The sequence below is a fragment of the Triturus cristatus genome, chromosome 2_2 (genome assembly GCF_964204655.1).
Source record: "Triturus cristatus chromosome 2_2, aTriCri1.1, whole genome shotgun sequence".
NCBI classification, from domain to species: domain Eukaryota; kingdom Metazoa; phylum Chordata; class Amphibia; order Caudata; family Salamandridae; genus Triturus; species Triturus cristatus.
The window spans coordinates 201,757,944-201,902,122 of record NC_140582.1 but is presented as its reverse complement, the minus strand read 5'-3'; the positions used below and the strand labels follow the sequence as shown (position 1 = coordinate 201,902,122).

The window sequence follows — 144,179 nt, the reverse complement described above, 5'->3', positions numbered from 1 at the left end:
TTAATTATAGCAGAAGAAAAATAAACCTACGTGCAATTTGCATCAGGGCATTGGGGAATTATGATAGTTTTTTCTTAACTCGCTAACGCTGATGCCCTTCACTTCTGGTCTGGAAGCCTAGAGTGGATATACGGAAAATGTGTTAATAACATAAAAGCTTGGGAAGAGGAGGTCGTGGGGAGATGAGAGACCCTCCCTCCCATTTTTAAATCAGGCGTAAGTCAAGCCTTTTTCATTTTACTAAACTGCTATCTACCTATAGGGGCTTTTAGCTAGCTCACTTGGTCTGTTGTTGTGTCATTTGCATTTTATTTACACCCATGAGAGTATACTGCTATTAGGTATGCGGACTTCGGTTCGGGTTCTTTCTGCGCGTGGACATTTCGACGCCTGCCCTGCAGCGCCAATGGCGTAACGAAACTTGAAGCCCCGCCCCCTACAAAGTACCAAGAGGGGCCCCCTCCCTGGCTCACCCCCTAACACTTTGATGAGAGGGCCCCCTAGAGCTCGGCCCTCCCACACTGTGGGGGCAGCGAGGGGGTTATGTTACACCACTGTCAGAGCATAAATAAATAGTGCTGCAGTAGTAGGTGGCATAATGCCTGCCAGCAGGTTGGGAAGAGGTAGCAGGGCAGTGCTTAATTCGTAAAATGTCCAGAAGGCCACTGCAGCTTGCACCATCAATTGTCCCGACATCGTTGCCAATGACGGTACCAAAACAACTACTAACCATCTCCGTCATATGAAAGTGCAACAGTTCAGATTAGTCCAGGTCCCCAAAGCCAAAGGCATGGCTGGGGAGGCAGTTATTAGTATTTTTTCATGTATATTGTACTCATAAACAGCTGCTGGTCTGCTCATCTCTAAATTAGATGAGCAGTGACACCATGTGGCAGAGTGTCATAAGTGTGGCGATGACAATTAAGTGCCGGTGCACTGGAAACCAATTAAGTGCAGGTGCCGAGCACCGGAAACCACTGGCTCTAATTAAGCACTGAAGCAGGGGCACGGGGAGGGCACCCCTGTTAAAAAATAAAATAAATCTGTAATTACCTTGGGGCAAATGCCGGTGTCAAGAGAGAGGCGACGTTTGGGAATTGTTCAGCCCACTTCTGCCATTAACTAAGGTTGCTGAGAGTAAGCACAGAGCACACCCACAAATAGTAGCTCCCTTCATTGCAGGTACTACCAGGTGTGCCACGTCCATTGGGCTGAGAGAGCTTGCAAAGTTATTTTTAATTGAAAATGAAGTATAGAAATGCTGTAATGTGACAACTGTTTAAATAAATATGTGTCATTTTTTTTAACGCTTCATACCACGTTTCTTGCTTTTCTAAGTGCTAGAAATAGCAGGTGCTACTGATATTCAATTTAGTGGCCCTCAATTTACCTGTCTCAGAAGGATTAAAGGCTGCGCTTGCCTTGCGGAAATCAAACTTGTGACCTGACAATGACGTTATATTTGATCAGAAAGCCCTCAACTGCATGTGGTTTCAATCATTCTACTTAGTACATGATAAGCATGTGTATATGTGTGTGCATAAGTGTTTATTTCTGGGTAAGTATATGTGCCATTAATTCTTGTAGCTATTTTCATAGCAAGTCGTTTAGGTTGCATAGTATCTTCTGTGAGACATCATTTCAGACATATCAGAAACCAAGTTGCAATCAGCCTCATCAATCCCATTGTCATGTGCAGAGGGTGCCCCCCCCCCCATCTACTTGCATTTTGTAATTCCTCCTTCAGCTCACACAATTTCTAGTGCACATATTATTAGAGTGATGCAAAAACGTTACTATTCCTTCCTCCACTGGCTCTGGCTTTCTTCCCCTCATTCCCAAATCTTTGTGAATTTCCTTATGCATTTCTGTTTTCTGAAACAACCTTTTCGTCCCTCATTGACCAGTCCATGTTTTCACAACAGGAATCAAATTCTGGCGCTATTTATGTGTACCATAGCCTCACAATGTTGCTTCTCAGTACTTCCAGCCCAGTTTCATAAATGTATTCCCTTTATTTTGGTGGGATATGATAACACCAGATTCCAGCAATACCAGTTGTGCCATCAGATCCACTAAATTCTCAGTTACCTTGGATAGGTATTCCCCAACTCTATTCCAAATGGCTTAACCTAAGGTCATTACTATATTGAATGTAGAAAGGCTCTTTCACACCTGTTTCTCCATAGCCACTCACCCAATTTGATCTTAGCAAAATGCACAAGTTGTGAGCAGTGGAGAAAGGGGATGGGCCTCCCTCGAGTTGGCCCTTTTTTAAAAATAATTTTTTAGGAAGGGGGTGCACGTGGCCCCCCTTCCCTGGATCATTTTGGGCCCTGGGTACCCCATCCTTCGGGGCCTGATCCTTTTTAAAAAAAAAGTTAAATGTGAGGAGGGCCACATACCCCCCGACCACAGCCGATTTCGGCCCTTGCCACTAAATCTCCCAAAGCCGGGCCTTTAATTCTTTTTTAAAGGGAGGTGGGCCGTGTGGCCCCCCTCCAAGGCCTGTTTTGGCCCTGGGGACCCCGGCCAGGCCATCATTTTGTTTTGTAATGGGGGGCAGCGCAGCCCTCATCCCCCAGGGAATGGCCAGGTCGTTGGGGACCACGGGGGAGCCTCAATGCGCCCGCGGTCCCTGACGGCAACCCACCTACTGCTGGAGTTGACACTGCTTTTGGACAGAGGAAACTCTGACATGCAGCTTCCTCTCTCCAAAAGCAATTCTGCTCCACTTCATGGACGCAAGAGCATTTTCAATGCTCTTGCTTCCATGAAGCGAACCAGAATTTGCTATGCCATAGCAAACTGCAATGTTCCTGGGGGTGGGCACCCCGGGACATTGCTGAAGCTGTCCCTGGGAGTTGGTGGTCCCCAGGGACATGCAAGGCTCGTAGAGGGGGGCCCCCTCCCATCTTGTAGATAGCCCAGGGGAGGTGGTGGTTCCCAGGGCTGCATGGAGGCCACAGGGCCTTCTCTACATTTGGAAAAAAAATACAGTGTGCCCCGAGCAGGCTCCCGCAATTTCATTGTTACAGCCCCGGGGAGGTGGTGGTCCCTGGGTGTTCTGATCAGCCCAAGAAGGGGGCACATGAGCCCCCTTCCTTCATGCCCCCGGGATTTGGCCAACCCAGAGGCTATAATAAAAGATGAGCGGGAGAGCGCACGTCTTTTTTTTAAGCTTTTGCAGTGGATTCACAGATCCACCTAGACTCCGAGGTTAAAATAAAAATGCTTTTAAAACGTGGCGAAGTCCCTGTGGGACCACCTCACCATATCTAGGGGGTCAGGGCATCCCTACACTGCCCCATTTTCTTTATTTTTTACTTGTGTTCTGAGACTCAGTTCAAGCCGAGTTCCAAGATGGCTGCCACCTCTTCCTGGTTGAAGTGTTGACAGCCAATCAGAGAAGTGCATATCCCTCCACAGGCTCGTCTTTGTTCGCAAAGGTTTTGCGGCCAGAGATATTACGATAACACTATAATTTTCAGCTTAAATTACTCAAAATCTACTGAACGGATTTACACCAAATAAGCAAAAGGCACTTCCTTGAACCGACATCTACGTCCCTGCCAAATTTGGTGTAAGTCTTTTCAGCGATTCGGGCTGTAGGTGTGGCTAAAAGTTCCTATGGGAATTAACATTGCAAGCACAATCTTATTTCACGCCCCACATTCTCGGCCCCCTCTATACGGATCACCTCCAAACTGTCCCAAGCAATATCTCAGTAGGGGCTTCGCTGTAATTATCCCTTCTGAAGCAGTACATTTCAGTGCCCTCCTCTGAACCCACAGAACCTTTACTGTAGATATTGGGTGGCCTCCAACTGTACTCATTAACCTCCACCACATGTCTAGTAAAACATAGATATCTGTTGCTATGGAGAGAATGCCCTCTTCGCTGCCACCAATTGTGATGGCCAGTAACAGTTTCTCAAATTCTAAAATGCAGTTTCCTCATTGTGTGGCTCCTATATAGTGTGGTAAATTCTGGTTTAGCCAGTCCTCTATTACAAAGCAATACAGTGCTATGTCCACCCACTTGAAGAACTCCCCCTCTTTAAATAAAGGGGTATATTGTACAATTTTAAAAGATTTAGATAAGGAAATCTTTTAATACAAAGCAGACTGGCCTAATAAGGGGGAACATTAATCTTCTCTAGTTAGGCACTTTCATAGGAATTCCCCTCAGTACAAACTCCAGTTTATTTTCAGCACATGTAGCGATGTCATCATCAGTAATATAGATCCCCAACTATATAAAATCATTCCTGGTTACCTGGATCGTGTATCTCGGATAAGGGGGAGGGTCCCATGTCATCAACAGATTTCTTTAAACTCTGAGTATCTACCAAACACTGCATATCTAACAACCTCCGAATCCATGAATTTGGTTCCACAACATATGGTTATATATCATCCACATACTGGCAGATCCTCTTATCCCATTGCCAATCCTGCCTAAATCCACCAACTAGCACAACTGTGCTCACCCAGCACACCAGTGGTTCAAGCACCAGGCAAACAGCACTTGGGACAAGTGGCAGCATTGTCCTATCTCCCCAGCTTAAAGGGGGGAGGTGACAGCATAATGTTAACCTTCACTCTTGCTTTTGAGGTTGTATACAGGAGTCTCACCCATGATTGGAACTTTGAGCCTAATCCCATATACCGGATCAAAAGCCTTTTTGACATCAAGTGATAACAGAGCTGTCTGTTCCCAGACTCGTTTAGAATGCTCCAGACAGCACTGCACGCTACACATGCAGAATCTTGTTAACCTATTCAGCATAAATTCAGACTGCTGGGGATGTATGAGTCCACTTTACCATGCCATTTAATTGGTTTGCTGGTGGTCCCTTTGCCAAAATGTTAACCTCAATATTTAGTGAGGATGCGGCCAAACAAGGTGCATTCCTCAGGAGCTTTCCCTCTTTTCACGGATTAGTGTTATTGTGGCCATACATGGCCAACAATAGGTTTGGCGGCACACACCCCATCAGTGTAGCCTCCTCAAGCATACACAGGATATGTGCTGCCATTTTACTAAAACCGCCTACACATTTCAGCAGGGAGCGCTTTCAGTCTATGAGCCTTTCTTCCCTTAAATTGACTTATTGTCAGTTCGATTTCCTCACCGTCACATGCACTTACAGCATTTTCCTGTCTTCTGCGCTCATGTCCAGAACTGGCTAGATCTGCAAAAACTGATCTTGGAACTGTCAAATACTTGGTCAGTGCTCACTTACAAATAGGTGCAAACATTATGTCTCTTTATATTGAGAATAATTAACTGGTTACTGCGTATTATGGCCTTTTTAGGTGAAGCCTAGGCAGCGCTTGCGCTGTCTGCGAGAAATGTTTTATTTAGTCTATGGACTGTAAGCATGCGCATGTATTGCCATTGCTTCTTTCTTGTGCCATTTCCGAAATGCTGACTTTCTATTGGTCCATGGTTTTCTATTGTCCCTCCTTTGAGTGCTTGTTTCAGCCAAGGCTATTTCACTAAGTGATTGTTTTTGTTGCCCATCACATTGTTCCTCCTCGCAGACCGCGCGATGGCCACTCCTCCCGTCTGGGCATTGCAGCCTGTAACAGCCTGAAACTGCCTGTGTGGATCTGAGCCTAGTCATGGAATTTTAGTTGGAACAGGGATCGTTTTGGCTGGCCATGGTAATGCACCCATTTGAGGCTCGTTCAGTCGCTAGACGGCACGCAACTTTTGAAATTTTTTGGTACGTCCTCTGTTTTAATACAATAATCAAAAAATACGTTTTAAATAGTATTCTACTGAGCCCCCGGCTGCAAACACAGTACGGTGCGTTCCTCCATTAACAGTCCTATATCCTCAAGTGACACTCAACAAAAAGAGCCAGAAAGTGAAAGCGGCGACTGCCCACTGAGAGTAATGCGTTCAGATCGGCACTCCTCTCCCAGCAGTAGTGAAACCCGGACCCGCCTGCCCATGCGCCCCCCCCCCCTCGTTCTCCGTTCTCCTTCCTTTTGCCTGTCCTCTCCTCTGCCTGCCAGGCACTTTCCCTCTTTATGTAATCATAAACAATGTGCTTTATTCGCAGCTTCCGGCCTGGGCAGCTGCTAATTAATGGAAGTGTGCCTTGTAGTTTACACAGTAATAAACTGTAAATGTAAACATTATGGCACTTTAAGTTAATAATACATTTTCCGCTGTAACAAATGATCCATTTTTCATCTGTCCCCTCGGCCCCACCTCCTTCCTGTGTTTGTGTGGATCCAGTGCATGGATCGGAGCGAAACATCTTTATTTTCCCTTTCGGATATTCTGTGCTCGGCTCAGAAATGATTTTCCACGGCATATGCGGCTGCCCGAGGCCACCACAGGGGGCCACTCAGGAGGGCGGCCCTGTAGTGGCATCAGGCGTCCACCCCCCCTCCTCGTCTGTCCTCCCCCCCCTTTCCCTTGGGGGGGAGCTTGGCCTAGGGAGGAGTCCCACCTTGGTCGCGGGTGTCCTGCGTCACGTCCGGTGCGTGAGGCGGGGTGAGGGGTACATAGGTATCCCCCACCCCCTCCTCTGCCTCTTTCCCACACCGGATGCGCCGTGGACACCTCGCCTCCAACACGCTCAGGAGCTGACTCGTAGGCGGTGAGTTCGGCCCTTGCCCCCCCTACCCACGCCCAAAGCCGTATCTCCCCACTGCGGGTGATTTTGGGCGGGCGTCCAGCCTATGCTGGAGGCTGCCGGGGATGGGGTCGGGTTGGAGCAGGGTAGCTCCGGGGTTGGGTCGGGGTCCGCGGGCTCGCAGCCGGCCTCGCCCGGGCCCACCTGTGATGGGGATGCGGCCCCCCACGTCTCGCCCCGTCCTAGTGCATTTATTTATTTATTTGCACATTTATAGAGCGCTCTAATACCCGGAGGTGTCCTGGCGCTAGAAAGATAGACTGGTGTGTTGAAGCGTGCTTACTGAGTGAAGAGCCATGTTTTTAGACCTCTTCTAAAGGCCATCAGATTCTGGATTTGTCTGAGCGCAGGTGGAAGTTTATTCCAGGCCTCTGCGGCCCCAAGAGAAAAACTCCTGCCTCCCCAGCGAGCTCTTTTAATTCTGTGGACCGTGACCAGAGCCAGTTGTCCTGACCTCAGAGTTCTTGCTGGTTTATGCCAGCAGAAAAGAGATTTCAAGTGCCTAGGTCCCGAATCGTGGAGGGCCTTAAAGACCATGCAGACTGCCTTGAAAATGATTCTTTTACGGACCGGCAGCCAATGAAGCTTGACCAGCTCCTGAGATATCGAGGCAAATTTGGGTGTGTCAGTGATTAGGCGAGCGGCTGCATTTTGCAGAAGTTGGAGTTTTCTTAATACGCTCTGCTGGGCGTTTAGCATCAGGCTGTTGCAGTAGTCTAGGCGTGAGAGCACTAGACCCGTAACTATTGTTTTCCTGTGTTTCTTCTCAAGATAAGGTAATATTTTCCTGATGGTTTTGAGTATGAAGTGGAGGGAGGAGGAAAGAGCACTCACCTGGGATTTAAATGTCAGGGAGGTATCCACCAGAATACCGAGATTTTTCACTTTGTCCACCGGATCTGGGAGAGGTCCCATTTCGTCTGGCCACCATCTCGGGGACCAAAAGTTGTCTCTGTCACCAAAGAGCAGAACCTCGGTTTTTGAGGAGTTCATCTTAAGGCAGCTTTGTGCCATCCAGCGGCCAACTTCAAGCATGCAGTTTCTGAATCTATCGGCAGTGTTTTCTGTGTTGCCGGGAAGGAGGGACACCACAATCTGTGTGTCGTCGGCGTAGGCCGTGAGTTGAAAGCCGAACGATCGGATCACCGGGGCAAGGGTGGACACATATACATTAAAAAGGTTGGGCTTAGCGAAGACCCCTGGGGGACTCCGCAAGGAAGCACAAAGGAGTGAGATTCGTGGCTGCCCAGCGCCACTGTCTGGGATCTGTCAGACAGGAAGGCTTGTAAGATTTTTAAGGCCTTTCCCTGAATTCCACAGGCCCTCAACCGGTTCACCAGTAGCTTATGGTGGACCGTATCGAAGGCCGCAGAGAGATCCAATAGGATCAGAGCTGCTCTACCCCCTGTATCCATCACCTGCCTGATATCTTCCATAGATTTAATCAGGGCGGATTCCGTGCTGTGCCCCTCTCGAAAGCCGTGTTGGGAGGAATCCAGTACATCCGCAGATTTTAGGAAGGCGCTAAGTTGTGCGTTCAGGTAACCTTCTATTATTTTGGCCGGGAGGGGGAGTCTGGCAATCGGGCGATAATTGTTCATCTCCGTGATGTCAAGATTGGGTTTTTTGAGCAGGGGTAAGATGGAGGCTTGCTTCCAGCTAGAGGGATATTCCCCTTTCTCCAACATCTGATTGAAGAGGGGAGTGAGACCCCTGGCAATTGCGTCTGGTGCAAGTTTAGTTATTGTTGTGGAGCAGGGGTCATGAGGGGAGCCTGATTTAATTTTTAGTAGGCGACTTCTCACTTCTTTTTCCGTGATGGGCGGGAAATATTGAAGCGTGGGTTCAGGTCTGGTGGGATCGGGGGCCCCCATCGGTGAAGAAGTCATCACTATCCTATCTAAGGGGAGAAAGATGTTTTCCACCTTTTCACGAAAGAAGGTTGCCAAACTTTCGCAGAGTGAGAGGCTTGCTGGAATTTCAATGGGTTTGGGGTTTGCTAGGGAAGCGACCGTGAGGAAGAGTTCTTTAGGGGTATTGGTAGCATCTTCTATCTGTCTCGTGAGAAAGGCTTTTTTCGCTTGAAAGATGGATTCTTTGTAGCGCCTTTGTTCCGAATTAAGCGTTTTTTTGTCTGCTTCTCTATAGTGCGTGCGCCAGATTTTTTCAAGTTTTTTGCACCTTATTTTGTGTTCCCTTATTTGATCTGTGAACCATGGGGCGGCAGGCTTGGCCCGAGTGGAGTGGATGGTTTTAGGGGGGGCTAAGAGTAAACAAGCCCGGTCCAACCAGGTAGTATAGGTCTTAGCTGCTTCCTCCACATTGTTCGGAAGGGGGGGTAATGTAGTGTTTAATGTGTTATCTAGCGAGTCCCCAGTGATGTTTTTCCATTGTTAGAAAGGGTAGACGGACCGGGAGGGTCGGCCGGGGTCAGGAGGAGAGGTCTCCGGGGAGAGCCGTCTCCAGCGATCGTACAGACAAGTAACTTCCCCCCCCCCACAGACAGATACCACACACGGATAAGGTTCAGTGTTCTTTATAAGCACTTCTTAAGGTACGGTTGAACGGTACAAGGAGGTCTGGACTCAGGGGTCCCCTCGATTCAAGTCTCTCAAAGCAGGGTAAGGGGTAGCGGGACAGTCTGTTTACCAGTCAGGTAGTTCGGATGAGATGATGACTAGCTCACAATCCTCGAGCTTGGTGGTTTAGTTGGTACGGGCCGCGGCAGCGCCAGCAGGTCCCGGTCGAGATGGTCGGTACACGGTCCGCGGCAGCGCCAGCAGGTCCCGGAAAGATGGTCGATGTACGGTCCGCGGCAGCGCCAGCAGGTCCCGGTGAGGATGGTCGTTACAACGGGCCGCGGCAGCGCCAGCAGGTCCCGACGAGGATGGATGTTGCAGAAGGCCGCGGCAGCGCCAGCAGGCAGGACGATGGTTCACAAGAGCGGGCTACGGCAGCGCCAGTAGTCCGTCAAGGCTGAGTTCTCTCGGTGTCTCTCGACTCCAGGATACAACTGCCTTCCTGCTCCGGAGTTGCCCCAGTTATAGGGCAGGCGCCCTTTGATGTCCGGACCCTCGCACTTGGAGGTCGGAGGGCCCGGGATGAAGGTGTCCAGACACCCAGCAGGGGGTGGAGCCAGCGCCTGGGGGAGCTGGAGGCGATCGGCACCTGGCGGGGGAAGAGCTCTTGACACTTCGTTCTCCCATTGACCTGCCAAGTGGTCCGCTCACCTCCTGGGTGGATGGTGGTGCCGGGATGTCGGGGCCGGCCAGGCCCGGGGTTAGGGTCGGGGCGAGGCCACGCGGCCTCGTGGTGCAGGGCCCAAGATGGCGGCTTGAACCGGCCGGGGGAGCCGGTGGGGCTGGGCCCCGTGATGAGTAGAGGTTCGAGGGCAGAAGATCCGTCGGGAGACGGGGTACAGGTGCTTTTCGTGGGTTATGCCTGGTGGGCCGGAGCTCGGGCCCTGTCGTGCGGGGAGGGAGCAAGCCCTTCGTGTGGCCTGTCCAACATGCGTCCCCCCCAGCTGAAGGCGGGGAGAGTCACCCATCTCCTTGGGGACTCTCTTCGTCGAGGCGGAAAAAGCGGGACAGGCCATCCGCGTTGGCGTGGTCTTGGCCTGGTCGGTGCTCCACAGTGAAGTCCATTCCCTGCAGGGAAATGGACCAGCGCAAGAGTTTTGGGTTCTCCCCCCCGCATCTGCATCAGCCACTGCAGGGGTCGATGGTCGGTTTGTACCCGGAAGTGGGTACCGAAGAGATAGGGCCGGAGCTTTTTGAGGGCCCACACCACTGCGAAGGCCTCCCTCTCGATGGTGCTCCAGTGCTGTTCTCGGGCCAGGAGACGTCGACTGATGAAGGCCACCGGCTGGTCATGACCTTCGGGGTTTAACTGAGAAAGGACGGCTCCGATGCCGTGGTCGGAGGCGTCGGTCTGTACCACGAATTCCCGACTGTAATCGGGGGCCTGGAGCACAGGGGCGGTGCACAGGGCGGCCTTCAGCTTCTCGAAGGCCGCTTGACAATCGGGGGTCCAGTTAATCCGCTTCGGTTGGTTCTTGGACGTGAGACCCGTGAGGGGCCCCACGATGCTGCCGTAGTCCTTCACGAACCGCCGGTAGTAGCCGGTGAGCCCCAAGAAGGCTCGGACCTCGGTCTGGGTGACGGGGGGCTGCCAGGACTGGATGGCAGCAATCTTAAGTTGTAGCGGGGCCACCAGCCCGCTTCCCACTTGGTGCCCAAGGTAGGTCACAGACCCTTGGCCAATTTGGCACTTGCCGGCTTTAATTGTGAGGCCGGCCCGCTGGAGGGCCTGTAGGACCTCTTGGAGGTGACGGAGGTGGTCGGGCCAGTGGCGGCTGTATACAGCGATATCGTCCAGGTAGGCAGCGCTGAACTCTTCGAGCCCCGCCAAGACCTGGTTCACGAGGCGTTGAAACGTGGCGGGGGCATTCTTCATGCCGAAGGGCATGACCTTGAATTGGTAGTGGCCATCGGGGGTAGAGAAGGCTGACCGTTCCTGAGCCCTGGGTGTGAGGCCGATCTGCCAGTAGCCCGCTGTTAGGTCGAAGATACTAAGGTAGCGGGCGGCCCCCAGCCGGTCGATCAGCTCGTCTGCTCGGGGGATCGGATGAGCGTCGGTCCGGGTGACAGCGTTCAAGCCCCGGTAGTCGACGCAGAATCTCAGTTCAGGTGCGGTGCCGGGGGCAGCGGCTTTGGGAACCAATACAACCGGACTGGCCCAGGGACTGTCCGAGGGCTCGATGACCCCGATTGTGAGCATCTTGGCCACTTCCTCCTGTATGCAGGCCCGTACCCGATCTGGTACGCGGTAGGCCCGGTGTCGGACAGGGGGACTGTCCCCGGTGTCCACGTCGTGCAAACACCAAGGGGTGACCCCGGGGGTGAGGGAGAACAGGGTAGCGAACTGCAGCAGGAGGTTCCGGCAGCCCTGGCGTTGCTCCGAAGTGAGGGCGTCAGAGAGCCGGACCCCGTCCACGGAGCCGTCATTCTCCTGAGTCTTCAGAAGATCCGGGAGGGGTTCGGAGTCTTCCTCTGCCCCACTGTCCGTAGCCATCAGGAGGCTGAGTTCTGAGCGCACAAAGTGTGGTTTGAGTCGGTTGGTGTGGAGGACCCGAAGGGGGTTCCGGGAGGTCCCCAGGTCGATGAGGTAAGTGACGGGGCTTTTGCGCTCGACCACTTTGAAGGGCCCCGTCCACTTATCTTGCAAGGCACATGGTTCGGTGGAGGACATCACCCATACTTGTTGTCCAGGCTCGAACTCAACGGAGGAGGCATTGTGATCATACCACCTCTTCATGTCCTCCTGGCTGGCCTCGAGGTTCGCCTTGGCCATCTCTCTGAAGCGCCGGGTCTGATTGCGTAGGGCCAGGATGTATTTGAAGACGTCTGGAGGGGTCTTTAGGGGGGCCATCTCCCAACCTTCTTTTACTAGGCTGAGGGGCCCTCGCACAGGGTGCCCGTACAGGAGTTCGAAAGGGCTAAAACCGAGGGACTTCTGGGGAACTTCTCGGTAGGCGAAGAGGAGGCACGGGAGTAGTACATCCCACTGGCGACGGAGGGGCTCTTCCAATCCCCCAATCATCCCCTTGAGAGTGCGGTTAAAACGCTCCACTAGTCCGTTCCCTTGGGGGTGATAGGGGGTCGTGAATCTGTAGGTGACCCCGCATTGTTGCCAGAGGGACTTCATGTATTTGGATATAAAGTTCGTGCCTCGGTCGCTGACGACTTCTCGGGGGAAGCCTACCCGGGAGAAGATCCCCATTAGGGCCCGGCCAACCACCGGAGCTGTCACGGTCCGTAGGGGCACCGCCTCGGGGTAGCGGGTGGCATGGTCCACCAGTACTAAGATGAACCTGTGTCCTTGTGCCGTGCGGGGGTCCAGAGGCCCCACAATGTCTATCCCCACCCTCTCGAACGGGGTGGTGACCACAGGGAAGGGTTGCAGAGGGGCTTTCAGCTTCCGACCACTCTTCCCGCTGGCTTGGCATGTGGGGCAAGATCGGCAGTGGTTCAGGACGTCGTTCCTCATTTTCGGCCAGAAAAAGTGGGTCACTATACGGCTGTACGTTTTGTCCTGGCCCAGGTGTCCAGCCAGGGGGACATCGTGGGCCAGGTTGAGCAGAAAGTCTCTGAAGCGGAGAGGTACCACCAGTACTCGACCGGCCCCCAGCTCGGCGATTCTTTGCTCGCTGTATAGCAGGTCGTTATCCCAGTAGACCCAGTGAGTTCCGGTGGAGTCCCCTGCGTTCTGGGCGCTGGCTTGTTGGCGGAGTCCCTCGAGGGAGGGACAGGTCTTTTGTTCCTGGCGGAACTGTTCTTGGGTGGGCCCCCCTTCTTGACGCCACTGAGCCAGGTCAGGAAGGTCCTGGGGTTGCGCGTCCCCTTCGGTCGTCGGGTCTGGGAGGCTGGCCTCGTCGTTGTCTTCTACTGGGGCGACCGGGGGCGGAGGTGCTGGCCATTCCGGTTCTTCTGATCAGGGGACGGCACGGGCGGCCATGGACCGGGTGGTTATGCAGGCCCAGTCCGGGAGGCCCAGCATCCCCAGGTGCTCTCTTCTCTCAACGGTGGCCCACGGGGAACTCTCGAGGTCATTCCCCAGGAGGCAGTCCACGGGGGCATCGTCCCGGACCGTCACCTTCAACAGGCCGGAGACCCCTCCCCATTCGAATGGGACGCAGGCCATTTGACACATACTCTCAGAGTTGTCTGCCGAGCGGACGGGGCAGAGAATGTTCGGCAGGATCTGCTCGGGCTTCACCAGGTGACAGCGGACGGCCGTCACACTGGCGCCTGTGTCACGCAAGGCCTCGGCTCGCTGTCCATTAATGGTCACCCACTGACCGTATTTCCTGGTGTTAGCGGGTAGGGGAGCCCGCGGGACCATGTCTCTTCCCCCTAAGCACGCCAGGACCATGGCGGCCGGTTCCCACTCTTGCTGGGCCGGCTCATACTCTTCTGGTTCCTCCGATAATCGCTCTTCCCCCAGGGCGGCGGCAGCTACCTGGCGGGGCTTGGGTGTTTGGTTCTGCGGGCAGCTCGGGTCATTGGCGTAGTGGCCGACTCGCTGGCATCGGTGGCACGTGACGTTGGCTCGGAACCCAGGACGCCACGGGGGGTTGCCCCGGCCGGCCGGAGGCGGGGTGCTGGCCACGGGTGTTGCTGGCAAGGCGTCTCTCCCTCGCCCCTGGCCCCCTCCTCCTCCCCGAGGACGGTGCTGGCCTTGGTTGCTTCTGTTCTGTTCGTGTGGCCCCCTCCGGCCCACTCGGGTGCTTTCCCATCGGTCAGGTTCGGCGGCGAGCTGCCGGGGGTCAGTCAGCTTACTGTCGAGGAGGTGCTGCCTGAGCTCGACGAAACAGTTGTTCGACAGGTGCTCCCATACCATAAGGTTAAAGAGTTGTTCGTAGGTGGTGACATGGCTCCCCTTGATCCAACCCTCGAAGGCACGGCTGAAATAGTTCACGTATTCTACCCAAGTTGTACCTGGGATCCGGGTGCAATCTCTGAACCTCTGGCGGTACATCTCGGGTGTGAGGCCGTAGCGGGTGAGGAGGGCAGCCTTCATGTGGTCGTAGGACGACATTTGGTGATCTGGGAGCTGCAGTAGGGCATCGCGACCCTCGTTGATAAACCTCCCCCAAAGTCCGGCTCCCCAATCACTCCGGTCGATCCGGTGGGAGGTCATGGCGATCTCGTAGGCTTTAAACCACTGTTGTATGTCGTCTTCTCGGACATACTCGCGGACAACATCCTTGGGGATGTGGACTTTTTTCTCGATTGGCCCCGGGGTGTGTGGTCGCTCAGGCACCCCCAGTTCTTTATTCTGTTTCCGAAGTTCTATTTCCGCTAGTTGGCGCTCGTGCGTTATTTTTTTCTCCTCCAGCTCTCTCTGTCTCTGCTTCTCTTCTCGTTCTTCTCGGAGCCGCATATGCTCGAGGTTGAGTTTCTGTTCCGCTAACTTGAGTTCCCCATCCATCTTGAGTCGTGCCATTTCCAACTCGTGCAATCTGGTTCTTTCTCTTTCTCGGATCTCCTCCTGCGAGAGGCCCGTTCCCCGCTCTTCGGGAGCCGTGGCGTTCCCCTCTGGTGTGATGCTGCTTTGGTCGGAGGGTCCGGCGACCCCAGTTTCTGTCCACGACTCTAGGGCGTGCTTTAGATCATCCTTGGTACTCAGGCCGGTGGTAGCAATGCCAAGTTCTATGCAGAATTGTCTCAGTTCGCGGTGGTTGTATTCTTCTAACTTATCCATTTGGAATTTCTCGGTGGAGCTGCTATCTTTGGCTGACATCGTGTTTTTGTCGTGGGGTGAGCTACTCTCTGTACGATTACGCGTTGATTCGGATCGCGCCGCTGGCCACCAATGTTAGAAAGGGTAGACGGACCGGGAGGGTCGGCCGGGGTCAGGAGGAGAGGTCTCAGGGGAGAGCCGTCTCCAGCGATCGTACAGACAAGTAACTTCCCCCCCCCCACAGACAGATACCACACACGGATAAGGTTCAGTGTTCTTTATAAGCACTTCTTAAGGTACGGTTGAACGGTACAAGGAGGTCTGGACTCAGGGGTCCCCTCGATTCAAGTCTCTCAAAGCAGGGTAAGGGGTAGCGGGACAGTCTGTTTACCAGTCAGGTAGTTCGGATGAGATGATGACTAGCTCACAATCCTCGAGGTTGGTGGTTTAGTTGGTACGGGCCGCGGCAGCGCCAGCAGGTCCCGGTCGAGATGGTCGGTACACGGTCCGCGGCAGCGCCAGCAGGTCCCGGAAAGATGGTCGATGTACGGTCCGCGGCAGCGCCAGCAGGTCCCGGTGAGGATGGTCGTTACAACGGGCCGCGGCAGCGCCAGCAGGTCCCGACGAGGATGGATGTTGCAGAAGGCCGCGGCAGCGCCAGCAGGCAGGACGATGGTTCACAAGAGCGGGCTACGGCAGCGCCAGTAGTCCGTCAAGGCTGAGTTCTCTCGGTGTCTCTCGACTCCAGGATACAACTGCCTTCCTGCTCCGGAGTTGCCCCAGTTATAGGGCAGGCGCCCTTTGATGTCCGGACCCTCGCACTTGGAGGTCGGAGGGCCCGGGATGAAGGTGTCCAGACACCCAGCAGGGGGTGGAGCCAGCGCCTGGGGGAGCTGGAGGCGATCGGCACCTGGCGGGGGAAGAGCTCTTGACACTTCGTTCTCCCATTGACCTGCCAAGTGGTCCGCTCACCTCCTGGGTGGATGGTGGTGCCGGGATGTCGGGGCCGGCCAGGCCCGGGGTTAGGGTCGGGGCGAGGCCACGCGGCCTCGTGGTGCAGGGCCCAAGATGGCGGCTTGAACCGGCCGGGGGAGCCGGTGGGGCTGGGCCCCGTGATGAGTAGAGGTCCGAGGGCAGAAGATCCGTCGGGAGACGGGGTACAGGTGCTTTTCGTGGGTTATGCCTGGTGGGCCGGAGCTCGGGCCCTGTCGTGCGGGGAGGGAGCAAGCCCTTCGTGTGGCCTGTCCAACATCCATTTTCTCACTTGTTTCGGGGTGTTTCTCTTGTTAACTGGTTTTTCATAAGTGGTGAGAGGAATAGAGAAGTGGATTGCTGAATGGTCAGACCAGAAGACTGGTAGGACCGAGGAGACTTTCAAATTGAGCTGATTAGAGAAAATCCCGTCTAGGGTGTGTCCTGCTCTGTGAGTAGGATCCATTACTAGCTGTCGCATGTCGATCCCAGCCAGTAGGTCGATAAGTTCCTGGGTGTCGGGAGATGTTTTGCATTCCAGATGGAAATTAAAATCACCCAGAAGAGTGAATCTTTGGGAGCAGGCTGCTGCTTCTAGTAATTTACTCAGGGCTGCTAGAAATCTAGTTTTCTCGCCCGGGGGCCTATAAACAAGGCCTCCTGTAAAGGACTGGTGATTAGAGAGGGTAAAATTGAACAGCAGAGATTCACCTAGGTCAGAGGGACCGGATTGAAAGGAGCCTCTGGTGTCTTTGTGATATATAATGGCTAGGCCGCCCCCTCTCCTTTTGTCCCTATTTTGGGTGTAGCAGATAAAGTCCTGTGGGGTGGCTTTAACTATATCTGGACCTGATGCTGCGTCGGTCCAGGCTTCCGTGATGAAAGCAATTTTTATGCCTGCATCCTGAATGTACTCGGCAACTTCTGAGCTATGCTTAACTAGAGACCTCGTATTGAGGAGGAGGCATTTAGCCAGGGGGTAGTTGGTTGTTGGGCAGGTGGGCTGATCTCTTAGTTGCGCAATTGGTGACCAGAGAGGTTTAAGCAAAAGTGACGAGCACTTGGGGCAGTGGGAAAGTGTAGGAGGGAGATTGGTCCCGGGTTCCCAGATGTTGCAGTCCTTACCAGGAGGTACGATGTTTAGTGCTAGAAGCGTGTCTCTATCGTAGACAAGCCTGGGTAAAAGGTAAGGCGCGGGAGCGACAGGGGGGCTGGCCCTGGGCGCGGGTCCGGCGCAGACGGGCGCAGACGGGCTCGCCTTTGGCGAGCCTTCGGAGCGCCGTCGGCGCGCCCGCTGCGCTCGTCCGCTGCGCTTCCTCGTGAGGGGGGCCATATAAAGGAGGAAGGGCGGGAGGGGCGGAGCACTGCACTGCTCTGCCAGCTCCCAACCCAAAATGGCGGTACCCTCCGGAGCGGATCGCCTCCAGACAGGGGTTCGAGTGCCCAGAACACAAAGTACACAGTTTAAAAAGGCACACGCAAACACCAGTGTGCTTTACTAAATAGCGTGTGAAATTAAAAACAATTTCTACGAGAAAGCATAGATCGCATTGATTATCAGTTCTAAATGTCCCGGCTTCCGCCTCAGGACGCTTACTTCCCGCACCGAGACTATCAAGTCAGTCTCAGGCAAGAAGCGCCTAGCTTTTAAAGGAGGAAGGGCGGGAGGGGCGGAGCACTGCACTGCTCTGCCGGCTCCCAACCCAAAATGGCGGTACCCTCCGGAGCGGATCGCCTCCAGACAGGGGTTCGAGTGCCCAGAACACAAAGTACACAGTTTAAAAAGGCACACGCAAACACCAGTGTGCTTTACTAAATAGCGTGTGAAATTAAAAACAATTTCTACGAGAAAGCATAGATCGCATTGATTATCAGTTCTAAATGTCTCGGCTTCCGCCTCAGGACGCTTACTTCCCGCACCGAGACTATCAAGTCAGTCTCAGGCAAGAAGCGCCTAGCTTTTAAAGGAGGAAGGGCGGGAGGGGTGGAGCACTGCACTGCTCTGCCGGCTCCCAACCCAAAATGGCGGTACCCTCCGGAGCGGATCGCCTCCAGACAGGGGTTCGAGTGCCCAGAACACAAAGTACACAGTTTAAAAAGGCACACGCAAACACCAGTGTGCTTTACTAAATAGCGTGTGAAATTAAAAACAATTTCTACGAGAAAGCATAGATCGCATTGATTATCAGTTCTAAATGTCCCGGCTTCCGCCTCAGGACGCTTACTTCCCGCACCGAGACTATCAAGTCAGTCTCAGGCAAGAAGCGCCTAGCTTTTAAAGGAGGAAGGGCGGGAGGGGCGGAGCAATGCACTGCTCTGCCGGCTCCCAACCCAAAATGGCGGTACCCTCCGGAGCGGATCGCCTCCAGACAGGGGTTCGAGTGCCCAGAACACAAAGTACACAGTTTAAAAAGGCACACGCAAACACCAGTGTGCTTTACTAAATAGCGTGTGAAATTAAAAACAATTTCTACGAGAAAGCATAGATCGCATTGATTATCAGTTCTAAATGTCCCGGCTTCCGCCTCAGGACGCTTACTTCCCGCACCGAGACTATCAAGTCAGTCTCAGGCAAGAAGCGCCTAGCTTTTAAAGGAGGAAGGGCGGGAGGGGCGGAGCACTGCACTGCTCTGCCGGCTCCCAACCCAAAATGGCGGTACCCTCCGGAGCGGATCGCCTCCAGACAGGGGTTCGAGTGCCCAGAACACAAAGTACACAGTTTAAAAAGGCACACGCAAACACCAGTGTGCTTTACTAAATAGCGTGTGAAATTAAAAACAATTTCTACGAGAAAGCATAGATCGCATTGATTATCAGTTCTAAATGTCCCGGCTTCCGCCTCAGGACGCTTACTTCCCGCACCGAGACTATCAAGTCAGTCTCAGGCAAGAAGCGCCTAGCTTTTAAAGGAGGAAGGGCGGGAGGGGCGGAGCACTGCACTGCTCTGCCGGCTCCCAACCCAAAATGGCGGTACCCTCCGGAGCGGATCGCCTCCAGACAGGGGTTCGAGTGCCCAGAACACAAAGTACACAGTTTAAAAAGGCACACGCAAACACCAGTGTGCTTTACTAAATAGCGTGTGAAATTAAAAACAATTTCTACGAGAAAGCATAGATCGCATTGATTATCAGTTCTAAATGTCCCGGCTTCCGCCTCAGGACGCTTACTTCCCGCACCGAGACTATCAAGTCCATGGGGCCCCTCGTCCTTGTGCGGCGCCCCCGTACCCCCTGCCTTGCTTGTGGATCGTGGGGTCCATGGGTGGGGGCATGCACGCGGCCCGTGTTTTATCCCCCGCCCCCCCGTGCATACAAGGCCGCACTGCTACTGTTTTCTGGTGCAGCTGCGGGTAGGTAGGCCGACCTCGGCAGGGAGGCGGGTTCGGGTCTCGCAGGAGACCACAGGCCGCCTCAGGGGCAGTGTACAGGGTGGCTCCCATGAGTCGACCCACCCTGGCTACACGCGCTTCACGCGGAAGCCATGCACCCGGTTGCGCTGGTGTGGAAAGTTGAGTAGTGCCCGGGGTCAGGGGTCCTAACCCTGGTCGGGCTGACTGCGACTCGCAGGCTCCTGAGGTCGATCAGAGTAGACCCTAATCACAGAGCAATGGCAATTTTAACCGCAAGATTGGGAACGTTTGCACCCCCCTTCCCATGCAGCGCGGAGACTCACCAGCGTGGGCCTTCCGGTTCAGAGGGGGTCTCTGGGGTGCGGGGGGCCCTTCCAGCGAGCCGCGGCTCGGCCCTGGCGTCCCCGGTCTACTCGCGGGTGGCTCCCGGCGTGGCGGCCGCCCACGGGGCTGGTGCTCCGGCCGCATGCCCCGAGGCTTCCGGCCGCTACGGGGGTGGAGCCTTCAAGGTATGGGCGTTGTTGGGGGTGGGCCCTGCGCGGGGTGCCCCATGACGCGCACCCTACCCCTCACCCCCGGCGCAACGGCCATGAAGGCTTTTAGCTCAAGCCCCCCCTAGGAGTCCTGTGGCCTCGGGCGCGGTCGGCGCAGGAGGCGTCGACCTGTGCCCGCTGGGGCAGGTCACGTCTGGCTTGGAGTGCGGCCGAGAGGCCGGCCTCGCTCGCGCTCGCTGGCCGGCACTGGGGGCCTTGGGCTGTTTCACGCGTTGTGGGCCCGACACTCCCGGTTTATTCGTGGGCTCACGGCGATACTGATGTGTAGGGTAAACCCCCTTCACAAAGTGGGACATGGTCACACGGTTTATACATGATCAACACAACACCTTTACAATGCGTGATCTAAGCTCGGGCACCGATCACAGCCACGCCTTGGGTGGAGTCCTCCCGGCCTAATGTTCTTGGCCTTCACCCTCGCTGTCGCGGCAACTTGGGGGGTCCTACCCTGGTCTGTCCATGGCACTGCCCGGCGCCTAATGCACAGCCACCGTGGGTCCTTGAGTATAGGGGCAGTTTATTTATTTGTTATTTTATTTAATGCGTTTTGATATATAGCGCGGACTTTACCCGAAGGTGTCAGAGCGCTGCACAATAGGAACAGTAATGATACATAAGGAGAAAAATTACAAGTGAGCATGTTACAAAAGCAAACGTTACGTTACATAAGGCAATAGTGACAATTGTGCAAGTTTCAAGAGCAAACAAAATACAAGAGGTAGCAAACGATACGTTACAAAAGGAAGAAGTGCCGTGTGCAGGTTACAAGAGCATACAAAGTACACGTAGAGGTAAAAAATGTGGCAGACTTCAATAGGGCCTTCCCCTGGGAGTGCACATCTAGCGAACTCCCCGTGCGGTTGTGGGTTGTCCCCCAGAGGGGGTGCTACCTCATCATGCAGACTCCGTGCCGGGTCCTGTGGGGAGGGAGAGAGAGAGAAAATAAAATAAAAAATAATAGTAGGTAAACATTCATTAATGCCTGGCACGAGCATAGGAATTCTAGGGTTGTGCACTTGCCCAGGTGCCCCACTCTGGGGTTCCGTCCTGGTACCCCGCTGGCCCCGCGACTCCCGCACGCTTGGGCGGGGGAGTGGGTCAGGCCGGCCGTGCACAGTGCGCCAGCGGATGTGTATCCTTTCTGCCTATTTGAAACTGCCTCAACCTGTGCGAATGTACTCATTTGATCTGTTTTCTCCATTCAGGTAGGGACTGATGCAAGGCCTCCCCCCTCTATCCCCTCCACTCCCAAGGATTCGCTAGGACCTCACAGGAAAAGGGTAAGAGCTGCCCTAGGCAGGGAACACGAAGGGGCAGACAGCAGCAGTCCGCGGCGGGGGTGTCTCCATTTGGCCAGGGGCTGCGTGCCACGTGGCCATGTTGACCTGGGTCAACCACCCCACCTCCGCCCCTCCCCCCCTAATGGCCATGGCAGGCGGTGACAGCCACTTCACCCCCCTCACGCCCTTTCTTTGTTTTTCAGCCTCACCCCACACTTCGCAGACGTCTCGCATAGGATCAGAGAAAGCACCAGTCACCGGCGGAGGTGCTCTCGAGGTAACGCAGGGCGGAGCTTGCCACCAGGTGGCACGTGGGGGGGCTCCCAGGGGACGGGGATCACAGCACCATCACCTGGATGGTGAGTGTCCGGACGGGCAAGCAGGGACGGCGCCATGCCAGCGGCCGTTAGTCCCCTTGGGCCTTTATCTAACAATTCTACCATCCTCACCTCACAGGGTTCAGCAAGTCCCATCCTAGACCTCGCGACGGCACGAGCATCGGCAGGACGAGAGTAGCGACTACATGAAGTAAGTACCGAGAAAGGGTTGGGGACCGAGCGGCGAAGTGTTAAACTAGGAGGCGGAGCAGTCAGCAGCAGTCAGGCCTTGGCTCACAGCTCATTTTCTCTTCCAGGCCGGCAGTCGCAGACCCTCCCGATGAATAGCCAGGGTTCCCCCCGCTTTTCTCGATGATGTCTCAGGTGGATGATTCCAAGCCTGGAACCTCCCAAGATGCGCAAATGTCGTCTGTCATGGAGATGGTCAGGGCCAAGAGCGTGGCTTGGGCCACGGAGCTGCTGATGGCTCACAGCCCAGACGATTCGGGCATTGCCATGCCTGCCCCAGGCACTGGTTAGGAAGTCGCCGAGGAGAACAGTCCTACCAGATCCAAGAGAGCACGCAGGCCTACAGTCAAGGACTTCCCCGCCGATCCGCTGGTAGCCAGGAGCCGCACCATGAGCACAGTGCGAACTGTGGCCGTGTCAATGGCTGACACCCCCCTGCCCCCGCAGCCGGACCAACTGGCCCCTTGGCCAACGCAGCGCCACCCACGAACTTTGCCACCCGCGACGTCCTGGGTAAGCTCACGGAAACGCTAACAAACTTCATGTCAGAGGTCAGAGCTGGGCTCCAGGCGTTCAACAACAGCAATACAGCGACCGGTGGAGCCGGGGTAGCTAGCCCAGCGCCCCGGGGCATACACCAGGTGCCCCTCCAGTCACGAATGTGTGGGGGGGCAGCCGTTGGCCAGTGCTGTTACAGGGCAGCAGGCAGTAAGGAGTCCCAGGGCCCGGCCGTGACCCTGGGGCCATCAAGCACCCTCCTCGTCCCTCTTGGGGGGACCTCCTGCGAGTTAGGCGGCGATATACGAGCTGAGCCAGCCATCCCGCCTGCAGCACCTTGCGCCCCCCCCGCGATCCCTGCTTCCACTGCCACCCCTCCGCCTGCGTCCCCGGCGCCATGCACCACCCTCCTCCCCGCGGGTCCACCTCCTGCACTCTTTGCCCCCGCGCCGCTAGTCACGGTGGCCCCCCTGATGTCCGGTCGATGCTCTCTAACGTGGGAGGTGCCCCTGGCGGCCAAAGAGGGGATCTGGAGGAGGGAGTTCATTGACATCTTCACACTACTGATGCACGGGCGGAAGGGGTTGATACAAGGAAGATGAGCGGTAAAGAGGAGGACAAGAAGGTTCGCTTTCAAGCATGGCCAGAGAAAAATATCAAAAGGTGGGGACAGGCCTTCGCCATCCTGGCTGCTGTTGTCTACCCAGACCAGGGACCGGGTCTGTTCCAATACGCCGGCATCATCACCAATGAGGCTGAGACGAACGGGGGGATGGGCTGGTACAGGTGTGATTGTGAGTTTAGGAAGAAGATGGCCATCTGTCCCGAACTAGGGTGGGACCAGCTGGAGGTGCGGCTCTGGGTCCAGCACATGGGCAAGGGCAAGGTTGAGGCTGAGGAGAAGCTGAGTTCCACCATGAGGAAGGGTGAGTCAAGCAAGGGACAGGAAGGGGCAGTTCAGGCAGCCCTCTCGAGGAGGCCAGGGTGGTGGACAGAAGCAGGGACCCAGGAGAGCCTTCCATGGCAACGTGTAGGCTTTTCAACGCTGGCTCTTACTCCTGGGGCAAGGCCTGCCGATTCTCTCACATCTGCAGCAAGTGCGGTTCCCCCCACTCTGCCACCTCCTGCGACAAGCGCGAACACGCCTCCATGCCCGCCAGACAAGACAAGTAAGCCCGGGATCCGGGGTCTACCTGCCAGGCCCCCTCGCCTCCTCCCCCCTCAGATCAGGCCCCCCTGCACCTCCCCCTCCCTCCTCGGGTGTGCCCCTGGCCAAGGGTCCGTCCCCCGTGGTCACCGCAAACCTGCTACCACTACTTAGGAAATACCCCAATGCGAAGGACAGACCGGCCCTGGTCCAGGGGTTCGTGGAGGGGTTCAGTATCCCCTACAAGGGCCCTCTAGTCAACAGAGATGCAGAGAACCTCAGGTCAGCCAGGGTCCACCCCGATGTAGTAGGGGCTAAGATCAGGAAGGAAGCGGCTCTGGGGAGGGTGGCGGGGCCTTTCTGGCAGCCCCCCTTCCGAACTTTGTTGTCTCTCCCTTGGGTGTGGTCCCGAAGAAGGAGCTTGGGGCCTTCAGGCTGATCCAGCACCTGTCCTACCCGTATGGGGATTCAGTGAACCACTGGCTGGAGGAGGGTTTGTGCTCGGTCTCCTACTGTTCGCTTGACATGGCAGTAGACATGGTCAGGAATGCGGGCAGGGGAGCGTGGCTAGCAAAGGCCGATATTGAGTCCGCTTTCCGCCTCCTACCGGTCCACCCTGACAGCCAGCACCTCCTTGGGTTTAAGTGGCAAGGTGAATTTGTGTGCCTACTTTGAAGCCTTTAGCTCATTCCTGCAGTGGGCCCTATCGGCTAGGTATAGCGTTGAAGGGGTGACCCACTATCTGAACGACTTTCTGTTCCTTGGGGGTGCGGGTACACAGGAGTGTAGCAGGGGACTTCTATGTTTCCAGGACCTGGACAGACACCTAGGGGTGCCGCTAGCACCTGGTAAAACGGAGGGTCCTGCGCAGGTCCTCACCTTTTTGGGCATCGAGCTTGACACTGTAACAGGCGTGGCTAGGCTCCCTGCGGGGAAGGTACAGGCTTTGCGGCAGGACATCCGGTCACTGCTGGGGAAAGACAAGGCGCCCCTGGGTGTCATTCAAAGTATCTTAGGCAAGTTAAACTTTGCAGCGAGAGTCATCCCAGTGGGGCGGGTGTTCGCCAGGAGATTAGCCAGGGCCACAGGTAACGTGTCTAAGAAACACCAATGGGTCAGGTTGAGTACAGGCCTGAAGAAGGACATGGCCATGTGGGGAGATTTCCTGCTGCACTTCAATGGGACGGTCATCTGGAGGGCCCCGTGGGTTGACAGTCCCGAGCTCAGCCTGTTCACGGACACCTCTGGAAGGGAGGGCTTTGGGGCAATCCTGGGCGAGGAATGGTGTGGACAGGAATGGCCCGACGCTTTGCGCAAGCACAGCATTACTTCCAAAATCACAGTTCTAGAGCTATTCCCTATCATCATATCCCTCCACCTGTGGCCGGCCATCTTGTCCAACAGGAAGGTCCTTTTCTGGTCGGACAATATGGCGGTTGTGCAGGCAATCAAAGGGCAGACCGCCAAGTGCCCACTGGTGCTCTGCCTGCTCAGGGAGCTCGCCAGAGGGTGCCTGCGCGGCAATTTGGAGTGTAGGGCTAGACACATCGAGGGGGTTAAGAATGTTGCGGCTGACGCTCTCTCTCGTTTTCAGTGGCTCCGATTTCGAGAGGCATGGCCACAGGCGAGAGAGGAGATGACCCCCTTCCCCGCAACCCTCTGGAGGATCTTGGAGTTGAAAAACAGCTAAGGACTATGGGGCAACGGGCCCTGGCCCCCGGCACCAGGAAGCGGTACCTGGCGAGCCTTACCTGCTTCAACAACGTGGCTGCTGTCTTGGGCCTGGCCGGGGTACCCGTTGAGGGCAAGGTTCAGGCCTTCGTGGTGTGGGCCAAGAGACAGGGAAAGAGTCACTCTTGGGTCTGTGGTCACCTAGCGGCGGTCAGCCACGACGCTAAGCTTAGAGGAGGAGAGGACCCACCAAGTCCTTTGCCATCAGGGCGGCACTAAAGGGGTGAGCTAGGGAAGAGCCCCGGGTACCAGACAACAGGCCCCCCATCACCTTTACCATCCTGCAGGCTATGCTAGATGTCCTGGGAGGGGTCACCCACTCTCCTTATGAGGCGTCCCTCTTTGCTGCCTCCTTTTGCTTAGCATTCTTTGGGGCTTTCAGGATCAGCGAGTTAGTGGCCCGGTCCAAATCTGACAGGTCAGGGGACGCCCTGGGCATAGCGGACATACAGTTGATGGACGAGCTCTCGATCCACCTCAGAAGGTCTAAGACAGATCAGAACGGAAAGGGGATAGGGGTGGTGCTACTGCCGCTGGGAGAACCCAAATACTGCCCGGTCGCCAGGGTCCGGGAGTTCGTCTCTCTCCGCCCGGATGCACCGGGCTACCTATTGATTCATGCCAACCTCGTCCCCCTAACCATCTTCCAGGTAGACAGGGTAATGGGTGCTTGCCTGTCTAAGGCCGGCCTTCTCCGGGATGATAAAAAGTATTCTAGCCACTCCTTCCGGATTGGGGCAGCCACCACTGCAACCGCAGCAGGCATGGAACCGGCACAGGTCATGAAAGTTGGGCACTGGAAGTCCACGTGTTATAAGCGATATATCCGCCCTTGAGGGGTCAGCGTTGTGTTTAGACTGTATCTTGTAGTGTTGTGTGCCACTTGTTATGGTTTGGTGGTTGTAGTGCTATCTTTACTGTTTTGTAATAAACTTTTGAGTTGAGTCGTGTCCTTTGTTTCTTCAGGGTCACGTGTGTGGGTCATTGGGCACTCTGCCATCTCCCGATTGGCCCGTTGGGTATCGATCCGGAACTGGATGCGGCGCTTCTCTCAGACTGAGATTGAATGGTTGGGTTTCCCAGGGATGAGATGGTGCAGCCTCATGAACAGACTGGAGCATTCGTTAGCCACGATGGATGCCCCGCCCAATTTTTGGGTGATTCACTTGGGGGGTAATGACTTGACTGCTTTGGGAAGGACCCTGCTCCTACAGTCCATGAAGACTGACCTGGGGGAACTGAGCAAACGCCTGGGGCAGTGCGAGCTCTGGTGGTCAGAGATCCTGCTGCGGAGGGCGTGGCAGGGTGCTAAGTCCAGTGAGGCGGTGGAGCGGTCCAGGAAACGGGTGAACAGCTACATGCGCAAGTTCACTCAGCAGAGGGGTCTAGGATTTATCAGACACGAAATGATTCAGGAAAGGGTCAAAGGTTACTTTGAGGCGGACGGGGTACACCTTACTCCGGTAGGAATGGACCTGTTCCTGCTAGACTTGGAGGAAGCTCTAGCTCACAAGGGTTGCAGGGGATAGACTAGAGCAGTTGGGGGGGGCCCAGAGGCAATGGTTGGCCGCCTCCGGGGCTGTGGCGGAGTTACAGGGCGATCTGGATGCATAAAGGTACAGAACAGTACTGCTGCACGGCACACGGTGGTGCCAGAGCTGAACCCCAGAAGCCTCATGGGAGGTTCACGGATTCTATGTCGGTGCCCCGTAGTCCTTCGGGTGGTTGTGGGCCTGAGCAACCGGGGGCTTGTCTAGCTACGCTACGCCCAGTAGGGCGTGAGTATAATGGACCTAGTGTGGTCAGGTGATCCGGGAAGGAGATCGCCAATAGGGCAGTACTAAGTGGTTCGCCACGGTGCTGCTAGGCTCATCAGGCGGGCAGGTGGCGAGAAGGCTGCCTGTCCTTGGATCGCCTGTAAGCTAAGCCACCAGATTACATAACGTTGTATGTAATAAACCTGCAGCAGTTTTTTCCCAATATATCTTGTGTGGTGTGTTTCTTTGCGGGCATTCTGATTGTGGGGGGGGTCTGTTGCCATGATGGTACTATGCGGCTGCCCGAGGTCACCACAGGGGGCCCTGTAGTGGCATCTGTCCTCCCCCCCCCTTTCCCTTGGGGGAAGAGCTTGGCCTAGGGAGGAGTCCCACCTTGGTCGCGGGTGTCCCGCGTCACGTCCGGTGCGCGAGGCAGGGTGAGGGGTACATAGGTATCCCCCACCCCCTCCTCTGCCTCTTTCCCACACCGGACGTGCCGTGGACACCTCGCCTCCAACACGCTCACCCTCCCTGCCGCTTGCCCGGCGTGTTGGCGGGGGGAGCACATTTGAACTTTGTAATGTTGTACTTTTTCGTTGCAGGCGGAGTTACAGGGCGATCTGGATGCATAAGGGTACAGAACAGTACCGCTGCACGGCACACGGTGGTGCCAGAGCCGAACCCCAGGAGCCTCACGGGAGGTTCACAGATTCTATGTCGGCGCCCCATAGTCCTTCGGGTGGTTGTGGGCCTGAGCAACCGGGGGCTTGTCTAGCTACGCTACGCCCAGTAGGGCGTGAGTATAATGGACCTAGTGTGGTCAGGTGATCCGGGAAGGAGATCGCCAATAGGGCAGTACTAAGTGGTTCGCCACGGTGCTGCTAGGCTCATCAGGCGGGCAGGTGGCGAGAAGGCTGCCTGTCCTTGGATCGCCTGTAAGCTAAGCCACCAGATTACATAACGTTGTATGTAATAAACCTGCAGCAGTTTTTTCCCAATATATCTTGTGTGGTGTGTTTCTTTGCGGGCATTCTGATTGGGGGGGGGGTCTGTTGCCATGATGGTGCTATGCGGCTGCCCGAGGTCACCACAGGGGGCCCTGTAGTGGCATCTGTCCTCCCCCCCCCTTTCCCTTGGGGGAAGAGCTTGGCCTAGGGAGGAGTCCCACCTTGGTCGCGGGTGTCCCGCGTCACGTCCGGTGCGCGAGGCAGGGTGAGGGGTACATAGGTATCCCCCACCCCCTCCTCTGCCTCTTTCCCACACCGGACGTGCCGTGGACACCTCGCCTCCAACACGCTCACCCTCCCTGCCGCTTGCCCGGCGTGTTGGCGGGGGGAGCACATTTGAACTTTGTAATGTTGTACTTTTTCGTTGCAGGCGGAGTTACAGGGCGATCTGGATGCATAAGGGTACAGAACAGTACCGCTGCACGGCACACGGTGGTGCCAGAGCCGAACCCCAGGAGCCTCACGGGAGGTTCACGGATTCTATGTCGGCGCCCCATAGTCCTTCGGGCGGTTGTGGGCCTGAGCAACCGGGGGCTTGCCTAGCTACGCTCCGCCCAGTAGGGCATGAGTATAATGGACCTAGGGTGGTCAGGTGATCCGGGAAGGGGCTCGCCAATAGGACAGTACTAAGTGGTTCGCCACGGTGCTGCTAGGCTCATCAGGCGGGCGGGTGGCGAGAAGGCTGCCTGTCCTTGGATCGCCCGTAAGCTAACCCACCAGATTACATAACGTTGTATGTAATAAACCTGCAGCAGTTTTTCCCCAATATATCTTGTGTGGTGTGTGCCTTTGCGGACATTCTGATTGGGGGAGGGGGGGGGTCTGTTGCCATGATGGTGCTAATTGTTTTGCAGTCACTTGGCCCCTGCGTGCCTGCTCCGCCGCTCCTACTGTTTTATTTCTCTCTCCTGCAGCTCATGTATAGCCTTACCCAGGACTGACATCCTCTTCCTTTTAGCTCTTCATTTTCAGTCCTCTTTTTGCACGTTTTCTCTCTCTCTCTCTCTCTCTCTCTGGCCTTCTTTTAAAGTCTTTTGTTGTTATTTTTTTGTTGTCTTGCTGGCTATGTGTTTAAATATAAGGAGCTGCAGAGCCTTTGTTTTCGGTAACTAAACAGCTTTCCATGTTCTCTGTTATGCAAGCAGCGTGTGTCCTGCCTTACTACCAAGCAATGATGGGAGTTGTAGTCCGTTCACATAATTCCCTTCACAGGACCTTCCAGGCTTAATCCTGGCAACACTCAAATCCTTTCTTTCTTCTGTAGTTGTTGACCTGTCTGTGTTCACTGTACCCTTTCCGGGGACCACAATTGGACATTTTGTTGACAAGGTGATTCTGTGCAAAATGCTAGTGCTTTTTATGAATGGCTCTGAATTGCCATAGGTGGCTGCTCATTGTCAGAGGCAATTAGAGTACTCTGCTGAGATTTTGGCCTGTTTTTATGTTAGGTAGGTGGAGGCTTGCCTTAAATAATTGTTTAATTTGGGGACTCATTCTCTCTGATGATGTAGTGGTTATGGGTCATTTCTAAGGGGGAAAAAGGTTGTTGAGGTATTTTTCTTATAAATGAGAAATAATGATCTTCGGGATTATGCCATGTGTTTTTTAACCTGCACTTCCTTCCCCACAGGTTTGGCCCTGTTGCACTGGGGAAGATCTCCAAAATATAGTAGATAAAAGGAGAATGCCATTGTTCCAAAAAAATAGTTCTATATAATAATGCCAGGTTGTTAGCTTGGTACAAAATTGAAATTGTTCCTTTTCATTTCTTTATGTTATACTGTGTGAAAGGCAGTTTCTTCTGGTGGTTATTGGATTGTGACATTTTTCTTAGAGGGTATGTACCATGTGATTATGGGGTTTTAATTCGAAGTATGGTATAAGGTGGTAATTCCTCATTCTAAGTCCTTGAGGTAGTGCCGCTATCTGCTACTCTGGTCCAGTCTGTAATTCCTTATTCTAAGTCCTCTAGGCAGTGCTGCAGCTGCTTCTCTGGTCTTATCTGTAATTCCTCTTTCTAAGTCCTCTAGACAGTCAGTGCTGCAGCTGCTTTTCTGGACCCAGTGGTAATTCTGCATTCTAAGTCCTCTAGGCAGTGCTGCAGCTGTGTCTCCATTCATACATCCCCTACACTCAAAACCAAAACATATAGATACAAGACATTGTCATTTACAGTGCCAATAGCTCTACCTCTAAAACATGTGAGACCTATTGCATTGCAAATGCTTGTTTATTTATGTATTCCTATAGTGCTATTATATCTTATGAGGTGTAAAGGGCATTTTGAGAAGAGAGAGAGAATATAAGGATGAGGATATAATAACAAGCAAGTTAACAAGAGAGGTGGGAGAGTAACCAGGATGATTTGCAAAAACAGTCATTAAGGTAGAGCCAGAACAGGTAGGTGTTTAGTATCTTCCTGATGGTAAGCAGATTGGATTTGGGTTCGGGTTCATAGAGACAGTGGAAGGGAGTTCCAGAAGCTAGACACGACGCAACTGAAAGACTTTTAGTGCCATATAAGTCTTCACCCCCAATTCCAACTTTTCCAATTTTGAATCTCAATGTCTCACTTGTTTTACCACCCTCCTTCACTGCCCATCTGCATGTCATCCATCACCCACACAAGCATACGTCAAAGGTGATTGATGAGATCAGATAGCGTCAGTCCTGCATCCTTATGATGTAACAGTAGCACTTTCACGGGTGATCTCAACGCTGAATGGGGCATACCTAAATGCACATCATTACCCTCCCTAGAGAGCATTGTACACATCCACAGTCTTGCACAGCAGTGATACCAGCTGAGGAAGGATTCTGGACCCTATTATTGCAGACCGGGGAATGGTAGAATTCTTGATCCTGTCAATATCAAACTGTCAGATGGTTTAACTTGAAGGAATGCTGGTCCTTCTCGATATAAACCGGTCAAACCATTTTCATTCTTTGATCTTCACGAAATTATCTTAAATTGAACCCTAATGGAAAAAAAAATGATTGTGCTCTATGAAAAAAATTAAGCACTTCAGGCTCCCAAAGATCTTCTGCATTAAATCAGTTACATAAACCTATCCACGCAGCCAAACCATCGCACTAAGAACCTTGAATCAAAGAAGCCATATAAAAGATAAAAGCAGAAATCACTGCACTGCCATGTCAAATAAAGTCACCCGACAGCCAACATGTTACATCGCATCTCCAATGACTAAACAGGATCAACAAACCATACATGAAGAAGGTAAACATACCAGTATTCCAACCATAGCGCCATGACCACATGCCCTACTAAGAAAATTTATAGAAACCTTATGGATTTTTTTCAAATAAGTGCACCATCACACCAGGAACGTCTCATTGAGAATAGTGTGGCACAGGGCAGCAGACACTGAAAAAAATCATTAATTTCTACTATGTTTTGTTGCCTACTTCTATGCATAGGCCATCATGGGGCAGATAATGGAGAGAGATAGGAACCCATAGAGACATACTAATACCAAGGAAAAGAGTGACAGAGATGCATAGAAAACCAGTACAGTAAGTGTAAACATGTTTTCCTAAGATTTTTGTTGCCTATTTGAATAGCTATTTCTGAAGCCACCCCAAGGCCATATGAAAGCACAGGAGGTGGGGGGAGGGGGCCACGAGAGATGGAGCAGAGTACCAGGAGAAAGGAAGCAAAGAGACTAAATAAAAAGAGCGAGGAAGGAGCCATGTTTATTGGAGCGATCTCTACAAAGAAAACGAAAACTCACTGCACAGTGTAACCGAGCTTTAAGGAGAGCTGGCCCTAAGCATCTGACCAACAGGCGAGAAGGAAAGGGATTCATGAAAAATGGGAAGTGCTCAATGGTAAGAATGACTGGGATTTAGAAATAAGGTTCTACATGTATTCGGACTGGCCAGCAAGGGCACCTGAGATGCGACAGGCTGCCGTCTTTCTTCAATTTATGGTGTCTACAGTCAGACCTTGTATGAGCGCCATGCTAATATTTAGATGTAGCTGTATGCCCATGCATGTCAACGGAGAGGGGTGGAGGGATCTCTGGGAAGACAGCAACAATCAGGTTTGGGGATATCAGGACTCTAACCAAGACATAAGCGGGTGGAAAGAACAGATTTCATTCAGTGGGAAGGACCGTTCATGAATTGGAAAATATCTGGGGCAGCCTTTTTGCTTTCTTGAAGTACCTATTCCCATTCAGAAGATCAAATACTCTGCATTCACAAATCAAATGTGTTTGGGCTTAGGAGTGCCATTGTGCCTACCTAATGCCCGCTACAAAACAGTAGATGAAAGAATATTTGGAAATAACTTTAGTTCCCATGAAAATTACTCCTGATTGGCCAAAGTCTTTTTTTAAATTTTATGTCTTTTTAGCTCCACCACTCCTGCTAGTTGACCGATTTCATGCTCTTACAATTTTTTCTCCAAAAACTTTGTTTTGCCTTTGCCTCACAAAAATTCCATAGAAATGTCAAAGGAATTTCATAGTTTTGTATTTAGTTCTTTAAGCATGATTTCCAGATATTTTCATAAATTATATCACTATTGAATAGTCTGCTGCTACCAGTGTTCATGGCTACACTTCAGGTTTGAGTATCAAGACTCCGTGTCTGTGCTCCATGTGTGTTTTTACAGCAATATTTTAGTTTATGGTAGTGCCCAAGTACCCAACTGTCAAAAACATTGATGGGAGTTAAAAAATATAGTTATTACGAAGAACCATGTAGTAGTGTGTGTTATAGAGCCTGAACATGAGGAATCCACCCACACAACACTCCAAGGGCCTTATTTATGAAGGTTTGTGTCACATTTACGCCGCCGTTGTGTCACTTTTTGTGACGCTGCGGCAGCGAAAATCATGCGCCCTGATGCGCCATATTTACGAAGTGACGCATCTAGGCAGATGCGTCACTTCATAAACCCTTTCACTACATTATACCTGCGTCAGGCTGCGTCAGGTATAATGTATGCAGGGTGGGCGTTCCCTCGCAAGAAAGGGTCGTAGGAGTGGCACAGTGATATCTATAAGATTTCACTGCGCCACATCTAGGACGCCAATGCTTCAAAACCTTACGTCTGCCTCATGGCAGGCGTAAAGGTGATGCAGGGCCTTTCACATGAGGCTTGCCCTATGTGAAAGGACACATTGCTGGAGTTGCCTCTGTTTTCAGACATACCCCAGCTATGCGCCACTTTTGCGCAGACAGATACGTCAGTACTACTGACGGATTTGTTATTCCTTGCGACATGATGCGTCATACAGTAAATATGAAGCATCCATCATGTCGCAAGGAGGGCACACTGAGAAGTGTCTCATCGCTGCTTTCACGCAGCAATGCGACACTTCTCATAAATGAGGCCCCAAGAGAGCTGTCGCCTGTACTAACATTCTGTCTTAATATGCAGTAATGGTAGTGTATACTGGTAAACGTAGCATGAACAAAACCTATAAGGAAATGTGCTCAGCTAGCACCAATTGCCACCACTTTTCTAAAACTTGATTTGGGCCCAGGGTACACAAACATCTCCTAAAAGTTACTTTTATTAAACCCTTTTAGGGTGAGATCTATGCAATAGTTCCAGTGTGGCTTACAATGCAAAAGATTGCCTGAGGAACTAAGACTCGTAATTCTAAATCATACTAGATCTGCGGGTCCACAATATCTTAGATTGCAATATTTGGAATGCCTTCTGCTAATAATTTCTTGAGCAAGAACCCTGGGTCCAAGGGAAAACATGTTCTCGTTATGCTGTGGTATTAGTCCGCTGTCCTTTAAAATTAAATAAACTCCACATATTGCCAAGAAAAATTACACACTGTGTTAAGCATTATACAAGAACAGTGAAGGAAGCCCCCACACATAATTTTCACTTGAGCTATGAACATGGCTTGGCCCTCACTGTTCACTGTGTTAAACGACCCCTCTCCCTACAACACCGTTTGGGTCTAGTTAACGCCTGTGGGAACTACTATGGCAAAGTATGCTTTTTTAAACCAAAAATATTTTAGCTTTTAACCATTATATTGGTGAGGACTCAACATCTCCCACCAACAAGAAAGCAGTAGAAAAACCTTGACTAAACAAGCATTGACAAAGCCAAAATACTGGCAGTCAGCACTATGCTTATTGATTTTGTCAATACTTGTTTCCTATGGGACTTGCTGTCTAGTTTCGAACATTAATTTCTAAAAATATTGGCTACAATGAGTGATTTAAATGGACAGGTAATGAGTGCATGCACTTCTTTAGGTTTAAGTTGTTTTTATTGGAGTTATTAGAACGGACAACGCCGTAGATACTGTAGCAGATATGACAATAAGACAATGCACTGCTTTAAAAAAATCTACAAAAGAAAATGTACATTAAGGGTCCCAACTCCCACCCTTCCTCCTGACAAGCGAACTAAAAACTCAAAGGAAAAAGGTCTCCTGGGTCCTAATCTATTACATGGCCCACTCCCTCTGTTCCATTCTCAGACATTGGCCTCCCTGTCTTAGAGGCTTAGCTGGTAGTTAGTGGCACCTTCTTCTCTGAGTCCAGGGCAGTGGATGGGATAGGGTCTTGTGTGAGGTCCACTAGCCGCAACAGTCACAAATATTTGGGGCAGGTTAGTTCCCTCATGTCTGTACTAAGTATGAATAAGAATGGGCGCCAGTAGTCTGCAAACGGGGCCCCCTGCCCTTGTAGCGTGAGTGTAATGCACTCCATGCCCAGCACAGTCCATAACCTACCCAGCCAGCCCTGATGTGTTGGAATCCTATCAGGGCCCCAGAGGGTTAGTATGTTCTGGAGTGCTGCTCCCAGAACCAACCCCATCTAACTGTCTCTGCGAGATTTAAGAGGGAAGGTAATCTTGTTAGGTGAGCCTAAAACGATATATGCCGGGAAGCTTGGAATTTGTGCGTGAAAAGTAGTATCAATGTGCACACTCCCACAGTAAATGAGTTAGAGTACCCTCCTTGCAACAATGTCTCCAGCAATATGAGGGGCAGCTGGGATTGTATCTGTGTAATCTGGGTGGAGTAAGGTACCAATAGGTGGCTATTTTGGTTGTGGTCTCAATGCTAGAGACGTTCCGTGCTGTGTAGCGTGCTCGGTGATAGATATATCCCCATTCTTCCTGCGATAGTGTTCGGACCAGTTCGGCCGCCAATTGTTATTGCCCTGGTGTGGAGGCCGCCTGTTCTGGTGGCCCCAGCATGTGATAGAGTTCAGTATTAAGGTGCGTGTTAGTTGTCTTTGTGTGAAGCCACTTCTCATAGGATGTTAACTTCCTCTGGGCCCCAGAGCGTACTGGAGGGTGCATCACCCAGTGCCTCACTTGGTGGGAGCGATAGCGCTCAGACTCTGGCAGGGCAAAAGCAGATCTTCAAACATTAGGGGGCACTCTACATCGAACATATGCCCAATGGATCGACATCCCAGGTCCTCCCAATGACAGAACACCTTCCAATCTAGTCTGGGGGAGAATTCTTCATTCCCAATTATGGGAGTAAGGGGTGACGGAAATGAGGTTAGATCGCACTTAACTGCCGTAGAATCCCACGCTCTCAAAGTCGTGCTAATGATTGGCGCATTATATATACCTTCTGAGCACTGTGACTTTCGTAGAAAGGGGACCCCCCCACATAGCCCGACCCACGAGCGCTCGTTCCATAAAGAGCCAGTGTTTCTCTGACTCGCTGCATGACCATTCCAAAAGAACACGCAACTGGGTGGCCTGGAAGTAGCGGGTCAGATTAGGGATCCCCAGACCCCCCTCTATAGGTGGTCTATAGCTCTGCTCTTTACTCATTCAGGTCTTCTTATTAGCCCAGACGAACAAGCTGATCTCCTTCTGTAGTTGTTTAAGAATTCCAGAGGGAGGTGCCACTGGAAGGGTTTGAAAAATGTATAAGATTTTGGGTAAAATGTTCATTTTGATCGCTGCCACCCTTCCCGGCCAAGAGAAGTTGAAGGGTCCGCATCTGCCCAACTGCCCTCGCACCTGGGACAGGAGTCGCTTATAGATCAATGCTGCTGTGTTGTGGGTGGATTTGGTAAACTAAATCCCTGGATATGGGATTGGTCCCTCGTCCCACTGGAGCAGGATTGAGCGTGCTAAAGATCCTTGGTGGATGGATGGAGAGAGAACCCCATAACCTGAGATTTTGCCACATTGATTTTGAAGCCAGAGGCTGCTGTGAATCTCTCCAGCTCAGCAAAAAAGGCAGGGATAGAGGTCTGAGGCTTTTCCAATGTGGCGACTATGTCATTGGCGTATAGGCGAATGGCATTAGAGTCTCCCTCGAAACGCACCCCAAAGATCTGTGGGCTCTCCCGCACTCTCTAGGCCATCGGCTCCATGTAGAGGGCAAAAAGCAACAGTGAGAGCGTGCACCCCTGTGTGGTGCCCCGTGAGATTCTGAGGGGTTCAGAGGATCACCCATTAACTCGCACCGTAGCCGTTGGCTAGCTGTACCCGCCAAGAACTCATTTAGGAAGGGGCCCCCACCCCAAATCGCGCCAGGACGATCTTCAAGTACCCCCAGTCCACCCAGTCAAAAGCCTTTTTGGCGTCAATCAATACCATAACCCGTTCCGTGTCTTGGTGCTCTGCTTTATCTAGAAGGTGAAGTACGCTTCTCGTGTTGTCACTTCACTGCCTGGTGGCTATAAAACCAGACTGATCAGGATCTATCAACCCTGGCATCATCGGGCCAAGGCATGCTGCCAATATGCATGTGAGGAGCTTCAAATCAGCATTTAGAAGTGAAATTGTTCTGTAGGAGGCACAAAACGTAACATCCTTTCCTTGTTTTGGAATCACTACAATTGAGGCTCCAAGCATTGTAGGGGGGATAACCCCCGTGTCCCCTATGGCATTAAATAATCTAGTGAGAATAGGGTCAAATGATGCGCAAAAGGTCTTGTAAAAGATATTGGAAAAGCCATCGGGCCTGGAGATTTGAGCAGTTTGAGGCAAGATATGGCCGAGATCTACTCCTCGACTCGTAAAGGGTCGTTCAAGCTAGTCGCCTGTTCTGGGATAAGTCTTGGAAGGTTAGCTCCTTGTAGGTAAGAGAGTGAGTCCTGCTCTGTCAAGTGTTGAGCGGTGTACAGTTTGGCATACAAATCCCTAAATTCGCGGATTATAGCACTATCTTCCAAGTGTTCATTACCAGCCTCATCACACACTGCGTGAACTGCAGCCGTCTGGCGTTGTGCTCGGAGTTTGTTGGCCAGAAGGCACCCGCATCGATTAACCCCCATGTAGAAAGAGTGATGTAGATGGAGTGCAGCATATTCTGCTCTGTCTAGGTCAATGCCCGCGAGCTGTTGGAGGGCCGACTCAAGCTGTCGCCAGACTTTTGGGGCTCCCATCCGGTTGTGAATGCGTTCTAATTCTTGTACCTGAGCAGTAAGATCCCTCCATCTCTCTTTCCTGATTTTATTACCAGTTGCTGAGGCAGCTCTAAGTTCCCTCCTAGCGCATACCTTCATTGTTTCCCACAGTGTGATAATTGCAGTGTCTGGGGTATCATTCAATATGAGAAATTCCTTAATAGCATTGTCCTAGCGTTTCATCACTTCCTGGCAATGTAGCAGTCACCAGGAGAACGATAATAGTTCAGGGAGTTGCAATTTGAGAGTGAGGGTGAGCGCTGCATGATCTCAATGTGATCGCGGCTCAATTTCGGAAGTTTGTGTGTGGGCCAGCAGGGAACGCGAACCAATAAAATAATCAATCCTAGAATACGTTTTGTGCGCATGCGAGTAAAAGGTGTAGTCTTGATCATTAGGGTGCATGGAGCGCCATATATCTACTAAACCTAAATCCTGCAACCACTCCGCCGCTCTTGTGTAAGGGCCCCAGTGGCCCCGTGACGATGTGCAGAGCTATCTAACTGATTATCGAACACTAGATTAATATTACCGCCCAATAGAAGCAATTTATCCGGAGAGGTGGCGAGATCCTTCACCGCCAGTCTTAAGAATGCCTCCTGACCCTCATTAGGCACATAAATGGAGCCAAGTGTGTAGTCACGATTATTAATAGTGATCGTGAGAGCTAGGAGCGTACCCTTTATCTCTGCCCCCTTTGCCCCTGAAAGAGTGCGAGAAAAGAATTGCCAAGCTTGCCGTTTTGGTAGTGTACGAGGAAAAATACTGTTGAGGGAATGCCCGCAATCTGAGTCAGTGGGTGTCTCTAGTCAGCAGGTGCGTTTCTTGTAATAAGAAAATTTGTGCTGCCGATTGTTCTAAATAGGACAAGACTGCCCTCCTTTAAATCAGGTCATTTAGACCCTTCACATTCGGGGTAAGGATTTTAAACTCATCTAATGCGCCTGTCAAATCCCAAAAGGTCTTGTGAAGTGAGCTGGCGGTCCCTCGAGTGTTCCCAGCTGTTGCCCCCTGGGGTGGACGGCGCACTCCGTTCCCGGGTGGTCACTGCGACGAGAAGGACAACAGAGGTACATGACCCAGGAGACAAAACAAAAGTAAAAAAAGAAAGAACAGACAACTCCAACAAGAAAGCTCCTGCAAGAAAGTCTCAAGGAACTGAAGTTCAACATTGTGGAGAGTATGTGGTCTGAGGACTAAGCCCTGGTTCCTAATAGGGAAAAGGTAAGTAAGTAGGGTGCCTGTGGTCAGTGTCACCCCGCTCCCCCAGACAAACCAGGCATCAGGAAACGATGCTAGCAGAGGGGAGTTCGCAGAGGTGAGTGAAGTCAGGCACAGGCAATCTTCCGTTGTATTTTCCTCCATCCGCCAGTCTTTCTTGCAATTCCCCTTTTCTTACTATTTCTTTCTCCGTTTATGTTTTTAATATCCGATTTCTTTCCCTTTTGGTGTGCCTCCTTATTTCTCTAATGCTGTACTGCATTCTTTCTTCCCTGTTCTATTTATCTTGTCCCTTCTTATTCCTCAACTATTTAACAATAGTTCACTTTCCTCTTCCTCATTATCTCGCCCCCGGCTGCCCTCTTCTCTGTGTGCGACAACTAAACTAGCATGTTCTCCTTTTCTCTAGTCTTTACTTCCACTTTGCCCTCCCTCTCACCATCTGCATTTTTAACTTGATTTGCACTAGTTTAACTTGCGCTATTTTGCACAAACAAGTAGATTGCTCATCTCTCCCGAGGTCCGCAGTGGCAGCGCGGGACCGCCCTTTTGGGAGAAGTCAGGTCAGCGGACTAGTCTTCTTGCCCCTGACTACATTTAAACAGACACTGGCACGAGCGCACAGCGGACGCGCCGCCGTCAAGCCAAAGGCAAGCCCATCTGCGCCTGTCATCACACGGTCAGCGCACAGCGCCATCCCCCCTGCCAAATTTAAATCAGGTAAACCTATTTCTTTACAGTACTCTAGTAACACTCTGCACAGTGTAAATACCACCAACTTAGACTATGATTGCCTATGTATTCGACCCGGTAGCTGGCCTCCACAGGTCCAAACGACCTGCCCTGGTTGCAATTTGTTCTGTGCAGGATCTATCTTTGCAGAAGCCGGCTTGCTTGTCTCACAACTGAATTCAACGTGTTCCTTCACTCTGTTCAAGATGGCTCTGTTTAACACTTTGAATAGGTTGACAGAAGAGTTATCTTTGTAGTTTGCGCAGTTACTCAGGTCACCTTTCTTGAAGATCTTGATGAGATATCCCTTCTTTCAGTCTGATTGCACATTTTCCTCTTCCCAGATCCTTCCAAACATAGGGTAGAGCATGTTTAATGATGTTTCAATGTCTGCCTTCAGTGCCTTTGCAGGAATGTTGTCAGCTCCTGCTGCCTTCTCATTCCTCAGATGTTTGATGGCTTGCCTGATTTCTTCCTTGGTTGGTCTGTTGCAGTTGATTAGCGAGTCCTTGTCAGCTGGCTGTTTGTCTGGTTCAGCAGTTCCAGAGTGATCCACCTGTTTTTGTTGTTGCCCTTCATTATCCATAATTCTCTTTCCAGCTTTAGCTTTAACAGGTCTTACTGGCTTCCTCTATCTGCAGAATAGTTTCCTTGTTATGTCGTAGTAGAGTTATTTCACGTTTCAATGGCTTGCTGCTTCTGTGGCAAGACCATTGATGAATCTACCCTTGTCTGCTCTTAAGCTTCTCTTTGCTTCCTTGTTGGTTTTGGTATAGTTCATAAACATTAGCCCGAAGGGTACTTGTATGTTTTGTTTTAAAATTCTCGGTACTTCATAGAATATGTTCCACAAGCTGTTTAAAAAGTGTGAGATGCAGACGCCAAAAAATAAAGATTGAGCAATACCTGCTTTGAAGTAATCCTTGGCTTATAAAGCAGAGGAAACAGTCTGTTTCACAGTTTCCTTCAATACACAGCCGCAGTCCCTCCCAACCACAGAAACAGTCTTGGAATCTGTCAGTCCACAGCGTGCATGGGGGTTGGTGCAAGCAACGACATGGGCGAAGGGGCTCTGGTTGCAAGTAACGACACGGAAGAAATGAGAGGGAGGAGGGGAGACCGTTAAACTTATACCCTTATGGAGTGCACAAACTTAAAAATATATGTATATTATTGTTAAGTACCTCAAGAAGCCTGCAGGCAGTGAATGGACACTGGCCACCAACAAGAAACTGCACTAGGTTCTAGCTAAACAGCCAAACGTCAGGAAGAGTAAGTGAAACCTGATGAAATGACCCTGATGCTGCTGACCAGTGAGAAGCAATAAAATGAATGAATGCAACGCCATTGAATGGTAAGAAATGGGCGAGCTGTAAGCCCCTTTTATGATTTTTTTTTAATTACAAGAGATTTCGCAAGTGCTATGCAGACAAAACCAAAAGCGACCTAACTGTTGCTTGGCTATGTTTCCAGATAATATGTGAAAGCCTCTCTAAGCCTGCGCATGACAGGTACATATAAACTAATTGTTGCAACCTTTCTTATCTGAGGATCATCCGCCTCAAATTAATAAGTGGAATTCAAAGCAAGAAGGGGACTGTATATGGAGGGGTGAAAACAGCCAAAGGTGTTGTATGTACCAGTAACATTAATAATAAAAAGAAAACCTTTAGATTTTCACATTAGAAATTTGGGAGCTCATCGGCTGCAGTCTACCTTTTGTGATCAGAAACAAATGAACTAAGGGATTTTGAAGCACTATACCATATAAGACTACTCCTACAGAAATCTTTGCATAAAGTAATGAATGCTAATAAATAATGTGCCGCAAACAAGAGTTCCCAGCAAAACTTCACAACGCAAAAACCGGATACAGGAACTGCAGCATGGAGTGGACTGTGAGAAGTTGGCCTGGTATATGCTTTCCACTAATTAAAGTAAAAGACACACAATTGATGGACGGAATGCAGAACAAATCAAAACATTCACCCCCAGTCAAGAGATTTGGGTTAAATCCATCATTCTTTTGCTCACCATGCCACCCCAGTTTAGACCTGGCCATATGCAAATCAGTCTTGACCCTGTGCCTCATGGGAAAAATCCAACCCGAACTGCCAAGCCAGGTCCTCCCTGGACCGGAAACAAGCATCCTAGGACCGGTTTCGGGGTTTCACCCCTCTTCAGCCAGGATAGCTTGATTCCAGTGGCACAGTGAGCCCAGGACCCACGTCTGGGCATACCTGGCGCACTTAGGGCGAGAAAGCAAAAGACACACAATTGATGGACGGAATGCAGAACAAATCAAAACATTCACCCCCAGCCATTCCTGGCTGAAGAGGGGTGAAACCCCGAAACCGGTCCTGGGATGCTGGTTTCCGGTCGAGGGAGGACCTGGCTTGGCAGTTCGGGCTGGACTGTTCCCATGAGGCACAGGGTAAAGACTGATTTGCATATGGCAAAGTCTAAACTGGGGTGGCATGGTGAGCAAAAGAATGACGGATTTAACCCAGATCTCTTGACTGGGGGGTGAATGTTTTGATTTGTTCTGCATTCTGTCCATCAATTGTGTGTCTTTCACTAATTAAAGTAAGCACCTTGTACCAGTCCAAACAACCCTTATTGATGATTAGGTTAAAGATAACTTTTATTGAAAGCTATCCTAATGGTAGCTATGGAGAGCAGCCTTCAGGCTGAGTCGTGAAGGAATGTAAAGCAGCTTGTTTTACCAGATCAGAACCTCCTGAATGACCAAATGAAAGGAGAACCACACACGAGATGTATAAAATATATGCATTTATTACTAAACACCCTCTACTAACCTCTTTATGAGATTAGAGCACAAAGCACACAATATTAAATCTTTAGAACAGTAAAAAGCACAACACACAGCGGGCTCCAGGGGGAGACCGAACCATATACTAAGAAAGTGGCATAACAACCACAACTTAACTAGACACAGTGTCTAGAGCACTTAGAATCGCTGGGACCCCAAGGAATCACCCAAAGTAGTAACACAAGGGACCCACGGAGGACGGGTTCAGTGTGTGAACAAAGGCGCGAGCTCCGTACAATCCAATGGGAAAGTCGCAGTTGGAATTTTAAAGATTAATGACACTTTGGAGAGGACTTTAAGCAAACCCCTTGGATCATAGAAGGTTCTAAGGCCAGCACCCTTGAGAGTACAGAGAAACCCGTGTTACCTATCCCAGAGGAGCCGGGTGCATAGGGGTCAAGTGGTGTCAGAAACCTTAGTCGTTTTCAATGGGTGATGCGAAAAAGTGCTGCTGCTGGGAAGATGAAGTGTCTGGTGGGATTCAAGGTGAGAAGAACCTGAAAGCAGAGGGGACAGAGTCTGTGTCACTTCAGGGTGACCAGGGGCACGATAGACGAATGCCCACAGATTTCGGGTGCTTCAGGTGAGATGATGTGATGCTGGACTATGCAGCCACGGGGACCAGGAGACGTCGACGACAACCAAAGCCCAGAGGTGAGCTGTCCCATGAAGGATGTACAGTGCTGGGAGGTTCAGTGTCCGGATTGAAAACCAACAAGCCTTGGTAACTGCAACCCACGCAGGCAGAGGAAATAAGCTTCGATGAGGACCCGCAAGGTCCTGGGGACTCTCCAACCAATGGAGAGCCAGGGCACGTCTGGAGCAACCAGTAAAGCCCACTGAAAGTCAAAGTTACCTTCACAGGGACCCACAGGCCAACAGACCAGGGATCGCGAAGGGACCTTGAGCTGAATCACAAAATACCAGATCACGGAACACTTGTGGAGCGTAGGCCGGAAATCTTCGGAGGAAATACTACTCAAGGTCAGGACTACAAGTAGCCCAAAGCACAGCCTCAGGAATCGCTGAAAAGCATATTCTGATGCAAAAGTACACGGTGCACAGGGGTTCAGGTTGCACGGTTCCCACGAAGAATACGGGTCTCAGGATTGCTAAGAGAACTGATCAACCTCAGGGACGCTTGGGAACCCACCTCCAGTGTTGCAGAAATCTTCGGAGTCCTCAGGAGCTCGGGAGATGCAAACCAGTCAGATGCGTTAAAGGTGCCTGCCTTGCAGGGGAGTAACTCCTTTACTCCAAGGGAGATTCTTCAGTCATCCAGCATAGTGTAGATTGTCAAAGTACTTGGTTTCTGTAGCAGAGTTTAGTCCAGGTAATATCTAAAGTCCTGTAGTCAGGGGTTCCTTCTTTATACCCAAGGAAGGGGTGGGACAGACTCTGGGGACCCACCTATGGGAGGGTCAGGACAGAGGGGTGGCTTCACTCATGTCCTTTGTCCAGTTTCGTGCCAAAGCAGGAGCAAATGGCTCCTGCAACCGATTTGAACTGGACTATGCACAGGGACACCAAATGTGCCCCCAGTGCAGACTTCCAACACTCAGAGTGCACCCACCCAGCCCCAATACACTAAATCCTGTCTGGAAGGTGGTCACACACCCCTGTGACAGGAATCCTATTGTCAGGCCTTCCCCTGCTTGAGCTTGGCTCAGCAGAAGGACATTCTCGTGTCTGTGGCTGGCGGCATCCATTTTGTTATGCCCAGGTCGAGAAAGCTGGTACCGGGTAGCCTGGTGTGTCACAAGTCCCTCTAGAAGGGTGGAATCATACCTCCCACACCAGTTACTGGTGTGGCAGGTATGATTCCGAGGTGTTTGACAGCAAACACATGTTTCTAAGCAGCAGTTTTAAAGTTAGCATTTACCGCAAGGTTATAATGCACTTAAATATATATGGTTGGCTGCATCACAAACAACCCTGGAAAATAGGTTCCGAAGGCTGCAGAGGGGCTCTGCTCATGCAGGTGCATCTAACATGAAATCCAGCACCCTGCCTTGAGGATCGATGAGGCCTGCCATAGGGGTGACTGATAGGTTTATATGTGCAGTGATTTAGAATAGATATAGTGAACCTATATCTAAGGAAAGGGTGCATGCACCACCTTACACAGGCTGCCGTAGCAGACCTGTGGTGTCAGTTTGAATGGTCTCTCAGGGGTGGCACAATACATGCTGCAGTCCCCGAGAGGCCTCTGGGGTACCTATGCCCTGGGTAAATAGTATACCATATACTAGGGACTTATATGGGTACCCCAGAATCCAATCTAGAGTGTACCTAAAGTACATGCAATCAATGTAGAGGGGAAAGCAGCTAGACTGGGGTCCTGGATAGCAGGATCCCAGTCAGACCAAGTCAAAAACAGTGATACATCAGCAAAAAGTGGGGATAACCATAAGAAGCAAATCCTACTCTCCTACAGGGAGGTCTCATGTCTCTGTACCTTTACCTGCACCACCATTCATCTACACACCAAAGTCCCCTTTACCTTCATTTTCCTAGTTCAGATCAGCAATATGATGCTGGTTTAGTAGCAGAAAAGTAGAGATTCCATCTTAGGGATAAAGCTCAGAACAAATTCTTACTATACTGGTCCATCATTGATGGACCCTAGATAGCAATTGCCAGTCACAGGCCAGAGTCAGAACCTTTAAATCTTGTTAACCAAATCTATTTCAGAAATGTGCAAAAGGATTGTTCAGCAAAGCCACAGGCCACCCTCTTTTAGAACTGGGTTTATTCAAGATTGCAACATCCAGAGATCCATTGAAGTGAGCTCTATTTACCAGGGTCCAGGATATTCTTAAGGAAGCAATAGTTGTCTTTGTCATTAGGGAGGGTGTCATGCATTCTGTACCATCCAGACTTCAGTGGAATTTGGTCTCGCCTGTACCTCAAGTGAATGAGCCATCACGAACTGTCAATTGCATTTAAGATCTTCTAGAAAAGCCCCCTCGGATAATGCCAGAGGAGTTCATTGGCAAGACCTGGGGATTGGTTACTGCAACATATCTATGCATCTTACAAAGTGCTACTTTCGTTCGAAATAAAAGGACAGCATTACCTTACGTTCATTGTAATGAATGCCAATATATTTATTTGAAGGTTCTGGCTACTTTAGTGGAGTTCATACATTTCGTAGGAATCTACCTTCCAACACACATACAAACATGTTGTTATAGCCATCTTGGCAATTCCTATATGTTCAATCAGGCTCAATTGATCAAACATAAGGCCTGAAAGGTCTTGAAGGAGCACTGAAGGGAGGTTATCGTTTTCTTATAGAAAACGAAAGATTTAACCATGCCAACAGTTGGAGTTTGTCAAACCGAACCCGGACCTGAGAGTGGTGAAACTCAACCCAAGCTTGTCCGCATCAGTCGTACCACAGACAGCTCAGCAATGGCTTAAACAACAAGTGTACGTGGCCTCCAGTATTTTATTAGTCATGTGGCCATTAATCAGGTATGTCTGACATACTAATCCCCAAGAGTTTATTTGACCTCACTCACCTTCTCTATCCCCAGGGAACATCCGTGGTGGCTCAACAACACAGAGCTTTGCCTGAGGTGACTCTCTACCTCGGTGATCCTAACTACAAATAATGGAGTCAGGACTACGAGGTGCTAATTAAGTCAGCGCCTCAAGTCTTTGTCCAAAGGCGTGGTTCTGCAACTAGTAGGAATGTGTGCCACATATAATGGTTTCCTGTTTTTTGCTCCATCTCTTCGAACACATTTAGTGGTGGTGAGGACAATCAAGCGGCCAGGTCCTACTTCACTCAATAGGGGAGCTCTTGCTCTCCGACATTAAAAGCAGAGGTTCAATAAAAAGGTATTTGCGGAGAGACCAATCACTCCCCAGAGGCAGTTTACATTCCAGCAGTGAGACTATCAGGCAGAACAGTCAAGTCTGGAGTTTGTCTACTTGCTGGAGTTTACTCACGCAGGATTGCTTTTTAAATATTGGTCACTGCTTCGGGCTATTCAGATTAGATCTCTTAGCAAACTGAACTAACAATATCTTGCACGGTTCTTGCTTTTAAACCATGAAAAATAAATTATTGGTTTGTGATTAGCAGGACATATGCATTTAAAATCTCTTGAAACAAGCACTAACAAATCCAATAGGTCTCACCTTTTGGCTGCCAGTGCAGACGTACTACCTTTGCATGAGCAAACACCATTTGTTGATGCTGAAGAGCATCAGCCAAATGTATTGGCAGCGTCATGAGGCGTACACATACATGCATGCATCACCACACATGCATTGACACAGCATGACATAGGTGGGGGATTGGAGTTGTAGAGGAGATGGCATTGGGAGACGAGGGGGGAGAAGCTGCGAGAAGTGGTGTGGGAGCTTGGGGGAGGGGGAAAGAGGGGGCAAGAAAACAGTCTCCAGTGGAGTGCTTAAAGATCAATTAAAAAATAGTTCCCTAAATGTGAGAGGTGGAAGAATACAAGTCATCCAATCAAAAGAATGGTACACAAACCATGCTGCGGAAGGAAAGCCATCACATTGGAAGCAAACAAATAAGATTGACAAAAATGTCAACCAATTATAAGTAGGCTTTCCTGTTTTCAGTTTCTATTTTTGGTAAATTCTGGTGGGTTTTTTCCAGTATTTTCAAGTGATTTCAATACCGTAAAAAAAACAGGGGTTATCAGTGGTTACACATTTTCACACCACTAGAAAGAACAGAAACAGTGTTTTTCCGGTGTTTATGGAAAATGTTGCTTGCTTTCTGCACTGATTGTTCATGGTATATAGACAGTGTAAGTACAGTGTATATAAGGTCCAAATAAATTTTTGCAAATCAAACTTTTTGCAGTACACCATACAATACTTCTTCAGTGAGTCTTTGGTCATGTGCGCTCGCTCTTTCCTTCCTGAAATGGCCCTCTCATCATTGGCATTTTAGACGGGCAACGCCAATACAGCCTGTACACAATTTGCTATCTCTGGTCACTTACATAGCTTTCCATGCCAATACTTGTGCACTTTAAGAATGCGATTCTCTGGGCAGGTTCTGCAACATTTGCGTTGAACTGGGTGCTTATGCCCTCAGAGTTACTGAAGCGGTCAAAAATGAAGCAACACTTTTGAAACTACGGAGAAAATTCCCCTTTATGAAAGGGATCTAGATCTTGTAAGAGTACCACAGTGAGGTTTAATTGACTTCAAATGTCATGGTTGGTGAAGGGACATTTCTATGCATCACTGCAAGCCATTTCTCATGCATTGTAAAATAAAAGTTCCCGAATTGCTCTTCAACATTGCTTTGCTTACCAAGTGGCAAGCACTCAACATGGAACATGTTGCAGTTCCTAAGTCACTAAGCTTGTTGCCTAGCCTACTCTCAAGGAGATGTTTCACATCTAAACCAACACTTGGCAGACAAGGGTGTTTTCAGACTATTATATTTTATTATGAACACTACCGCAGTTATGTTTTCCTGTAAAAATCTAAGAATGCAGTACAGTGCACTTTTTTCACAACACTATCAATATGAGGCCAAAGATCCTCACATTTCTTGCCTTTGGCATCATCACTCAGCAAAAGTTCTGTAAAAGGTTGCCACATGGATAATATAGCATTCACAGCCCCTTGGACTGAGAACCATCAGCTAAGTGACACAGTTGGGATGACTCTTTCGTTGATGCCACATAAAGAACAAAATGAGAAATATTTGCTCTTTAGTTCCCTCGCATAACAAAACAATGCACCAGAATGGACGAAAAAGTTAATAGAATTCTTCATTAACTCTGAAGATAGTAAAGATGCTTACAGCATACCATCTAACAAGTGGCAAGGATCTCTTGCAGGGAAGCACTTCAGCTCAGGTATAGATTTTGTCAGGTCATCACACAGCTTTTTCATATATGTAGCTGAATCACTGCAAATACAAACAATATGTCTCCAATCTTTGTGGAACTTAGAAAGAACCTTATAGCAGCAGCATTCCGAGTGACACTGCGTTCCATGTTTTCCAAAGGTATGGTTTCATGTTTTCACCACTATTCCATATGCTTGGTGATAGCACTCTTTTCATATATACTTGTCACTAAACCTTGCATTTTAGGTTTAAAGCCGGAGGTGTTGGTAATTCACCTATCAATACTGAATCACTAGAAACTGGGGGCTGATGTATCAAGGGTTTTTTCCAATTTTCTGAGGGTAAATGTGATGGCACATATTGGGAAAGATTCTTATGAGACCATCCATTTTACCCATCAGTGAAAGACTCAAAAGCAGCCAAAATATCAAATATGATTGATATGTCCGGATTCTCTACAGTTTATAAAAAAGATTGTATAAGACCTAAAACATGCTTCTTTACCTGGCATCTTTCGACCAAAGACCACAAAACCGAAATAAGCAAAAGGAAGAACAATATTTTAGTGACATCCCTAAACAAAACTCAAGCAGATTAAGGTTAGCCCAGTCTTCTTGCTGCTAGTTTGTATAACCAAGTTATATTGTATTGGCCCCTTAAGCAAGAAAAAAAAATGACTTTCACTCTTCTTTTCCTTTCTTTGAATGGCATTTATTTTGTGGTTGTGGAGGTGTTTTTTCAGTGTTTATATGTTGGTGAGGGCCATTTCCCTTTCGGTGGGGTTTTATCAGTTATTATAGGTTTAAACTTAAAACCGGGCAGCCTAATTAGAAGCAATAGGATTGGCCCTAAGCCCACTGCAAGTATTGGTAACGTCCACAATAGGTCTTTCAATACAGGTAAAACCATCAGTAGATGAGACCTAAAATACCTCAAGATTTGGGTCCCTATTCCAGAGTAAGTTAGACAGCCAGTTCAACCTTTTCTTGGTGTCCAAACACTGTCTCTGCCCCTCTCAGCTCCTGCAATAATGTCCTCACATCCAGTCCAGCTCTAAAACAAGATTTGCAAGGGCAAGTTCCCATTTCAGTTTCATAGAATCAGGACAGTAGCAATTTACTCTCACATGTGGGATTCGCTCATAAGAAATCTCTGCAACTATAGCGGCAATTCCATGAGAGCAAATCCATTAGAGAAGGATTTGTGAATATTTTGGTTGGGCCCACCTGCTAAAGTTGTCTCACACAAGTAATTTGCACATTGTTGGGTATTCAGCAACAATTTATAGGTAGATCCCCACACCGAAACCTCAATTAAATTTACTACAGGTAACTGCAGGAGTAAATGCATGTTTGTAGCAGGAATGGGAAGGAACAGCTCCAAAACTGAGGCTTGTGCAGTGGAGGGTGTCACATGACACCAAAAGTAGCTGTGGAGGGGAATAGCACGAGTTTTGCTTGTGCATTCAGAAATGGTCACCTATAAGAGTGGAAACACACACAGGTGAGTACTCCTTGGCAGGAGCTGCTGTACCCTTAACAAATCACCTCCAGAGATCTAAAGTACTTGGTAGTTCCCCTCTTTCACTAAAATATTTGGTAGTTGCCCTCTCTTTCACCTCAGACATTCACTTCTCTATTCTAATACTACAGAAAGTGTTTACGTCGGTTCCTTGCCTGCACTGCAAACTTTCCAGCTGCTCATTGCATGGGGCGGGACTTCGTCCCCCAGACTGCAGTGATATTGGGCTGGGCCAGGAGATGGATCCAGCCCTTAAAAATGCCAACAGTGCCCCGCAGCATGGGAGTTCTTTACTGCGGCTCCTTGCCCGCACTGCAAACTTTACTCTTGGCCACTGTCTGGGGTGGGACTAATGTATGTTGGTATGACCAGCAGAAAAATTAAAGTAAGGATAAGTGAACACCACAGCACTATTAGGCGTTCAATTGCAGTCACGAAACTCACCGCTCACTACCTTGAAAAAGGACATAGTGACAGATTTAAAATGGACAATCATTGAAAAAGTAAAGGGCAATGGTAACCTAACCAAAAAACTGCTTGAGTGCGAACATTGGTGGGTCTACAATATAGGAACACACGAGAAGGGGTTGAATGATTCCATACCTTGGAATCAACTTAATAACAGATAAACATATAGTTTGCCCTTAGACTGAAGGCCTACGTTCAGGATGACACCAACACTTTCTTTAGAATAGACCCTTGCTGAAGGCTATTTACTACCCTTAACTGAGTTGGGTAGTGTATGGTTTTGAGTCGCTCGCAGCTGCTGGCTGAGGTGTCTTTGCTTTCTACGGACTTTGCCGGGTGTGGGACTGCGAGGACCAGCAGTCCACACCAACTTCAGCCGGTTTCTCTTCCCGCCCCACCTCCCTGGTGCTTCAAAGCGACTCGCGGCCCCCGCTTCGCGGGAGCCGCTCGCAGCTGCTGGCTGAGGTGTCTTTGCTTTCTACGGACTTTGCCGGGTGTGGGACTGCGAGGACCAGCAGTCCACACCAACTTCAGCTGGTTCCTCTTCCCGGCCCGGCTCCCTGGTGCTTCAAAGTGGCTTGCGGCCCCCGCTTCGCGGGAGCCGCTCGCAGCTGCTGGCTGAGGTGTCTTTGCTTTCTACGGACTTTGCCGGGTGTGGGACTGCGAGGACCAGCAGTCCACACCAACTTCAGCTGGTTCCTCTTCCCGCCCCGCCTCCCTGCTGCTTCAAAGCGACTCGCGGGCCCCGCTTCGCGGGAGCCGCTCGCAGCTGCTGGCTGAGGTGTCTTTGCTTTCTACGGACTTTGCCGGGTGTGGGACTGCGAGGACCAGCAGTCCACACCAACTTCAGCTGGTTCCTCTTCCCGCCCCACCTCCAACGTCACTATACATACAGGCACCAGCCGCTGCGTGGGACGTGCCGGGCGAAGCCCGGGCCAAGGGCGGGCCCGTTTGAGCCCGTTCGAGACCTAAGAGACTGGGCTGGGCCATCCTCTGCGCATTTCCGTTCCGGACACAGATTGTGAACAAGTGAATTCTGCCAGAAGTAGGTAGCATGACAATGGCGGGTGGAATGACTAGAGGTAAAAGCGCTATAGTTGGTACTACTATGGCAGGCACATTGGACAATTTCATTGTAAGAGCTGCTACCCTTGAACGTGAAATTGATCTTACAGAACGTCGTCTTTCCCTAGACCCTCTTTCTCATAAACGTTCATCTTTGGGCAAAATCGCACTGTCTGCTACACCCAAGGCAAATACAAAAAATCCTACCCCACTTGACTCCACGGTTAATGAGGATGATAGTGATGATGCCTGCACGGATTTAATTCTGGAAAGCAAGAGCGGTAAGGAAGGCAGAAGTACCGCTAGGCTTGCAACCACTATGGCAGACGTTATGGTCAATCAAACAGAAGGTGTATCCACACGAGCACAATTACATGCTATTACTGAGGCCACCATCTCTTCCTCGGGTCAAAATTTAGGAGCCAAACCAAAACAGAAGCCTGTCCAGCGGGGAAAAAAGGGCAGTTATCTGAGATTGATGAAAAAATTGGCATCCAGTAATTTACCAGGTGCCGCCGATCAATCTCTGACTAAAGTATCTGCAGACCCGGTTGGGAATCTGGACGAGGGTCTTTGCTCAAAAATAGGGGAACTTCTTGCTCTCGCAACTCGCCCTATCCTGGATAGACTTAATTTGATAGAAGAGCGCCTTAAGAAACTTGAACAAATTGTTCTTTCTAATTTTGAACTTAACCAAATGCTGAAGACAGGCTTATTAAGAGAGCCCTTCCAACAGCTTTCCCTTGGCAATCAGGCAAGTAAGCCCACGGGGAAAACTCTCTCGCCCCTGATCCCTTCTTCAGAATCTTTGAAGGGAGCACATCGGGTCAATGGAGAAGATATTTCATGCATTAAAACCCCCACAGATGTTAATGGACTCAAAGACCTATTTATAAGAGAAAATCCTCTTCAAAAACTTTCCGATGCTAATGCAAAAGCAAATTGTGGCATGGCACAGAATCCTAATGAGTTGGAAAATAGATCCGCTTGCAATAACAATAGAGTTTCCCCGTTACCTAATTTAGATTTACCGCCAGAATCTTCTCCGTATGTTATCGTATTGGCAGGGGTCCCTGTTTTGGAAAAAAATACCACTGAAACATACCATGAGCTGAAGAATAAAACAATGCACTGGCTCAATACTAATCGGCCACTCCCCCCTTATATACATAGTAAAATCTTGTTTGCCCGGAGAGTCAGTTGGGTGGGTAAGGGGAACAAAGATATACCTGGGGACTGCATTGTTGTTAACTTCAAGGATACACAGGCTGTAAAATATATCCAGCAGGTATGGCCATTTTTGCCTAATATAAGAATTAGGCCACTTCCCCTTGGTTATTTTTATTGTTTTAATCCTTATCAAACAAATAATAGTATGTGGGAAGAGGTAGGGAGGGGTAAAACAAACACTGATTTCCAAAGATGTAGGATGGCCCCAGTTGAGCAGGGTTGGCTAGAGGCCTTCCCGAGAACAAACAGATATAGCTGCCTAGATATGGTTGATTGACTACCCCCAAAACCTATTGCATCCGAAATTACACGGGAGGTGGTAATTAATGTCGGGTTAAATCAAGTTAGTGATTACAATGTACCCTCTGGTATTTCGCCAGTCCAACTGTCGATTGCTCCTCAGGATAAGTCTGAAAATACCTCCCCTATTATCGAGGATGGAGAGAAAAATAATTATCTTTCACTGTTTGAAACCCCAAAAGGATTCTCTGAAAGAGGGGTTCCCCTTGAAATTTCCAATGTGAGACCATCTAAAGTTGCTGACAGAGTTCCTGATTTTACACTCCTGACTTGGAACGTCGCATGGCTGTCCGCCAAGCTAGGGGACATAAACTGTATTTCTTTCTTACATCAGTTCTCGATTATATGTTTACAGGAGTGTTGGACGATGGACCCTATTCATATGAACGGTTATCGTACCTTTCACACTCCGGCAACTTACACGACAAGAGGGAGAAACAAAGGAGGCCTTTGTACTTATGTATCAAACTGCTTAAAAGAAACCAAAATTCATTTTTCTTCTGTTTCTGTCTTTTACCATATATTGTCAATTACGTTTGGGGGTAAACAAAACATAACCCTGATAAATTTTTACAATAACATCCCGAGAGATGCATGGGCCCGACTTTTAAAGAATTATCTTAGACTCTTAAAAACATGGCTGGAAAACAACCACCTGATACCCGTGTGATCTGGACGGGCGATTTCAATTCCTTTCTATGTCCATTTAGTAATCTAAATATCTGTGGGTTGGGAGAGGTTGAGGATGTCCCCTCGGCACATTTTTCCCGCACGCTTCTGGGAAATTATCTAAATGAAATACTTTTTTGTTTGGACTTGGGTTTTGTAAACGAACTCTGCTCTCCTCCAGTCCCTTTTAACACCACATTTATAGGAAGGGGTTGTAAATCAGTTATTGATTTTATGCTAATATCCAAACGGTATTCTAGACACATCTGCTCGTTTGAAACATGCGAGATAGTAATGAGCGACTATTTGCCACTTAGTATGTCCTTTATTATTGAGGGGGTAATAGCAAATCGAATACAACAGTACAAAACTTATATAACTATAGGTTGGGACTTGCTAGGAAAAACGGTTACACCCTAAAATGGGACAATGTGGAACCTGTGGCTTTTTTAAGAAATCTAATTCGTTCCAAAGAGTTGGAATTTATTACCTGTCTCTCTGAGAACGACGATCCCTCCAATGTCCACGATGCATTTCTTAGTATCTCTGAAGAAATACGAAAGTTAATTTTAAACCGCAGAAATCCGGGGCGAGTAGGACGAAGAGGTGGTTTGACAGGGAGTGCAGTAAGACTCATGCCTGTTTAATGATACAGCTAAAACGAGACCTTAGGGTCATGGCTGAAGTTAGATCTGCTAGATCTGCCTACCAACGGGCAGTGAAAAATAGGAAAAAACAGATTAAACAGGAAGCATGGCAGACCTTACAGAAAGCCTGCCAGTCAAAAGATAACATTGCCTTTTGGAGAGCGGTAAATGCTCCCTTTTTTAATGACAATCTAACAGATTCTATTGAGGTAGCCATTACAGAAGAGTCATGGGTGACTTACTTTAAGGAGCTCTATCAAGCAGATACAGTGGTAGTCTCAGAGAAGGGGCTGAACTTAACAGGACAGGAGTCCGTACTTTACCCAATAAATGTTGAATTTTTACATGAGGATGTCCAGATAGCCATCGACAAGAGCGTGGCCGGTAAGGCCACGGGTCCAGATGGAATTCCCGTAGACATTTTTAAGGCCAATACTAAGTTATGGGCCCCGCTTTTAACTAATGTCTTAAACAGCTTTAGCAAAATAGGATTTACACCCACTTGGCAGGAAGCCATCGTGGTTCCTATTTTTAAGAAAGGTGATCGTAATGAACCAAAATGCTATAGACCGATTTCCTTACTGGATTCGCTTATGAAGGTTGCTGGGAGAGTCATACTCAACAAACTGCAATTATGGGCTGAAGATAGAGGCATTCTCTCACAGTTTCAATATGGTTTTAGGGAAGGTTTGGGAACAATTGAGCAAGGCTTGAATTTAGCACTTCTAGTAGCCAAGTATGTTGAGGCCAAAAATGAAAGCTTATTTCTTACGTTTGTGGATCTAAGCTCGGCCTTTGATTGTCTTAATCATAACAAACTTTGGCTAACAATGCAGGAAATGGGAGTGGACCCAAACCTAATATTTATTAGAGAATTATATCGAGGGGCAGGTGCCAGGGTACGTTATGGGGACAAGGGGGACTGTACTTCTAAATTTCCAATAGGAAAGGGTGTGAGACAAGGCTGCATATTAGCTCCATTCTTGTTTAATTTATACATTAATTTGGTAGCCTCTCATCTCCTGGAAGACATACAAGATTATCCTAAAATTGGAAACTCTTATATCCCCATTCTTTTATACGCAGATGATGCCGTGATCATGGCCCGGACTCAAGTGGGCCTCCAGAGATCGATTAATAATTTTTCTGACTACATGGGAATTAGGGGTTTAAAGATTAATACAAGTAAAACCTTTAATATGTGTTGTGCTAAAAAGAAGAATATTGTCTGTAATTCTTTTTTATCCAACACAAAAATTGAGACCGTAAACACCTTCTCCTATTTGGGGATCAATTTTGAAAAAAAAGGGCTCCTGGACAGTAGCAGGTGAAACAAGAAAATTAGCGTTTTCACGAGCAATTGGGGCTGTTAAAAATTTTGCTAGCAAGGTGGGAGGACGCCAAGTACCAGTCCTAATAGACATTTATAAATCTAAATGTGTAACCACGGCGCTATATGGTGCAGGGATTTGGGGGATAGCAAGCAATTCTAGTATACAGCTTTGTCAGAATGCTTTTCACCGCTATCTACTGGCAGTGCCCGGGTCCACCTCTTCTTATGTATGCCACCAAGAGCTAGGCCTACCATACATCATGGATCTTATTAAAGTGGATCCCATTTTATTGTGGCACAAAGTTTGGTCCTCAAATGAGACAGGTTTGAATAGGGACATAATTAGGGATTGCTTAAGTCTTGACGGGGCGACAAAGATTTCCTGGCTCAAATATATAAAAAATGTCCTTATGGATATGGGATACCAGGAATTTTTTGATATACCAAATAGTGTGGCAGGTTTGTCAAGGAAGAAGTTCAAGGAAACGTGCCTGCAATTCTTAGCAGAAAAACACTTGCAGATAGAGAAATCTAAGAGCACTGTTATGGCTAACTACCTACTTATACAAAATCGAGGTATTCAGCCATATTTGACGATAGTGCCTAGCTGCTATTCCCGTATGTTATTGACTCGCCTCAGGGTAGATACCTTTTTTAGATTAGTTACCTTCCCTGAGATGAATTAATTCCCTGCCCTTGTGATCTGGTTTCCGCTCAATCATCCCTTCATTGTATTCTTTTTTGTAAATTTTACTCAGAACCAAGGAAAGGTATTTTACTCCCTGTCTTAAAAAAACTTGGCCTGAGACAATGTAGAGTGGCACTGATTAGACTGCAAATGCTAGATGATGAATTGCTCATGTCCTCGGTGTCAACGTTCCTTAAAACCATCATTAGATTTAGGACTTTCATGAATTAGGTCATTTTTAACGAAAAAAATCGGTTTGTTGAGGATAAATTGTTTATTAATCATGATGTATTACGAATGAACTGTTTTAATGTGTGCTTTTATTGTTTTGTTTTTAAAATCGAATAAAGCTGTTTGATTCTTTTTGAGTCTCTCCATAGCATAGCTGTGAATCACGATGGGTAATTAGAACGGGGTTGAGTTACCATCTCACGATCACACCACTCTGCTCCTTCTCAACCACCCGAAATGCACATAGCATTACATTCACTTCTGCACGATTAATACGCGCTTGCCTGCTTTTGAATGTAAAACGCCCATGGGTATTCAACATGTCCATAATGAACATCACAGGGCCCGTGTTGAACTTAAATGCACATAATTTCGCATTAGTTAAGGTTGTGACCAACAAGTACTTAATTCATGCATACCGTCCCCTCTCGCAGGGTTGTTCCAATCCATGCGCGATTAAACATTTTTCGCTCACTGTTGAATATGGCCTTTCCACTGAAAACCAGCATGGCCATAACAGGATTACAGATCTTAGTAAGAACCCATGTGTACATATTGTGCATCTGGACAATGCTGTGTCTGACTACAAGTGCATTTGCGAGCATTTACGAATAACACATAGTTAATCCTACATTAACGCGACGCCGTAACGATGGAAACTACAGGTCCCATTGCCCTCATAGACACGTGACCTCGACGTGCCATTAGACGCGAGACGGCTATACGTTGCAATTTCCACGTACTATCCGCTTATCTATGTTCTAACACCACAGACCTTGGAACCTCTTTCAGGCCCACACCGCGGTTTTATTAAAATAGGTAACAGCCATAAGTGCACTGCCTGCACGATAGAACGGTATTTTATTACCTGCATATCGTGACAATGTGGACTACAAGTCCCATCCTATAGACACGTAACAATGACGTAGCCACAAACGTAGGTGTTCCAGTCACGGAGAGCCGGATGTGCCGTGTCTCCCCTTCTCCCGCGTAGACGGTGGTCATTTAAACGGGGTTATTGTAGGATCTCGAAGCACAAACCCGGGGACACGGGACCTAATAGGTGACGTCGCGGGGCAGGACCCTTGATGGTTTAAGTAAATGGCATATTTTTTCCAGCACCGACAAGTATGTTTTATTTGCCGACGTGACTGCGATGTTCTTAGACACTCACCTTTCTATTTCCTGTTGGCTGTTTGTTTTTCAACGTACTGACCGAGTCTACTCCGGTACATTTCTGCATTTCATTGGAACTAACAGTGTTTGACTAAAGGGCTACCCTATTCTCGGAGTCCCCTGTCACACGTTGACTCTCCCAAGAAGGGAGAAGGGTTATGAGTGTGAATGTGAATGCATGTGGCAACAACATGAATGAAAGTAGTTTACTTTGCGGGCTGATGAGTGACATGTTATTTTTCATTGTGAGACTAAAACACATATGCACGCGTGGATACGGATAGATTGCGACTCATGTCGCCACAACACAGAACTTTACCACCTAGGGGAGCGTGGTAACAGTATATGATAAGTGATACATATATCAGTTGGTATGTGCCTCGACATGTTCCTGCACCCTGTCCTCCTGATAGCACGGGTGTATTCATGAGCATGTCACTTGTGGGCAATAATGAAGTGTACAGACTAAATTGGTACACTATAATCTTCTTATCTATCTGTTTTACAGATGGAGTGTGAATAAATCTAAAATAAATTATCTGTTAGCACACGGTTTTAGGAGCAGCTATCTGCCCTAAAACATAAAAACAGGGTAGGAACTCCATCCCCCCCCCCCAAATCTCCTTTCCCACACTACCAAAGGAGGATTGTACTTCAAGCCCTGAAGAAAGTCCAGGACCAATTTGGCAGAGGTAGGACTGAAACATGTTAGCACTAGAGTAATAATTCCATAAATCTCCTGGTTGACCCCCAGTAATTGTTTTTTTAATATCCCCGCCAGATCCACGAATAAAGGGAAACTGGGGTCTGACGGCGGATTTTTAATCTCCGATTTCCCCTGGCCATATCTAAGAGCTGCTTGAAATACGGTCGAGGCCACCCTGACTTTTAGGCGTCAGGGTGACCCGATGATGAAGCATGACACCACTAGGGTGTGTGAGGGTAATCTAAACATAAGGATGTGTCCTTCACCACTCTCTAGTGGAGTTCAGCTTATAACGTCAAGAAGGTCCGCCCATCTCATACTAACCAGGGTCACCCTCAGGAATTCGTGAACTTTGGTCATAAGAGTGTAGAGTACTTTTTTGTGAAGAAGTGGGACTTCATCCCCCAGACTGCAGTGAGGTTGGACGGGAGCCAGGAGGGGGTTCCAGCACTCAAAAGCAACAATTGTATCCCGCAGCGTGGGTGTTTACGGCAGTTCCTTGCCCACTCAGCAAACTTTCCTCCTGGCCATTGTCTGGGGATGGACTTCATCCCCAGACTGCAGTGAGCTTGGGCAGGGTCAGGAGGTGGTACCAGCGCTCAAAAGCGCCAACAGTGTCCCACAGTGTGGGACGTGCCCGGGCGAAAACCAGGCCAAGAGTGGGTCAGTCTTCGCCTGGAGAAGGCTGGGTTGAGCCCCCCCTCTTTCATTTACCTTCCACAAGAGCTAGCAGTTAGCAGTGCATTGTTTTAATTACAGCCAATAACCGCAAGTTTTACGTTGCATTATTATGGGGAAACGTAAAGAAGGTGATAATGTTGCATGCTACACAGACTCAATTAATAGAATGATAGAACGGGCTGATAGGATTGTAAGCAATGAGATTGAACGGACTATACACAGACTCTCCCTTGATTGCGGAGCATTGATGGTTTCCTGCACTGACTGTCATTGCAAGCACCAGCACTACATAGGACGTGAGGGTTTTTACCTTGCCAGTCCACGTTGGTCTTGATACTAGTTACAAAATAGTCGTTCATCCAGAGTCATCACTGGGTAATCCCTCACCACAGCAACAGACTCCTATTGTAGCAGCTGGGAAGGAATGAGGGCAGTAAAAGGAAACAGCCCCCTCCTAGTAAAAAGGCCACAAGAATCCATTACTCTCATGGATTCAACCAATTACTACATCACTGTCTCTGAACATTGAATTTCAAACCAATAAACTGTTGTCCTTGGATTCTCCGACCCATGCGGCATTCTGCGATAAATTTAGGAAAATCTACGAGGAAAAATTGAAGCCAGTGATGGACCGCCTCAAACAATCTTGAAAGCTTTTGGTCTTCTGCTTCTAATAAGTCCTTGCCATAACATTCAAAGTACATAAGGAGTAGCTCTGCAACTTGCGATCCATCAACTCTGGTAAACATAGCCCTTAGTGACCACCAAAATAGTATGGGTATTCCACTCTTGTTACGCAAGAAGATCCCTAGATCATCCGATATTGCACACCAGGATATTGGAGCAACTCATTCTCGTGCTCGCCTCTGCCCAGTCTACCACGGTGGGTCCAGACCTTACAGGTCATGGATTATTGTTCATATGCCCCATGTCCCGATAATCTGAGCCTTCCTCCTGCAGCCTGCCCCTAAGTTATAATCATGGCTGGGGTTCCTCCGTTGAAGGATGGGCAACAAGAAACTTTGGATTATTTACCCAACAAGTCCGCCGACTGGCTTTTAAAGTATAAACATTTTAATGCGTTGTGGTTTGAACAAAATCGCAATGGTTAGGAGGGTGGGCTGGTCAGATCAGTCTAGGAAAACTGTTGAAGGGGAATGGGTTTTGAATTTTTGCAGGCCAGCATGTGTATGTAATATTCTGAGCACCAAGGCATTTTATAGCCTAGTTGAAACAGGGATTGCTCTTCCTCTTGTTTTTTTTTTTAATGGGCCACCAGCCCTCTTCCCAGTTCAATGCCCATATCCTTTGATCACACTTGGTAATATTTGCTCCAATATGTTCTCTGTATTGAGCGATCTAGAAGCTGTAGAAGGACTCTCAGTAAATGAGAGTGCAACACACTTCCAATACACTTGAAGGCCAAAATGAGAAATCTTCAAAGCATCTAACTCCCGTTACCCTAGGTGTTACTGGGAAAGTCCAGCTTACCTCTTAGAACGTGGCTGGCCTAGGAGCCAAATTCGTTCACCCACACTGGTGAGCGGCTATTGAAAGGTTGGACCTGGTCTTTGGAACCCCAGTTTAATGTTGGTTATGTTAACTATACCAAGGTCGCCACAACAGAAGGAAAGGGCAGGCCTTCCGGGTCCATTTTGATAAGGACCACAGTGAGGGGGGGGGGGGGGAACAGTAAAAGATATCGCTGTAGACTCCCCTGATTTCATGTGTGTATATCTCAAGGTTCTCTATAGTGAAACCCATTTGATATACAATGTATATTGCAGATCGGATGGGGAAATAGGGATTCAATGGTTCTAGAACAACTGAATGCACACATATCCTTTCAGAAACTCGATGCAAAGATAATGGGGGGGGGGGGGGGGTGACCTGAATTGAATTGCCAATTCGAGCCTCAATATCATATCCCTGGCAGTGTTGAAGATATATGGTCAATACCAGAGCTTGAGACCCCTCCTCTGAAAAATTGGTATCCGACTCAAATTAAAATTATTGCCCTTACTTTACATCAGGGGTCGAGAGCCTGTAATGGCAGAACCAGTTCAGATTGGTTAGGGGCCCACACTTTCAACCGCCCAGACTCAACTAGCCTGATGGATTACATTCTTCTGGGCCCCTCATTATGGCCATATCTCAAGGACATGTTAGTTATGGCTCGAGAGGATAGCGACCATAATGCTCTGGTCCTTAAGCTAAATCCTAATTTAGATCAGTCAGACCATATTGGAGGAACATTGGTGGACGTATGTCGTGCTTGTGGACCTTCGTTCCGCCTTTTATCTAGTCCCCAGACACACCCTGTGGCAGGTGTTACAAGAGTTACGGGTGCCCAGCGATCTACTTGAGATTATTGTTAAGTTGCATATGAATAACTGTGCAGGTGAGATGTGGTCAGGCTGATGAGCTGACAGAGCCCTTCCCCGAAAGCAGAGGGGTAAGGCAGGGCTGCGTACTCGCCCAACACTTTTCTCTCTAGATCAATGGCCTCATAGGTTACCTGGGACAGACTGATAACCATGCTCCCATACTGGCAAACATAAGGATTCCTGCCCTCATGTTCGCCGACTATACTCTTTCACTGTCCAAATCTCCTATGGGCCTACAAAAGCTCGATCATTTTGACCAACTTTGTAGGGATAGAAGCCTGGAAATTACCGTAATGCAAGAGGAAGTATACGATTTTAAATCCAGGGCATTCAACCAGGGCGAATCGAGTTCTAGCAGGGTCTGCCTAAGAAAGAGTCCATTCCTTCACATACTTGGGGCGTTACACTAACCGAGCACATGGGGTGGCAGGCTCACATTACCCACCGTAGGCTCAAACTAGAGCAAGTAGTAGGGGATATTTCTAAGATGGTATGTAGATTGCAGTTTTGACCGGCAAGCCTGGCTCTGCAAGTTTACAAATTGCAGGCGCTGGGGTCAGTATTGTATGGTGCAAAGCTGTAGGCCATGTTGATGCAACTATGCTTGACTTAGTGGAAAATTGGTTCATTAGGCAATTGGTGTTCCCATAAGTACTCCCTTACTTCCCATGAGACTTGACTCGGGATGAGAGTAATATCAGATAAAGTTGGTATGCGCCCCATCCTGTACTGGAGAAGGCAGTGGATCACCCCAGAGCTCCATCAGTACCGGGTGAGCTTAGCAGAGATCCATAGCCTTTTGGGTTCAAGCAAAATACCCTGGATTAAGTATGTAAGATCTGTTCTGGGAGAAATTAGGTTTGCACCCTTGCGAAGTACTCCAAAATGAGTCAGTGGGGATTTCTAAGAACACCATTAAAAAAAAAAAGCTTACTGGCAGTATAAAGATCTTACAGCACATTCCCTGGAAAGTAGAGGTTATTTGACTGATGCATTTATTATAGTTAAGGATTTCATGGAGGAGATTGAACCTCCCCAGGCCAGGCGTTCTTGCAGTTACGTTATGGGACTCAACCCCTCTGGTCCTTTACAGCCAGATGGGCTAAAATCCCTAGTGCTGATGAGTGGCAGTGTCCGGCATGTGGTGCCCCCAAGGAGACCCCAGAACATGTTTGGTTTTTCTGTACAGCCTATGAGAGCAGCAGGCGATGCTGGATATTACCGTTGTGACGTTCTCTGGGCACTAGAGAATATAAAGTTGCCCTGAGGATACTTAGTACTGATCTCAGCAAGCCATTGATTTTTTCATTAACTCGCGATCTACTGGCTATGTCAAAGGCAAAGCTTTGCATACTACCTGGGAACCAAATCACAGCAGACGAGGGGTGTGATGTGCTGTACCATCCATGTTGAGATTTTGGATGCTGTCTGATTCTTTTGCAGTCTTTTCTTGTTCCTCATTGTATTCTACTTAATAATTACTTGTGTTCCAAGTACTTAAAATGTGCTGTATTTGACACTCAAATGACTGTTCCCTGAAATATAATTAATTGGATTTTAATTGTATTTATGTTTTTAATTATTCATATATTATACGTTTTTATGTGCTTTTATGGCCTTTGAGCAGAAATAACGTTGAACTGACTTGATTTGAAATTATTTGTATATACCTATAAGTCAGAAGTTTGTTACAGGTATAGGAGTAACCTTACTAGAGTACATTTCCAACTTATTTAAACATGGGGCCTTTGTATAAATAAATATGAACTTTCTTCAACGAGTGACTAAACGCAGCAGTATTTGCATAAAGGTATGCACAATAGCTATCTTCATATCACGTTTATTACTTAAACCGATTTTCATTGTGGAATTTAAAGTAATAAAGCACAGAGAAAAGGTAACTGATATTCAAAAACTTTATTTGCAAGCCATTACAAAAAATATTACACATTGTACTTGGCATGACACCAGTTTGCATTATCCAGTATCCAAGGGAAGAGAGCAGCATGATGCGTAGTAGGAAACGTACTTGCATCTAACACAAAATCTAGACGATACTCAAAACAAGGCAAAGTAGTAAAGGAAGTAGATCATGAGAGGAGCACTACCGAAAATGCTGAAAAGCTAGAATTTAAGCAGCATTACTTCAGAGAGCAACAGGGTATTAAAGGCAAATGGTGATGTTCAACATGTGCAATGCAAAAGCACACCAGAAATTCTGAACCTAGGTCAAAGGGTGTTAGCATATGTAAAAGCTGAAAACCCAGTAGTTATCCAGGCACAGAGAAAGCAACAGTTCAAAGAAGAGATTTATGCTACAAATACACTTTATATTAATAAGCATTTTATGCCTGGAATCATTTGTGCTTATTTACATAAAATACATTCAGTGAACCGCTTCCGCCTCTCCCAGGTTCAGGAGCATAGTTTAAAAACAAGGTGGATTAAGCCGCTAGAAATATGTCGCAGGAAACCAATGTACAGTAGGGGCAAACAATTCTGAACAAAGAGCAGCAAGGAAACTGCAGTATCTGCAGGACACAGGAAAGCTTTCAAGATAGGTGGATGGAAATTATTCCATTGCCCTTTTCACTGACATTTTGAGTCAGTCTGCTGCGACTAACTAGTGCTCTGAGTTCATGGAAAAGCACATTGCAGGTGACCTATTTCACATGGGTATTAAGCATTCAAAAACAGTTTTCTTGGTTTACAAGAGCAATAACATCTTCTGGTTAACCGCTTCAGTGCCCATGACGAGCTGGACTCGTCATGGGCCGCGGTGGCGCTATGCCCATGACGAGTCCAGCTCGTCATAGACCCCGCCCGCTAATACAACGGCCGGCACAGGGCGGGGAAAGGGGCTAAGCCTAGAGTTTGCAGCTAAATTCACAGCTTTCAAAGATGAAGAAAGGTGAGCAAACAGTGAAACATCACTTTAAGTGACGAGCTGGAAATTCGCCACAGATCAAAATTACCCACTTACAAGTCATCCAACAATAATACATAAGAAAGGAATTGTAAAGTAGATAATTTCTAGAGGAGAGAATTCGAATACTTCACATTTAATATGACCACTTAACGTAAGTGGAAGTGCGCCAAAGTAGCTGATTCAGCAGAATTTCATAGCGCTACAACACTTAAAGCTGGTATGTGCTGAATAAATTATATGGAGTTTTGATGGTTTGAAGACGCTTGGGGAGCATATCGAAGAGTTATAGGTACAGCCATGACCATACAGGACATTAAAAGCCAAATACCTCCACTTCCAAAATCTAGAGTGCATGCACTATACAGTCAACAGCTATGTACGAAATATTTTACTTCAATATTAAAAACTTACAATAGTTGTTTGTATGTTTCATAGCAGTATAGATTCTATAAACGAGGAGCTGATCTGCCTTTTCACAACATGAATGCAGTGGAATGTATGAAACATGTGTGAAACTCAGCAGGGTACTGGAAGGTAAATCCATGAGATTAACGCAGCAGATGTTCAACAAAGTGGCTAATATAAAAGAAAACACCAACAAGGAACAAAACACACCTCTACGAGATTGTTATTCCACACAGCTTTCAATAAGCACACTAGACTTTTAGTCTACACAGGACACTGAAACAGAAGATTGCTTTTCTAGGGCATTTGAGCCACGATGCAGTGTGTATAAAGTTAAAGAAACAAGAAAAAGGTGGCTTTCATTTTCCCTTTAGATAAGAGCCAGGAGAAAATGAAAGCTTTCATTTTCCCTTTAGATAAGAGCCAGGAGAAAATGATTGATGAACCAGAGTCTACAGTTCTCCGAACGTAAAATAAAGAAAAATACCCTTTCATACATTATACTGTACACCATTTAAATAATTTTCTTTGAACTAAACCAATGTACGTGTGCAAAGTATTACAGAAATAATGGTCACACAATATATATATATACACACATTTCTTTACTTACAAAAACATATGTACAGATAAATATATACAAACATCACATCATACAAATTACAATTTTACCCTTATTTAAAAAAAATAAGACTGCATCCCATTGTGCAAAGCAACTGTAACAATTCTAAGGCAAGATTTTCAGCTGTCTGTGGTGCTATTTGCAAGGGGCACTAGCTTACCACTAAAAAGCAGAAAGAGGTTTTGGATTTTGGAGGGGTAAAAGCTCAAATTTGCCAAGTATGGCCCTTCGATGAAGGCAACCTTTCAAGCCCTCTGATATGACTAAACGTGGCAATACATCTGGATGGCAGAAAGGAATAGCTGTACAAGCATGGCCTGCAGGACTCCGAGGGGAATGCACAATTTCTATAACGTATTATGTGTTTGAGATATTCAGCAAAGACACGGAAGGGCATAGCACTTCTCCCGCATTCCAGAATGAAGTCAAATTTCCCTTCAAGGAGATTTGAAAATTTGCAATATAAACAAGTATTGTGCGTTGCACTACAGCAGAAAACAAGAATACTCTCAAGTTGGAGGAGTCAGTTTATATGATGAGCAATATGTAATATATGGTCCTTCCCACTATTAGCCACTAGCTCTTTAGAATAAGAAGGTTATAGCAGTATATGCTACAGAACGGGGCCGTAGGGGAACCTTTCCTGATGTACTATAGTACGACTATCCACTTGCTCCACAGTGCCTTACTCTTCCACCAATATCTTCAGGACAATTGCAAGTTAAACGCTAATGAACTTTTAAAAATAAAATAAATTTAATCTCAATGATAACAGAGATCCAAAATGTAATTGTCTAACAGTACCAGAGCCAACCATAAACGGATTCTTCAAATTTGTTCCACGTTTTCATCCCCTCAATCCTTTGGGCCCAATTTAGGGAAGAGCAGCCAGTATAATACATCCATTAATAAGCAGTCAAAGGGTCTGGTGAATAAAAACATCAAAAGCACAACCACCAGACAAGTAGTTTGCAGAGGTAGAATGAGGTTTCACCAACAAAAATATCTTCTGGATTACCAAAATCTGCATTAGTCCTCTTGTCAAAATACACAGTCCACCACAGAAAAACACAAGTAAATCCATGATGGCCTCCTGGCATCTACAGCAATCCTGGACTACCTAGAGAGCCAGCGATCAAGGAACTAACTCCTTATTGACAGACTTTGGGTTTGTTATTTCTTAAAGTAAAAAGGATTTGGAGTCTTGGCTCAACTGATAAAATGAACACCACAATACATTTCAAAAAGAGTTCTCGTGATTAGAACCTAGCCTGACCTACCAAATTATGAAAAGGAGATAAGATAGTCCTTGCAATCAAACCAGGTTAATGTAGGCAGGAACTTGTTTAAAAAACAAAAAACAAAAAAATCTATAGATGCATGCCACAAATCAAAAGTTAAACTTAAAGCGGTCATCAGGTTGTTTTGCAGGTAGATCCGAAGCAGATTAAGACACTGCAAGACCCATTATCCTGTTAAACAGTCTGAAGGCAAATGAACAAAAAAGAAAAACACATCTTCAATTTTCAGACAAAAAAGCCTCTACCACCACATTCCTAGCCATCAACCTCCCAAGTCCAAAGCTAACCCCAACAGACAAGGGCACTGAAATGGCACAAGCCAAATGCTTTGTTACATACAAGCAAGCAAATGAAATGTAAGCCTGCAATGACAATCATTCCCTAATGAAAGCCTTGGGCAAAGGAATGGAGCACATTACCCTATGTTAACTGTATGATCAATCCAAGTCTGCTCTTCCTCAATTCTTCCCATTAATAACAGTTCCTTGCTGTGATTCTATCATTAATATACTGTTCTTTCCAAAGCACTCTACCACCAACAGGTGAGGAAGTATTACATAAAAAACTTGGGTGGACGCTTGCAAATTCCACTAGGGTGATTTCATACTGCGGTACCCGTGGCCTTGGGTAGCTTCCTTAGCTCAAACTGATCAAAAGTAAAAAAAAAGGAATGAAAGATCATAAGAGCTTAGACCTAGATCAAGGGCTGCCAGATGCAGCTATTCTGGTACCGTCACAAAACCTTGCCACGCTTCCTCAGACACCACAAGAGGTGGGCTGCACAAAGAGGTTTACAAAAGAGTTCATGGCATGTCCTTGTGAAATGGCTCTGTGCCACTCCAGCTGCTTTTCAAGCTGCCTGCTTCCCCCAAGGACTTCCAGCAGATATTAGACCCTCTCAGATGTGTAGTGAGAAACTTTACCAACTCTACAAGCTGCATCTCACCCTTAGAGGTGGCAAACAAGGAATGGGGAAAACGAAAGTATTAATTCAGTCAAAGGTTTAAAGAATCCCAAAGGGAAGACAATAGTCAATGAAGTTTTAATAGTAATGTGCCCCCAGTCTTTTTGGCTTGAGGAGCCACCTACAAGCATCAAGCCCAAGAGGGAAATCATTTCCTCATTGGGACATTAAAAAGCAATGGAACAGTTAACTGAAGAGGACTTGCAATTTTGGTGTGTGCGAGGCTGTAACTGGCAGACAGGGATACTTACAAGATACTTTTTGCTGCGGCATACCAAATTTCAAGATACACTAATTCATTCCACCACCAGCAGGTCATTAAAATGTATGAGATAAAGGTATTTATGAAATTCACAGAATACACATGGGTTTGAAGAAAACAGCACTACATTGCTGAACGTTACTTTGTAGGCTTCATACTAAGTACCACATAAAACACCCTTTATTATTCTAGGTACACAACACCATACTGCACAATTCAGTATGCTAGCAGTGATTAGACTCCTTTGATGACAATGTAAAAATGTAAAGTTATGAGGCATTCACAAATTGAACTTTTTAAGAACTGGAATTAAAAACTGAAAATGTAAACCAAAAATTGAGGAGTTATTATATCCATGATAAGTCTGCAGCCTGATAGAAGACATGTTGTGTGCAAACTAGTTTGAGTCCTAAGACAGTATTAGGACAATAAAAGGAATATGGAACGCAGTCAATACTTATATCTGGGCAGTCCAATGGCCTCAGTTTATGGTTTTGAAAACATTAGGAAATTGCTCAAAGTATAACAGAATATACTTTTCAAAGCCCTCATAGAGGGCTAAAACCACCCTTCACTCCTCTGCTTGTACACCAGCAGACACTAGATTAAAACTGGGAAAAAACAAATCATACTGATTACTAGATGTAGCCTTGTTAGGAAAACGGTGACGCACTAGGTGTTAAAAAAAAAACAAATCATGTAACCGCGTTGCCTTTGAGCAATAAGTCTCTTTATAAAATGATGTCCTGCATACTGAATAAATTACACACTTCTGCACAGTAACAACTATGCCCATCTTCCGCTTGAGGCAAAACTCCGGCTGAAAGAAAAATTGGCTTCACAGTTCTTGTGCTTTCCCCAAGCGCCAAATGGCACTATAATAGCAGTGCTGTTATCCTCAGTGCCATATTGCAGTGCCTGTATAAAAGGGAAAAAGGAGAGAACATTAATATGCGCATGGAAAGGACAATATTATGCAACTGCTAAAAAAAAACATCTTTTATGCCACAGAAAATGTTGGATACTTTACAATAGGTAGAGTGATATATTCCTATAGAATATTAGATCACTGCTTTAAGCAGAATATATATATTTCACTTGAAAATCTTGTGTTCCAGCTATGCAGTCTTATCAATTAGGTAATTTCAGATGTAGCAGTGAGGTTATCAATGAGGTCTTAGAACAGGTCATGGGCTATGTTCCCTGTAAGGTGCGTGTATGCTCCCATGCAGTTTCAGAGCGCCCAGCACCTCTGCAGTAGCGCGCATCGGATTACCGGCACAGAGAGAATGACTTCCCCCAGCTGCTGATTTAAAAAGAATGCAGCAGCGTGTTAGGAAGTTCTCACTTCGTGTATGCGCCCCAAACGGGGAATCCAGTTAAAATAGATACTGCTGGTGTCCCATCAGAATACTGCTGGGGTCCCATCAGTAAACTGCTGGGGTCCCATCAGGCTGGCAGCTCTTCAAGTAAATATGCTAATTCACTTAACACCTTACAAGCCCTTTTGCTCTATCAGTTTGCTTGAAAGGACTTGACGAGGTGTTCAGTGCATTAAACCAGACCTTCCAGGATTTCGCGATTTCACGGTTTGCCGCAAAATCGGCACTTTTGTAAAAGTGCCACGATTTTTACAAAAGGGCCCGCGAAATCGGCAATGCGCACAATTAGACAGTAACTGCTGGTGACTAAGTTTCATGGGGAAGACGCTTCTTCCACATTTTAAGAGGGTGCCTTTATCATAGCAAACTCGGGCAAAAAGGACATCTTGGGAGCTAAACCCAGTGAAGGAACTGGTATGGTAATGACAAATGTAGGTGGCAGACGAGAGAAGGGCAGGCGGCAAGCTTCCTGGTATCAGAGTTGGCGCAAGTAAGGGCCAGGCGGACGAAAGGTGTCGGGCATCAAGGCGCAAAAGGCAGCACAAGTAGATGAGATGAGGACAAAAGGAAGGAAGGAGTGGGATGGCAGCGAGCACCTTAGGGCAGAACCTGGTGCGGGTAGAAATCAAGAGAGGAGAACATTTTGCAGGCATCAAGTGAAGTGACGAGGTAAGAACAGGATATGAGTTGATGAGGTGGCAACTGGATAAAAGCAGGGAGTAGAGGAAAGGTAAACAGGAAGGGACCATCATTGGGGCAGAATGGGATACAGGCAGGTAATTAATGGGCAGCAGGGTGATGGGTACCATGGAGACAAGGGACCAGAACAGGACACTTAGGGAGCAGGCAGTGAACCCAAAGGGGCAGATCAGGTGAAAAGAAGTCACACTGTGTAAACTGTCAGGCGGCAAGGAATTGGAGGAGAGAGAACAGAAGCAGCAAAATCCATCCATACATGTCCTGTGTAAATGTCTGTCATACTAGCAGAACAGTAAAAAAAAAAAAAATAACGCATTTGCAATGCAATAGGTCTCGCATTTACAAGAGGTTGAGCTATTGGCATTGTAAAGGACAATGCCTTTTATTTATGTTTTGGTTTTTAAACCATAAATAAATGGCATTGTCATTTACAATGACAATAGTTTGAACGCATGTAAATGAAAGTCCTATTACATTGTAAAGGTTATAACGTTGTGCCCCACCGCCCCCTTCACCCGTGAAAACTTAAACAGTCGGAGCCCTAGCTAGACGCTCCAGGATTTTGTGATTTGCCTTGAAGTATTACACGGTTGTATAGTGCCTTTATTAAGAGTTTCTCCTCTGCTGCTCCTAAGTGGATTCCACGGGTCATATACTGTGACTGGTTGCATAATTTCAATTTCTTTGGGTATCTCCCTGTCCCTCCAATCTGGACCCCCAGAGCATACACTAAGCAAGGTTCCAGAATGCCATTTCCTATGGTATGCTACCAGGCCATCTTTGATGGGCTTCTCAGAACCTATACTAAAGCAAATGGAGGATTGCATCTCCAAGGGATAACAGCCTTCACCGGTGGGCTGCTTCCTCTGTTCCATTTCCCAGGTTGCCTATTCAAAGTGGAATACTCTGCTAAAACAGTTTCCATTGATTTAAGGCTGAAAATAAATGATTATGAGTAAAATAAAGTGCCGTAAAAATGGCGCTAAATTTCCATATTTGTGCCGCTAGATTTGCTAATCCATGCCGCAATATCCTGGGGGGGGGGGGGGGGGGGGGCTGATTAACATGGCAACAGGGTGCAGGGGGAGACATGCAGGTTCACTGGTCTATAGGGCCATGAGGTTGCTCTTGCAAGCCTTTCTTGGGGGGGCTGTTTGTGGCTTGTTCTTATGGGCTGGTGGAGCAGTTTTTACTGTTGATTTCCCCTATATTATCACAAGAACTGCCTGCGATAAACACAAATGCATAGAGTGCCCCATACCTTGTAAAACACTTCAACAGCATGTCTTTACAAGTGCTTTTTCAAACTGCCCTAATTTGCAAATGTGTGTCACCTTTTTAGCATTCTCAGTCACTAATGAGAGGTCACTTGCTGCCCAGTCCAAACCTGAAGACACATGAATAGCTACAGTAACAAGCATTGGCAAAGGACTCAGGTTTCACCTATGCAAGATATATTGGCTTGGTCAATGTTTAGATATATTGCACAGCAGCACATGCTTAAAGTAAAAGGGAAAAAAGTGCTAGGTCGCAGCCAGCATTGACCCCATCATAGCACGTTTTTTCCTCTTTAAGCCATGTTGCATAGCAGCACGGTAAAAAGCATTGACAAAGCTAAACCGCTCTCAGGAATGCGAGTGCCATCTGGCTTTGTTTGATGCTTTTGTGGCAGACAGGAGGTTGGAGTGGGCCATAACAGAGGGAAACAGCTTTTACTATGCCACTATTTACTATTACCATTACCACCTATATGCTTTTACCACACAAGGTAAGAGTAGTTAAGGTAAAAAAAATATTTTTTAGGGTGTATGGATGGGTTGTGGCATAAGATGGTAGGGCATTTTTAGGTTTAGTGATGGCTAGGGGTATAGGGAGGTAAGGATATTTTCAGGGTTTAGGTGTGGGTAGGGGTATAACGTGATAAAGGTATTTTTATGGTTATGAGGTGGGTAAGGTTATGGATGCGAAGGGTGTTTTTAGAGCTTAGGAGCTTTAGGGCAGGTAAGATTATGAGGTGGTAAAGGCAATTGAAAAAGGGGGGGAATGTTGGGTTTCTTCCTTAAAAAGATTTTTAAAAATTATAATTTCATTTAAAAAGTGGGGCGTGTTGTGTGTGTATATATATATATATATATATATATATATATATATATATATATATATATATATATATATATATATATATATATATATATATATATATATATATATATTCACTGAAAAAACCAAAAACCAATGAAATTCCCCCGTTAGTGCAGGCAACTATAACTCACGCGACCGCAATCCTCTGCTGATGCTAATACTGTATTTAGACACTTATTTGCCCATGTCTTTGCCCATGTAGCTATACATATATTACAAATATTTTTTTTTCATAAAGACACATATGTCATCAGCAGAGGATTGCGGTCGCGTGAGTTATAGTTGCCTGCACTAACTATAACGGGGGAATTTCATTGTTTTTTTATCAGTAAAATGTCCAGCTAACTATAACATGTGTGAAATCTATGGTTTTTTCAGTGAATTTGTACGGTTTTTTAAATGCCAATTTTTTTTGTGTTTTTTTGTAAACCTATGTATAAAATAATATATGTACTATATCCTGCATTATTGAAAGGTTTTTTTTTTTTTGCATTTTTTTCCGTGCGCGTACGGTAAGATGACGGTACGCGCTCCGTACGTCATAAGTACGGTACGCGTACGTAATAGGATACGCGTACGGTAAGCTGACGCAACGCGCTCCGCACGTCATAAGTACAGCGCGCTTACGTGATATGTGCGCGACGTACGCGTACACGCGGAAGCAACGTCGCGGTTACGCAGGGGCGTGTAATGCGCATGCGCGAGTGCGTCTTACGTACGCGCTCCGTAAGCGTCACGTTCGCGCATGCGCACTTGTTTCCGAGCGCGTACCGTAAGTTTACGGAGCGCGCACGGTAGGTCATGTGATCCACAAAGAACACTTTTCATTGGTTGAAATTACTTTCAGTTCCAGAAACTTCCCACAACACACCCATTCCCCTCATTACTGCTTGAAAGAACACTTTTCATTGGTTGAAACTTTCAGTTCCAGAAACTTCCCACACCACACCCATTCCCCTCATTACTGCTTGTGATTCTCTAGGAGCAGGAGCTGAATTGTCTTTGGGATACAATGGCAGAACAGCAGACCTCTTCTGAGAGTGAGGCTAGCAGCACCACCATCATCCAGAGAAGGAGGAAACAGAAGAATTATTTTGTATGGGAGTATTTTACTTTTCCAGAGGGGGAGAAAAAGGTCAATGCTCCACTGGTCACTTGCACACTTTGTGACCGTGTTTTATCAAGAGGAAATCCTAGGAAAAAGTATTCCTTTGGAAATCACTCTATGATGAGACACCTTAGGGATAGACATCCCAGGACCTTTGCTCGACATACTGGAGAAAACTCTTCAGTAAGTCACCAGAGCCCAGCCTCAGAAGCTCAGCCGAGTACATCATCGGCAGCTCAGCTGAGCCCTTCCTCTGAGGTGGGAGCATCACCTTCTTCTGCTCCTCTGGATGTTAACCCTCGATTTGGGAGGGTTGTAATGAGGTGTATAACATGTTCTGGTCTTATTGTTTTTGGGGAGACCAGTCTTCCCCTTATTAACAATAAGATAGACCAGCACGTTTGTAGACGCTCATAATATTCCCATTCGTTCTTTCCTCCATCCCTCTATGAACCCAACGGCTCTTTTAAGAGCCAACCTTACCTCACCATTTTTTTTATTTTTTTTTTAAGCTTTCCTTTTTGAAAAAAAATTCACCGTGCGCGCACGGTACGCGTAATTTCGCGGAATTTCTCAGTTTACGCCGTGCGCGTACGCTGCGCGCATTCGGCGTTTAAAAAAAAAAAAATTCAATTCATTTTTTGCCCTTGGGGGTCCTTCTAAGACCCCCTGACAAAGGCTAGGGGGTCAGGAACTGTCCAGCCTGCCCCCTTTTCACGTTATCCACCTTTGTTTTACACCCCCTCAGACTGCGAGAGACAAAATGGCGGCCGACACTTCCTGATTTCGACCGATTCGAATGTTTACTAAGATCTAACAACCAATCAGAATCGCGCTCGCGCACGGCACCGTGCGCGTACGGTAAGCGCACAGAGTGCGCCTATAGATATATATATTGATTTAAATGCTACTGAACAGATTTACACCAGACCTACAAAAGGCACTTCCTTGACCTGAGGACTACCTCTCTGCCAAATTTCAAGTAATTCTATTCAGCCGTTCGGTCTGTAGCTGTGTCTAAAGGTCCTATGGAAAAATGCATGGGAAAAACGCGTTTTGGGACCCCCCTTTTTTCTCAGCCCCCGCTTGACGAATCCCCCCGACACTTTCAGGGTCGGAGCGTAGCGCCCCACCTATTTTGAAAATTCCGCGAGGATTCGTCGACCGGTGCCAAAGTTATCCCAAATAGAATGTTGCGGATTTCCTATGGAAACGTGGTCCTAACTATAACTATCTACTGGCGACCGCCAGTAGAGAATATATATATATATATATATATATATGTATATATATATATATCGCAATGAATGATGAAGAATGTGCAGCGAGGCAACAGGAAGCCTTGAAACTCTTTGAAGAGACCACGCTACCAGTGCAGAAGGAGGGGGGGAGGGGGGGGGGGGGCGGCAATGGCCCCTAAAGACACCAATGATCTGGGCAGACAATTACAGGAATATGAGAAACTGAAAAAAAAAGATCTCACGGTGGCATCTCTACGACAGTATCTTCAGGTGGGGCGAGTTGCCCTGGACTACAGATAATGATTAACCCCCCCCGTATGAAAACACGCAATCAGAAATGTTATGCGAATGGGCTGAGAATAGTGCGTCTAGCTCCACAAATAGGATTCACATTCTGGTCAAGTATGCAGAAAAGGAACGACTAGAAGTGGTTATGAAAATAAAGGAATTGAATGATATTCTTGAGAAAAGCGATGATTAAGTCAAAGTGAGCAAATTTAAAAACTAATTGAAAAACAGGCTGTTAAAATTCGAAAATCAATTAAAGGATAGGAAGGCCACCAAATTCCTACGAGATCTGAGAATTACGAATCCGGATGGATTTATACGTTTGCAAGAAAATTTGACTTGGAAAGAAGACAAAAGATTCATAGCGGCATCATGGACCAGCAAGCCATCTCTCAAAGCGAAGCCAGCTCAGATACAGGCTCGGAACAAGAGCTTGATGAACGAGATGGGAGAGGGATCAGGGATGTAAGGCTGGCCGTTACAGAGAAATTCCGTTTTATGCTTCTGGAGCAACAAACCGACCATCGCACTGGAAGAGGACGCGGGAGGGGAAGAGGTCGAGGAAGAGGAAATAAAGAAGAGGAGGTGAGGGATATAGGAGGAGCACAAGACTGGCAAACAAAAAGATCGTTGCGCTCCAGTGCGAAGAGAAAAGCCAAATAAATAACTGACAACACCACGATCATTAATTTGAGTACGGTGACCTTAACAGAAGAACAATCGATATTGAATTTGGGACTGTCTTTCTGTGATGATAAGGAGTATAATTATCCCAATAGCAGAATGGACTTCTATCGGTTTATTCGCAAACTCAAATTATCGAAAATGCATTTGAATCAAAATTCCCTAAACCTGTCATCTCAGGGACAATCATCAGACTCTCCAATTGAATCTAATTTTTTAAGTGTGAATGACGCACCTGTTTTGACAGACTTGCTAACACTAATGAATGATAATAATTTGAATTCTGAAAACAGTCTGAAAGCAATGAACAAACAGAATTTACGACCACAGGAATGGAAAGAGAGGATCATACCCCATTTCGACCGCCTTTAAGATTTCTACCTCAATCAATAAGAGATAATCTGGACATCTTTGGGGAAAATGTAACGAAAGATCTGAAACAACTGTATTACGTAACAAATCAAAAGAAAAAGAAAATGAACTTAAAAAAAAGCTTTATTACATAAAACAGTGACCAAATTACAGAAAGAGGAAGGAGTACTGACCAAACCCTCTGACAAAGGAGGAAATATTGTGCTGTGGGGTCAGGAACTTTATAAGAAGGAAGCACTCAGCCAATTAAATAATCGTGAATGTTACAGCAGGATCAGTATAAAGGAATACGAAAAAGTGAAAACAATTTTTCTAAAGATTGGATGTATGGAAGGAGGAGGAACTATTGAGCTGGGATGAATTTGAATTCATTAAGAAGGAGAAGCCAACAATCCCAGTATTCTATATGCTACCAAAAGTGCATAAGAGCACCACTAGCCCACCTGGGAGACCGATAATTTCCTCTTGTGTCAGTTTGTTCGAAAATGCGTCAAGGTACATTGACTATTTTTTAAATCCAATTGTAAGATCATTGACCTCATATATTAAAGACTCCACTGACTTTCTTAAATACATTTATGATGTACGATGGTATGAAACCACTATGATACTGTTAACTCTTGACATTTCTACTCTGTACATGAGTATAAGGCACATGGATGTTCTCAAAGCAACTGAACACTTTCTGAATAGGAGACTGATGCGATTTCTGAAACATAATCGAATGATTCTAGAATTACTGGAGCGGTGCCTTACGAAAAATATATTCCTCTGTGGTGAAGAACTCTTCTTACAAGAACAAGGGACTGCGATGGGCACCTGCTTCGCCCCCAGTTACGCTAATTTACATCTTGGCTGGTTGGAGGAGCAGGTCCTCGGAGGCTCGTCCCTTGGACAAGGGTCAGAACATATTGTGTTATGGGTTAGGTTTAAGGATGACTTATTCGTGCTGTGGCAGGGCACGGAGACAAGTATAGAATTATTAATCGAGGACCTTAACCAAAATTCTCTTAATCTGGAGTTTGTAGGACAACACAGTAAGACCACTATAGACTTTTTAGATATTCGGTTAAAACCTGTAAGAAAAAAATTAGAGACCACAGTTTTTAGAAAAGCTACTGCTGGAAACACTGTCCTCCACACAGGTAGTGCTCATCCTGCACCCTTGATTAGAAGCATCCCCTTTGGGGAGTTCTATAGAGCACGTAGGGCATGTAGCAATCAAGAAGAGTACTATATAATAGAACGAGAAATGACAGATAGATTCATACAGAGAGGATATTCGCCTGTTATAAAAAGGGGCAGCCACCAAGGCTAGGAATCTAGAAAGACAAAGTTTTGTTCGAGCCATCCAGAACGCAACAGTGGAAGAAATGATAGAAAAGAACAGGAAAATCAAGAGAACTCTAGATTTATAACTACATTCAATGTCAAACAAAGAAATCAGATCTATTTAAAATGGACATTGGCATCTGATAAAAAAGACTACCCAGTTTGAGGATCAAAAGTGAAAAAACATCCAGATATCACTAATAGGAAATCAAAGTCATTAAAAGACATGATCGTCAAAAGTGAATATCAGGAAAGGAGAGGAGGTGCCACCACATGGTTACAACAGAAACCAGGTTTTAAAAAGTGTTCTAAATGCAAGGCGTGCCAACATGGCATGAATCACACACATTTTAGGACATCTTTTAATAAAACAATTACTATCAGAAGTTTACTGACCTGTAGATCAAGTTTTGTTGTCTATTACAGTGTCCTTGCTCAAAAGTTCATATAGGAAGTACAACCTTGCCTTTATACCAACGAATTCTGCAACACAGGAGAGCAGTTATAAATCAGGGTAGGACCTATCCGATTGCAGGGCATTTTGAAACCCATCACCCGATTAGTCCCTTGACCTTGCGGTATACCTGTACAGCAGAAATTCCCAGGAAAAGAGGGGGGATAGGGGAAAAAAGAGCTCTGAAAACTAAAAACGTATTTCATACTGGACTTCAACAGCATGGAACCTCATGTGTTAAACGTAGATGAGGATCTATATACTTGCCTGTATTAAGAGAAAAGATGGAGAAAAGAGAAAAAGAAGAAATCTGCACTTAGTAAAGACCATTAATCTAATTTTTGTTTTTTAAATATTTGTGAATGTGTTTTACGTCCCCTGTATTACAGAGTCAATCCTAGTGAACAGTGCCTTGAATAGCAAGTCATCCAGGTACGTGTAGAAATGTATTCCTCTTGTTCTTAGATGGGCTGCCACTGCGGCTAGACATTTAGTGAATACTCTGGGTGCTGACTGGATTGTGAAGGGGAGCACCCTGTACTGCTAGTACTTGCTCACTACTAACCGTTGGGTTTGTGGTTAATGGTAACATGTAGGTAAACATCCTTTAGGTCATTGGTTGCCATGTAGTCCTTTTCTTGCAGCCGTAGGATGCGTCTTTATGAACTTGTTTACGAAGCGAAGGCCCAGATTTTGTTTTAACCTCTTCGCTGCAGCGCAAATTCCGCCGCAGCGTGCTGAACATTCCAATCGCGGGCATGGTCATGACGGCTCCCGGCCGTCGTCTGCACACGCCCACCGTGACTCATGACGGCCGGGAGCCGTCATGAGCATGGAAGAGGCTAAAAGCAGCGATCTCCAACCTTTTCTGTAGTGAGAGCTACTTACGATCAATAAAAACCATTGTGAGCTACTGAAGTCTTATCAACTCGCGCATTGTTACCAGACGCCCTCACGCCCAGCTTCCCTCACAAAATCAAATGTCCATAGAGCAGGATGCTATGGTTTGAACAAAATACTTTGACTTGGGACACTATGATAGAGTTGTCATTTTTGCCAGTGACAGCGTCGTCTTTGGGGATGTATGAACATGTGAGCGTATGAATGGGATAAATGTGTAAGGATGACAAGACTGCTGTATGTACTTGTGGCACAGGACATACCTTTCGCCATAAGTGGCACCGTTACATGTATAACACAAATGGGACCAATGTAAAGTGCAGAAGAAAGTTCTGCAAAAACGTTCAGAGTATAGAACATTTTTCTGCACTTTAAATTTCTCCAACTAAAAATAACGGCAGTATTTTTCACTTCTAAATAGGACATTGTATCAAGAAAATTAACCTGAAGAGTTGACTGTTTATATGGAATTCCATAAAAATCATTTAAATGTTCTCCCATTTCCAAGTGTCACATTTACACACAAAAAGCATCTTGCTCCCAGTGGTTTGTAGACCTGGTGCCATATTTATAACAGAAAAATGTATTTGTTTTATGCTTCATAGAACATTATAAGGAATTTGGCTTAATTGAAAGTGGAGAAAGACATTAGTACTTAGGGCTCGATTATGATGTCGGTTGGAGTGGTCTCTGACCGACACCGTCATGGTATCGGAATCAACCGACCTCTGGTCGGCGATCCAGACACTGCAATTACAGGTTTCTCTATGGGAGCTTGTGCTGCGGCCGTAAACCGGGTGTAGCAAAAGCTCCCATAGAGAAATGGGAAATAGTGTTAATCCTTGCACCGTAACAGGCACCTTGAGATGCCTGCCACGCGATGCAGGGAAAATTAGGGGGCCCCATAGGTGCCCACTCGGCCCCAACCAGAGGCCACAAAAAAAAAAAAAAAGGGGCCCTGCTAGGAGGCCCCAAACTTGTTTTCCAACAGGTTTTCCATGATGGAAAGCCATACATGGAATGCCCGTCGGAAACCGAGCATCGTAATCCCTACGCCTGAAACGCCGTCCAAAGGGATTATGGGCCGGTCTCCGACTGGCTCCTTGAGCCCGTCTGAATCCAGGCGGTTTCACTTTAGACTATCAAGATTATAATTAGGCGGTTGTAGGTGAAACGGACGATGTGGCTCGGAAAGCCTACGACCTGAGGTTGGAGGCTCGGAAAGCCTCCAACCTCAGGTTGGCTTTCAGACTCATCGTAATAAGGCCCTTAATGTTTCCAAAAGAAAAGAAAAAAATCTTCACTTTATCTTTCTCCCATTTGGGAAAAAATAGCTATTTTCAGTCATAAATATGGCACAGTGTTTACTGGTCACTGGGAGCAAAAGCCCTGCTACTTGTAAATGTGACACTTTGAAATAGGAGAAAATATAAAAGAAGAGTTAATCATTAAGGTAACTTACAATTTTAAATTTCTCCTATTTAAAAATCATTCAGAAACATCATTTTGTCTCATGCTCAAATATGGAGTTGATAAGGACTTCTATTACAGAGTTAATTACTTTAGTATTTCACCTCTGTGACCCAGCCTAGCCCATAAATCTGACTGTAAAATGCTCACTATCAGGCTCTGATATTAGAAGCATGATAACAACAATGTAAAGTAAACACAACCTTCCCTTAAGGTTAAAAGAAAATTGTGACCCTGTGCTTTTTAAAAATGAACTCAAAGCTGTGAGCTACTTTGAAGTTATCTTGGATCTACTAGTACCTCGCGATCGACATACTGGAGACACCAGTCTTAGAGATTTGTCCTGTTTTGGGATGAGGAAGTATGCAGAGTAGTTTCCTTGACTTGATTTCTGCTGGGGCACTCTATTGTCATTTATTTTGTGGGAGTACCTGCACATCGCATTGCAGGCAGCTCCTTTCCTCTTCCGGGTGTGATATTTTCGTTGGTCTGGCCCCCAGCGGCATCTTTATAGGTTGTATGCAGTAATCATGTTGAATGAGGTTTAGGATTATTCGTCTGATGCGACGCTCCTCCACTCCTGAAGTTAAGCCTCTAATCTGCACCCTCACTAGTGTAATGTGGTCGGACAGACCATAGGCAGAGTCACTTGCTGGAGGAGCTTGCCACTCTGGAAGGTTGTCCCCTTCCTCTGACTGAACCGAAAGGGCCAACACTGCAGTGTTTACTGCTACGGTTTCTGCAATCCTTGGTACAGAGCTGGCTGTTGGTAGGGTGGCTGCGGCACTGCGCTTTGAAAGCTTCCTCAGCTCGCGGATCTTTTCACTGGGTAGGTTCCCTTTCTGGTTGGCCCTGGAACTTAACACTGCAAAGGACATGGTGGTGTTATCTGCTGCAGTGTGTCATCTGCAAAGGTTCCGAACAGGCTCTCCCCCAAAAAAGGTGCGTTTATGATGTTCTCCTGAACCTCATTTTTTAAAACTGGACATCCGCAAACAGGTCTCCCCCTCATGGATGTTTCCATTACCAGCTGCCTGCGTCTGCCGCGTCTACTGCGGATTGCAAGCATTTGTTGGTGATTATTTTGCCCTCCTCGAACAGTGCAGCTCCACTTTTCTGTTATTGTTCTGGAAGGTGCTTCAAGAGTGTGTTTGAGTTTGTGATCCTCCATTGTGTCGCAGGTCCCTGCTCTACATTTTGAACTACCATTGCCACACTCTTGCTTTCTTTCTCTGGAGTGGGTTCCATGGGTAATGGAATGTTTGCTCTCTTCCTCGCGGTGGCCACAATGATGGAATCTGCCACTGTATTGCCCTCGATGGAAACTAGGACTCTGGGGGAATGCGTGAACCTCTTCTCTATTCGTGGTGTAAAAGCAGTGCATGATTCTGGTTTTCTGAAAGCTTCTCTTCCCTGATTCAGGATGCCTGGCAGCATAGAGGTATTGGTGTTTGCTCTAGGTTTGAAGGAGTGTCTTCAGTAGGAAACGGACTTGTATCTTCTCTTTTAATTGTACCCAGTAATTATCTGCTGCACTTTTTACTAAATTATACATCGCAAGGTTATTCGGTGGTGATGGCCCAGAGGCAAATGTGTTGGCAGTTCTCTCGGGTGAGTTCATTTCGAGGTCCGGTCATTGTCCATCGCCGCTTTCAGCATCTTGGAAGATACCCAGGTCCTCCTCAAAAGGAACATCCCTTGCTCCTTGGGGGTGACTGGTGGATCAAGCTCCCCTTGTTCTTCCACCCCGCTCTTCAAACCTGGATGTTTTGAGGGAATTCAGAATGCTCTTAAAGAAGTCTCAAAATCCTTTTTCTGTAGGATAGCCGCCATTTCAGATTTTTAAAGCGCCCTCTTTTTTCGCTATATGTAGAGGGTTCGTTGTTAGACATCGTTTTCTTTGGGTCCATTATTTTCGCAGTGTTTTCCCATGCCCTCTTATATCTGTCACCTTTCGACACTGAAGTTCTCTCGGAGGAGCCAACCCCAACTGTATCTCTTATTAAGGACCTGTGGTGTTCTTTTGATTTAGCCTTCCCTTTGGTAGCAGAGTACTTAGTCACGGATGTAGTCTTGTGAGATTTTGAGTCCCAAGTCTTTGGCTAAGCCCCAGAATGTTTTACAATGTTACCTGGTGTTGGAGGTTCCTCCACCTTGGGTTTCTTTGTCCACTGTTATGCCTCGATTTTACCAACCATTTGGATGTACTTCAGTGTCAGAGCCTTCTGCTTGAGCCGCTTCTGTATTCTTGACGTTCTCCTCCTCCTCGCTCAGACTTTCCATGTCTTCGGCCTGGACTCGTGCACGCTTCATTGTTTTTGTGTCGTGGCCCCTAGTATGCGAAGATTGTAGACCTCGTGGTTGTTCTTTTAGGCAAACTTTCGATGTAACTCGGGGAAGAATGTAAAGTGAGTATTTACCATTGCCCCGGGTTTCTCTCACTTTCTCCCCTTTTGTGCATTATCTGACAGTGTGGTCGATGACTTACACAATTCAGCTCCCTCCTGTGGCGAGCTTCGTTCCCTTCTTCAGAGATTTTCAGTGTTTCTGGATTGGTCACCTTCTGTTCTTTTGTCTTTTGCTCTGCTCGCCTACTCCCCTAAAACGACCTGTCACTTTTCCTTGAGAAATTCTTTGACCTTACATAGAGCTTCGGCTGTCGCTTTCCGGACCCAAAGAATCTGAAGATGGCAACCACACACAGCAGCTTCCAGGGTGCATGTCTGACATAATCGGAAGATGGGCATAGCACAAAATGGCTATAGACCATGCCGAAAAGCAGAGGAAGAGGACTAACAAGAAGATTTCAGACCGAACCAATAGATAGCAGAATAATGCACAGCAAATGACTCCAGATTCATGGTTCAAAATCTTATTAACTGCAAGCAAATCGACAAGGAGAAGTACTGCCAAATCCACTTTGGTTAGGGACAGAGAGAACTAGGCCACATGGTGACATTCGTGAACATAAACACAAAGCTGCTTAGCACAACTTTTAACAATCTTAGTGAACACAAAGGACGTGAGAATGGATCGAAAACTGCTAACGGGGTTGGTAAATCTCAAACTATAGTCCTTGAGAGCAATAAAATATTATGAGTAAATCAGATTGGAAGTTTTGAGACACTCAAAGCACCTCTAAGGTGGATCTATAGGCCTCTCATCCGCACTAATTCAAACTGTATATAACCGTCAAAAAGAGGGCCCGAGTTACAAAGATTGGTGTTGGGAGAAGTTCAATGCAATTCACAGATCTCAAGGATGGTCTTCTTGACCCATTATTAGCATTATCCACAAAAAGCATCATGACAAACTAGAAATGGAGTCCAAAACCATACAAAAAAAAAAAAAAAATGCAGAAAGTGGATTATCTACATTTACAGCTGTTCCGTTTATACTAGTACCCCCTCTTGCTACACGTTATGCAATTTTCACTTAAAAGTACTAAAGTATCTCGTGAGTTGTTAATCAAACATGCTCTGTGACTAACATATCTAGAAGGGAATTCTGCAAATGCCTTAGTTTTTCCTCTTCCACATTAAGCAGTATTCTGGATACTTCGGTTTCTCTCCTTCACCATTAAACAAAATGTTTTAACACTAATACCTACTGTAGTAACTTCAACTGGTTTGGATTTTTTTGTGTGTGTTTTGAACGTCATAAAATTGCAATTAGGCAGTCTTCTAAACTTAAAATAAGCTAGGAAGCCCTTATAAATGCACGGCCAACTGATTGTGGGAAACAAACCAGATTGGAGATTGACTGCCTAAGGGTGGAGTATTTAGTTAAGTCAGCAGCTATAAAAACATGTCCCTGGTGGATCAGGGTTCAAGACTACACGTAAAAAATAATATCAAATGATCGTTCTATTTACCTTGCAGATGTATGGGAAATTTTCTGTTTACTGAGTTTTGGGTAACAATAATTTTGTTGGATTTTTACACACGGCAATTATCCAAAAATGACTTTACAAACTGTTTAACATGCCATTTGCAACACCTATGGAACACTTTCCTAAAATATCTATAAAGTTCTCAATTACCTGCTCGGTGAGGACCTGAGCTGCCTCAGTGGGATCGTGACATTGGTTTATGATGTCGCAAATCTCTTGACTGTTCACAATGAAGTTGATTCCATCTGTAGTTAGGACAAGGAAGCCATCGTCTGCATGATGCAGCTAAACACAAACAAAATAAACATACTTAGTTAGGCAAGCAATGTCAGGTTTTTTTCTAATCACAATTGTTTAGTCATTTTCAGTATTTGCTCTTCGCTGCTAGTGTTATGAAGCTGAAATACTAAGTATACAATCAAATACTACAGACATAATTATAAAATGGTGTCCTATCTAGCGCTTCAGCTAACATCGTGGGTGCTTTGCTATTGGTGTTTTATCAAAAAAACGTTTTTATGCTTGCTACATTGTTGCTGCTATTTTTGTCATTTTAAATTGAATTGTACTCTGACTCCCCGGTCTACCGCAGCGTTAGGCTGATTGATGTGGAGGGAGTACAGAGCGCGTTCACTTCCTGGTGGTGCCATTATAGGGCGGCCATCTTAGGGGGTTGACGCTCCAGTCTCCTCTGAGCCTAATATATTTAATCCACTGTTGCACCGCGCAGCGGCACGCGCAGCGGGAGCGCCATAGACGCGCCGAAGAGGCGCCAAAGAGAAGCCAGTCTGCGCCAGTCCGCGACCGGTCGCTCCAGCTCCAGTCCCCATCCCCAGTTCCGCAGACATGGTAGGCAACCGTGTTATTTACAGTGCTCCTTTGCTGCATGCACTTCGTTCTACTACTAAAGCTGCCTGCCTACATTCGGTCTTGCCTATAAACCGTAAGGCCCGCTGCAAAACCTGTGACTGGAGTGTTTCACCTCCAGACTCAGGGAATCATTCCTTTACGCGCAAATGGAAGATGTGTCTCCTCAATTGCCGATCCCTGCCAAAACATCATATTGAACTAGCTATGTTGATAGAAGATCTTAAACCTGATGCCCTTTTTTTAACGGAGACTTGGCTTCAGCTAGATATCGATCCTACAATTGTATGGGCCACCCCCCAAGGCTATACCTGTAAACGTCTGGATCGTAAGACAGGTAGAGGGGGAGGACTGGCCATTATTTACAGGGACAATTTTAGATGTCGTGTCACCCCATCCTCTACGCCAGCCTGTGAGACTTTACACTTTACTCTTGAATTCTCCCCCTTAAACACTTTTTCTGGTATGTTAGTCTATCGACCACCTGGCGCCCTCAGCAATTTTATCACCAATATAACGGACACAGTTGCCGACTTAGTGTTGTCTTCAGCAAATTTTACTCTGCTAGGAGACCTGAACCTGCATTTGGATGTCCCACTTGACGCAGATGCCAATAGCCTTCGATCTAATCTGCAGGCTATGGACCTGCTACAGAAAGGCTTTCAACCGACGCATATCAGGGGCCATCTTCTAGATCACATTTACAGTAATCTAGAGAGCCTAACCGTGGAGACACCTATACCACTACCCTGGACCGATCACTTTTTGGTACCTTTTTCTTGGTCTACCGGCAGCTTTTCTATGTCACACTCCCACAATAAGCGCTGGGGAAGAAAATGGGCTTCACTTCCACTTGCTAAATGGAAACTAGCTCTCATTGATCAGCCAGCCCCGGAGGTGACTAACCCCGACACAGCCACTGTCAATTTTGACAATTGGATCTCCAGCACCCTCGATCTAGTCCTTCCAAAGGAATCTTTGCATCTAATAAATAGACCCAAAGTTGCTCCCTGGTACTCGCCTGCTCTCAGGTCTAGGAAACAACTCTGTCGCAAACTAGAGAGAGCCTGGAGACAAGAATATTCTCAATCAAAAAAAGTGGAGTACCGAGCTGCTATAAAGCTCTACAAAAGTGAAATTAAATCTGCCCAAGCTCAGTTTTATGAATCAAAAATTCGTTTAGCTGCCAATTCTCCTAAGGAAATTTTTAAAATTGCTAAATCCTTAATCACTCCCCCTCCCCCTGAGCGTCAGTCACTTGACGGCGCAAAAACCCGTTGCAATAACTTAGCAATTTTCTTCTCCCAGAAGATTTCAACTATCTATTCCTCTTTCTCCATAGCTGGTGGGAACTTGGAGCCTACCACCACAATGGACCCCGACACGATGACTTCTTGCCTGTTGGACAAATTCCCCCTTCTAGACTCCTCCTCATTGGATGGAATAATCCCTAAAGTCACCTCGGGTTCCCCTAACGACCCAGCACCTCCTCAGACTCTTATCAAAGTAATCAACGTCATCCGTCCTGCCATCCTGGATGTCCTCAATGCTTCCATTGCTTCGAATTCTGTACCAGTCCAATGGAAGTGTGCGATGGTTAGGGCACTTCTGAAAAAACCCACCTTAGATCAGAACAATTTGGCCAACTTTCACCCTATCTCCCTACTTCCTTGGATGAGCAAACTTCTTGAGAGACATTAATAACATCTTAGTGGACTATTTAGAATCTAATAGCCTACTATGTGTCTCTCAGACGGGTTTCCGCCCTCAGCATGGAACTGAAACTGCCCTTATAGCAGTAACAGAAGAGACTAGAGCGGTGCTGGACCAGGGAGGAAAAGCAGCCATCATACTACTCGACCTCAGTGTCGCGTTCGACACTGTCAACCATGCCATCCTATTACATCGTTTGAAAGGCATCGGTGTGTCGGGCGCGCCCCTGGAATGGCGGACTTCCTTCCTAGATGAGCGTTTCTTTCAGGTGTTCGAGGGTGAGACGATCTCAGCCAAGCAACCACTCAGTTGTGGGGTTCCGCAGGGTTCGTCCCTGAGCCCCACTCTTTTTAATGTTTATATGCAACCTCTAGCAAATATAGTTCAGCCCTTTGGTGTGCGTATAGTCACCTACGCAGACGACACCCAACTGGTGGTCTCTTTGGACCACTCGGAGGGGTCATCTAACACCCTGGGTCTGTGTCTAGAGGCTGTTGCTGAGTGGATGCATGCGTCTTGTCTTAAACTTAACGGGGAGAAGACGGAGATCATGTTATTAGGTAATTCCTTACCGAACACTTTGGCCTCTATTTGGCCTACATGCCTTGGCACTCCTCCCCTCCCTAAACCCCAGATAAAGAGCCCTGGAATCTGGCTTGACAGGGCGCTTGATTTCTCGGTCCAAGCCACCAAGACTGCCTCAACTTGTGCTGGGTTAATGAAAATGCTCCGCAAGGTTCTTCCTTTGCTCCCTTTCCAGGCGAGGAGAGTCATGGTTCAGGCCCTGATTCTCTCTCGCCTGGATTACGGGAACGCCTTATATTTGGGCGCCCCTGTAGCGGTGACCAAAAGGCTCCAAGTCACCCAAAACTGTGCCGCCCGGCTATTGTTTAATATTCCTCGTTGGCAATCAGCTAAGAAAGCCCTTAAGGAGCTTCATTGGCTCCCAATGACTGCCAGAGCTCAGTTTAAGGCGATGTGCATAGTGCACAAATCTTTTCATCGAACAGGCCCTGCCATCTTGTTCCCCTTTGTAGTGCCTTACGTCCCTTCCAGAGCCCTTCGTTCCGGCTCACTGCACTTAGTAACTCCAACAAAGGTTATCAAAGCCCGTTGGGGCGGTCGCTCCTTCTCACACTCTGCCGCCAAACTATGGAATTCCCTTCCTGTGAGTATTAGACAGATCAACAATAGGATGGCATTCAGGAAAGTCCTAAAAACCCATTTGTTTGCGAAAGCGTGCTAATGTACCTTGGAGCTCGTCATAGTAATTGCTGAAGCGCGACGAGGCCTCCGGGTAGTTACGCGCTATATAAATATAATTTTTCATTTCATTCATTTCATTTCATTTCTATCCTTAACAAGTGTTGAAATATCGCGCACTCCCGTTTAATCTCGGAGTATGTTGAATTTTAACAAGTAGTGGCGTGCTGCTAGAGGAGCGACCCCTAAACCAAGGTCGAAGAAATAACAAGAGTTGCACTATCCCATCCAGGGTGGTGTCCCTCTATGCGCACAGCGTTGTGGGGTAACAAAGTTACCAATTTTCGTTCTGGTTAAACCAAAGTTCATTTATTCATGATTAGAAATTAGAAATTCATTATTCCGTGTAACAAATTATCACATGTTGTATCAACAAAGGTGCTGGTGGATATCCTCTATGCATTTCGGGTAAAACCCTTCATCAGGAGGAATCCTGTAAACAAAAACAGGTGATAATGTTGCATGTCCCCTCATAGGTTTTAACTTCCACTTACAAATTAAGGCGTTAACAAAGTTAAATAAGTGAAAACATGTACCATCCAAGATATCAAGCTTCAAAAAGTGCACGAAAGAATATCAAGAAACGCTGTTAAGGAGAACTACAAAGGCGTATTAGAAATTGCACCCAAGCTATCCGGTGTCTTTTTTGAAAATTTCCGGCGTGTGAATCGTGCTGTGAAATAGATACGGTGATAGCGGCGTGTTAAATAGATACGTAAATGTTATATGAAATATGCGTGCCGAGATCAAGTGAGATAGTCCAACACGTGTACAAAGTAAAGCATGCAGTGTTAGCAACATAAGCCATAAGATAGAACCACGCACCAAAGTCGATTGAGATCGTGACAGTTACCTCAGTTCACCCGTTCGAATGAGCATATCCAAACTGCTCTGATCCGAAAAACCGTTAGTAAGCGTGTAGCTATGTTAAGTATGCGGATAGTGAACAAAGAAAGAAGACTCTAATAGTGGCGGCCATCTTAGAATAGGAAACATATAAATTGTCAGAACATGACAAAAAGCAATAAACAATGACTCGACAAGAAAACCGAGTTAGTACAATGTAACCAAGGCAAAATACATAAAAGTTGAAATAATAAGTTGTGGTCACCAATGTAAGATAAAAGCTAAAAAACGATGTTGGAAAAAATTAAATAAATAAAGTTGTAAAGAATCAAATCAAAAAGAAACATGGATGGAAAATACATGTAAGCAGAAAGGTTGAAGATGGGTAAAGAAACAGTGGAGAAAAAACAATAACATTTTAAACATGAAAGATGTATATGAGTTTTTGGGCATTCTTGAAGGCAACAATTCAAAGTCAAATAAAGCAACTCAGTTCGAGACGATCATTCAGTCCAAGGGGTACCATGGAGTTCATTTTGTAAATCCAAAAGGTCTCTCTTTGAATCAGAAATTTTCTGTTGTCACAACCTTCCCTTAGCGGAACTGTTTCACACACTAGGAAACGTAATTGACTGACGTTGTGTTTGTGTTCATTGAAGTGTACTGCTACTGTCGAATTGAGATTGTTGTTGCGGATGTTGCTTTTGTGTTCGTTTAATCGGGTTTTCATTTTCCTTTCGGTTTTGCCAATATAAGGCAAGCCGCATGGGCACTTCAACATGTAAACAACATTTTTGGAATCACAAGTTGCAGAAACGAAAAGTTTTATGTTGTGACCTTTAGTTGGATGTTGTATGTTCGTACCTGTAATGATGTTATTACAATTCCCACAATTGTGGCAAGGTATAGTACCCTTGTATTCAGAAAATGGCTGTGAGGAGCTTGTTGATTTTAATACCTCCATGAAATTTCTACTCCTTTCGTAGGCAAACAATGGTTGCTGCGAAAAGATCTGATTGAAGTCAGATTCCATTTGTAGTAAAGGCCAATGTCTGAGAATGGATTTTCGTTTCTGCAACTTCTGATTCCAAAAATGTTGTTTACATGTTGAAGTGCCCATGCGGCTTGCCTTATATTGGCAAAACCGAAAGGAAAATGAAAACCCGATTAAACGAACACAAAAGCAACATCCGCAACAACAATCTCAATTCGACAGTAGCAGTACACTTCAATGAACACAAACACAACGTCAGTCAATTACGTTTCCTAGTGTGTGAAACAGTTCCGCTAAGGGAAGGTTGTGACAACAGAAAATTTCTGATTCAAAGAGAGACCTTTTGGATTTACAAAATGAACTCCATGGTACCCCTTGGACTGAATGATCGTCTCGAACTGAGTTGCTTTATTTGACTTTGAATTGTTGCCTTCAAGAATGCCCAAAAACTCATATACATCTTTCATGTTTAAAATGTTATTGTTTTTTCTCCACTGTTTCTTTACCCATCTTCAACCTTTCTGCTTACATGTATTTTCCATCCATGTTTCTTTTTGATTTGATTTGATTCTTTACAACTTTATTTATTTAATTTTTTCCAACATCGTTTTTTAGCTTTTATCTTACATTGGTGACCACAACTTATTATTTCAACTTTTATGTATTTTGCCTTGGTTACATTGTACTAACTCGGTTTTCTTGTCGAGTCATTGTTTATTGCTTTTTGTCATGTTCTGACAATTTATATGTTTCCTATTCTAAGATGGCCGCCACTATTAGAGTCTTCTTTCTTTGTTCACTATCCGCATACTTAACATAGCTACACGCTTACTAACGGTTTTTCGGATCAGAGCAGTTTGGATATGCTCATTCGAACGGGTGAACTGAGGTAACTGTCACGATCTCAATCGACTTTGGTGCGTGGTTCTATCTTATGGCTTATGTTGCTAACACTGCATGCTTTACTTTGTACACGTGTTGGACTATCTCACTTGATCTCGGCACGCATATTTCATATAACATTTACGTATCTATTTAACACGCCGCTATCACCGTATCTATTTCACAGCACGATTCACACGCCGGAAATTTTCAAAAAAGACACCGGATAGCTTGGGTGCAATTTCTAATACGCCTTTGTAGTTCTCCTTAACAGCGTTTCTGGATATGCTTTCGTGCACTTTTTGAAGCTTGATATCTTGGATGGTACATGTTTTCACTTATTTAACTTTGTTAACACCTTAATTTGTAAGTGGAAGTTAAAACCTATGAGGGGACATGCAACATTATCTCCTGTTTTTGTTTACAGGATTCCTCCTGATGAAGGGTTTTACCCGAAATGCATAGAGGATATCCACCAGCACCTTTGTTGACACAACATGTGATAATTTGTTACACGGAATAATGAATTTCTAATTTCTAATCATGAATAAATGAACTTTGGTTTAACCAGAACGAAAATTGGTAACTTTGTTACCCCACAACGCTGTGCGCATAGAGGGACACCACCCTGGATGGGATAGTGCAACTCTTGTTATTTCTATCCTTTAGGCATCCTTTGGTAATTTTATACCTACGTTTATAATAACTTCTTATATTAGGCTCCATAATACAATTTTGGGTGTTTCCAAGTGATCTAAAATAACAGGGGTTACTTTTAAAACAATTTAATGGTCTTCAACTTGAACGTGAAAGCATAAAAAAGCCCAGTTGGCACTGCCAATATTCGAATTGTGACTTGCAGATCACACCGGATGGCAGAAGTGAGCACTTATCATGCTGTGTTAATGTTAGAAGTAGCGCCAAAAAAGTGATATGTTTCTTACAGAGCTTGGAAACCATGCCTGTGTGTGGAAGTTGCCTTGAAAAAACAGACCTCTTGCAGAGGAAAAGAGAATGGGAGGTTGAGGAACTAAGAGGCACATTGTATAGACCCGCCAACACTGTAAGCAAAGTGGTGTTTATCAAGATGTATTATTTGTACCATAGCACAGCTAAAGATGTAGTTTAAAAATCAAGATAATGTGCAAGCTCAAAGCCTATAAGTGTCCAAAGTATTGTTTTCAGAAAAAAGGAGTAATCCACTTGTTAAAACTCTGTAATATAAAAAAATATATAATGTCCTCTTACAAATTTTACCAGATACTACAGTTTTCCAAAACAACTGGTGCATTTGTTCTGAAATTGGAGAAACTTATTTTATTGGACAGATGCTGACATGTGGATGACAAAAATTCATTGATGCACATAAGTATGATGCAAACATTATGTGAAACAAAATCACATTACCCGTTTCTGGCCACAGAAATACGCCAAACTATATTCTGCTCAGAAATAATACAAGCCAATTGTTTGAGAATGCAAACATGGCTGGCAAAAACACTGAAACTATACATACAACCTAAAAGTTTTTTTCATTACTTTCAGCTGTCTGAAGGTATAAAACGGGGGCCTGCTGATTGGACCATGATGTTCTTACCTTAATTCTTTTTGTTTCCGGTTCTGCGATCACGCCACTGCGTTTGAGATCCATATCACCAATGCTCCGCGTCATAGCAAGTCGACCATTAACATGAGGCTGTCCCAAACTGTTCCATGCTACAAAGCCACCACTGCTCCTTATCCTAGAAAAACACACAAAAAATGGAATTAGATTTAAACCATAACACAATGCCAACATTGAAGTACAGCGCAAGATATTATCCTTTAAGAAAAGAAATAAGAACAGAGTCCAGCAATACTGATTTAAAGTAATGAAACACTTAAAAAAGGAGTACATTGCTTTTCATATGCAACTTATGTTATTGGCCAGAGTTTGCTAGAACGCCCACTTAGACTGCTTAGTCCCCATCCCTATTCAAAGGCTCAATATGGACCTTTTAGCATCAATTTAATACAGGCACACTAAAATTGTGTCTTTTAGAACATACCGCTCCTTCTCATCTTTCCTTTCTGGAGTATGATCAATGGTCAGCTTCACTGCTTTCCCTTGTCGACACAGAAGAGCACGACTGTCCCCAACACTGGCCACAACCAGCTCAATGCCATCTCTCAACAAGGCCACCGTGGCAGTGGTCCCAGAGTTCAGCAGGGAGGCTATAAATTTCACATACAAAAAGATCAAATGAATTACGCGTTTTGGTTATGTAATACACTGTATACTGCTTTCAAATGAACAAAGTTCTCTAAAAGCAACATGCATAAAGTGCTAAATGCTATACCTTAGCTCAATGCAAACTGGGGGACGTACAATGTAATCAAGTAGAAGAATCATTTTGGTTCAATATTATAACTTTTAAAATGACTGATTAAATATTTAGGCCCACGTTAAAATGAGCAGAAGGAGTTCAAGTGTTGGGCTTCCACAACAGACTAACCGTTAAATCTTAAGTAATCACAAAGTAAAAACGATTTACAAGTTTACTACTTGTTTTCCTAAACCTTACGCAGAACACACCTGAAAGTTCTAAATTTAGAGGGCAAAAAAGTTGCATTGAGCTTGGCTTCAAGTTAGAAAGAAAAATAATGATAAATGAACTAAGGTAACAAAGTTATGTAGAATTTAAAGCAGGTTTTTATTTGTACACATTTTTAAATGTTAAAGGACTGACATTTAGCTCTTTAATTTGCTGAAAAGTCAGCATTCTAAAGGCTAAAGTTAAAAGCAGTGATTGCAAAATAGAAGCAACCACTGCAGGTAAGATCCACCTGGATAGGTTATTAAATCAAACCTCAGTTTTGTAACTAACCGAGGGAAATTTGATAGCAAACTACTCGAAACTACACGTAAATTAAAAAAAAAAAAAAAAAATTTTTTTTAAAAAAACGAACGGGAGTTTGACCAGATCCTCCGTTGACACTGCTCTCCAACAACAGGGCCTTTTACTACATTCAAATACTTTTTTCCTGCATCAGCGGGCCTTGAAAGCTCAAGCACAGAGGAAGGGAGAATGGATTTGTTTTAAGTGCATGAATGCATATTTAAAAAAAAAAAAGCACTCATACTTACTAGAATGCCGATGTTATCCGATTGACGATACCTGGCCATATGCACATTCACAAGCACCTAATCGCAGATTTATATTTTGTGTCATTAGCAGCCCGATTAAATGACCTTTCCATGATGCTTGTAGTCATATTCTAATAAATTTAGCTTTAAGGAGAGACTTTGTCTTCGGTCCTCTTCAATAACAAATTCATGAGAACGCATCAGAGCAGAAGACTGAAAATTGCTTCTTGGCTTCCAAGAACTTCAAGAGCTGCAAACATACTAGCCATGCATGCACCACAAGACATTTGGACAAATTTTGCAGATGTGTGGACTGAAGCTGGGATCAACTAGAGAGAAGGGATCCGTACAGTATAGCATTCTTTTACTGCTACATTAAGCTCTCCACGGATTAGGAACAAGGGATAAAGGACTGAAAACAATTGTCCACAGAAAGGCTTCACAAGCTGCTTTTCAGGTTACATTTCTGGGCTAAGTAAGTATTGTTTCAAGAAAATGCTTCCAAACAAGACCTGCAAAATGTGTGCAGAGAAGCCCATGTAGCTGCCCTCCAAGTGCATTCATAAAATTATAGAAATTCCAGTGATGCAGCCTTCTCTTTGGTCAGACGGTGTAGAACTCTTACACTTGCAGCTACAGGGAATACTAGGAGCTATCCATATGGCAATCCTGCCAGCGGAAGCAGATTTGACTCAAAAGTCACATTTCAGCTTACAACCTATTCGAGGAAAACCTAACAAGGCACATCTGATAAACTTAAATACACAAATTCAGCGTATTAGGTCTCAATAAAAAAAATAGCACAAGGCCCAAAAGCACATACATTTGAGAAATAAATTGACAACTTCACTGTTCCAAGCATTATAAAAGCAAGTTCTGGAAACACCCACTGGGGCCTAGGTAAGCATGAAGGAGACAGGAGCAGAGGCAATGTGAAAACATTCCGTAACGGTTGCCTATCCTTTTGGGCTATGGAAGCCTGATCAAACAGAACGACTACGGGTGTCCAAGCTATATAGGGAGGGAAGGTTAATGGGGAGCCGAAGCAGAACCTCAACAATTTTCCTTTGCGCTCTATGGTTTATAAATTGCTGCTAAAATCTTAAATATAGCCTAATGCAATGTTCTGCATGAAGTGTTGCAGAGAGGAAGCATGCACCTAGGACTGACTGTACACAGACATTTCTTTAGGACGTGGTTAACATCCAAGGCATTAATAGATTCTGTTCTACCGTCTCATTCATTTATCCACAATGAATCTGTATTCATCATGAATGCCAGGTCAGTACATCAAATCAGACTATCTTGTTTCATAAACAGAGACTTAGTTGACAATAACAGCATTTGTACAACTCTGGCGGAGGAAACTTTTCTAAGGGGCGAAGCTATCAAAACAACAGCTGGTGCAGAGAGACATGGGTCCAGGAGTTGTAACAGCCCAGTGAACCCTAATGATGTCTGTATTTCCTTACCCATCCAACGGGAAGGAGGGTCCATTTTCCTCAGCTACAACAGACTCCGGATCACTCCAGGTTTTGGTATCTTTCTCAAGGATGTGAGAAAAGGCTGATGTTTGTCTCCATTATAGACAGTTCTAGCAGATGTATGGCAACACAGATGAGCTCGGTGTTGGTGCTCTGTATTTAATCTCCAATACTAACAATAAAGGACCCAGAATGAGACTCCCTTTATATCAAAGGATTATGCACCCCTGCAGAAGAACGTCTATTTCAGAGCTCAAGGATGAAATGTAGGGGACTGCTTCAGAAGACCCGCTCATAAGTGCCTTCGCTGTGGGTGGAGACCCAGAAAAATGCAGACTGAAGGAGGAGTGGTGTACAACCTGGTGTTTCTGTATCAACTACACCTAATTATTTACATATTACTGAAGCGTCTTTTGAGCAACCCACTGCAACACGAGGAAACAGAAGTGATTAATAGAAGGTCCTTCAGAAAGTGGATCTAAATATAGCAAAACCTTGTCCTCCATCTTTCTTTTCTACTGCCGGAGGAGAATGCTCCGTCTCCTACAATACAGGCCCTGTACCCTTGCTTTTAAAACTGCTACAGGCACGCTTTCAAGGACCTCGGTACAATCTCACCACGCAATGAAGAACAGAACCTCCAATGACCGCCATACAGGGCCAGAACCAGCCACCTGACACTGCAGAAGACCACTACTAGAAAAGGATCTGTGGTTCATGGCTGGGTCGTAGCAGCTTGCTCTGAAAGCAGCCCTCTAGTCTGCAGCCTACTGGGGAAAAATAGAGGTAAGAAATGGTCAGTCAGGACTGCTCTTGCACATTTCCACTACTACCAACTGTTGATGGGAGAGGGAATGTGAGCGGAAAACCAGACTGGTGGCCAACAGCCCACTCAAACAGTCCAAAAAGACAGACTATAGGAGGGAAAGAATAAGCTTCAGGATGTTTTACTACATTGCTGCGACCATATGGCCCCCTTGAGCACGATTAAAGTAAATACCCCCTTGGTTGTGAAGGGCAGGAAAGAGAAAATGTACTACAAGAAGTTTTACTGTGAATACCAATTTGAGACTTGCAATGAACAGAACCTCACGTATTGCCGTTTCAAGAAAGAAACTAGCTCTAATGAGTGGGTTTAAATGAGGAGGAGCCTTGCTAGATTCAATTAAACGCTTGGGAGCTTATCTCAAAGTGCCAATAATCAACAAACAACTATAAAGGATGACTCTAGTAGCGGCGTTAAAATAGCCAATAAACCTGCCTACCTCTACTGCTTTAACAAGTTTCATTTTTCGGCAGTCACTACTCCTTGCAGTTGCAAAGCCATTGCCCCATGAGTAATGAATAGAAGCAAAATGTGTATGACAGCTAAACTGCCAACGAATGAAGAGGCTAACCCCAATCCTTTTGGTGTTCGTATACCATTACAATAGACTGGTGATAAACCGTAGCTGTCTCTAGGTCACACCTAAAAAAGTCACAGGCTATATGTGCCACTAATATGCAAGAAAAGGTATTTTCTTTCCTGAGGTAATGATTAAAAGATATAGCAGGATGGGAAAAGCTAACAGCTTCTGGAATGTTAAGATCTTTTCAAGGGGGACTATTTTTCAAGCAATGGTTTTTAATTTGACACCACAATGTCTTTATGAGAACTGGGCGTCTTACAAGCATAGCAAATAAGGCACGGAGGACAAATAAAAAAAATTGTAAACATCACGGACGAGCCCTTTAGAGGAGTTCAGATTATTTGGCTTAATTAATCATAGATAAATGAGCATGAGTAAACATGAGGGATAAAAACATTTACCACAGAGACAAGCACTCTGTGAATCAGGAAAAAAAAGTAAGTGTACAAATAAACACAGCCCACAAAGAAACCCTAATCTGGGTAACATGAGAGATATTGTATCAACTCTATGTCTGCATACTTCGATTTGAGTTGGTCAACAATATCACTGCCAACTGTGGCGACAGGATAGAGCACCCAGTGAAGCTACTTGTTAACAGAACTTGCTCATGGTCCCCAAGCAGCTTGTCAAAGCCCATTCCCTGCTTCAGGTTACCAAGCTTCTTCAAGGTCTGGTCAGTCAGGGAGGAATCAGTTGAATAAGATCCTTTTGACTTCACTATTGAAAGTGGTAGTTGAAGTGTTCAGACGAATCTCTGGTGAGAATAAATTCCATCTTTTGGGGGCAGAGCCTAAGAAGGCGCAGGCTTGAGGCATTGATTTTCTGAATCTCGCAAGTTCTACTAGGAGGAAGCTCTCACTTCTTAAAGAGGCTACCACCTGAGCTATGTTGGCTGTCTCAGTGCTGTGTCCAGGTCTGAAACCAGATTTGAATTTGTCGAGTCGGGTGACGTTACTAATTTGTTGGCACATATTGTTGTGCACACATTTCTCCAAAAGCTTTCCAAGGAACTGAATGTTCTTGACTGGTTATAAGTTATTAAAATCAGTCGGGCTGCACCAGTTTTCAGTAGAGGTAAAACTTGAACGATCTTCAGGCAGTCTTGGGTAATAACTTGTGTTAGCAAGGAGTTTACATGCATTGTCGATTGGTGGTGAAAAGAGAACTTAGAACTTTAGTGATAGTTAAAGGCATAGGGTGGTTGAAGTGTGAGATCTGTTTTATAGCCGCTATAGTCCATAGGATCTCATGCGCTCTATAGGATTTGAATTCATACCAGAAAGCCTCATTCTTGCTCGTTCCGTGGTGGGCGTTAGAAACGGTAGGCTATTGTGAGCTCTTGTTTGGGGGAGGAGCACATCTGAAGCTCTATCCTAAACGTTCATTGAATAGATAATGACAACTGTGACGGTTTTGCTACTTCGAAAAAAGTAAAACCTTCACAGATGTCCTTAGAGGCTTTGCGGAGGATTGTGTTTTTGTTTCAACTGCTAGGTTTCAGGAATTCAAAGAGGTTACCTGGTCGGTTTCTTGCATATAGAGGTGTGATGTTTTTGCCTTCCATATTGCCTTCTTGTTCTAGTTTGTTTTCGGTCTTAGTGGTCTCAAACGCACTCTGAAGGTTCTTTTCTCTATTACCTTCACACTAGTCTGAGACTAATGCACAAGTTACTACTTGTGTAACGATATATCTGTAAGAGACATTAGTTAGTGATCGATTCCTTAAAGTAGAATATCCCCAGGCGTCAGACTGGATCCGGAAGGTTTTGCTAGCAGTACCCCTGCGCGTCAGTAGGTGGCGTCGTGTGGCTCCGCGTCCGTCGCTGGCGTCGTACGCGCCGAGATGACGTCAGAAACACTACATAGGCACCACCCAGGCGGACGTCAGTTTTGTACGCGACTTTCTGCGCCAGGAACGCAGAGCCATGCAAGAAACTGACCACGGGTGCCATGAAACTAGGGCCTAGAAAGAGGGATGACCTTAATCCTAGAAATCAGTTCGCAGAACGGGGAGGATGGGTGGGGTGGTAAGGAATCTATCACTAACTAATGTCTCTTAAAGATATATCGTTACAGTAGTAACTTGTGCATCTGAAAGACACGTTAGTGATAGATACCCCAGCAATACCAACCCCGGTGGAGGGCCTGCGAACCAGATGACACTAGAAAGTCACGGAGAACAGAACGGCCAAAGAAGCCGTCCCTCCGGACCGGACTGTCAAGGCAGTAATGCTTGGAGAACATGTGCAGCGAGGCCCACGTAGCTGCCTGACAAATGTCCCGCAAGGGGACGTCGCGTCCCAAGGCAGTAGTGGCTGCCGTCGCCCTGGTAGAATGAGCACGCAGCCCCACAGGAGGCTCCTTCTTAGCCAACGAGTAACAGGCCTTGACTCAGAGAACGACCCACCGAGAGATGGTCCGCTTGTGCACAGCCCGACCTCTTTTGGCGCCCACATAGCCAACAAAGAGCTGGTCATCCACCCGGAACAGTCGTGTGCGCTGCAGGTAGGACGACAGCGCACGTTTTGCGTCCAGACGGTGGAGCCTCTCTTCCTCTTTTGAAGGAGGCGGAAAGAAGGTGGGCAAAGGGATGGTCTGCCTGATGTGTAAGGGCGTGACAACCTTTGGCAAGAAGGACGGGTCCTTAAAACCACCTTGTCCGGATGAACAGAAGGGAAAGGAGGTTTGGAAGAAAGAGCCTGGAGCTTACTCACTCTTCTGGCAGAGGTGATCGCTACCAGGAAGGCAGTCTTGAGAGTGAGATGACGCAAAGGGCAGGTATGAAGGGGCTCGAAGGGAGCGCACATCAGATATGTCAAGACACGGTTTAAGTCCCAATGAGGAATTCTGAACGGTACGGGAGGAAATGTGTGCGTAATGCCTTTTAGGAAACCGTTAACTGGAGACTTAAAAAGAGATGGCTGATCTGGAAGCCGTAAAAAGGCAGAGATGGCCGAAAGATAACCTTGGATAGTGCACAGAGCAGAGCCCTGCTGGGCCAAAGAAAGAAGGAACAGCAGGACTTCAGAAAGAGGGGCAGAAAGGGGCTCCACAACCTTAGCTGTGCACCATGCCACAAACTTGTTCTACCTGCAGGCATATACAGTCTTAGTGGAGGGACACCTGGCTGCCAGAATGACATCACAGACTTTGGGAGGAAGATCGAAAGCAGTCAACTGTTGCCGCTCAATCTCCACGCATGGAGGTGGAGGCTGGACAGGTTCGGGTGGAGGACCGTCCCCTGTTACTGCAACAGAAGATCCTCCAGAAGAGGCAGTCGGATCAGGGGAATCGATCGCCATGCTGAGTAGCTCGGGATACCAGTATCTTGGTGCCCAATCCGGAGCCACATGTTTGACTTGGGCCCGGTAGCGCTGAATCTTCTTCAGCACTCTGGGCAGAAGTGGTATAGGCGGAAAGGCGTACAATAGACCACAACTCCACTCGCGACGAAAAGCGTCGCCGAGCAAGTGCCGCCTTGGAAATTCCAACGTGCAGAACTGAAGACATTGCGCATTCTCTTCGGTGGCGAATAGATCTAACCAAGGCTCTCCCCACTTCTGAAAGACCTTGCACCACGTTCAAGTTCAGACGCCATTTGTGATCCATCAAGCACCGGCGGCTGAGTTTGGCCTCCCTGGCGTTCAGAGAACCTGCCAGGTGTTGAGCCATCAAGGTGATGCCTTGATGTTCCAGCCATGTCCAGAGGCGCAGAGCCTCCTGACATAGGGTCCAGGACCCCACCTCGCCCTGTTTGTTGCAATATCACATGGCGGTGGTGTTGTCCGTGAACACCTGCACCACACTTCCCCGGACAGAGGGAAGGAATGCCTTCAGTGCAAGTCAGATCGCCCGAAGCTCCAACAGATTGATATGGAGCCGGGAGTCTGCCGGAGACTAGAGGCCTCTGATCTCCGCCTCACCCAAGTGGCCTCCCCATCCCAGGAGGGACGCATCCGGCACCACTGTGTCCTCCGGTTGGGGAAGAGAGAGGGATCTGCCATGGACCCAATCACGATTCGTGAGCCACCATTGCAATTGCCGTGCCTTGCCCTCCGAGATCTGGACATGATTGGACAGGTTGCCCTGATGCTGCGCCCACTGCAACTTCAGGTCCCACTGCAGAGCCCACATGTGTCATCGGGCATGTGTCACCAGCAGGATGCAGGAGGCCATCAGGCCCAGAAGCCGGAGGGTCATCCTTACTGAAACCCGGGACAGAGGCTGAAAGATCGGAATCATAGCCTGAATATCCCGGACTCGCTGCTCGGGAGGATAAACCCGAAACAGTGTTGAATCCAGAACCGCTCCGATGAAGGGGAGGAGAGACACGGGTGCGACTACGGCACGTGGATGGAGAACCCCAGCAAAAGCAGGAGGTTGGCCGTAATCTGAAGGTGGTTGACGACTGCCTAGGGCGAGCCCGCCTTCAACAACCAGTCGTCTAGGTAAGGGAAGACTGCCACCGCTGACCTGCGCAGATGAGCTGCGACCACCGCCATCACTTTCGTGAACACCCGAGGGGTGCTGGTAAGGCCAAAGGGGAGCACGGCAAACTGAAAATGCTCGAGGGCCATACCGTGAACCGCAGGCAACGCCGGTGGGTCGGCAGGACGGGGATGTGAAAATATGAGTCTTGCAAGTCCAACGCTACCATCCAGTCTCCAGGGTCGAGGGCAGTGAAGACCTGAGCAAGAGTCAGCATTTTGAACTTCTCCTTCCGGAGGAAGCAATTGACGTTCCGGAAGTCCAAGATGGGACACAGGCCCCCCCCCATTGTCCTTTTTGGGGACCAGAAAGTAGTGGGAATAACAACCACTCCCTAATTCCGGCCCAGGAACACACTCGATGGCCCCCTTGGCCAAGAGGGCCATGACTTCCTGCTGGAGAAGTACCAAGTGATCCCTGACATGCGGTGGCACCGAGGTGGCATGGCTGGAGGGGAGGACTGAAAGGGAAGGGAGTAACCCCTGCGGATGATGTGCAACACCCACTTGTCCAATGTAATATCGCGCCAGTAGGGGAGGTGGTGGCGGATCCTGCCACCCACTGGCGTTGGGCACGCTACAAAGATCGGATTTGGAAGGTTTGGCGGTAGAAGCAGCGGGGACGGAGGCGGACTGACCCCCAATGCTGATTCCCAGGCCCGCCCTTGCGGAAGCCGCGTCCGCACGAAGGCTGGTTCTGCACAGGCTTGCTGAAGGAACGTGCCGGGTCGCCTCTGCCGTGGCCACGAAAGGAACGAAAACCAGGAGTGGCCGGGTTCTTTGCAGAAAGACCCATGGACTTGGCCGTGGCGCGCGAGTCCTTAAAACGCTCCAGTGCACTGTCGGCCTTATCGCCAAACAGGCGAGTGCCATCAAAGGGCATGTCCATGAGCGAGCTCTGGACATCGGGCGAGAACCCGTTAGATCGCAACCAGGCGTGGCGACGCAGAGCCACAGTCGTCGAAAACGCCCTACCCAGTGAGTTCGCGGTGTCCAAACTACACCGAATGGCGAACTTCACCACATCATTACCCTGAGCAATAGCTTGGGACAGCACAGCATGGATCTCCTCAGGACACTGAGGTAACACCTGCGCAACTGTATCCCACACCGCGTGGGAATAGCGGGCGAATAAGCAGGCGGTGTTCACTGACCGCAGCCCTAAGCTGGCCGAAGAGAACAACCTCTTACCGAACTGCTCCAGCTTCTAGAGTCCTTCTCCGGCTGGGCCGTGGGAATAGCACGGACATCGAGGCTTGGATTACCAGGCTCTCAGGTATAGGATGAGTGGTCAGAAACGCGGGGGTCGCCAGGCGATGACGCCTGGCAACATTCTTATCCACAGGGGCCCCTGTGGCTGGCCGCGACCAAGTGCCCAACAAGACGTCAGTAAGGGCATCGTTAAAGGGGAGAAGGGGCTCCGACAAAGTGGACGCCGTCTGGAGCACCTCAGTGAGGAGATTAGTTTTGAGGGCCACCGTAGGAAGACGAGGTTGAGGACCTCAGCTGGCCGACAGAGCACCATCGTGTAGGAGGCACCCTCTTCCATGGTAGGCGGGGAAGAGGCAAACCCCGGGTCAGAAGAGACGTAGAGGTCACCGGCGTCGTCCACCCAGTCCTTCTTGTAATCACACTGACGGGCAAGAGGGTCCTCGGACCCCTCCCAGTCGTCCTCCAACTCTGTTGCATGGGGAACAGACCGTGGCGGCAGAGATGGAGCCGGAGTAGGAACATACGGCGTCAAAAACGGCGCCGGGCCAGCACCGCGTTCCAATGCAGATCCCAGGTAGAACAAAATGGCCTTGGAACCGGGGCAAGGGAGGGACAAACGGCACCCACTGCAGCTCCGGAGGCAGAGCAGAGGGTGGCGCCGGGGCCAGAGCCAGCAGCGCTGGACCTTGAGGCGAAGGGGCCGGATCCAATGGGCGCAGGATCCTGTGGCACCGAAGCTGGATTCGCCAGCAGCCCCACAGGATCCAGACACGGGACCGCGGGGCACGAAGGCGCGCAGGCGGGAGCCAGAGGTCTAAAAAGGTGGTCCATGGTAGCAAGAAATTCTTGCACCTGTTCGGGAGTTGCCAACGGACCAGGGTAAGGCGGGTAGGCCGCGGGACTCCCAGGCTCCAAAGGAGCCGCAGGAGCAGAACCCCTCGTCCACATGCGAGGACCGACGGGTGGGACGTCAGAGAGCGAACTCGCTTCATCAACTTCTTTTTATGTCGCCGCTTACCCGAATCAGAGAGCGAAGACTTGTAGCACAAGGAGCGACGACTGCAGCCCCGCGAGCGTTCTCACGAACGGGACCTGGAATGGCGCTGGGATGAGTGCCAGACCTCCAGCAGCTTCCAGCGCCGCTCCATCAAGGCCTTCGGGGCCATGGCCCGACAGTACCGGGAGTCGTGGTCGGTCTCCAGGCAGTAGAGGCAAACATTGGGGGGCCGCCACCGACATATTGCGACGGCAGGCCCCACAAGACTTAAAATCCAGGCATCCCTACGTGCACCAAGGAGAAAAGGAGACAAAGTCTTAAAAAGGGTAGTCAAAAAGTGGCTAAGGTACGTGCTCTAAACCGGATCTGCGCTTGCTGGCGTGGAAAAATCAAGAACTGACGTCAGCGCGCATATGTGGCACCTAAGTAGTCTCCGTGACGTCATATCGGCGCTTACGACGGACGCGGAGCCGCACAACGTGACGCGCATGGGTACTGCTAGCAAAACCTAATGGATCCAGTCTGATGCCTGGGGATATTCTAAGGTAAGGAATCTGTCACGAACGTGTCTCTTTTAGATCCTTTTTTCATTTAGGTTCTATATATTTTCCCTGGCGTGGAACAATTTATCCTTTTAACTTTTCAGGCGGAATGGGGCTACTTCCCCCATTATGTTGGTCACTGTCTGGTTGGAGTGATCAGTTAGAACATTCACTTTATTTGTTTCAAGTATTCAGAGTTTTTTGCCCTGAGCTGTGCCCTCAGCATAGCCCTTTCTGCTATTCAAAATTACTACTTTTCAACCATTTCTAAAAATACTCTGGAAATTTATAAATATCCTCAAATTATAACAGGACTAGAGTTGGAATTCTAAATAAGCTCCCAGTAATAATTGGAGGAAGTTGCGCTTTTCCTAAATATTTTAGGACTGGAGTTAGAATAGTAATTTTGACCTTACAGTGTCTGCCACATCCACTGTTGCCCTAAGGTTGCAGTTCAGGGCAAGAAAAACAAACTGTGTTTCACGTGAAGGGGAGGTGGTGTCTCTGGCCCAGTCAAGTTAGGTTATTCCCGTTTAAGTATCTAGTGTCTCTTACCTAGTGTTAGATTTTGACCCCTTGTCCTTTAACATTCTGTGGTGATTCTGCGAGACTGAACACGATCTGATGGTGGTCTGAAGATCCTGTTGGGATGAGGGATTCTATGTTCTGCACTCCTTACTTGGATATTATGAGAGCCAGTGTGGTCAATTTGGGGTTTGTCGGTTTCAGGCATGCTTAAACAAGACCATGGTCAGAGAAGACACTTTTTAGGGCGGATCTTCGTGTGTCATCTTCATTGTTCTTTTGGAGGTTGAAATACCCTAGAAAGAGTGTAGCATGGAGTGAACTGCAACTGTTTTCATTATTTGTTCAAGAAAGGCTAAATAATCCCCTGATTGAAGGGGGGGGGGGGGGCATGAGGTGTAGTTTTATTCCTGCCCAGAATTGTGACATCACAGAGAAACTGAAATTTGCATTTTAAAATAAAACCATGGCAAGTTAGTTTAATGAAATATTACCAGAGCAAGATGTGTACATTGTAAGCAAATAAATACCTGCTTTAAAAACAAAAAATAAATTCAACCAGCTAATTTAAAATGAACTAAAAACATTTTTAATTGCGATTAAGAAGAAGAAAAAATCCTTGATTTTGGAACTGTACTGCCAAAGTATACAAGCTAATTGTCAGGTTTTAATACAATTTATGGTGAAACTCTAAAAGAAAGAAAGAGGCAGATTCCGAAATAGAAAACTTTAGATAAGATATAATGATTAAAACATTAGACTCCTTAGTGGGATTACCATGTTGAAAAGCACTGCATGCTTCTATTAGACTACTTTAAAGCATTTTAGTCCATCGGGTCATAGGATACCGCTAACTAGCCAGTCTAAGAGGGGAGGACATCATTACTAGCCATGTCAATCATGACTATCTGAGCCAGATTTGCCAGTGTTGCCTCAAGCAGAGTCTTTCATAAGGCCGGATGAGCCAGGGCACTACCAATGGAATGGTGTTACAAGCATGACCATAGAGGTAAAGGTTTATTTGTTTCGAAGGAGAGGTTTTAAAATCGTTCACCTTAATCTTGGACAGCTTAGTCTGTTAATCAGTGATGCCTCCTGGCTGTTGCTGCAAATCACATCTGAAGGGATATGCAAACACATGGCTTGCAAGTCATGAACAGTTTTTAAATCATTTGGCACACAAGGAGACCTAGAATGCTATTCTGTCAACCTTTGTTTGGTGCAAAGCATCTAACATCAAGGGCTTAGTCTACAAATGTTTTTGGACCAAAAACAATGAGAAATAAAAGGTTCAAATCTTGTGTACTCGTTTTGTATGCCCGCATCAATAATACGAATTGGCAAAGTCACTCAGTTTTGCATTTGAAAAGTAAAATGCCAACATATTGGCAATGTCAATGTTGGATTATTTTTACTTTACCATTCTGTCATTGTGGACGTGCATTTTAAAACATTAAAGGGAAAGAAAAAAAAACTGCAGAAGTACGTGCCTCTGCAGTTATCAGTCAGGCACTTAAAAATACAGATTAACTCGGCATGCAGGCATTAAAAACAAACAAAACAAAAAAAAGTATATATATATATACACCGAAACGCGTCATGTCGATCGTGTGAGCTGAGGCTGAATAAAATCTTTTAATGGCGTAATGAAGTTTGTGGTCCGCACTCTGATTTGAGGCAGTAGATACTACGGCTGCTTTTGGAGACTTAGCGCGATATATATATATATATAGATTACTTTAATGGTGTTCCATTCCAAACAATGCCATGGGACGATAGCCCATAGCCCTCTTACCCAGTGCTTAATGCGAACTGAACTACAGGAGCAAATCGCTAAAAAGGGCTTTTTGTGCGTTCATAATGTGATGGTAATCGCCCCCAGACCTAGCTAAATCGGTCCATAGTTGAGACTTAAAAAGTGAATCCTTTCCAGCAAGAGAATATGAATTTCATTTTAACTTCTTAAAAAACTCGCAAAGGGGTGAAGACAATCACAGGAATAACAGATCTGTATAATACAAAGACTTCAATGGTGGAAGAGAAGGGTAAATTAATATGGAAGATTTCATGGGATTAAAAGAAAGCCCTAAAACTCCTGTATGTAGTATCGCTTAGAATAGTTTCTGGCAGAATTTAAACTTTATTTTTTGACATTTCTTGATCATACCAGATACACATGCACTGTGTTCTGGTTGCGGTAGTCAACCACTACAATTAGGACTACGTTTAGGCTGCTTTCTTACTTTGCTTCCACACAGGGCAATAGTGACAACCGACTAATAAAATGAGCACTGTTGTCAAGATGATGTTGATTGAGATACCCTCATTTTTGGATAATGTAGCAAATCAGAAAATTGCAATCCGCAGTGTCTGTCTATAGGCTTCACAAATAATTTTCCATCCTACATACCAGCTCTTACAAGCTAAACAAACAAGGTAATAAATACCTATGGGGAATTGTTGTTGAAGAGTCGCTTGCGACACTATGAACGAGACCAATTTTGGAGCATAATTTTTACATATCAGGAAATAGCTCTGCAGCCATTGGTTGCAGTGCATGTTGGTTTGTGCACAAATACTTGTGATGAATATCATTGAGGAAAAGGCACTTTAGTCCTCATTACACAAGGAATTGTGGGAGCCTTCCCTACACACAGTAAGACCATACATCAGTCAATAAGCTCAAGTAAGATTGCCGGCGGATAGGACAATTGGGTTCATAACACCACATTCTAAGAGGATAACCACTAATTAGTCATTTATGCAAAGTTTATACAGTGTGCCTGAAAGCAAGGAAGGAGCCAGGCTTTAAAAAGGCTCTACTAAAAATCTGATGGGGAAATGGTTGCAGGGATTAAAAGAACTGCTTCAAGATGAAAATCTTTGAAGAATCTAGTGCTTTGAAGAAGGTTGGAAAAAATAAATACAAGCAATGAGTTTCCATAACACAACTGGAAGGTGTTGCATGAAGGGTCCTGAATTCACAAAGCCTTTAGGAAGACTTTCAAATACTATATCTGAATACTAGGCCCCACTGAGCTGCCCCTGCTAAAGATTCAACTTTGCTAGCAGCCAAAGTGGGACACAAGCTCAATGAGATGCCATGAGACCATCTCCCCAAAGGCTGCACCAAAAGATACAACTCATCTGTAAAACATTTCATTTCTGGGCATTCAGAAAGAGATTAAAGTAGATAATATTTATAGATGATAATTTCCCACCTTTGTTTTGCTTTTCTATATCAATTGTCTTCAGGATCGTGGGCAATGAATTGATGACATTAAGTAGTTTCAAATTTCGAAAGTTTTTAGATAGTCTGATGTCATAAGCGTCCAAGCATGAGCAGAAGGAACACACGGCACACAGTTTGTGATTTTCAATAATGCTTTGTCACAGTTAATTACTATCTTCCTTGCAACAAAAAAAACGTAAGTCCTGCATTAGAATCAGTGCCCGAATTTCTTCTCCACAAGACTAAGTTTATTGCAAGTATAACAAAAATGACAATGTTTCCAGCAAGGACACCTATACATTTTGTGGGGTTTTAGGAAAACAGCTCTTCTAGATGTTGTCCTGCGCGAAAGATAAATCTGGTTTTAAGAACCTGGGTAGTCAGTTTGCCTCTTCAACAATGTTTTCCTTTTTGGCCATCTTCAATTAAGAAGTTAACCAGGTGCTAGTGTTGCAGGTCTTTGTATTATCTTGAAAGAAAAGAACCAAATTTGCTGAAGTCATCATTTCGAAAGAAGATGGCGTCCTTTACCATGAAGCAGTCCATTTAATTGGCCAAAAGCTTATACAATGCCAGTTTCTGTAGCGGATGCCTGTGCGGCACAACTTCTCAGAAGGTCAGTAATAGGGACTAAAATGGAATTCTAGTGCTTTGCCATAGTTATCTGACCTTAGTACACAAGATATAACCCAAGACTAACAGCAGAACAAAGTGCTGCGTTTTAGGCTAGGACCGTTTCTCTAGCGAAAAACAAAACTGCAATTCAGGTCTCAGAAAATGTCACTGAAAGGCCAATAGGCAGCCTGAAGAGAAGGTGACCATTCACATAACAAAAAGTGCTACACGCAAGGTAATGTCCAGTGCTTCAGCAAAAACACATTCTCGAATTCAAGTGATGCTTTCATTCAAAGTGAATTTTAGGTGACAAAGGAACTATCTACAATACTTGTGTGCCAACCTAACACTCAGAGGATCTTTTATTTTAAAGGGATCTCTTGTTCTAGAATACAATAAAGTAGTTTCTATCACGGTGGTCATTAACACAAGGAATTTGCAAAGGAAAGGCTTCATGGTCACTACTTTCTACAGAAGCTGAGGAAAAGGGAGTTTTTTTTTTTTAACATTTTGAAATTTGTCAATGTTTACTAAAGTGAAGTAGAGACTTTTGCAGATTCCCAGGACTTCCCACATCTGCTGCGACTCACAAGCATATAGTACACACACAGACATAGCGGTGTACATTTCTACTTACAGAAATGTCAGGTTAAAGCCAATATGCACTTCCTAACCATTATTTTGTTTTTATTCTACAAGGTTTATTTTTTTCCCTTTGGAGAAACTTCTTCAACCTGCACCTTGACTAATTCGGAGGAGCAGGCCCATGTCACACCCACTCGGAAAACGGGTTTAAACCAACCCTTGAAGGGGGAACATTTGATATTTTTAAGAGTGTGGACTTACTTCAATTATTTGGTTCATCCCCTTCTTTGTGAGACTGAGGGTGTTCGCCAACTTTTACAGGAGACTCCGCTTGGACATACACAAACCATCCCTTGAGGGCAGGTCTGTCCACACGCAAATGTCTCCAATATTGAAGAATATTTGTGTGTGATATATATGGTTTACAAATGCAAATTTGTACCATTTGTAAGCGAAGATATCTGCAAACCTAATTGGACCAGGCTTAGTTTCATACTACCAGCTTCCTGGATTGGTTTGTTCTAGAACAATAAAAATAGAGATTTGATGAGTATCTACGTTGGCACAATGAACTTATTTCTACTTTTTAGATTTTACATTTAATTTTAAACACTAAAAAAATCAATCCCTGCTAAAGGCCCATCTTGGTTATATAGTTCTATGAATGTAATCTTCAAATGTTTACTATTCTGTAAGGCGAGAAAATAGAAATGAAACCTACTTGTATCCGGAGCCAGAGCAAATATAATTCAAAGCGATGCCTCGGTGCTTTTCAAACGTCAAGCTGCCAGAGGACAAGCCTACAAAATACACATTATCACAAATGCAACACATGCTTCTACAAAAAAAAAAAAATACAAACATATAGGAAGGGGGTTGGGTGGGGGGGGGATCATGGGGTTGGTTAACTCCATGTCTGCATTCTCCAGCACCTTAGAATTTTCAATCAATGGCACAGTTCCAAAATCTAGGAAATCTGTTTAAATATAAGCAGCAAAGCAACAGAAACAAGATTATTAAAAAGCATAGCACTGATCCGATATAATTGTTTTTTTTTTTTTAAGTGGCATACATTTTTAAAAACATTTTTCCCCCCCAACAATTTTGCTATAAAACTAAGTTCTTTCAATAGATCTTAAACACTCACTGGACAATTTTTACTTCATGTTCACATCAACTAATGTGACAGAGGGGATGTGGGACCTTCCAGTAGTCCAGGCTAGGAACCGCTGGACTCCGACACCTGGGACAAAATCTAGCAGATCTCTCTTTCCACTGAAGCCCAGCATATAGCGTCCAGGGCCTCCAGTTCTAGAGCTGCTGACCAGGTTCAGTCTCTGCCACAAAATAACACGCACAGAGGCAAATAGGAAATGCACCCAGAAACGATGTTATAACAATACGGACCTGCAACAGTGAGGAAGGTGGAATAAGTGCGGCAAAACTAAACAGCATGCACCTAAAGGTAAAATAATACCAAAGGGCAGATCAGCAGAAATTGTGTGGTTTCCACTGAATGGGCTACCCTCGCTATGGTCCCAATGTAATGGGAATCATCGGTACCCACAGTTCCATTAACATTTTAGGTATTCTCACAAGTCTACATCCAACGACACTTTCACAATTAAAGCACACCAGATAAATAATGTGCAGAATCATACTGAAAGCATAAAAGACATGCATAATTTACTAGTAAAGCTAAACTTTTGAATGAAATTACATGCATAAGATTGAACCCACAATGAACATGAAAGTCTTGCTTCGTTCACCAGGTTATTCCTTTCCTCACTGTTGCAGGATTACAGTATGAACATTTTTATTTTTTTAGAAAAATTTTGAACTGCATTAAATCGTTTTTTTTCATAAGCAAACTTTGAAAACGGTATAGCTTTACATGCTGGACACCTCCCCACATATGGTGCTCCCCTCCTGCAATGACTTAAGTATAGGGGACGGCTATTTCAGAGGTCCTCTGGTGTGTATGAACACACAAAGACAAAAATGCAAACAAACTACAGTCAGTACAACCTTTTCACAGTTATCTTGGTATATGCGCTCAGGATGAAAGAAAAACTGATCTGTATTCATAGTCACATTCTATGAATTTTCTGACACTCACGCTTAAGTTATGTTCTGCTCTTGTGCGTTATACCCATCTGCCTGTTTAATAACAGCAGTGGAATATCTTGCATTTGAAAGCAATCAACTATTTATACTCAGTCACTGCATTATGCCCAATTACATGAAAGTAGATTCTGCGGCTCAGTTTTGTCTGTTTAGAGAACTGTAATACAAACAAAACAACCAAATACAAAGCTCAAAAGGAGGGTGTATAAAAAAAAAAAAAAAAAAAAAAAAAAAAAAAGAGTTTTCAAAAGTGCTGGATACCATTTTAATATAAAATTCTGAACTCCAAATCTAACATATGATGTTTTTTCTATTATTAAAAGAAGTATCCTTTTGCATTTTGCTAATCTAAGAGCTCTCCCCTAACTGGAGGCTACATAATCTTCCTCTGTAGCTTCATAAACAAACACAATGAAAATTAGTATAAGAATTAACATCTCTAGCACATTTTTTTCATTATAATAGCTCCGTATTCCTGCAACATTTGATTTACGGTGGCAACTTAATATAACTAGTTTAAAATTTCCAAACGGACGGTCAGGAAAACATGTTAGGTACGCAATTAGGTGGCTTTTACTGACGCATTTGCATGCGAGGTGGACATCGAATTGCCTTCCAGACGCAGGCATAGATATATTGTTAAGAATTCTTAAAAGCCACAGGCTTTCTTTTTTAAGGGAATTCTTGATCTTACAACAGTAGTCTTGAATACCAAGGTCACAAACGCTCTTTTCTAAACAATAAAAAGTAATTGTGACGAGACGTCCAATTCTCACAGGCATGAGTGTGTAAGCCTGTTATAGTAGCCACGAATACTTCCTAAAAAAGCACGAGACTGGTACATTGGTATTAAAATGGCAGCATATTGCCTGCTTTTAGGAGACTTATTCGGCAAAAAGTTAGACCATCTTTCTATATTCAGAGTACAAGATTTAAAAAAAAGTCTTCCGAACTAATTACACCTTTACATTAAACAGATAAGACAAGATAAAATTAGACTTCTCCTAGGAAGGAATAGTGGGGCTTAAATTAAGAGCACAGATCTGTGCAGTGCCACCATCCTCCAAAAGGTTACTTGTGTCAAACCTGCGACACCTTGTATCATTTCAGTCACCCTGCTCCTGGCACAGAAAAAAACCCCAGAGATTGTGGATGGAATTCTAGCTTGGCATAAATTACTGTATTTTATCAGATTCGTCTTGGTAAGAATTACATTGGATGAGGTTCATTCATCCTGAGCTATTACATCTCCTAGTAACTTCAATGTGTAGCCTTTTCTAACAATAGATAAATAGAAAAAGCCTATTTTTAAATATACCAAGATATTCTGTAAAAAAGATGCTAAAGAAACTTCTGAAATAGCCATGGTTACACATTTACAAGCAAACACCCACTAAAGACCTTTAACAATGTTCTAAAAGTCCCCAACAATGTTTACTGGCACGAAGAAAAAAAAACCCACAAATGACTAGTCTAGAAGGAAAGGCCCCCTGAACAGCCTGAAAAATCACCATCTTGCTTGGAATCACACGGGGCGTGGAGTGAAAGAAACCTTAGAAGCTCTAAATATAAAAAGAGGCTGTGACTAAGGCAGATGCAAGAACCAGTTGCGTCCACATTTTAAACACTGACTAGCCACCTGTGTTGATAAAACAAAGTAGGTTACTGCCGGGCTTTGGCAAGCCTCAAGTACAAGAACTGAAAAGCTTACCTTCAACGATGCATCTCCACTGCAGGATAGCTTGTACAGATGGACAAGATTAACCTAGTTAGCAAAGAATGTATAACAATTTGGAGGGGAGGGGTGGCGGTGGCATCGCCTATAAACTTTTTCTGGTTGTCATTTTATTCATTCCACCGTTGATGGTAAAGGGCTGGAATATTCTAGTTTTTTTTTTTTTTTTAAAGGGCAGGGGCAGAGATATTTAGCTGACACCCATCCTAAGACATTAATTTCAAGGAAGCTACTTCATGCAGCAGAGGGTGTTTCATTAGGAGAGATGCTGTTAAACCACCATAACTACTACTTAGTCTACAAGCTACGATACTCTAACCTCCTTTAAGCGAACACTCCTGAAGTAGCCTATCTAACGAAATGATTGTAAAATAAAAATACAAATTACATGATGGTTGTTTGAGCTAACGCACCAGAAGATGGAAGCTCTCTGTGCTTCAATTAGCAACTGTACCAGTGTAGCCCATCTATCGATCCCAAGCCAACACAAGCAACAGATTTATAAATCACGTGAGATAAGCTTTGCTCAGAAGGTACATCATTTCGAGCACCTGCTGCTGAGTCTATACAGGGACTTCACTTTCGAGCATTTTGTGAGTACCAACATGCCTGCACCATCTCAGAGAAGGCCCCAGTCAGCACGTCCCATTCTTCGTGGTATGAATTAGAAGGATGTCTAGAGGCCAGACAAGGGTCACTGAGCAAATTAGCAAAGATCGCAGAGTAACAGAGCCATGTCTGACTGGATCCCTTGCTGGAAAAGCAGTTGGCAGCAGGAGTCAAGGAAGGATGCAGCGGATTGGAACCAGCTGGATCCTATCACAGACCTGGGTGAGATTCCCATCGCAAGCGTCATGATGGTGAGTGAGCAAACCGATGTTACCTAGACTAAAACTGATCTCTTTAAGGAGGGTGGCTGCACAAAAGTAGAGACATATGTAGGAAGTGGCTTTTATAAATGGAAACTGTGCAACAACTATGTTAGAGAAGAATAAGATAAGAAAGGTGTTGGAATGGACTCATTCCTCAAACCTAGCCTGTCTGCCCTTACCGAGACCCCAAAGTGTTCAGCATCTGGCAATTTTGTGAATGAGCAAGAGCTACCTACTACTCTGAAAAAGCTGGTGTTCTACAATGATTACATGTCAGCCTCAATGCAAAATTTAAAACACATAGTAATTCTGGCAGTGGAATCCAAGATGGAGGAAATAGAAGTGCTGTTTTGCAGAAAATCAAGGAATTTGTTGACGCTCTGGGGAAATCTCAGACCATTGCAGAACCCTCCTTTGGACAATTGCTTGCCTTTCAGCATTGTGCAATTCCCACTATGACTGTGAATAGACTTGCTGCTTGAAACTTTGAAAGACATCTTACAAAAACATCTACATCTGCAATTGGGCTGACACACATTGCAAGGCCCAGGTGGTGTCTGCCATGGGCGACACCACTACTTAATTACCTAATAAGTAACCAAGGGAGCTCCAGAACAGTGCTCCTTGACTAATGTGTCAAGCCAAAGACACACAGATGATGGACGGAATGCAGAGCAAATCAAACATTCACCCCCAATCAATAGATCTGGGTTAAATCCATTTTTTCTTTTGCTCACCAAGCCACCCCAGTTTGGACCGCACCATATGCAAATCAGTCTTGAACGTGTGCCTCACGGGAACAGTCCAGCCCAAACTGCCAACATCCCTGGACCAGAAACAAGCATCCTGGGACTGGTTTCGGAGCATCACCCCATATCAGCTAGGCTAGCTAGAATCCGTTGACAGTGAACCCGTCAAGCCACGCACTAAAATTCTACTGAGAAAAAGGGGGTGGTACAGTAGTGCGGGTCTTGAAACTGCCAGGGAATCAACAAAGGAACCATAAAAATGTTATTAAGAGGGGAGAACTTAAATACACTCAACAGATTACCCTACATGTCATGTAGCCTGTGCTCTGAAAATGAAGACTAATTGGTATAAAAAAAAAAAAATTAAAAAACACGGGGGCTTCAAAACTTAGATACCAGTACAAACTAGCTACCCTGCATGGCTTAAAGAGAATACACAGGAAGGCAACGCTTGTTTGCCAACACAAGGGGAGCCTGCTTGGCTCTTCCCGAGTAGAGTTAAAAAATTAGGACTTAAGTCTTCCTTTCCTGCCCACTTAGTTGAACCACAACTGATATCATAACTGTTGCCTGGCCATGAACATTCCAATACAATCCCAGCATCCAGGGCACTTAGCTCATCAATTCATTTTTATTCTTCACCAACGTAAACAGGGCCTAAACCTCCACATATCCTTCATTCCTGTGGTCCGAGCAGAGTAGGAATTGTAGTTTATGAAATTAATGCAGATACCCATGATAGAAATTAGTGTTGCATGTTAAATAACTTCCTTTTCTGTTATGGGATCTTCATTAACACTCTAAAATAATAAGCAACAAGATCATTCCTTTTTAAGGACATGGCCAAGCGGTTATCGATCATACCACAGTGGCAAGAATATTTAAACAGGTATACGTCTCAGCCTAGAGAGATTTGCTGCCGTGACTGCAGCCATGAACAAAATGTTTGTTCTTCTGTATGGTGTCTTTAATAGTAAAAAAAAACTATGAGCCCTTTAATTTCTGCAAGTCATAAAGTTCACTATCTGCAGAATGTAAAAATAGTATACATCATAGTAAAGCTATTTTAATCCTTTACTGGTCAATGAAAAACCACTGCAGAGTGTACAACTCAAACATACTTGCTAGTTGCTGTCAACCTTGCACTTATGCCCTCATTAGATGTATTTAGGTCTGTTAACACATCTGAACTGACAATATGACTGACATCATAGGGCACAGGGAATAAGAACTCAAACTACAACAATATCAAAAAAGAAAAAAAGCCATCTGTCAACCTTCAACAAATATTCTGAAAACCCAGAACAAATGTGTGCACTGCCTAAAGCCTTGAAAATCAGGTCTCAGGGGATGCACACAGTCACTTAAAAGTTTGCCATGAAGACGTTCATACGAACAAAGTGGCAAAAGTTATTTTAACTTAAATGGAGCCTGGTAAGGGGAAGTCAGCCTCTCGAGATTGGTCTGAACCTGCTATAATATGTAAAGTTCACCTATAGACCACACCCTGGCAGGTGCATGGTAGGAATTCTCTCAGAGAAGAACTGGTAAGTGATTCCATTTTTGAATATTAAATTATGTTGTGAAATATTCTTCACTAGTATAAAACATGTTGTGAAAACAAACCTCAAATAGCATATAGATCTACAGCCGGTTACTAAAAAATATTTTTTACAAGAAAATCAAATGGAAAGCTCTATATTGAGAGCTTCTTTCACTTGGCTTAAAAAGTGTTCTTAATCCCACATATGGATGGGACTTGTCATTGTTTACAACTATTAAAGAAGATCCTATGATCGAGAAAAACAAGTTACCTATCCAACATTCGTTTACCAGTGTGGGGCAGAAGGGAGAGGAAAAGCTGCTTACCTGCAACAACGATTCTCCAGTAGGTGCATGTTCCATATGTTCACAATCATACAAATATATTTCTCATCATGGGAACATTCTGAATGGAACGAAGGAGAATATTCTCAAAAAATTAACATGTATACAAAATGTATGCTTCTGTATGGAACTTTTTTTGATTTGTTCAATTTTAAGATTCACAAGGAGTATGCTGGGAAATCGCAGCCTTTCAAGCCAACTAAAATTTCCCCCCGATGTAATCCTGCATATTGCCTGTAGATAGACAAGTGCCAAGTTGGTAGGGGCAGGAATCAGGTATGCATTTGCACCAACACCCTCCTTTTTATACATCAAAATCCTTAAAGTCTCCCCTGAAAATATCTGAAAAATGTTTCCACCTTTTTAGGAGCTACATTTACAGTGCCTGACTCGGAAACATTTGTGAACACCTATAAATATTTGGCTTTTTGGGTATTCCTAATATTGCCATATCAGACTCGGAACTCCTATTTACTGCTCCTACTCTACATCTACAATTGTGAAAACCCATGTAGTTTGGAGATTTTCTGTAGATGTCTGTTGCATCAGCAATGCAACAAACATTTGCATGCCCTGGACCACGATCTGTCATTGGTGGTCGCAGATGACACTTTACATAAAGAGCATCGGTCACCTCAGTGTGGTATTCGGACACTGAAACAAGTCATAAATATGTTCATTTCTACTATATGTCATTACTCCTGACAAGGCCCATGGAAAAAGACAGGTCTTCAAATACCTCCTGAGTCTCAAATAGGCTGATTCTCATTTAAGTATGCATGTTCCATTTTCGAGCTGCAATTCTTGAAAAGTCTCTACACAAATTGTGGTGTTTCACTTTCCAAACTGTAGGATTCAGTTGGAAGGCTAAACTTGGAGCACGTGAACGACAGCATAACTTGAAGATAGATCTAAGAGGTGAAGGATTTCGTCGATAGACCACTTTATGTACCAAGCAAAGTAATTTTAACGAGACCCTTTCCCCTAAATAGCCATCAATGCAATTTTGCCAGCACTGGTGAGAGGTTAAAACTACGTTGCATGGCCAAAGCCAATCTTACTGCGAGTTCTGAATTAGATTTAAATTCTTTATTTATGAGCACCATGGTGAAATGTAGGCGTGCAAATGGTTTCTGCTGGGAAGGGTCCAAAACTCCGAAATAGTTATACGTACTATTTCGTTAGAGCTGAAACTCCTGAGGCACAGCCGGGAGTAGGGAACAGATAACTTTTTAATTCTGTACTGCCACTATTGTTGTTTTGTTGTTTTATCCGGCGTTTCTGTCCCATCTCCCTCGCTCAGCAGACCTAACGCAGCTGACGTGGGTAGGGATTCCCAGCTGCAGTAGCGTGATTGGCCGGTTCACCAGAGGCACGCCCACGACTACAGCCACGCCCCCTTTGTAATATAACGCACGCTGACCTCGAGCGCTGCGTTTTAGAGCTGAAACTCCTGAGGCACAGCCGGGAGTAGGGAACAGATAACTTTTTAATTCTGTACTGCCACTATTGTTGTTTTGTTGTTTTATCCGGCGTTTCTGTCCGATCTCCCTCGCTCAGCAGACCTAACGCAGCTGACGTGGGTAGGGATTCCCAGCTGCAGTAGCGTGATTGGCCAGTTCGCCAGAGGCACGCCCACGACTACAGCCACGCCCTCTTGTACTCACCCCGTCACTACCATAAAGCATGTGTCTCCACCGGAAGCGCAGCGGACGCGACGATTGCGCGCCGTAGGCGCGCTTAAGGCAAGCTCGTCTGCGCTCGTCCGCGCCGAGGCCGGGCCCAGGGCACCCCCCCCTTGCATGTTCTACTCTGTCCCCTAAGGTGTTCAAATACAGTAGGGAAACGCTCATGCTACTGAACCCCCGGGCAGAGATAGCCGAATGCCCACGTTTACCGCCTAACATAATACATAAAGACAACAATGTATGCATCAATTGTCAAGGATGGCTACCAAATATTAATCCTCTTCCCCTTAAATCTCCTCTGCAACCCGTTTTTATCCTTGACAAGACCGGTCCCCTATCAACCCATGTGGGATATAAGCCTAGCACCAAGGAAAAACCAAAACTATTCTGCGGACTATTAAACGTCAGGTCCCTCCCGAAACATGCTTTGGAAATACAGCTGTTAATCGAGTCCAATAAACTAGACATTCTCTTCTTAACTGAGACATGGATGGCTGCGGGATCAGAATTAGAGTTAGGCTTAGCATGTCCAGTAGGATATAAGATCATTCACAAACCCAGAAATACTGGACGAGGAGGAGGCTTGGGGATCATTTTTAAGGAGGAGTTAAACATTTCAACTTTGGATATCGACGCCACCTTTAGCGTTGAAATCCTTGGGATTCGCATAAAACATGATGCCGAACAATGCCTTACAGCTCTCATCTGCTATAGAACACCGGGGCATTTTAATGCCTCACAACAGCAGGAATTGATCACTGCCATAAACAATATTTCCATCACCCACAGCAGGATGCTGATTTTGGGCGATTTTAATTTATGGGACAGCGACCAATTACGCACAGCCTTGAATAACATCACCCAATCCTGCCAAATTCTAGGGTTGAAACAGTGGATAACTACCCCCACACATATACAGGGAAACATATTGGATTTAATATTCGCGGCAGAAGATCTAATGACCATGGACACTATTCTTCCAGTAGGGTGGTCAGATCACCACCTACTCACTTTTAATATACATATCCTGGTATATACAGGGCCCGTAAGGACACAGACCAGAACATTTCTTGGCCGGAATTGGAAGAACCTGTTGAAAAGGGAAGAGGAAGGTAAGCCCGACTTTCGTCACATCGGAACCTCGTTCAACTCTGAGAACGATGTTACGACAAACTATCTCTCATTTTGCAATGAGATAACTAAGAAACTGGACGATATCATACCGCTGAAAATAATCAAGAGAAGGGGTAAACCCTCTCTCCCTGGTATACGGACAAACTGAAGGATTTGAAAAACATCTGCAAAAAGGCAGAGAAGCTCTGGAGGAAAAACTATTCAGATCAAGAGAAAGAACGATGGAGGCTCACTATTCTACAATACAAGAAGGAAATTACTATAGCTAAAACTAACCATTTCGCAGATCTTATTATCAAAAGTCCTAATAAGTCCCGCGACACCTTCAAGATTATTAGAGAGCTCTCTCATCCTGCTTGTGCTGACAGCCAAATCAAGCCCTCACAAGAACTTTGTGACGGCCTTGCAGTATTCTTTCAAGAAAAAAAAAATCAATAAAATAATCGAAGGAATGAATAGTAAGCCCACCTTTACATCGCAGGACAATAGCAACCAAGCAAATAGAGGTGAATTGGTGGAATCTACCAGGAGCTTCTCTCCAAACGCTAGCTTGGAAAATTTTGTGATCCCTTCTAAACAGGAATTTCTCAGAACAGCCCTCAACACGTCATCAGGATCCCCTTTAGACCCTCTTCCCCATAAAATGGCCAAGAATTTTGAGGCTGATATTTTCCCAGTTTTGCATCAGCTCTGTAATCAATCCCTCCTCACAGGCTCCGTACCAAGAAACTGGAAATTGGCGGTTGTGACTCCGTTATTAAAGAAGCCAAATCTGGACCCTAACAGCCAAAAGAACTACCGACCCATATCCCTCTTACCATACCCGATAAAGATCATAGAGCGCTGGGTCAGCAGATCTCTAGCCCTCTTCCTGGAAACTAATGTCATCTTGGAAGAGGAGCAATTTGGTTTCAGACCAGCTCATGGAACTGAGTCAGCCTTGCTGACAGTCATGGATGACCTACGCATGAGGGCGGACAGGGGCGAATCAGCAATTCTCATTCTGCTGGACCTGTCCGCCGCTTTTGATACGGTGAACCATGTCATCCTGTTAAAAAGACTGAAGAACATCGGAGTTGGAGGAATCGTGCTTGACTGGTTCCGATCCTACCTGACGGATAGATGGCAGGCAGTAGCTATCCCGCCATATCAATCAGAATTCACTAAAGTTCCGCATGGGGTCCCACAGGGGTCTGCTATCAGCCCCATACTGTTTAACATTTATATGCAACCCCTGTTGAGGATCATAAAAAGTCATGGCATCAGCGTAATAAATTACGCTGATGACACCCAGTTGACGATCTCTCTTGATGGAGCCCAGGCAAATTCACTGGAGACTTTCCATACCTGCATGCTGCAAATGTCACTCTGGCTGAACCAGAATTCACTACAATTTAACAGTGATAAAACTGAAATACTGCATTGTGCAGTAGGAAGAATCCCTACAAACCTACCTACAGATTTCTGGCCTCAGCTGCTAGGAGACTCGCCTATCCCCGTGAACTCAGCAAGGAATCTCGGAGTCATTATTAGTAATACTCTGAGCCTTGAGACTAACGTCAATAAGCAGGTTAGCTGCTGTCTTGCCTTGCTGCGTGGACTAAGAAAACTGCTACCTCTCTTGCCCCCACAGACTAGAGCCAACATAGTTAGGAGTACCATCCTCAGCCGTTTGGATTACTGCAATGCTCTTCTGCTGGAATCCCCTGCCTATCTTATTTCCAGACTTCAAAGTATCCAAGCGGCTGCAGCCAAACTGGCACTCTCTTGGGAACGAGGATCTTCCACTACTTCCGCCCTGGCCGACCTTCATTGGTTGCCCATACATCAGAGGATCCGTTTTAAATCCTTATGTACTGTCTTTAAGGCAGTCCATGGGCTAGGCCCTCGACCACTTCAAAAAAAGTTCAATTGGTAGGAGCCGACCCGGCCTCTCCGATCCTCTTCCCTAAATCTCATCAGTATTCCCAGAATCAAGAAAGCGACGTGTGGGGGAAGAGCCTTCAGTATTGCCGCAGCGCACCTGTGGAATAATCTCCCCACTGACATCAGAAAAACAAATGAACTGTTGGCCTTTCGAAAAAAGGTGAAGACATGGCTCTTCCCAAAAAAATCTTCCCATAAAAATCTTCCCAAAATTTCTGCTCAAAATGCCCAAAAACCTAACTGATCAGTATCTGTCCACAGCTTCCTTCTGCTCAACAGGTCCTCAGCTGTATGTACCTAGCGCCAGGATGCCCGTAGGGTTGCAGAGCGCTCTACAAATGCTATAAATAAATAAAAAAAATACTCCAATACTGGAGAAACAGATTGCCTCTTGCAGATGCATCTGTCAGATAACATTGCTGTAGCAATTTCATACTTGCTAGCAAGCTCTCAAGAAAAAAAAAAAAAAAGAAATGTAATCCGTGGATCTTACTGGCAATCATATTTGGAAAGCGTGTTTGGATTTACCTATGCTTATCTCTTGGCACTCCTGTTCCCCCTAAAAATAAATCAAAATGCTGCCTAACAAGTGGAAGGCAGGTCAGGGTAGGGTAGGTCACTGTGCTGGGCTTTTTATTTTACTTTCAAGTTCTCTCAGCGGTCTTGGAAAGAAGTTGTGATCGCATTTACTGCAGTACATTCCTAGAGTGATGGTAAGAGCTCTTGAGGCATGCATGCTTGGAGCCAACAGGATGTCAGTATACATAGGGCCCCACAGGTGCATTTCAAGGGTCAGCTTAGCAGATCTACTCAAATGAACACGTTATGAATGACCTGCTTTTGACAGCCAAATTTACCACATTACGGCGACCGTTTACCGAACAGAAACCAAATCTCGGTTCAAACGTGCTAGCCATATAGGATTTTAACAATGTGTTCTACGGATGGTGTTAAACAGCCAGCATCAAAGTATGATGCTAAAAGTGGAGCATCATAATGAAAGATTCGATTTTTCCATCAGGTAAACGATGCAGCACTGCCATCAAAAGTGTTCAGTAACATGAACTTTAGAGAGGCTTAATGTTTCCTTTTGGGTAGGGAAGGAAAATCCCCGCTGCAAAATGTAAAATGTCTACATAAGGAGTAAGGCAAGCTTCAGAACAGACACCCTCGCTTGTACACAAGAGACGAAACAATCAAACCTTCCTGTAAGGAAGGTGAAGCAGTAACAAGGGAAAGTGTCTAGTGGCCAATAAGACCACAGACTGAGAAAGGCCTTCAGTAAAACTGAAAAAATATATATAAATTGATTAAACAATGTAAAGTGCAGTCTTTTTTCTAAAACGCCATAGTAAACTGGAGGTATGTCTGCAAATCTTTTGTACAAATGTAGCCACTAGGTTTCTACATGACTGTGTAGACAAGTGCAAGTCTTGGGGTAGTCCACGCAGTGCGAGTTGAATGCATAGGAAAAGCAGCATTTGTTTCACATGGCAAAGATGTGACAGCATCATTATATTTTAATGAAAAGGGGGCAGAAGATTTTGTTCAAGATTATATCCATCCTAATTAGCAGCAGATGCATTAGCACAGTACGTAATAATCTGGAATGGGTAAGAAGTGAGGTTTACTGGATGAATCCTCTCATGCCTCGAAAGAAGCCCCATAAAGCCACTAGCTCAAGACTATGGTCTAAAAGAGAGACCTATGTATTTTAAGGGGCTAGTGAAAAAGTGTGTCAGAGCTGGTAAAAACTATGATCGAGTTGATCATAGCTGAACTAAAGACAACATACATTTTGATGTAATGTGTTCAAAACAGAGATTTATAAGCGGTAATGACAGAAACAGTAACATTACCTACTGGACCACAATACTGCCTAACAAGAACAGACACACCCTAGACTATTATGAGGCCCAGCTATATAACATTTTAATTTTACAAAAGATAGCACAAAATAAATATCACTCCTGACAACACAAAAGGCAGTTAACGGAATGGCTAGAAATTGCAATTCTCTATGGAAAGGGAATAACAAGTTGCATTACATGAACAAATGGCCGACTTGCAGGTTTTGATATCTTACACCCCAGCTAACACATTTACTACAATTTAAACCTCCAAGTAAGAACTATAACATTCTGCCAGAATGCAGTCATTCTACCTACCGTCGACTGTTGTGCGAATGTGTCTGGCAAACGCTTTATCTATTTCCACAAAAGATTTCATCAACACCTTTTCCAAGTTTTTCTCTTGTGCCAGAAGCTTTCTGGAAAAGAAAAAAGCGGTGAAAAGCGGTGGGGGGGGGGGGGGGGGGGGGGTTGTTACATTAGTGCAATACAACTTTTACACCTTTGTTGACAACATCGCAAACAGCAGGCACTAGTAAAATGAGCTTCAATACATGTAAATATTAACACAGAAGCCTTCCAATCGATGTAGGGCGAGGGCCTGAAATTATTTCAGAACATCATGCTCAAAATGGGGCTTCAATTTCAGTGGGAAGTGTTGGTGACCCACTTTATAATTGGCTATCAGCAATGTCTTCGGTCACTCATGTCCTTCAAGTGCCACTGTGGGGTGGGTTTGCTCCAGAAAACCCTCAAAGTCTCACCCCGTCCACTCGTAATGGATAATCACGCTGTGGATACAAAACAGTAATAACAACAACAAAAAGAAGTCAAGGGAATAGGTGGCCACATCAAGGAACGGACTCAGGATTTGTGAAACCCAGTATTATTTTACAAGTCTTACAAGTTTACAAGACTTGTCAGTTCCTTGATGTGGCCACCAATTCCCTTGACTTTTTTTTTTTGCTTCTCATTACTGTTTTGTTTGCTCATCTGAGATGAAATGAGTACAAAGTGATTGTGGTTAGCTTTTCTTTTACAAGTCTTACCCAATGTGGAAAAGTGAATTGTAACCACGGACTATTTCATGCAAATTTCTACTTGAGATTTGAAGATTGCTGGGAACGAGGCTATGACTGAGTTCCACGCCTCCGCCAAGCCACGGCCGAGGCTTTTTTGGGACGCAGTCTTTTTTTATATTAGGCAAGCAATTGGAAAGAATGTCTTGTTCGAGGCTGAGGCAGCCATGTTTGGATTTTGCAGAGAAGGAACGATCCTATCCGAGGCCGATAAAGCCTTTGTATTTATTTCTTGTATGGTAGCTCGCTCTCCAATTCTGCAAAATTGGAAATCTAGTGAAGCTCCCTCTCACTTGAAATGGTTCAATAAAATGAAAATAACCCGTAAAATCGAAGAAGCTTACGCTAGACGAGTGGAGGCCACTAGGAAATTTATAAAAAAATTGAAGTTTTTTAGTGAATTAGAAAAGCTTAAAGAGGGATCTTAACACTCGGTTGGTAAATGGATGTAGCAGCTTTTACTATAAGGCATTAGGACTTTCTTCATGGCACTTTAGAAGCACTAATACTTTGTTAGTCATTGGACTTTATAGAATGATGCATTCTGTATTCTGTTTTATTACCCTACGATGTTATCAGTCGTTATAGTCATAGTTTCTTCTTTTTAATAAAATGCTGTAGTTATGACGGCTTTTTGACGATAAGAAGGCACTAGCACTTTATAGGCATTGCACTTTAGATGCACGAGAAACTTTTTTCAATACTGCTGCTCTTTAAGATAAAATTGCACATTGTTAACTTGTGAATGAGTATAGGATTAGCTGCTCCTTATTGTGTATTGAGAGGCTGTCGCTTCAGTTTCTGTATTAACTGTTTTCTTATGATTCTTAATATCTATATATTGTAAGAACCAAATGCTCTGCTCAATAAAAAATAAAAAAAAAGCCTTACCCAATGTATTCCTTCATGTATTTGTCACAGAAATCAGCAGCTGCTGCGCCCCCATGCCCATCAAAAACAGCAAAGTACAACACATCTTCAGAGAGCTGGCCATAATTAAAGCGGTCCTCATTTTCTTTGCGTTTTCCGAGCTCTGTGGCGCATCCCACCTTGGACATGCTGATATGTGGAATAAGCTTCCCATACTTTATACTTGATGGTAGCAGAATGGGCTCATCTATGCGGTTATCCCAGATGCCAAACGAATCCCAAGTGGCCGGGCGGCCGCTGCCGTCTGGGTCAAAGCGGGAAGAGAATGGTCTGCGCTCGGTGGTGGAGCTCTGACAAGCGGGAACGGCACGTTTTTCGTCTTGCAGCAAGCGGGAAGTCAGCAGTGCTCCTCTCCTCACCTGTGACCCTCCATTTCTGACCAGATGTGCTAATGCAACTGTTGACATTACTAGACTCCACCGACAGCAACAACGAAGGAAGGCTTGACGTTCTGTTAAAAAAAAAAGTCTTCAAAAGCACTGGTAAAACACTGAAAAGAAAAAAGAAATATATATTATTTGAACAGGTATCTAGGTTAAAACATTTTTTTTTTTTTTTAAAGACACGACAAGCAACATCATATGCCTTTAACATATAAAAAAAAACAAAAGACCGCCTAACTGTAGTTTTTCCCCCCCTCAGAACAATACATTTAAGTGAAACCAATATGAAAAGTTGAAGGATTTGCATCCCTATTTGACTTAGACGAGACCGCATTGGTCTATTCTGCCCACCACCTCTTCCACTCCAGTGCCTTTGAATAGAATGGTTGCCATTGCTTTGCACTCATCCCCAAGATTTTAATTAACTTCTGCTTCCAAATCAATTTTCAGATATGGCTAGTAATAAGAAGGACCTATAAATACCATAAGCAACATATGCTCCCCTCTGCATGCTTCTATGGCATTTCCTTCAAGTAAATTGTAGAAGTAATGGGCAAGAGAAAGGACATTTGTGAGCACACTAAGCGCTTTAATTTACTCCTGCTTTTACTCTATCTCAACCCATGAGACTGCTTTCGGTCAGATCCCTTAACCTTAAGGGGGATGACTGTATATTTGTGCTCCCTTCTCTGCTGTGTGAATTTTACTTACATGCTTTTATTAAATCAGGGCACTAGAACTCAGTGTCCGCGGCGACCGGTACCGACATGGCCCGGATCATTAGAGAAAAGGGTAAGGACTTCCCTCATGTTTTAATACACCTAAGACTACGTGAGTCTCTGCTCGTCTTCTTTCAACCTCATTGTGATTATTTTTGCTTCCCTTCATCATCACCTGAACATCACCAAATACATTGATGTTTGTTGCATCTAGCATGTCACAGCCCACGAGCTTTGTACACGCGTGTGATGCACCACCACTTGTGAATTCAATCATATTGGTTTGTGTAAAGAGGTATAATGGTTTTTAACCCTGACTGTTTTAACTGTTTTTTTATTATTTCCACAGGTTACATTTAATCTGAATATACCAGAGGTACCCTCACACTTTTTTTTAGGGTGCTGTAAGGGTGGTCACTTCTCACTCATGTGTTTTGTGTCCACCACCAAAAAATGTGTGTAGGTAGTATTACTGTTTAGGTCCTGAAGAATTGCCATCTACTTGATAATATAGGCATGAAACATGTTGACCACAAAAACTAGCGTATAAAAACACAACATTGTGTGTACATACGCGATTTTTTCATATTTTTTAATTAGGGGAAGAACCATGTACATTAAAATAGTTTTGATTGGATTTATTTCCCTATTTTAAATCACTCCACATACTCACTCATTCACCTACACTAAGACCCTCACTTACATCTTACCCTACGGCTTCGGAAAAAAGATCTCCGATAAGTAGGCCCCATCACGGGCGCCTGATCGGGCATTGCAGCGCCGGCCCGAGTAGGAGCAGGCCCGATGATGAAGCAAGACACCTTCTTGTCAGGTGTGTGAGGGCCTTATTCCAAAAAGAGGAGATCACTCTCCTGTCGTTCACTGGTATTTCTTATTACAGTTGGAATTTGTCTTTGTTTTACCTTTTTAGTTAGGAACTGCATACTTTGTGTTTATACTTAATTGCTCGGGTACGTATGCTGGACCTTAATATAAAAAAACCCTAGTTTCCTAATTACCTCCCCTTTGTCTTTAAAGGACATTTGTTAACTGCAGATGTAGTCTGGGTATCATGGCATTTCATATATGTTTTTGCTGCCACAACCTCTTAAAGGTCAAGGCTCGATCCTGTTGTGTGTAGATTTAGATTCCGTATATAGGTTTCCCGATTTATGCCCTTATATAGGTACCATTCATATTGCCCTTATTTAGGCATAGAAAATCCAGCCCTTATTTAGGCATTGTCCATGCTAACCAAATACAAGCATGGTCTCCTACATCCGTCAATCCACGTCACAACGAGGAGTGGTGTGGCTCACTGGTTAGAGGCGGCAGACCCGGAAGCAGAGGTCGGTCAGGGACCAGGGTTCGATTCCCGATGCGGCAGGGTCTTGGGCTACGGTCAGCGGACTCGATAATTCTCGCCTCGGTGCCTACTCTAATCATGGATCACACTCAGCAACTCTGGGCAATAGCTTGCTTAATCTCCACTAACGGCCCCATCAGCGCCGGGGATGCTTGGTCTTCACCTTGGAGATGCCCAGTTAGGGACCATCTCACAGGGAAAGCCAGGATGGGTTCCCCAGCAGTACACAGCGCCGGGACACTCTGCTTGAGTAGCTGAGCGCTCAATAAAACACCAGATAACATAACGAGTTCTTGGAAAACCAGACTCTTAAGCCTTTAGGAATTTCCCTTGCTTGGATATTGATTTCTCCAAGAACTCCTTATTATGCATGAAAACCTATTCCTTAGGGGTTCATTCATGACAGTCCGATGTTTACATCAATACAGGCATTCCTAAACACCTAAAAAGGTATAAATATACCTGCACTTGCCCTGGCAAACCACGGTTCCGGTACGGTCCAGTTCGACTGCCTACTTGCGGTTCGCCACAGCTAGTTCGGAAGGAGAGAGTTCCCATCTGATGCACTTACCAGACTGTCATCCGCCTCGCAGAGAATCCAGCTCCAGTGTTTCTGACTCCCCTTGTGGGGTGTTAGATATCAAGTCCCGGAAAGAGATTCCAACCTCACACATTCTAAGGTATGGAGCAGACCGGAACTTAGAGAAACGTTTGCCAACTCTTGGCAAAACTAAAACTATAGCTAGCTATACTGTAGAAAACAGCACCTACTTCTTACCTCGTACTACACTTAGGTTAGGTACACTGGGGTAGAACTATTTAGAAGCATCAGATGAGTATTCACATTTTAGCCGGTGTTATTTATGTATGTATTTTATGAATATATGTCATAGCTACAAACCTGCTATTGCAGTATTATTTTATCTTACTGCTAACTCTGTACGTATTGTACTTCGCATCCTGTCTTACGATTGTAGCAGTTCATATCTCTTGCATGAGAAATAAGACGGTTCAATAAACCCCTTTTTATTGAAACGCCGGTCTCTCTATTTCTGTGCAACTCTGAAGAAACGAAGCATGCACGACTGACTGAGTGAAACTGTTATCTATGGTTTCCATGGTTCTGAGATTGTTCCGACTCTAAGGGAAACAAAGTTGTCATGTTTATGCGGTTGTCAGAAACTAATCGCTTCTTGTATAGCCGAGAAGTTTCTAGTAACCTCTGAGTTAGCTGGCACACACAAGTAATTAAGTGTAATGTACTCGATAGACAAACTGACCTCAGTCCTATGTCAAAACTATAGTGTATATTATTTCAATGCGCAGAGCCTATCAGGGATATAGGAACTACACTACAATCCTATGTGGTGTGCACATACTGAGTTGCTTCTGAGTCCAAGTCGGTATTCCAAAATGCACGTGCACTGTACATACAGTGATTTTTACCTGGACAATTTTCACCAAGTCAACACGGGCACAAACAGTACCCATGCTATGCTGCTCTCTACGCACACCAGAACCGGGATAACGGGCCTTCACCCGCAACTGGAAATATTCAAAGAGAAATCGGGCGCAATGTAGACAACCAGTAAATACTAATATACTCACAAGCTGCATTTACTAGGTGCACAGTTTGCATCTGGGATGCCACACAATGTGCAGGTCTCTTGTTACTCAAAGCCTTAGTGTATACCTATGCTCCCTGCCCATAGGTGCTTCTTCAATTGGTTCCCTTTTCCACTATCTTAACAATTCAATTAATTGCCAAGTGCAGACATGAAAGCCTCCAAAGACACTAAAGGAAACGTCTGAATGCTCACCAACCACCCAAGCCGCAGGATGTGTATGGTCTTGTTGAAGAAAGGCCTGGAAATTAGACTTGATTTTGTAAGAAAATAAGAGTATTGGGGTAATTCGTCATGCTGTTCCATGGTTATCTGCCCTAATTTTAATATATAAGAAGCTCATTGAATAGGTGAATTAGACCTCATACAAAAAGGGCACTGCTCCTCAGTCCTATAGCTTACCACCTCACTGAAATGTACAATCCTCATTGCCACTCCCACTGGCTCCACAGCTCCAGCAAGGAGGAGTAGTGATAGATACAACCTTGCCAGATTTCCCTTTCAGGCACCACTGAAGGAAACGGACATCTTTTCTACCTATAATAAAAGGCAAGTTTTTTTTTTTTTTTTTTAAATATAAAGTACCTTAACAATTCTTCTAAATGATTCTCACATCCAAAACACACCAGAGGAACTCACAGAAAACTTCAAAGTATCTGAAAGCTTCTTCCATACCAATGCCAATCAAATCCTTGCATATAACCGAAGATTTAACAAACTTTATCTGGGCTACTTGATCAGTGTTAGCAGTGGAGCTCCCGTTAATGAGCCCAAGTTGCTCAATCAGCTTAGACAATCTGGTGGTGAGCATTTTATTACAGATTGTACTATCCTAATTATTGTTAGTGATATGTTTTGAAGATGCCCAACATTTTCCATGGTACATATCAAGGGTCTTAAAAGCACACTCCTTGATAAAGATTCCTATCAATATTACAAACAGCTGATAAACGCAGAATAAGTCAAGGGTTGTTGAAGAAAAAATCAAGGCATGTGCCTTTCAGTCATGTCAGCCTGATCTTCGATCACAGTCAATAAGAGTATCCTCAGAAACTTAACTACTTCTACTGGTACAATTAAATCTAATTCTGATGGACGGGTAATTGAAGACACTACTCTGTCCGATGAGCCACTAACTTACACACCAAAGACGTAAGCGATAGTGAAAAGATTCTGGTCATAAATTGTCAGAATTCAACACTTGCAAACTATGCATAAACGTGATGCATTATTAGAAGTAGTAGTGTTGCGGAATCAAGGAAATCATATGAAGTGGTTGGCACTGGGCCAGGTAACCAGCAGCAGGAAAGAACCAGCTCAACTTATGCTTGGTCCACAACATGACATACAAAGTAGAAAAATATGCAGCCTCAAATGACTGCAGCATTTCAGATCTCCATGGGGAAACCTGCGTCAAAAGGAGACGTCCGATACTGTAGCTTCAAAATAATGAGTAGGCTTGAATGATACAAATAGAAAAGCAGCAACAGAACTGGCCCAGGAAAACCACAACTGAGGGAATCCAGTCCTTTTCCATCTGGTCTCCTATCCACTGTATACCTTCCCTCTGACACGAGTGCGCTCAATGGCAATTATTACTTTTTGGTTTGAACATAATGTCCCTTACTCTAACAAACTATGTGCGGAGAATTGTTGTTAGAAAGGCTACAGGAGGAAGTAGTCACAAGCAAGTGTTGAAGGATCCATATCACTTTCTTATTACGAACTAAGGCTAGTCAATGAAATAGAGAGGATAATGACAAGCCAATTCAAGCTAAACAACCTATATGTTCTAGCCTGCCTCAGTACAAGCTGCAGCACCAATGACTGGAAAGGGTTGTAAGATCTGTTAGAGGCATTATATATCTGCTAGTATGAGTTTTTTTTAAGATGCAGGACAGCACTTAAAGATGTTACAGATCCTGAAGGATGCATTAGTATAATTGGCAAGTATGCATTAAACGGTCATGGTGCATCAATGTAATATTTAAGGTTGCATTAAACTAACTTATGAACCTGCTACAGTACATCAAACTAGGTTATAAATCTTAACACCTTATCGCTGTCTAACCTCTATGCAAGCTTATCCCCAGGACTGTGGCCCTCCCTCTCCTCTGTAAACGCCTATCCTTAATTTTGCATTTCCCCACTGCCCCTCTCCTGCACTCCCAGAGCTGGTATACATTAGAAATAAACTGGACTTCTGTTACAGCATGTCCTCATCCCAAAGCCGGGTTCTGGAATGGTTACACTAATTTGTACTAACTGTATTGAGTGAAACCGACACAAACAAATAGAGGGGCCTCCTCCGTACATCAAGTGTGCATGCACTGTACAAAGATGCATGCAGTGGAAGGTCACGAGTGCACTGGAGACTCTTTTTTGCTCAAACAAGAGTCCAGCTTTAAAATATTTCACCTAAAGGACAATCAGCAATCCTTTTCGTCCGAGTTGTGACCTGTCCGGATGCAGGTGCCTAAAGTCAAAGGTATTTGGGCACATCTTTTTCTTTACCTACTCATATTCACCGAGACCAGAATTTATCTGAAACGATACCTCCCTCTTTGCTGAAAGCAACTGACCTTTAATTCCTTTGATGATCCACAAATGGCAGACAATTGTTATGAGTGGGCTGTATTCATTTTCATCATTTACTATGTTAATGAAAGCATTAGCAGAAATTAGTGTATAGATGGACATTTTAAAGCAAAAACACAGGCCTAAGCTAGTAGAACAGAAAACGCTAATAGAGTCAGGACCAGAGGGGGAGGGCAGTAGACATGAGCATCGCGAGAACAGAGAAATTTTATTGGACATAGCAGAAATCTCAAGTTACATGTCCGTATTGCGAGTAACATATCTGAGAAAATATGTAGATAAAGTAGCAAAGAGGCAAAGGATAGGTGGGAGATCAGGCCTTGTAGAGCAGTAGACATGTAAGGAGTAGAGCATTGCTAGGCTTCAAAGAGACAAGCCATGGACAACCAATAGTACAAGCAGTGGTAAGGAAGCGCAACAAACGTGAGCGAGTCGCATTCCATAAAGGTGTTATCTGTTTTTGCAGGAAGTATCACTTTTTGATATAATGTTGTGTTTAAGCAAATGCTTTATTAAATATGCAAACGTAGGACGTACTTAAGGCTGCACATGTATAAAAGAAACTGACCACCACATTGCAAGTTAAATCTCAGATTCTAATTTCATGGTGCTGACTGACCTTCTGTGCTCTTTATATAAACTTGATGCTAACTCAGGCCCTCTTCCTGTCATGTGGCAAACATTCATCCTTGTGAGAGATGGAACATTTCTTCCATTAAAGCATTTGCAAACTCTTGCCCTAGCCCATATTACACAAAATAACAGATCTGACTCAGATTCATTTTGCCCTCTCTCACTTGCTTTTTTTAACAAAAACAATGTGGCTGTACTTGAAAAATGATAAACTGGATCGTCTAAATTAAACTACTTACAGCTTTCCAGTAGAGGTCTCTCAGATCCAAAAAATCATCAGGAAAAACAACAACAAAACTTTTTTCTGTGGCAAGTTGGGCAAAGAATAATAAGAAAAATTAAATAATTTCAATCTCTTAAACTCTGCCTATAGATCGGTGCATGATTACACGTACAGTGACCATTTGAGAGCACCCCGTGCAAATGGAATTGTTTATGGACCTTAACGACAGGTGTTACTTTCTACCCAACCCAAGGAAGCTCACTTTAGCAGCCTATGAAGAAGGAAATATCGAGTTGCAACCGGCAGGGAATCAAACATATCAACTACACGTTAGAGCAGATGTTTGGAACAGAAGGTTACACAAGGATTTCGGAAACAAGCGCACGAGTTAATTGAGTAAACTTACAAGGTCATATACATGGAACCTGCATATTTCATGCAACGCTCGAGAAGGGAGACAACACCTTTAAGCTAAGCTATGATAATATCTATTAGCCCGCAACCAGAGATTACATATTTGCAGCCAGTGAACCATCTATCTGACCTACATTACCCATATCATACCCCGACAGTTACGAGATATACATCTGTCTACGAAGCGCAATCACCCCCCGCTTGAAGATTAACGACAAGACTGTCGCAAGTGCATTAGTAGCATAAGCCACCTTATTGGTATGATACCCCGAGAACTGCAGCATGCAACATACCTGTATCATGCCGGTGACTTACCCTCCTCCTGAGCTATATTAAAACGCGGTCGGTGTGAGGCTCATAAAGTAAGCCAGAGCCGCGTCAACTTCCTCTTTCTCCTGGTCATGTCCTTAGAACAGTGGGATTTAACATCTTGACAAGATGGTGTACGAAGGGAATCAATCGCATATAAGGATGGATTAAGATAAATTGTTCTGCAATGTGGCACCCTAAGAAAACGCACGGATGCATTCACCTTGGATTGGGTATACTTAAAGTGCGCACTGAACTGCCTTGGTGATTGGATGCATTAAAACGGAGCATCTGTTTGCAAAAATTCACCCATCAAGTTAGTGTCTGAAGATGTATAAACATGTATCACCGATGAGTCATGCATCGTGCATACTGGGGGCATGGTATAATAAAAATAAGCAACGTACTAAAGATTAACCTGAAACCTCCTTGTGAGGGAATCAGAGGGGTGACTTGTCCCTTCTGAGATGTGCATTAATTAACGTGCGCGAAGAGCACTGGTCCGCTGCGTTGCCTCGCTCCAAGGCCAATGGGAAGGCAGCAGTAACAATGAATCGTAACGTCACCAGGCTCCTTGCCAAGGGGTTTCAAGCACAGCGGGGCCTCCCCATTCGAGGTCGTGGGGAGTCACCCACGTCCCCCCCCCCCCCCCCGCCAAGACCAGGGTGTAGACGAACCCACCTTATGAACTGTGAGGCATTGCTGTAGCAATACATGATTCAAGGATCGTCTATTGAATATTTAAAACAAGTCAATGTGTCGGAGCCACACCCACCAAAAATAAAAAAAAGCCGTAATGCCGATAAAAAAAGGAACCCCTCGCAAAACAGTCAGCAATCCAGCAAATGCCATAGTGTTTAAAATAGACAGTGCGGTAGTTACCTCTCTCCTTGTTACTGTGTAAGCGGCGTACTCCGCGGCGGCAACTCCTGCTCCGTTGGTGCTGCTCTCGCTGCAGCCCGCTGCTGACTGGTCTCCGGGCTCCGGCTTGGCTCTCCTAAACACACCTCCTCTTTTCCTACCAGATTACTGCGCAGCAAGCGCGAGCCACCCAGCCAAGCAACGAAACCGCACCCAATAGATTCAACAAACTGTGTCCAGTCCAGTTCTACGGTAGCCAATCACAGAGGAAGTCATATTCAGCCATTCAGAATGCACACTCCGGCCATCGCCTCCGCTGCAGTCCAACCGCAGCTCGCTTTCGATTACACCAATCAGATGCTGGCAATTGAGTCTCAGAACCCGCCTTTCTCTCCGTTAAGTCGCACCCTCTTGTATAGAAACTAAAAGAGGACAAAGGCAACTATTGCCATACAAGCGTGACTTCCTGATGCTATTGCAATAAGGGGAATAAAAAACAAGCACTTGCAATGCAATAGGGCTCGCATTTACGGGAGTTTGCGCTATTGGCATTGTAAATGACAATGCCTTTTATTTATGTTTTGGTTTTTAAAACATAAAATAAAAGGCATTGTCATTTACAATGCCAATAGCTTCCTCGCGTAAATGCGAGACCTGTTGCATTTTCAGTGCTTGTTAGATGAGCTTCAAAGACTTGAATGGAAGCATTAAAAGAAAACATCTCATAACTGTACCAACAAATAGGTCCTTTTTCTCACCAGGCACATGGCATGCATGATTAGAAGCTGTGTAGAAATAGCGCTTCGCGGTACTGTGGTAAATACTAATGTACTGGAATCTTTATTTGAATCCCTTTCGGAGCAGTCAGTAAAAGTGGCAAATATAATTAAAAAATTGAGCAGTTAACATGCACCTTTTGGTTTCACTTTTCCAAAATTATCTTACATAAAATCCTACTGAGCAATGTGCTGGGGGTTACTCACTTGGTGCACATGGGGTCTAAGTTTATACTTTTTGACAGGGCTGTTTTAAATTACCAGTCCGGCCCTGGACGTGTTCCAGAGTCGAGTCAATGACAAAGAAGTGGTCCAAATGCTACGTTCAGAAGGGGGAGGGTGTGGCTTATTATTATTTGATTTATTTGAGTATTTTGTAAAGCGCGCAGCGGCCCCAACGGGGCGTCCCGGCGCTGAGAACTCTGAAAAATAGAGGTCAGGGGTCAGAATTCCACTGTTTAAGAGGAGAATAGATATGTTTTCAGGGATTTACGAAAGGCTGATTCTGACTGACAAGTGCGTAAGGCTAGTGGAAGCTTGTTCCAGCGCTGAGTGGTACAGACCTCAAAGGTTTATCCACCTGCCCGAGAGCGTTTAAATCGGGGAGTTTCCAGGAAGTGGAGGGTATTGGATCGTAAAGTCCTGGAGTTGGCATAGGGTCGCAGAGTGTTTTTCAGGTGTGCCGATCCACTGCCTTTTGATGCTCGGTAGGCCAATGTCATGGCCTTGAACACACATCTTTTGGCTATGGGCAGCCAATGGAGTTTGCGGAGGTGTGGAGTGATATGGTGTCTAGCAGGAATGCTCTCCACCAGCCGGGCGGCGGCATTTTGGACCGCCTGAAGTTTATGGCAGAGGCCTGCTGTGATACCAAGGTAGAGGGCATTGGCATAATCGAGGTGTGAAATGATCAATGCCTGGATCACAGTTTTACGGCAGTCCGCCGGCAAGAAGTTAATGAGGCGTTTTATGGTGCGGATCTTAGCAAAGCAGGAGGATGCAACTGTTTGCACCTGATTGTTAAAGCTAAGTTGATTGTCCCAGCGAACTCCGAGATTTCTCACCGAATCTTTGGGGGTGGGGGCTAGGCTCAGGTCTTCTGGCCACCATATACTGGAGTCCAGAGGGGATGGTGTGTTGAAAAAGAGGATCTCTGTTTTTCCAGCATTGAGTCGGAGGGAATTAGCATCCATCCAGCTCGAAATGTCCCTAAGGCAGGATTTAAGTGGATCAAAAGCTGAGGCGGAGGGGGAGTCAAAGGTGAAAAGAAGCTGGATGTCATCAGCGTAGGAGGTAGATTTAATCCCCGTCTGTGCAATCAGCTTGGCCAGGGGGGTGAAATACACATTAAAAAGGAGCGGGCTTAGGGAAGAACCCTGAGGGACTCCCCATTTGAGTGGTCTGGCAGAAGAGGTGAATGGAGGAGTGAAGACCTGCTGTGTGCGGTCCGAAAGGTAAGATGAGAGCCATTTCAGAACAGCGCCACCCAGCCCAAGGTCCTCCAGTCTTTCCAGCAGGATTTTATGAGAGACGGTGTCGAATGCTGCCGAGAGATCCAGCAGCACCAACACCGCCCTCGATCCTTGGTCAAGCGTCCACCTCACCGAGTCAGCCATTTCAATTAGGGCCGACTCGGTGCTGTGGCCCGACCTGAAACCGTGCTGGGAGTCATGGAGAAGCCCATTGGTTTCAATGTAATTCGACAACTGCGAGTGTACCAGTTTTTCCAGGATCTTGGCTGGAGCAGGCAGGAGAGAAATAGGCCTGTAGTTACTGGGGTTGTCTGGATCCAAGTTGGGTTTTTTTAAGGATGGGGACTAAGGAGGCATGTTTCCATTTGGCAGGGAAACAGCCCGTTCTGAGTGAATTATTCCAGATAGAGTTGAGGTGGGGGTTGAGGAGGGATGCAAGATTTTTATATTGCTTGGCAGGCCAAGGGTCTTTGGGTGAGCCTGATTTGCATTTGATAAGTTCAGCCATGGAATCTGTTTCTGATATGGATGCAAATTCGAGTAGGATAGGCTGCAGAAGCGGGGAAGTCACGAGTTCCTTTTGTCGCCCTTCTGTGTTAGGAATAGGGAAGGAAGAGTAGATGGCTTCGATTTTATCCTCAAAAAATTGTGAAAGTTTGTCGCAAAGCGACAGAGAGGCGGGCTGAGTACGAGTCAGCGCATTGGGGTTTGTAAAGGATCTTACTATATTAAAAATTTCCCTAGCGCCATTGCTGGCAAGTTTGATTCTGGAGGCTAGAAAATCTTGTTTGTGTTTTTCGATCATTCTCCGGTATTCTTTAAGGGCCGATTTATAAATGGTTTTGCTGTCCAAGGAGTAGTTTTGTCTCCAGAGGCGTTCGAGGGATTTACAGGAGGCCTTTTTCTGCCGGAGCTCATCTGAGTACCATGGTGCGGAGGGTGCCGCCCTGTAGGTTTTAGTGGGTTTAATGGGAGCCAGGGCGTCTATGGCCTGGCTAATCCATGCGTCCAGATGGTCAATCTGTGAGTCCGGATCGGACGATGGACGGGGTAGAGTGTTTTTTAAATATCCCAGGAGCGATTCAGGGGTGATACGACTCCAGTTTCTGCCTGATGATTTAGGGGTGATGGCGGGTCTGACATGACAGGGAATGTCGATTTCAAAAGGGATGAGGAAGTGGTCGGACCATATAACCGGGATAGGAGATGTGGCCCGGATAGATGGTAAGTTGGAGCAGATCAGATCGAGCGTGTGACCTGCTTTATGCGTAGGTAGGGTAATTATTTGGACTAAATTGCATATTGCTAGCGTTGAAATGAAGTTGCTGCTGTGCAAGCAAGATTCATTATTAACGTGGAGATTGAAGTCTCCTAGTGCAGTAAAGTTAGCGTATCGTGTGCTAAGCTGAGTGAGATAGTCCGCCAGAGCGAGTAAGTGAGAGGTATTGGAATGTGGGGGACGGTAAATAAGGATTCCAGAACAGGAGGAGGATGGGGAGTTTTGAACACTGAAGGGGAGGCCTTCAATACAGTCGATTGGGTCGTAAGGGGGGAGGGTAACCGTCCATTTGGATTTATGAATTAACGCAACACCACCCCCAGATTTACCATTGGGTCTGTTTGCACAGATGATGTTATAACCTTCCGGCAGTGCGAGGGCGATTGCAGGATTTGTGGTGTCATTCAACCATGTTTCGGTTAAAAATAGTAGGTCCCAGTCGTTGTCCCGTAGGGACTGCCAGATGTCGATAGCATGTTTACTCAAAGATCTGCAGTTGATTAAGGCGGCTGGGAGGGTCAGGGGGGATTGGGTTCCGCGCGAGGAGGCGGAGTTCAGGGCATGAGTCGTCCTGATAGTATGGCCTGGGACAGGCAGGGAGAAGTTGCAGGCAGTGCAAACAAAAGCTTTGCTCTGAGCGTCAGAGGAGGGAGAAGGGCAGGTCGTGCATTGGGGGGTTTTTAGAGCCAACAGCTCATTTCGAGTGTAAGTAGCGGTGGTATGGCTGGTTGGTCGGAGATAGAGGCCGGCCCCGGTCGCGTCCTGATCGCGGACGAGCGCAGACGAGCTTGCCTTAAGCGCGCCTTCGGCGCGCAATCGTCGCGCCCGCTGCGCTCGTCCGCTGCGCTTCCGGTACATGCACATTATTATGAGGATGTGAAGAGGGGGGGTGTGGCCTCGTAGTGGGCGTGGTCCAGTCAGGGCGTGGGTAATGGCGGTTTAGTGAGAGATCAGCGATTTTCAGCCTTTCCAGCGCTCGTTTTGCTGGAAGAAGGGGTGTCTGCACACAGCAATCGTGTGACAGGCAGGGTAAGTGCAGTTTTAAAAGTAGCTTTCTAATTACAATTTAAAATAAACAATGTGAAATACACGATCTTTCTATCTTCTCCCGGCTGTGCCTCAGGAGATTAGCAAGGTTCTCTGCGCACTAGCGATTCAGCGCGCTTTTTAAGAACGAGGGGGCGTGGCCTCGTAGTGGGCGTGGTCCAGTCAGGGCGTGGGTAATGGCGGTTTAGTGAGAGATCAGCGATTTTCAGCCTTTCCAGCGCTCGTTTTGCTGGAAGAAGGGGTGTCTGCACACAGCAATCGTGTGACAGGCAGGGTAAGTGCAGTTTTAAAAGTAGCTTTCTAATTACAATTTAAAATAAACAATGTGAAATACACGATCTTTCTATCTTCTCCCGGCTGTGCCTCAGGAGATTAGCAAGGTTCTCTGCGCACTAGCGATTCAGCGCGCTTTTTAAGAACGAGGGGGCGTGGCCTCGTAGTGGACGTGGTCCAGTCAGGGCGTGGGTAATGGCGGTTTAGTGAGAGATCAGCGATTTTCAGCCTTTCCAGCGCTCGTTTTGCTGGAAGAAGGGGTGTCTGCACACAGCAATCGTGTGACAGGCAGGGTAAGTGCAGTTTTAAAAGTAGCTTTCTAATTACAATTTAAAATAAACAATGTGAAATACACGATCTTTCTATCTTCTCCCGGCTGTGCCTCAGGAGATTAGCAAGGTTCTCTGCGCACTAGCGATTCAGCGCGCTTTTTAAGAACGAGGGGGCGTGGCCTCATAGTGGGCGTGGTCCAGTCAGGGCGTGGGTAATGGCGGTTTAGTGAGAGATCAGCGATTTTCAGCCTTTCCAGCGCTCGTTTTGCTGGAAGAAGGGGTGTCTGCACACAGCAATCGTGTGACAGGCAGGGTAAGTGCAGTTTTAAAAGTAGCTTTCTAATTACAATTTAAAATAAACAATGTGAAATACACGATCTTTCTATCTTCTCCCGGCTGTGCCTCAGGAGATTAGCAAGGTTCTCTGCGCACTAGCGATTCAGCGCGCTTTTTAAGAACGAGGGGGCGTGGCCTCGTAGTGGGCGTGGTCCAGTCAGGGCGTGGGTAATGGCGGTTTAGTGAGAGATCAGCGATTTTCAGCCTTTCCAGCGCTCGTTTTGCTGGAAGAAGGGGTGTCTGCACACAGCAATCGTGTGACAGGCAGGGTAAGTGCAGTTTTAAAAGTAGCTTTCTAATTACAATTTAAAATAAACAATGTGAAATACACGATCTTTCTATCTTCTCCCGGCTGTGCCTCAGGAGATTAGCAAGGTTCTCAACGGCCTCACTGGCTTAACGGCCAGTGCAGCCGACTTGGGCACTGAGAGATCCAGGTTTAAGTCTCGTCGTGTGCTCAACATCCTGTGATTCTGGGCAAATCACTTCCCCCTGCCTACGGACAGCGCCTACAGACCCTCACGGGTTATTAGCGGCGCTATACAAATCCAAGTATTATATTATAGTATAATTATTAAGAGAAAGAGGCAGCCAAAAGACGAGGATCAAATGTCCAAGCAAAATGGAAAAAGTGGCCTAGAAGGAGACTAGATAAGAAGGGGGGGAAGGAGTGGCCCGAACGCTACTCTTAAAAGCTGATGAAACACAACTAGTAGAAATGGACAAAGTATTGAGGAACTATATGCAGCCGTTCCAGGCGTTCTGAATTTCCGGTACCGACGGGAATCTCTGTACGCAATTACGAGTTTGCAGACCAAGAATTACGTGGCATAATTCTGCATGGAAAGCTCCATGTTTAAAGCTACAGATCACATTTTTAATGAAACTGCACTACAGCAACAGCACCGGCCCTGATATAATATTAATGGCCGCCGAGCAGCACGGTAGCAGCAGAAAGCCTTTTAGGCTCTTACGCAACACATAGCTAAATTAATTATTTGCAGGGAAAGGATCCCATACCCCCGGCAGCCTCCGAGGGATCAGTGAGAGCCGGACTGCGGAGGTGCTCATTAGCGACCCTCAAATGTCAGACACCGGGAGGAAAGAAGAGGCCTGAGAGGGAAGGAGACACAGCGACACAGAGATCTGGAAGGGAGGGGGCACGAGAAAGACAGGGACAGCGAGGTACAATGATGGAAGAGGTGGAGACGGAGCGGGCACAAAGAGGGGAGAAGCGCGAGGTAGACGGGGACTGCAGGTTAGACAGGGACAGCGAGGTACAATGATGGAAGAGGTGGCGACGCGAGAAAGGGAGCGGGCACAAAGAGGGGAGAGGGCGCGAGGTAGACGGGGACCACAGGTTAGAGATAGGAAATGATGGAAGGCTCGTGAGAGAGAGCAGGATAGAATGGGGAGAGCGGGAGAGACAAAGAGCAGTAAATTCAGACATAAGCGAAGAGAGTTAGCAGTAAATACAGACATAAGCGAAGAGAGAGAGAGCAGTAAATACAGACATAAGCGAAAGGGAATGGGGTCGTAAGAGAGACAGAGGCCTAGGAAAAGGAGGGGAGCCAGGTAGAGAACAAATGCGTATTACGAAGAAAACAAGACAAGCCCGGCTTCTAAAGTGCTCCGGACGCGAGCGAGCGCCCGCCGCGCGAAAGTGAAAGCAAATTTGTCACGGCGAGACGCGGCGGAGCGTGGCGCGCGCGCTTGGCGGGGGCGGGGGAGCGCATTCCAGGCGGGGGAGCGGACCCTTTGAAGTATGATGCCGAGGGCGCCAGTGGGCTGAAGCGCTTCCCCAAACGGATTGCATGGCGGCACGATGCACGTGATTGTGCGCGTGCTCGCCATGCAATCCACTTTTGGGAGCACTTTGAAATGCCCCTCTTACTTGAGTCTCGCATAGCGATTGCGTAAACGCAATAGCTAGGCGAGACCTAATTAGCTAGCATTCGCGCTAAGAATTTTCAATTCTATTAAGGACATGGAGGCGAGGATTATTCTTCTCTTTAATTTACTGCAAACCAACAGCAGTCAATGAGAATCATGATAACATATAACATAACATTCCCAGAATGCTTATTGTAAGAAAACAATAACCATAGAGACTAGCTCTATATAACAGTCCTCAAACCGGAATACCTCCTCTTTCTTTGCCCAATGAGCAGAGTCAAAAATTAGCTAGCATTCGCGCCAAGAATTTTCAATTCTATTAAGGACACGGAGGCGAGGATTATGCTATCTCCTTCTTTACTGCGTAAATCACAGCAGCCAATAAACATACAATTTAGTATAAACAAACTACATTGTCCATGTTACTTTGCGTCAGCCACGCCTCCTTAGCCCTTTATAAGAGCCCTGGTCACTGTCCCAGCCTCCTCTTTCTTTGCTCGAACTGTGTAGAAGTCCACTAAGTCAATAATATTTCACGAACATCCTCCAACATGGAAGTTAACAGGAAACCAAATTCCATCGAAAGGCTTCAACTTGAAGACATCTTTTATTCAGACTTCTTGTCTGCACCTAGGAAAAACCAAACATGAACAACCCGTAATTTCAGCGTGTTACCATAATTCAGTACAATATCAACGGGTGGGTAAGCATGAACAATCATATTGTAACATAGGGATAATCCTCGCCTCCGTATCCTTAGTAGAATTGAAAATTCTTGGCGCGAATGCTAGCTAATTTTTGATTCTATTACAGGACCGGAGGCTTCGGATTATGCTAGTTTAACGCTTATTAAAAACAACAGATGTTATGTCTCCCACCAGCTTATAATAAAATTGCTTGAACGTTGATTCAGAGGACCAATCAGCACAACGCTTAATGTCCTGAACACTAGAACCTAGCATAAATTACTTTGATGCCATGGCACCACGCACAGAATGTGCACCAAACATTTGAATATCAACACCAGCTTCCTTCATGATATAACGAAGCCATCTGGCTATGGTTGCAGCAGACACTGGTTTAAAAGGTTTTTGCAATGCAAGCAAAAGTTGAGTAGAGCCCTCGGGCCTTAATGAATGATGAGTACAATCCTCATAAGTTTTCAAGCATTGGACAACACATAATTTCTCATTGCTAGGGAAAGCATTATACTCAATATGTATGGAAAGTGTCTTGGTACGGCCTGTAATAGTAAAAGAAACTCCTTCCGGAGTAAATACTCTACCTGTAATCTCCAGTGCCCGCACATCCAATGAACGTCTACAAGCTGACAAACATGGAAGCATCGCTAACTTCGCAAACAACTGTTTTCTTAATAACAGATTATTCGCCGGCCAACTATTGAAGAGAGAAATGACTAAAGATACATCCCATAAACCTGAATACTTGGGTTTGGGGGGATTTGCTATTCTTATACCTTTAAGAGGTTTACAAATCATAGGGTGCATAACCACCGATTTCCCATCCACCGGGTTCTGCCCCGCCGAAATGGCTGATCTAAAGTTATTCACAGATCTATAAGCCAAACCACTTGCTGCCTTCTCAGAAAGAAAATTTACAATATTGGGTACTCCTGCCCCCACGGGATCCAGATTTCGTTCCACGCACCAACCCATCCAGCCTGTCCAGGCTGAAGAGTATAGCTTTCTGGTGGAAGGCGCCCACGCTTGCCTGATGAAATCTGAAGCTGTCTCTGAAAATCCCGGCATTTCCCACTGCTGCTGGAAATTCGCTATGCCATCAGCGACAACCGCTTCGATAGAATCAGAGGATGCAGTTCCCCGTGAGGTCCCAGGAGAAGAGACTCCGACCAAGGGAGTCTCCTGGGGAGATCGCAGCTCATTTCCAATAATATCGGGAACCATGGCTGCGATCTCAACCGTGGCGTCACCAAAATCACCTCCGCCTGTTGTCTGAGAATATGAGAAGTCACTCTCGGAATGAGAAGGAAAGGCGGGAATGCATAATTCACTGGCCCGACCAATCCCGAAGGAATGCATCCATTGCGTTCGCTACTGGATCCGGCCTCCAACTGAAGAAGTTGGGAAGTTGCCGGTTCAGCCTGGAAGCAAATAGGTCCGTCTGACACGGGCCCCAATGTTCCTGCAGCCATTGGAATATGCTCTGCAGTAATCTCCAATTGCTGTAATCCCTAAGATGTCTGGAATTCCAGTCCGCTATGAGGTTGGATTGTCCTGGAATATATTCCGCTATCACCGTTATCTGGTGGCTCAGGCAGTAATGCCAGAAGTCTTTGGCAATCTCCACCAACAGGGATGATCTCGTTCCTCCCAACTTGTTTATGTACCTCACTGCCGACACATTGTCCATCGTTAGAAGGATGCAGCAGGAGGTCTGCTTGGGGGACAGAGTTCGAACAGCAAAGGAACCCGCTAGGAGTTCCAGACAATTTATGTGTAGTGATAACTCTTGGGGAGACCACCTTCCGCCTGTGGAAATATCGCTGCAACGCGCTCCCCAACCCCAACGACTGGCGTCGGACTCGATAACAACCTCGGGCAGGGAGCCGAAAATGGCTCTCCCGTTCCACGTTTCTACATGGCCCAGCCACCATTGCATCTCATCCCTTACCTCCTGCGAGAGTGGGACCAGGTCTGTGTAAGCCAGACCCTTCTGTCGGTGCTGAATTTTGAGTCTCTGTAGAGCTCTGTAATGCAGTAGTCCCGGGAAAATCGCCTGAATTGACGATGCCAATAACCCCACTACTCTGGCGATGACCCTGAGTGAAACCATCTGTTTGGCTAACATCGCCACTATCTCTTTCTTCAAATCCCTGAGTTTCGCTTTGGGAAGATGCAATTGAGCGTTCTGGGAGTCTATCACAAAACCCAGAAACTCGGTCGTCCGTGACGGTATCAGAGCCGATTTGACCTGATTGATTACAAACCCCAGGCTCTGCAAAAGAGAGATCGTCATATGAAGGTGCTGCGATACTAGCGCTGGACTGTGGGCCATGATTAGAATATCGTCCAGGTAGATAATCATGCACACCCCTTGCTCCCGTAAATGCGCGACCACCGGCTTCATCACCTTGGTGAAGCACCAAGGAGCCGAGGAAAGCCCGAAAGCAAGGTCCAAATACTCGAACCACCGATCTTTCCATTGAAATTGCAGGAAGCGGCAGTGTGGAGGAAAAATAGGAATGGACAGGTAGGCATCCTTGAGATCCAGTCTGACTAGCCAATCCCCTGGTTTCAACAGATCCGCCAAAAGGAGGATCCCTTCCATTTTGAAATGCTTGTACACGAGATAATGGTTGAATTCCCTCAAATTCAGAACCAGTCTGTGGCCACCACCCTTCTTCTGGACCAGAAAAATATTGCTGCAAAAACCGTGAGGCTTGTTGTTGCATAAAGCTATTGCGTGTTTTTGCAGCAATTCTTCTATTTCTTTGTCTATAAAGTTGCATTCCTGTTGGGCAAAATGGAGAGGTCTCGGGAACGTTTCCTAACAGGGTGGTTCGTAAAATTCCAGTTGGAATCCTTGAACCGTCTGAATCACCCATGCATCCTGA

General features: G+C 46.0%; 1 protein-coding gene across 1 annotated transcript; it reads right to left on the bottom strand.

The window, feature by feature from the left end:
• Window positions 1–62,797: 62,797 nt before the first annotated feature.
• On the bottom strand, window positions 62,798–133,448 carry PPM1K (protein phosphatase, Mg2+/Mn2+ dependent 1K). The gene is made up of 8 exons (XM_085641172.1): window positions 133,255–133,448; window positions 124,064–124,592; window positions 122,412–122,512; window positions 91,956–92,121; window positions 91,505–91,649; window positions 83,493–83,627; window positions 63,840–68,296; window positions 62,798–63,653 (listed from the first exon to the last, which is right to left on the bottom strand). Exons 2-7 carry the CDS (start codon window positions 124,507–124,509, stop codon window positions 68,165–68,167), a joined length of 1,125 nt encoding a protein of 374 aa, XP_085497298.1. The 5' UTR covers window positions 124,510–124,592; window positions 133,255–133,448; the 3' UTR covers window positions 62,798–63,653; window positions 63,840–68,164.
• Window positions 133,449–144,179: the final 10,731 nt, after the last annotated feature.

Bases quoted from the DNA above. Each gene is read 5' to 3' on its own strand.
- PPM1K (XM_085641172.1), bottom strand. From the start codon at position 124,509: ATGTCAACAGTTGCATTAGCACATCTGGTCAGAAATGGAGGGTCACAG. The intron at 122,513-124,063 runs GTAAGGCTTTTT...TTTCTTTTCCAG, and splicing joins TACATGAAGGAATACATTGG to AAAGCTTCTGGCACAAGAGA. The intron at 83,628-91,504 runs GTAAGAACATCA...GTTTGTGTTTAG, and splicing joins CGGAAACAAAAAGAATTAAG to CTGCATCATGCAGACGATGG.